Source organism: Scyliorhinus torazame, chromosome 12, assembly GCF_047496885.1.
Source record: "Scyliorhinus torazame isolate Kashiwa2021f chromosome 12, sScyTor2.1, whole genome shotgun sequence".
Lineage (NCBI taxonomy): Eukaryota > Metazoa > Chordata > Chondrichthyes > Carcharhiniformes > Scyliorhinidae > Scyliorhinus > Scyliorhinus torazame.
The window spans coordinates 187,276,528-187,420,706 of NC_092718.1; the positions used below are offsets into that span (position 1 = coordinate 187,276,528).

At 48.2% G+C, this 144,179-nt stretch overlaps 1 protein-coding gene across 1 annotated transcript; it reads left to right on the plus strand.

Annotated features, from left to right (window-relative positions):
• Positions 1-8,300: 8,300 nt before the first annotated feature.
• Positions 8,301-99,300, plus strand: tlcd2 (TLC domain containing 2). Its single transcript, XM_072469517.1, has 4 exons — positions 8,301-8,630; positions 8,875-8,957; positions 32,717-32,799; positions 92,471-99,300. Exons 1-4 carry the CDS (start codon positions 8,452-8,454, stop codon positions 92,840-92,842), a joined length of 717 nt encoding a protein of 238 aa, XP_072325618.1. The 5' UTR covers positions 8,301-8,451; the 3' UTR covers positions 92,843-99,300.
• The last annotated feature ends 44,879 nt before the right edge of the window (positions 99,301-144,179 follow it).

The following is a 144,179-nucleotide window of genomic DNA, read 5'->3' on the forward strand; positions in this document are numbered from 1 at the left end:
GGGTGAGGGTGGGGTGAGGGTGAGGGTGGGATGGCGGTAGTGCTGAGGGGGGGTTGACACATGTGTCATGGGAACTGCACCTCAGCAGGGTCTCACTTCCGCGCCCATGGCCAAGCTACATCCCGGCGACCTCCCTTTCCTCCAGGCCGCCAACCACATCCAGGACCCTCTGCTCTGTCATGGTGAGGGTCTGCAAGTCCGGCGGTCCCCCTCCAGTCTTCTCCCGCTCCCTGCAGTTGTGAGTGGCCTTCTGCCGCGGTTTGGGGTAGGCGAACTGAAAACCACAGTGTTAGACAGTCCAAAGCATGCAGCCCAGGGGGTGGGTAGCTGGTAGCCTCAGTGGCCAGGGCACCCCACCATGGCGGCCAGTATGGGTGCCGGCATGTGGCGCAGGGTGGGGGTTCTGCCACCCTCCGGATTGGGGGGTGGTAGGGTTACAGGTGTGTGGGATGGGGGTTAGTGCCAGAGACACAGTGCTGCCTACTCACCTTGGCCGCCCTGAGGGGGTCGTGCATTTTTTTACGGCATTGCTGTCCAGTACGGACGATGTTACCCACCTGCGCCAAGGCCTGGCAAATGGCGGCTGGCAGCCTCCTTCCCGGACTGGCATACAGGGTCTTCCGCCTCTCCTCCACCGCGTCCAGGAGGGTCTCCAGCTCAGCATTCGTGAAGCATGGGATGGAGCGTCTTGCTACCATCTTATTGACTCGATGGTGTGTGTGGGGAGTGCAGTGGGTAAACGCAGCTGCAACTTGTCAGCCTCCTGAGTGTCAATGGCGAAACCGGCGAATCCGGCACCGATTCTCATTGGAATCGATTGTGTTCCACGTGGTGCCAGTGCTAGCCCTTCAACAGTAACAGGATTGGTCCAGGTGTGGTGCCAGTTTTGCTGTCGTGGAACTCCACGAATTCTGCGCCGGCGTTAGCTCTTAGTCTCAGAGTCGAAGAATCCCGCCCAGGATCTTTGTCAAATTTGCAGCCTTCCCGGAGATGCAGGGTGTTAACGATTGTACCCATGTTGCCATAAAGGCCACAACTCAACATGCGGACACCTTTGTCAACCGGACACCCTTCCACTCAATCAATGTGCAGGAAGTTTGTGACCACTAAAGCATCTTCCTTTATGCTTGTGCTCGGTTTCCAAGCAGCTACCACAACGCCTTCTTCGTAAGGGGGTCCGGGACCCTCAGCTATTTCAACCATTAATGCAGATCCTTGGGTGACATCTGGGGGCCAAAGGCCTGCCTTTAAGAACGTGAATAATGAAACCCTTGTACCCACAAATAGGCAGAGCGCCATGTGATCTACTGGCACTTTAAAGATGTGCTTCAGGAGCCTCAGTTTCTCAAGTGGACCTATGCAAATTGCCACTGTAAAGGGTATCAAAAATAGTAGTGGTTTGCTGTATGCTGCATGACATTGCACAGTGGAGGGGCTTACAGATCAATGACATTGATACCATGGGAAGAGCTCAAACCTCTGTGGAGGAGGAGGATGAGAAGGAGGAGGAGGAAGTCCCTATCCATTCTTAAGTTTCTAAAGTGGAGGATGAGGAGGCCGCCAATGGCAAAGCAGCTGGGAGTCATGGCCAGGGCTCACTCTGTACAGGATGGGATAATCACCACATGAGTCCTTGTGTAAACTCGATTCTCATATGGTCCTCCGATAGCATAATTGCCATCAGCCAGTCCCTAGTGTGATACTTCCACCGAAAGTACCTTGTACGTTAACTCCATAATTACTCAAGTGACTGCCCATCCCCCATAAGGGAAACAATAAACATCCATGAGTTTGCCTCCAACACAGTCACATGGCTGAAACCCTCACCAACATAACCATGGGCCTCATTTTTTGCAAACACAGAAGGTAATAAGTCATTCACAGCCTGGCTCCCTCACATGAACACCAATGACTATGAGTGAGGGCTCCAAGCCACCGAATTGTCCATTATCAAACCACGCCAACAATGCTGAGAGTGAGACAACAGCAGAATTCAAACCCTATACATGCTGTGGTATGTTGTGGCATGACTGCAGTTCAGGGATCTCACATATGAGTAGCCCATAACGGTGCAACAAGAGCTCTTTGAAACGACTTGCACACCAACCATTCCGGCAATGGTCCAGTTTCTGACGAGTGTCGCATGCAACTTTCCTGGCTTCTGTACACTTCTGCTTACCACACAGAGCACATCCTGTGACAACTGGAATGCAAATATAGCCAAAGTATATGACCAATATTACCTGCATGATGCATGGCCTCTCAAGCAGCAACACCTAATCTAGGTCAGTGTGTAATACTGTCGAGTGGATGAATGCCTTACATCCTGGCATGCCGCTCACGTTATTACTGTTAGGAATTGCCTTCATGAGGCAGCACGGTGGTGCAGTGGTTAGCACTGCTGCCTCACGGCGTGGAGGACCCGGGTTCGATCTCGGCCCCGGGTCACTCCGTGTGGAGTTTGCACATTCTCCCAGTGTCTGCGTGGGTCTCACCCCCACAAACGCAAAGTTATGCTGGGTAGGTAGATTGGCCACGCTAAATTGCCCCTTAATTGGGTACTTTAGAAATTTTTTTTTAAAGAATTTCCTTCACAATGTTTCATGTGAGAGTACCTTTAAGAAAAGGGTGTTTATAAATGGGTGTGTACATAAATATCTGCAGTGAGAGTACCTTTAAGAAATGGGTGTTTATTACTGCAGTGATGTCAGAGAATGGGTGGAGCTGGGCTGTCTGTCAGCTTTTTACTTTCATTTTTGAGCAGGCTGCAGCGTGTGTTTTAGTTTTGTTTTCAGTGTTGGAGCTGAAGCCAGACCAAGCAGGTTTACTGCTGTTCTCTCTGCCATCAAAAGACTATCTCTTGATCATTTGGTGAATTCAGAATTATAAATGTTTTCAATAGTGACTTTAACCTGATGTGCTTCTGATAAAGGTATTGTTTTTAAGTCGTACGGATGGTAAAGGAAAGCTTAAAGGATTACTTAGTGTTGTAGTCTTTGGGGGTTGTATTTGAATTGACGGTTGCTCAGATGTTCACTGTATGTTTTACAGAACAGAATTTACAGTGCAGAAGGAGGCCATTCGGCCCATCGAGTCTGCACCGGCTCTTGGAAAGAGCACCCTACCCAAGGTCAACACCTCCACCCCATCCTCATAACCCAGCAACCCCACCCAACAATAAGGGTGATTTTGGACACTAAGGGCAATTTATCATGGTCAATCCACCTAACCTGCACATCTTTGGACTGTGGGAGGAAACCGGAGCAGCCGGAGGAAACCCACGCACACACGGGGAGGATGTGCAGACTCCGCACAGACAGTGACCCAAGCCGGAATCGATCCTGGGACCCTGGAGCTGTGAAGCAATTGTGCTATCCACAATGCTACCGTGCTGCCCACTTTTAGAAAGGTTAACTTGAGTTCATAGAATAAACATTGTTTTGCTTTAAAAAATACTTTTCCATTTCTGCTGTACCACACAGGTAGAGTGGGCCGTGTGCTCCCCATACCACAATCTATTAAAAGTTGTGGGTCAGGTGAACTCCATGATACACTTTGGGGTTCTCTAATTCCTGGCCCATAACAAATGTTACCATTCTTTTGCCTCAGATGAGGTGGAGGCAGGCTGCACATTTCACTGTCTACATTGAGGAGAACGGAGGCCTCTGTCATCATACAGGCATCCTTCAGACTGCAACTTCTTCATGGGTAACTGTGATCACTGGTATGTGAAGCAAACAAGGAGTCCTGTGGAGGGGCACGGGAAGTGAAGGAAGATGAGAGTACTGAGGAACTCTCAGTGATCTGCGCAGCCCGGTTGGTCTTCATGTGGGGCTGAAGGGTCTGGCTGATAGTCATTTTCTTCCAGCAATCATGGTGCCAATGGTACAGCCTGTTGCAATAAGTATTTAACATATAGCTATACCTTAAGGGAAGTGTGTCATATGATCCAGTCTCAGTTTCACTTTGGCCTGGAGTGGAGCACACACACACAGCTCTGTGGCTCTGATGTTCTCCAGCTTTCTATCCAAGTATAGATGTTCCCACATGTCTGTTCTTGATAAATGAACCCACCATGTGTTTTCACAACCCTTTACGACTGATTGGTACATTGATATCATCATAACCCATATGACATGCAGTGGTTCCTTACAAATAGTATAGTGCTCAGCCTGGCAGCAAGATATAAAATAGGGATGGCAGGGTGAACGGTTTTAGGTTGTGCTACATGGCATGATACAACACTCAACACTCTGGTCAAACCACAATGGAGTTGCAGCGTCGGAGTGTGTTGAAATCGCAGCATGGTGACTACACAGAAAGCTTTGAAGACACAGTGCTGAGATAGTGCTGAAGTAAAGAGCTGGTAAGCAGACGGACCCTTCGTGGTGAGATTGCAGTGCATAGCCTGTCAGTTCATTGTGTGTGACAGCGTGTTGAAAGGCCCAGCCTCGGATCAGCTCAATCGGGAAAAGTGAGTGAGCAGAGTGTGGGCCAGATTGATAGTGAGCAAGGGAGAATCAAACATAAAATGTCCGAAAAATCGGGCCAGAGGAGGTTGTGATTATAATGGGTGGAGCTTTGGAAGAGAATACCAAAGTAGCTACAACGACTCTGATCCCAGCTACTGTAGCAGAAGGAAGGCCAAAGGGATATTTTCAGAATGTCCACAAAGCTCCCCTTTCCAAATGGGGATGCAAATGACCTACTATCAGAATTCAAAATGTTCAAACAACATGCAGAGCGAAAATGCCTTAATTCAGGTGTATCCAAACCCGAAAAGCAAGCCATACAAATTTGGCTAGCAATTGGGAATGAAATTCTACAGACTGAATACATCAGATTTAATAGCAGAAGAGCTAAAGGATCCCCAAAAAATGTGGATGGCATTGGAAGAACTGTTCAGTATCACGTTAAATCCATATTCATCAACTAGAGTTCATACCATTTCACACGAACACCACGAGTAATAGCCCCCACGGCCTGCTGAGCCTACTCCACCATTCAATAATATCATGGCTGATCTAAGGTTCAATTTACTCCATTATTCCACCTAATCTCCATATCCCCTAACTCTCTGAAAGACAAAAATCTGTCTATTCCAGCCTTAAATGTATTTAATGATGGAGCATCCACAACCCTCTGGTGTAGAGAATTCAAAAAATTCACAACCCTTTAAGTGAAATAATTTTTGATTATCTCAGTCCTGCTCCTGACATAATATGAAACAAAAAATTTTAAGGGCTGGGTTGTATGCTGGATGATTAGGTTCCACTTCACTCCTGCTAATGTAACCTATACAAAGGCTTGCATTGCTGTTGCACCTTTCACAATCTCAGATGTTAGAGCCAATTAAGTACTTTTAAAAGTGCAGCCACTGTAGCAATTGTGTGATAATTCACACTGCCACAACATACATTTGTGCCTAATGACTGTCAGTACGTTCTCTTTGTGAAACCAGGATTATTTTATCTTTATAGATACACTTTTTGCAACAAATAACAGAAGGAAAGGTTTCACTTGAATTCCCGGGAACATACAGTACAGCAAGAGGCTGCTGCACTAACTGTTCGTCACAAGCCTGTGCTACAGCCTACAGAATCAATAGACCACATCGTCAGCAGATGCTGAGAAAAGGGTCTTTTCGAACACAGAACTAGCAGACAGAATTGTAGAGTTGGTGATCGCATCCACCCCCATGGAAGCATTCTAGCAAGATCTGCTAGACAAACCCAAAATGCATTGCATCAAAGAGCTACTCAAGGATGGACATAAGTACAAAGTGATCCTTCGGGTCGATGAAGCTTGCAGTCCGAAGTATAAAAAACGATTGGTGATGCATTAACAGTTATTTTCAAAGTCGGGGTTGCGGCCCGCAGGTTGGTCGCGGGTGTGTCGGGAGGGTTGCAAAGCCATCCATCGTGGCATTCCCAATCGCGGGAATTAATGCACAATGGCCGCAGCAGCCGGCTATAAAAATGTCGGCTGCAACCGGCTTTACAAATGACGGCCACGACCAGCTTTCAGAATGTGGGTGCGCTGCACATGCGTGCCCGCTCATCAGTGCCCATGCCTGGGGTCCAGCAAGAAACAGCGTCTCGTCCTGATGTCATCGCGCCGACCCAGCAGAAGATTTTTTTTTAATTCAATGCAGTCGTCCTGCCCGAAGCGATGGCAGAGAACAGGTCACGTGCCCCGAACACCGATGTCACGTGCTCTGGGCGTGATTGCTATTCCTCCATTTTGTCAGCAGCAAACAAGCAACAGGACTGTAAAATTTAAAAGTGGATCCTTGTGATAAGGAAGGGAGGTAATAAGGAAGAGAGGTCCGGAGACACAAACAGGCCAGGATCTCACAACTAAACCGGCTGGAGAGAGTAGCTCAGGAGAACCCACAGCAGGACAAAGCAGTGCTGGTGTGAGCTCCAGGATTTCTGATGAACAACCCAGACAGAAATGTATCATTGAATGACAAAGCAAGTGAGATCATGAGGACCAAGCAGGCTCACCTGTCACATTAAAGGTAAGCGAAAATGGTGGGTCGCAACGGTCGGCCGGCATGGGTCACGACGGTCAGCTGGCATGGGTCCTGACGGTTGGCTGGCATGGGTCACGACGGTCAGCTGGCATGGGTCCTGACGGTTGGCTGGCATGGGTCCTGATGGTCAGCTGGCATGGGTCACGACAGTCGGCCGGCATGGGTCTCGAAGGTTGGCCGGTTGGTAAAAATGGGTCCCCAAGGAAAGACTTTGAAAAACACTGAACTAGAAAACCAAAATCTAGCAAGACATGTGGAATGTGAGGCCCTATACCAAGGAAATGCCCAGCTTTTCACCAATTCTGTGAGGCATGTGGCAGAAAGGGCTGTTTGGCATTGACAGCGCACTAGAGCAAAGGCTGATGCAGCTACAAAGCGCCGTGTGCTGATCCAGACTGTTAGCGGAAGAAATTGCTATATGTGTCAGGATTGGTATAATAAAGATGTCTCAAAGTATTGTAATAGCACAGGTCAAGGGAAAACCAGCAAGCAAGGGGTTAAAGTCACCCACATTGGAAATGATTTAATCATCTCACAAGCATTTGAATATGAAAAGGGAAACACAGGAGGCCCCAGTAAGACTAAGGGATCCATTGTCCAACACATTTGCACCTCTTCTAGAAGTTAAATATGTTAAGCACAAACCCATGAGATCGTAAGGAAACATTGTATTCTTTAATCGTTTTCCCATTACGGGGACCAGAAAATATGCATACTGATCACTTTGTATTGTTCCGAATGATTCAGTGACGTCAATACCTGCTTGTGACGCCGAAGAACTTTAAATATATAGGCATGCAGTTCTGAGGACAGGCAGAGCTGTCTTTTGCGAGCTAAAACTAGCAGCAGAACTTGTCTCTCCTGTATGCACACACCAATCCGAATTAAACAAAGTTTTACCAACACCACGCGCTCGAGAACAGACTTTGAGGTTTTTCTTCCCTCCAACACAGACCATACACAATGGGTATCTTCAAACAATAAGAATGACAATCCAGTATCTTGTCGGAATCATGTACACGAGACTTGCACTTAAAAGAGATGCTCTCAGATGCAAGATTGCAATGCGTAGATCTTGCTTGGCCTGTCTACATTTGAGAATAAGGGATTTCATCATGCAAATCATTTGTTCAGCTAGGCCGTTCCATCTGGGGTAATGAGGAGAAGTTGTAGTGCGATCGATATTCCACTTCTCACATACACCCCTGAAATGACTTACCAGTAAATTGCGGATCATTATCTGTGATGATCTCTCTGGGCATAACCAAATAATAATTTGATCAAACCTCCAGGAATGCATCCAGCTGGAGTTTTGTTTTCCACAATGGCAACGCTTTAAATGGAAAAAGATGCAGGAAGCTGTAAAGTGCAGCTACTGAATGAGATGTAAAATTCGAAGCGGCCAAGCAAGCAGCTTTGGGTCGGGGATCCCGAATAATTTACTAGCCGGCTGCTGTCACCAGGTGTCAGTGTAAGACACCACTGAGAGCAACAGTTGGCGTTATCCGAACCAGTGTTAAATGTATGGTTAACGGCGAAATGGGAGTCTTGGGACACCGAGGGGAGCTCATCTTTTACTCGCAGCGCTTCCCACAGGAGATGAGAGGAGCGAACCCCCGCCCAGTGTGTGCATTCTGCCAGTCTGCGCGGGGGGCGCCACTGGCTGTCAAAAGCCAGCTCCAAAAAAGCTTCCACAACCAACCCACTACCTCACAATCTCCCTTCCCTCTACTCCACCCTTTTCCAACCCTTGGGAGGAAGGACTGGGGAACACTTTTGGCGCCATCACGTCGAATGCAACTTCAAGTAACAAAAAGACCCAACAACAACAAGAGGCACACCGTGTGCCGCTTTCTCTTCGCTTCGGGCAGTCAGTCAGTCAGTTTGGCGCTCTCGTTTCTTCCAAGGTGCCCATGGAGTGGAACCCGGGAGCTTTAATCGTGGGGGTCTCCTTCGGGGGTTTCAAGCTGATCAATCGGGGTTTGGGGTATGTTCCAGCCCCGGAATCCGCCCTGAGGAATACCTGGAAATGGAGGAACATCTGTACCTCCATGCTGCACAGTGTGGTGACAGGGATCTGGTCTGTCCTGTGGTGAGTGCCAAAATCAAACAGGTCTGTCAGATTTATTTTCAGGCGTTTTCTTGGATTCCTCTTGTCTCTTTGGATTGTATGGGGCTTGGCCGGTCCTTGAATTTGTTTTGGAAATCACTCAATTCACCTTCCACACTAAATCAATGCACTGAGGTTTCTCACTAGGTTCACTGTGCCCCTCCCTCCCTGAATGCAAAGCCGGGGTCTGCCAGTGAATGTTCTAACTCCTTCTCCTACTTTCCAGCTTTTATATACACCCGCGGATGGCGGAGGACCTGATCGATACTCATTCTCCCTCCTCACACGGTCTCGTCTCACTTTCCATCGGTAAGTCTGCAAACACGGGGAGACTGAGGTTCGGACTGAGGTGTGGCAAGGCTTCCCTCCGGGGCAGTCCGCTGATGTAATCCAAGTGTTTGTGCAACGCCGAGATTGTCACCAGATTATACTACTCACTGTCCATGTGTTTACCTCGCTGAGATATTAACTGGGAATGGGGCAAGGGTTTTACTGTGTGGTTTCATGCACGTGCATTGTGAGCTGATAATGTTGATTTTTTTTTAAGTGGAAGTGAAGTTCTGGGTCCTGGGTTGGGATTTTCATAATTCTCCTGGTGCCGAATCCTCAGAATGTTCTGTTCACTTTTTTTTAGAAATGAGCAATTACAAAAATTCCCACCCCTGTCACCGACCAAGTCATGAGTGTTTGTATCTGAATGAGCCCCTTATTGCATGGCGGATTCTTGGAATTTCCTGTGCTTTTGCGCCCAGAGACACATATGCAATCTGGGTGCAAATCAGTCCCGCAACCAACATCTTTCGGTCCATAGAATCCCGACAGTGCAGAAGGAGGCCATTCGGCCCATCGAGTCTGCACCCTACCTGGTCCCACTGCCCCGCCCTATCCACATAACCCCACCTAATCTGCACATCTTTGGACATGAAGGGGCAATCTTTAGAACGGCCAATCCACCTAACTTGCTCATCTTTGGAATGTGGGAGGAACCCGGAACATTCCGAGGAAACCCACGCAGACATGGGAGAACGTGCAAACTCCACACAGTCTCCCAAGGCCAGGATCGAACCTGGGCCCCTGGCGCTATGAGGCAGCAGTGCTAACCACTGTGCCATCGTGTGGTCACAGTTTAAGAGCCAGAGATTGGACGTATCCCCCAAGATGCGCTATGGAACACCTTGGAAGTCCCACTGTGGGAATTGCCTGGGACTGTCTGAAAAAGTCTTCAACTTTTTGGACAGTTCCGAATTACTCACCTGGATAGTTACCCAAAATATGTTAGAAAGAGCAATATTAATCTGACTCCTTTATTACGATGCACTTGATACCACAACTGCCCCACACCCCAACCTGACTAGCCCCCAAAGACCGACTTCCTCCCCGACACCGTGACTCCCCACCCCAGCCCAACCTCACCACCCTATGCTGCTGCCATCCTAACCTTTCACTGATTCTATCCCTTACCCACCCTGCCCCCTTATCCACCCTACCCCCTTACCCACCCTACTCCCTGACACAGCTGAAAAATCTCAGAGAATGTGACGGCCCCTCAAAATGGAGGTACCCTCAGAACCTAAAAGATTCATAATTTAAGATGGAGGGAAATGAAAAATGAAAATCACTTATTGTCACGAGTAGGCTTCAGTGAAGTTACTGTGAAAAGCCCCTAGTCACCACATTCCGGCGCTTGTTCGGGGTAGGCTCATTGGGTTAAATGTGAAACCTCACTGCTTGGATTGTAGGGGCCATGGGGCATCCTTTGCTAACTGCATCCCCCACTTTGGGGGATGGCTACTCCCCACCAGCGACATGCTTGTATTGCATGAGCAAACATTTCTTCCACTTAAATATCGGGAAGATCTTCAGTCCCTACCATTAACTCCATCCCTTTACTGACTGCTGCCTGAGGCAGAACAAAACAGTAACCTTGGTGTCATATTTGACCTCAGATGAGATACGATCACATATTCCCTCCATTACCAAGACCACCTACTTCCACCTGTATAACTTCGCAGGACACTACCCAGTTGAGCTCATTTGTTGCGGACCTCTTGTTGAGGTAAGAAAGATTCATATCTTTCTTACTTCTGGATTTGACTATCCATAGTGGAGAGGCTGTTTTAGCACAGTGGGCTAAATATCTGGCTTGCAATGCAGAACAATGCCAGCACCGTGGGTTCAATTCCCGTACCAGCCTACCCGGACACCGGAATGTGGCGACTAGGGTTTTTCACAGTAACTTCATTGAAGCCTACTTGTGACAATAAGCGATTATTATTATTATAGTTGTCCAGGCTGCCCTCACGCCTTGTACTTTCTGTGAAGTTGAACAATCCTGCTGCCCATATCCTAATTGGTACCAAGTCCTGTTCAGTACTGTACTGGCCGACATGGTAGCTGAGTGGTTAGCACTGACGCTTAGCACAGCGCCAGGGTCACAGGTGCGATGCCCAGCTTGGGTCACTGTCTATGCGGAGTCTGCACGTTCACACCGTGTCTCCGTGGGTTTCCTCCAGGTTCTCCGGTTTCCTCTCACAAGTCCCAAAAGATGTGCTTGTTAGGTGAATTGGACATACTGAATTCTCCCTTTGTGTATCCAAACAGGCACCGGAGTGTGGCGACTGGGGGATTTTCATAGTAACTTCATTGTAGTGTTAATGTAAACCTACTTGTTACACTAATAAAGATTGTTATTATTATCACTGACCTACATAGGTTCCGGCACTAACAATACTTACATTTTTAAAAATCTCAACTATGTTTTAAAATCCCTCGGTGCCCTCAATCCTCCTTTGTAACTCCCTCCATTCCTGCAACCCACAGATCTCAACACTCCACCAATTTTGGCCTTTGATGCATATCTTCTTTTTTCACTCCTCTATTGCCTTCAACTACCTGGACACTACTTTTTTAAAAAATGTTTTTATTCTCCTTTTTCATTTTCCTTCAAAATTTACACCCCGCCCACAAACAGTAAACGGTAACAAATACAAAATCAATCCCCTTAACAATACCAACGATCCCATCCTCCCACCACCCCAAACACAGCCCGCCTGTCAATATATGCATCCAATAAAACAAACCCTCCCACGGTGGCAACAAAAAAACAAAGGAGAAAAAGAAAAAGGAGTCCGGGACCGCCCATGGTCACCATTGACCTATAGAGTCCACTCCCTCTCGCCCCCCTACACTCAATGCCCTCCAACGTCTGAAAGAGTACCGTACATGATACCCAAGAGTTGTACCCCCTCCCCACCCAGTCTCCAACTCCTCCCATCCACTGCCTCTTGTAAAACTCCTCCCCCAACCTCGGTTCCTTCCCCCCAACATTCCACCCCGGCTAGACCACTCGGACCCTGTTCTGCCAGGCTCCGATGGCCACAGCCCCTCCCCCACCTCACTCCCGTTCACTGGCCGGCTTAAACCGGCCAGCGTGGAGGCCCCCGCCCGGGCTCCTTTCCCCCTTGCCCAGCCCTAGGAAAGCCCAGAAATCCCCTTTTAGCACACAAACCCCGCATATCCACCTACACCCCAAAGAGCCCTCATTTTGAGTGAAAGTCCCATCACTTCCCTTGTCCAAATATATACAACATTGGCTCCTTTAGCCCATACACCCGCACGCAGTGAAACAAAAAAGAAGAAAATACAGTCATGAGGTTACATCGGCACATGGCCATTTCTCAGTTCTGCCACAGTCCTTCTGCCTTCACAAACTCCTCCGCTGCTTCCGCCGTTCCAAAATAAAAGTCCCTGAGCTTGTAAGTCACCCTCAGCTTCGCTGGATATACAATGCCGCACCGCACCTTGCTAATGTACAGTGCCCTCTTCACCCGGTTGAAGGCAGCCCGCCTCCTCGCCAGCTCCACCGTAAAGTCCTGGTATACACGTATACCAGCTCCAGCCCACTGCACCATCCACTTCTGCTTGGCCAGCACAGGACCTTCTCCTTCACACTGTACCTACGGAAGCACAGAGTCACTACCCTTGGCGGCTCACTCATCTTTGGTACAGGCGTCCACGACCGATAAACCCGATCCAGTTCATATCGGAAGGGATCCTCCCCTCCCCCAATAGTTTCGCCAGCATCGCGGCAAAATACTCAGTCGGCCTCGGTCCTTCAACTCCTTCGGGCAGCCCCACAATCCTCAAATTCTGTCGCCTGGATCTGTTTTCCAGGTCTTCCATTTTTCCTCGCAGATCCTTGTTAATGTCCATCACCTTCCGTATCTCCTTCCCAATCGAGGCAAGTTGATCACCGTGCTGCAATAACGTCTCCTCCACTTCCTTCAGCGCCTCCCCTTGCTCTCGCACCTCCGCCACTGCGCTCGCCACCGCCTTCGTCACCGGGGAAATCGTCTTCTCCACCAGCACACTGAAAACCTCTCTCATCTCCTTCCTTATTGTCTCCATGTATTTTGTAAACTGCCTTTCGAATTCCGCAGCCATCACCTTAGTTATTTCTTCAGCCGTAAGCAATGCGGCCTCCCCTGGTGCTCCAGCCTCCATTTTCCTTGGTGACCCCGCAGTGACATTTCCACTCCCCAACGGACCTCCAGCTGTTTTCCTTACGGATGTAAAACCTACTTATTTGATCGCATTTTTTAATGTCAAGTTATGTTCACAATGCACTTCATGGGCGAAATTCTCCCCCAACGGCGCCATGTCCGCCGACTGGGGCCCAAATCGGCGCCAATCAGACGGGCATCGCGCCGCCCCAAAGGTGTGGAATGCTCCGCATCTTTGGGGGCCAAGCCCCAACATTGAGGGGCTAGGCCGACGCCGGAGGGATTTCAGCCCCGCCAGCTGGCGGAAATGGCGTTTGTTGCCCCGCCAGCTGGCGCGGAAATGCGGCGCATGCGCGGGAGCGTCAGCGGCCGCTGACAGTTTCCCGCGCATGCGCAGTGGGGAGTCTCTTCCGCCTCCGCCATGGTGGAGGCCGTGGCAGAGGTGGAAGGGAAAGAGTGCCCCCACGGCACAGGCCCGCCCGCGGATCGGTGGGCCCCGATCGCGGGCCAGGCCACCGTGGGGGCACTCCCCGGGGTCAGATCGCCCCGCGCCCCCCCCCAGGACCCCGGAGCCCGCCCACGCCGCCTGGTCCCGCCGGTAAATACCAGGTTTAATTTACACCGGCGGGACAGGCAATTTCTGGCCGGGACTTCGGCCCATCCGGGCCGGAAATTGAGCGGGGGGTCCCGCCAACCGGCGCGGCCCGATTCCCGCCCCCCGCCCAATCTCCGGTTCCGGAGACTTCGGCGGGGGCGTGATTCACGGCGGCCAACGGCCATTCTCCGACCCGGCGGGGGGTCGGAGAATGACGCCCCAGATGTTTTACTGTGTTAAGGATATTACATAACTGTAAGGTGTTAGAATGTAGGGAACACTGCAGCATTTGTACACAGCAAGGCCCAGCAAACAGAATGAGATTAATGATTAAGTAATCTGTCCTAGCAATATTGGTTGATGGATAATTATTGACCAGGATGCTGGGGAGAACTCCTTTGCCCTTCCTCCAACTGAGTGGGCAGACAAGGTGCCTATGTAGCATCTTAGTTGAAAAGCAGAGCACTCGCAAATATTCAGAGGAGATAGATTTGGAACTGAAGCTACGTGGTCTGTTGTTTAGTTATGAAGGGAATGCCCTCCATCTACTATCCATGGTGGCATGGCTTGTACTCAGAAATGCTCTTCTGGCAGAAATCAGTGATGGATAGAGTACATAATAATAATCTTTATTAATGTCACAAGTAGGCTTACTTTAACACTACAATGAAGTTACTGTGAAAATCCCCTAGTCGCCACACTTCGGCACCTGTTCGGCTACACAGGGAGAATTCAGAATGTCCTATTCACTGAACAGCACATCTTCGGGACTTGTGGGAGGAAACCGGAGCGCCCGGAGGAAACCCACGTAAGCACGGGAAGAATAATGTGCAGACTCCACACAGACATTGACCCAAGCCAGGAATTGAACCCAAGTCTCTGGCGCTGTGAAGCCACAGTGCTAACCACTGTGCCACCGTGCCATCTTCATGCCTACTAATGGATAAATGTAGCGACAAAACTTGTGATGCAGTAACCTATAAGGTTACAAACCATGAACTGGAAGGTGGATTAGATTCAATAGCTCTTTTTGACTGGCAGACATATTGGGCCAAATGGCCTCCTGCTGTACTATAAACTTTTATGTTTCTAACGTTAGATCTGACGTCCCATATACTGTATAGGGAATGCATTATAACCAATGTGGTAGACATTGGTCTTAGGTAATAATGTACAACAAGCAATCTCGGTTTTTCGTTCTGCCCAATATTTTAATTTCCATGTCCATGGAATAATTGAATGGCAGTTAGATTATTACTCAAACATTTAGCTGCCGTCAAAGATGCATTTGTGCCCGATGTGTTGTGAAGTGCGAGTCATCTACTGCTCTCCGCCTAATATTGCTTCATGATTCCCCACCAATTAAAATAATTGGATGGGAAATACTGGAAAGTCAACCATCAAGCACACAATTATGTTCTCCAGCGGGTGATGCTGCACACTGAGAGTGTGCATTCATAAAATCGGTGCTGCAACGTTGACAGGATATCTCAGGGCCTGAGGATCTAGTTAATGGAACGTATACCATTATTCCCACGATAGATTCTAGGTAAAGGAGTCAACAGCAACATAATCCCATGTTTATATAGCTCAAATAACATAGCAACACAGCTCGAGGTATTTCATTGATGTTTAATCAGATAAAGATCAGATGCTAGACCAATGTAAGGAAGCTGGGTGACCACAATTTTGGTAAACAAGCTGGGTATTAAGGAGGAGAAAGAGGTGGAGAAGGGCGAGCTTTGGAGAAGGTATTTCCATACAGTGGGCCGAGGCAGCTGACAGTACAGCCTTAAATTGTGGGATGAAAGAAGCTGGGGTTACACATGAGGTCGGAGTTGGGAGGAGCAATGAATTTTACTTGTCCCTTTGAAGGAATAAAGGATGGGTGTAGGGGACAGGAAAGTGCCCTAATTAAGTTACATTAATTTTAGTGAAAGGGAATGTTGAGATCTTGAAACTTTCCAATCAAAATGTTTCCATGCAGTGGAAACTTAATAAATTATTGCGCATAAAAATCCTGTGACTAGTTTTGAAATTTCCAAGTATTGAGTAACTGGCAGCTCTTCATTGTCTCTTTATAACTGTGTTAACCTTTACTTTGTATAACCACATGGCAGTTAGAGAAAAGGGCCAGGAAACAGTTCGTATCTTCCCCTTTGTTGAATGTTTCAGGAAAGGAGGCATATATCACAAAGCAAAACATTTCTATTATTAGAATTTCACCCGAAAGGTATTCTTTACAAAATTCAATTACATGGAATTGGCAACGAGAACTTGGTCACACACTCTAACTATTATCTAAAGCTTGTTTTGCCTGTTAAATTGTGCATCTAAAGTAGATCATCCCTGACATTAATCATTGATATGAAACATCGTTTATCGTTCATTTCCCTCATTTATTTGTACTGCACCTGGTTGGAAGTTTCCCCCCCAATATTTTAACTGTTGAAAAACTGTAGAAGTGTTTTAAACCCACCGAGTGGTGTAACTCTCAGAAATAGACAAATGACGAGGTTTTTGGTAATTTGTTAAGAAGAACGAACAAAATGTGTTTCTTATTCAACACCTGAACATATTCGTAACTGCACCATTCATAAACACTCGCACACACACATTCAAGAAAAAAAATTTGATTAGAATGAGGTAACTTGCACTGAGGCCTTAAAAGTTCAATAGTGTGCTTTTCCTGAGATGAAGCCTTAAAATGTTGAAAGTCTTTAGTTTCTTTATTAATCCACTGAAAAAGAGAGTCAGAACATTTGGGAAGACAAATTCACTGTGGTCTATTGCTTGCAGGAGCAGATTTCTCTTGATCCACTCCCGCTGATGTACAAGGAAAAGCCCTGTCGCGAAACCTTTTCCAGAATCCCTACAGTGCAGAAGGAGGCCATTCGGCCCATCGAGTCTGCAACGACCCCCCCGAAAGAGCACCCCACCCAGACTCACCCCCCCCCCACTCCTTATCATAGAATCATAGAATTTACAGTGCAGAAGGAGACCATTCGGCCCATCGAGTCTGCACCGGCCCTTGGAAAGAGCACCCCACTTAAGCCCGCGCCTCCACCCTATCCCCATAGCCCAGTAACCCCACCTAACCTTTTTGAACACTAAGGGCAATTTATCATGGCTACTCCACCTAACCTGCACATCTTTGGACTTGGGAGCACCCGGAGGAAACCCACGCAGACACGGGGAGAACGTTCAAACTTCACACAGTCAACCGAGGTCAGAATCAAACCTAGGTCCCTGGCGCTGTGAGGCAGCAGTGCTAACCACTGTGCCACCAAACCCTGGATTGGTTCCACAAGTGGAGGCTCAAAAATGTGTCTTATGAAATGTTCTTATAAAAAACCTAGTTTCTATTATGTGACCAGAGTGCTTCCTCACAAGTGGCTTCTGACAGCCATTGTCAAACAATTGACTCACAAACTAGCGTGAGAATCACATTTTTTCACGCCCACTCCCTGATTTTCAATTTCTAAACCAAAAGGTCTGCATGCAGTATTGTGAAAAAATAATTATTTGGAGAAATGTAATATTTAATTATTTGGAGAAGGGCAACTATTAATGTCAGGAAAGGTCTGTCGCACTTTAATGACTTTTCAAAGATGTGTTTCGATAAGCCCCTTTAATGGCTTATCCAGAACTGAAAGTTAGTTCAAGGGGTCTTCAGTAGTTTTGTGTGTATTGGCAGGAAAGAAAGGATCACAGCCCCCCCCCCCCGCCCCCCCCCCCCCCCCCCATCCCTTTCAGCACCATTTTGTTTTTAAGTGTCCATTCAGAAATTAGACTGCATAGGTCCATATTGCTGAATCATGACATTGTGCAAGTGACTATTTCAATAAGGAAGGCCAGTTTATATTTTGTGTGTTTCGGAATGCTTGGTATTGGTATTAATGTTGTCATTCTGTTCCTGAAGTATCAATTCTCTGAGAGCAAGTTCTTTTTGAACTGTTAAAATGTTTGAATGGATGTCCACATAGTGAAATAGAAAAGAATCTTCAGTACTTCTGTGTAGAGTACAACGTCCATCTCCCCATTTAATTTGTCATAACCTCTGATTTTAAATGGCTTTGTCATCATTAGGCTGTACTTGTAAATCACTTTACCATCCTCTTCTCTTTTATATAGTTGTCGTTCTTTGAGTAAGCACTTCACTTTCTCACAGATTTTTACGAATGTCACTGTTCACCCAGATATTGGAATGGTGCTGTGCTGCAAGACTTTCTTTTTGGTTTACCTGTTGTTTGAACTTTCCCTTTTGTCTTTGTCATATCAAGTTAAATGCACCAAATTTTGCATGTTGCAGTAATCTACTTTAGCGCAGTTGCTGTAACCAGCATGTCACCTGTCAACACGGAGGAAATTGCAGTTTCTGAACTAGTGTCAACAATAAATAGATTTGAGAGTTCCCAAGGTATATTTTCCAGAGATGGTAATAAAATCACATTGTCAGTCTGTCTCAACATTACTTAATAGTTTGCAAAAAGCCAAAGATGAATTACAAGTCAACAAATGAACTGCGAGTGGAAAATTTGGTGATAAACCACGTTAAATCAGTGGTGTGAAAAAAGTGATTTGTATTCACATTTTTCATGCAAACTAATAGAAAAGCTGCTTCTTTCTTATTTTACAATGCATTTGTTAGACTACAGGGATTCAAATCCTGTGCACCCAACAACTTTGTGCTTATTCACCAACACTGGCCCACTGTCCTCAAAACCTCACATTTTAAAATCCAAAGGTGTTTTATAAGGCGTCTACGTGGGTTTCCTCCGGGTGCTCCGGTTTCCTTCCAGAAGTCCCGAAAGACGTGCTGTTAGGTAATTTGGACATTCTGAAATCTCCCCCCGTGTACCCGAACAGGCGCCGGAATGTGACGACTAGGGGCTTTTCACGGTAACTTCATTGAAGTGTTAATCTAAGCCTACTTGTGACAATAAAGATTATTATAATTAAGAATTTAAGGAGTAACAGGAATACTAAGGAATGAGGAGTCTGATTAGACACCAATAAGGCAACTTGGGTGTGGAGGTGGAAGACATGTGTATGGTTCTTAATTCTAGGGCGTGATCCAATGGTCACTCTGCGCCCGAAAAGCAGCGCACCACAGCGCAACGTGGCCGGAGACCCCACTCCTGGTTCACAACACGTTGCAATGTAATGGGCGGGATCAAGTTTTGGCAAATCTGCATGTTGGAGTGAGATAGCTAGTCTCACTCTAATATGCAGTTTCACGAGGCACCTGAGGGGTTGGGATCTATCCCCTTCACCTCGAGACCTCAGGCGAGCACTGTTCAGTATTGGTCTCCACAAGAACTGTCCTCGAGTGAGTGTTGCAGACTGGCACATTCCAAGGTCCAGGACTACGCGCTGAGAGACGCACTCAAGCTTGGGGCAGCTGCCGCCAAGGCGCAATGGGGAAAGACCACTGTGTAAGGTCTTACCAGCAAATGTACACCGAGGGGCGGGTAACAGTGTAAACCCCCCTTGGTCTGGGTCATTAACACTCCAATGTATAAAAGAAACATGACAATGTAAATGTTTAAGAAGGAATTGTAACGTAAAGAGCGATATGTGTGTAATGCTATCAAAATTGAATGGAAGAAAGTCAAGGGAATCTGTAACTCTGATGGAAATGTACAGTCAAGACAATTCAAAATGTTCTGTAATGTTTATGATAGATTTTATGAATAAAGTATATTTTTTGAAAAAAAAAAAATCGGTCTCCACAAACGGGGACCAGATGGAACAGCACTTGTGGAGGTCTCCCACGGGATCGTAGGCCCCCAGGTGCATGCCCTTTGGGCAGGGTGGTATGCTGGCACTGCTTGTACCACCCAGGCACTCTGGCACTGCTAAGGTGCCCAGATGGCAGTGCCAGCTGGCAGAGGGCTGCTAGGGTATCAGCGAGCAGAGCTCCTCAGTGCTGAAAACAAGGCTATGTTCATTCCCTGCTGAGGACCCTTCCTAACCTGAATGATGTTTGACTGTGTTGTAACACCAGGAAACACGCGACTAACAATACTCGCTATAGGACTCTGTTTCCATTTAGTCAAATCGCACCCAATATGCTCTGTCACAAAAGAGGAAGACAAAGTAAATATTATAGTTGAGAAGTGGTGTGAAACGCTGGAGGGGATAAACATAGCAAAAATGGAAATCTTGGGCCAGAACTTCCTCAGAGCGACAATCATCATTGGGTTGGCCTCTGTACCCACTTAGCCTGCACTAAATTTCTTCAGTGCCTGGCTCGCCCGACCCTTCTGACTCAAACTGGGTGGGATTCAGGCAGCACAGCAGGTTCCTGGGCCCAGTGTTGGAGTCCAAAGGAACGCAGCAAAGGTGTGCACACCGCCTTTTTTATGGCATTAGCTGCATGCGGATGGTGGCGGGTTTGGCCATTTGTTGGGATCGGATACCGGAGTGGCGGAGACGGACATGGGGGGTGTGGGGGGGCATGTTTGAATATTGCGTGTGGATGGTCGGACATCGAAGACCATGGGTCAGACATGGTGGGGTGGGGGTGTTGGGCATGGGGAAGGCCGAGGGTTGTACATCTTGGGTGGTTGGATTTTGGTGGTCGAACATCAGGGGGTGGCGTGGTCGGACATTGAAGGAGTCAAACATTGGGGAGCTCGGACATTGGTGTGGTGGGACCTGAGGGTGGGTTTCGGATATTGGAGGGGTCAGGCATTTGGGGTTCAGACATGGGGGTCAGACATTGCAGGTCAATTAGATATTGGAGGGGAATCAGACATTGAAGGGGTCGGACATGGGGGTGTGAGACATTGGAGGAGTTCGGACATTGGAGGAGTTCGGACATTGGGCGGGTTGGACATTGGGGAGTGAGTCAGGCACAGGGATTGGGGTGCATCAGACATGGGGGTTCAAATGTCTTGGGGATTGGATGTCGTGGGGTGGGGCTGTGTTGGACATGGTGGATGTGTGGTGGTTAGACATTGGGGGTGTTTGGATATGGGGGGTCAGACATTGGGGAGTGGATCAAGCATGGGCGGGCGGGAGATCGGATATCTTGGGGGTTGGATTTCAGGATGGGGAGGTCTGATAGTGGGTGGGGGGGTGTCAGACATGGGGTAGGGCAGGTGGAGAGGGGTCGGACATTGGGCAGGGGGGCAGTCAGTTAGTGTTGGGGGGCTTTCTGGATAGGTTAGGGGGTGGGGGGTTCAGGTTGGGCTGGTCGGCATCCTACCGGATAGGGCCAAGGGGTCAGGTCAGTGGGGTGGGGGGTGGGGGGCAGGTGTCTGGTCGGATCGAGAGAGGGAGGGTCAGCTTGGTGGTCGGGGGGGCATCCCGTGTGGATCGGGGGTTATTGAATACCCTGGGGGGTGGGAGAGACTCCAATGGGGTCAAAAGAGAGGGGGAAGCCCCGTGCAGGGATCAATCTGGGTATTTAAAAATTGTTACGCTGAAGTTAAAAGTGCTTTTATTTCTTCTAACTTTTTCAGAATAATTATTGGCATAACACTGGCAGAACCATCTGAAGTGAGTGATTTAAATTGCTTTGTCAGATGTTTCCCAACTCAATTGCCCAGGAGATGTTAGCGCTTCTGGACAATTGTCGAATAAACCCTCAGCTGGATTAATCCAAGAGCGATTCCCCAGCGCATCTTTGGGGTATCCCTCAAATCTGATACTGGGGAACCAGTAAGTTACAGGCCATTAAGTGCATCAGCATCTTGGAAAATAGATAAATAACCAGGCCAGGATTAAATGTATCGTTAAGGGAGGCCAGGAAGAAATAATGGAGGCACTTGTTGAAGTGCTGGATTCCCAAAGACTGGCAACTAAGGACTTATAACAAATAATAAGTTTTTCACTAGAAACTAGAACGGATAAAGTTCGCACTCAGGGGTTCGGCTCAAGGGTTCACCAGGCGGTGGCAACCGTTCATTGACTACCTCGCAGAACGATAAAGGAAATGGGAAGGTAACAGCAGCAACCCAGGGCGGGGGGGGGGGGGGGGCTCGGGTGGGTCCTCAGGGGTGGTTTTTGTATAGATATTTGTACTTGGTTATGTATATTGGATTGTTTGATTTTATTATCTGGAGAGTTATTATTTTTGATATGGCAGTTGCCATTTAGTTTATATATTATTTATTTACTTGTTAAAACGGTCACTGTTATTTATATTGTTTTATTGTTGTAAAAAAGGAAAACCTTTGTATTGTTTTGTTTGGCCGAAAAATTTGAATAAAATATATATTTTTTAAAAAGGAATCAAAAAGAGGGTTTTGCTTGGAGGCAAAGGGCCTGGCTAAAGTACTAATTGAGTACTTGAGGTTGACTTGAGGCACTGGTTGAGCTTAAAAATATGATGAAGAGTAGATACTAAAAGGTCGGATGTACTTAAAAGCTGATCAGTCACCAGGAAAGTTTCTGTTGGCAGAAAGGTCAAGAACAGAAGACACCTGATGTGTTATGTACTCTGGGATAACACAGGCTGCAACTCGATGCAGCTTTGACAAAAAGATACTCCAGACTTTGAAGTAAGTTCAATGTGATTTATTGAACCATTAGCACAGTTTTCTATGAGTTTGACTCGCCTGCTAATCTTGCAATAGTAACTCAGTCTAACTAACCAGTCTGCTCTAAGCCACGTGGTGGGTGTGATGCTTTTGATCTGCCCCTGTCCTCTCTGAGTGTCACCTGTGGAAAGAGACAGCATGTATGCCCTGTCCGCATATATGGGTTGCCCCCTTATGGTGGTGTCACCTCTGGGTGTCTTGACTGCTCATTGGTTGTATCCTATTCTATGTGTTCATTAGCTGTATGTCTGCATGTCATGACATCTCTGGTGCTCCCTCTAGTGTTTACTTAGTTGTAGTATATTTACATTAACCCTTTGTGTCTATACAGTGATGCATATCGCCACAACACCAATTTAAATTGTTTGGCAAGTGAAGCAGTGGAGATGTGAGGAAATTCTTTTCATGCAGGGAGTGGCTAGGATCTGGAATACAATGCCTGAGAGTGTGGTGGAGGAAGTTTGAACTGTCGCTTTCAGAAAGGGTTTGGATAAGTACCCAAAGTACCTCATGTGGGCAGCACGGTAGCATTGTGGATAGCACAATTGCTTCACAGCTCCAGGGTCCCAGGTTCGATTCCGGCTTGGGTCACTGTCTGTGCGGAGTCTGCACATCCTCCCCGTATGTGCGTGGGTTTCCTCCGGGTGCTCCAGTTTCCTCCCACAGTCCAATGATGTGCAGGTTAGGTGGATTGGCCATGATAAATTGCCCTTAGTGTCCAAAATTGCCCTTAGTGTTGGGTGGGGTTACTGGGTTATGGGGATAGGGTGGAGGTGTCGACCTTGGGTGGGGTGCTCTTTCCAAGAGCTGGTGCAGACTCGATGGGCCGAATGGCCTCCTTCTACACTGTAAATTCTATTCTATGAAATGTGTGAAGTGGGACAAGATGAGTTGCTGTTTCAGAAAATTGGTATGGACATGACAACTGGCACGTGTGCTGTAACCATTCCAAGATTCTATGACTGGATGGGATGCATACGAGGCCAATGAGGGAAGCAAGATATCAAATTACACAACCACTGTTCTTAATCTTCCAATCCTTCTTAGATACACCCTGGGCTAGTGCACTGTCAATTCCAGCCTCATTTGCCGAGTCACAACACAATTGAAATGAACTCTTAATTTAAAAAATACCCAAAGTCTTTGGTCTTTGGCTGTCCAATAACTACAATCACCAGGTTTGTAAATTTAAACACAATAAATTTTTATTAACAACAATGACTACAATTAAAAAGACAGCAAATACAACAGGTTAATTATTATCTAATTTCTAACCCCCCCTTCTTGAACTCACCATACCATCTATACACATACACAAGGCAGACAAACACAGAGGGGAAAAAGGGGTGTTAAAGTAACATTAAAAGGAAAAGGACAAAAGTCTCTCAGCGGGATTCTCTGACCCCCCCTGGCGGGTCGGAGAATCCCCTTGGGCGGCGCGAATCCCGCTCCGACGCTGGCTGCCGTATTCTCCGGCCCTGTTTTTTGGGCGGGGTTCACTCCACGCCGGTCGGAGGCCGTTGGCAGCGGCCCACCCGGCAATTCTCCGGGACCCGATGGGCCGAGTGGCCGTCCGTTTTTGGCCAGTCCCGCCGGCGTGGGTTAGACATGGTCCCACATGGCGGGACTTGGCAGGTAAGTCGACTGGTGCGGTCCTCGGGGGTGGGGGGCGCGAGGGGGATCCGACCCCGGGGGGGGGGGGCACTCTCACGGTGGCCTGGCCTGCGATCGGGTCCCACCGATCTGCGGGCGGGCCTGAGCCGCGGGGCCACTCCTTCTGCGCCGGCCCTTGTAGGGCTCCACCATGGCTGGCGCGGAGAAGAGAACCCCCCGTGCATGCGCCAAAACACGCCGGCGGGTCCGTGTATATGCAAGATCACGTCGGCCCTTTGGTGCATGCGCGAACTCGCGCAGTCCCTTCGCTGCCGGCTGGAGCGGCGCCAACCCCTCCGACAGCCATCTAGCCCCCGGAAGTGCGGAGAATTCCGCACTTTCAGGGGCTGTTGACGCCGGAGTGGTTCGTGCGGGTTTTCTCGCCGGCATGGGGACATAGTCCCCGGAAAGGAGAATCCTGCCCTCTGTTTCAGATGGAAGTCTTCCAGTTAGATTCTTTCAGTCTAGACCTCCAGTTGGATGAGGTTTTTTCTTTCAGCCTGTACTGGTTTTAACTGTAGATTCGTCAGGATCTCAAAACTTCTCTGCAGACTCAGAATCAGCAGGCAGGAAATATTTGAAAGAAAGAGAGAGGGGCCCTAGGGGGCAGTAAACCACACACACATGATTTGGTCTTGCCCCAAGCTTGTTAGTTTCTGGGTCACCTTTTTTGATACAATGTCAGGGATTTGGGGCGTTCAGTTGGAGCCGTGCCCTTTGGTGGTCATTTTTGGAGTATCAGACTCACAGATGCTGGAGGCGTTTTTTTCAATGCCTGTGTGCATTATTTACACAAGATTAAGAGGTCTGAAGTGGCTAAGAGCTCCTGACTGTTTAATTATAATGCTGTACATAATAAAATGTTCCTCGTGTTAAAATTACAAACATGGTGACTGCAGTTTATTGGGCTCAACCAAGGACCTTGGGTATTTTAAAATTAAATCCTATTTCACCTGTGTTGTGACTCTGCGTCAGGTGGCGTGAGAATTGACTGCACACTAGCCCAATGTGTCATGTAATGTTCCAAATTATTTTATCATCTTTTCTGAGCATTGTAATCGCATTTATATGTTTGCTGCCCTGGACATGTGATGCTGGCAAGGCCCATCCATAATTTCCCTTGAGAAGGTGGTGGTGAACCACCTTTTTAAACGCACTGGAAGGTACAAGGGAGTTCCGTTTTAGGGCACATTTCAGCGGACCTCAAACTAAGTCTGCTGCCGGGCGCGCTCAGCGGAGTGTTTCTCAACGGTTGCAGCACCGAGAAGCATCCCGTTATCCAATGGCACTTTGCCCCCCCCCCCCTGAACCCCCCAACTTTGAGAGAATCCCCTTTATCTGGTTCCAGGTTGGTGTATGTGGTGGTGACCAAATGGCCTGCTTTATCCTGGATGGTGTTGAGCTTCTTGAGTGTTGTTGGAGTAACACCTATCCAGGTAAGTGGAGAGTATTTGATCACACTCCTTATTTGCGCCTTGTAGATGGTAGACATGTTTTGTGAAGTCAAGGAGTGAGTTAATCTCCACAGTATTCCCAGCACCTGACCTGCTCTTGTAGCTTCAGTAGTCCAGTTCAGTTCCTGGCCAATGGTAGGTAAAGTCGCCATAGTCCCAGATGATCAGAAGCTGCTTTCCCCTTTGAGGGGGAGAACTGACTGGTGGTGATTTAACCTTAGAACCACCACACCTCAGGCAGGGGGGGGGGGGGGCAAGGTTGAGAAGGTGAGGCCGTCATGAATAATCTCAGCTGTACAGGAATTGAATCCGCTCTGTCGGCCTTGTTCTGCATCATAAACCAGCCGCCCGGCCAACTGAGCTAAGCCGGCTCCCATCCTGGCCAATGGTAACCCTCAGGATATTGACAGTGGGGGTTTCAGCGATGATAATGCCATTGAATGTCAAAGGGAGATAGTTAGACTCTCTCCTGTTGGAGAAGGTCATTGCCTTGCACTTGTGTGGTGCAAATGTTTTCTTCCACTAATCTGAATGTTTTCCAGGTCTTGCTAATATTGCCATGGACAGCTTCAGTATCTGAGGAATTTTGGATGATACTGAACATTATGCAATCAGTGAACATCTTCACTTCTGACCTTATGATGACCTTAAGAGGTCATTGATGGTGCAACTAGAGACAATTGGGCCCAGGACAGTACCCTGAGGAACTCCTGCAGTCTTATTCCAGAACTGAGATGATTGACTTCTAACAACCATGACCACTTTCCTTTGTGCTAGGTCTGCCTCCAACTGGTGGAGAGTCGCCCCCCCCCCCCATTTCCCATTTACTTAAATTTTACCAGGGCTCTTTGTTGCCACACCTGATCAAATGCTGCTTTGAATCCAAGGGCACTCTGACATCGCCTCTTGAATCCACAGCTATTGGCCATATCTGGACCAATATTTTAATGAAGTCAGGAGCCTCGTGGCCCTGGCGGAGCTCAAACTGCTCAGTGAGCAGATTATTGCAGTCTTACGTGCCACTTAATAGCACTGTCGACGACACCGTCCATCACTTTGCTGATGATCAAGAGGAGGCTAATGGAGGTGGTAATTGGCCAGGTTGAATTCATCCTACATTTTGTGGACAGGCTATACCTGGGCAATTCTCCGCATTGCTGGGTAGATGCCAGCGTTGTAGCTGTACTGGAAAAGCTTTTCCAGGGGGTGGCTAGTTCTGGAGCACATGTCTTTAGTACAGTTGCTGGAATATTGTCAGGGTCCATGGCCTTTGCGGTATTCAGCCCCTTCAGTCATTTCTTAATAAGGCGCGGAGTGACTCAAATTGACTGAAGACTGACAGCTGTAATGCTGGGCACCTCAGGAGGAGGCTAAGGTGGATCATTCACTTGGCACTTCTGGCTGGAAATGATTGCTTAAAAATTTCAGTAAAAAAAAACGTTTCATTGTCCCATCCAAAGGCATTTGAACTCAATCAGTTAAAGAAACGAACAGAAGTTGGCTCCTATCCAATATGCAAAAATGATTCAATTGCTGTCTGAAACTTTCAACGGCAGAAAGTGGGTTGAAATCTTGGATGCCACTGAAAACCTGTAATGTTTAAAACTTCTGTATGTGGATCACCACAGAATTGTTCCCAGATGTTTCAGTTGAAGTTGGCTCAATTATTTAACTCTTCAGAACTATTTATTTCAATTGTTCATTTTATATTGCATACTTATCCAGAGTAATAACGTGGGAAAATTTGTACATTACTGAGTTGGCTGCTATGTACGCTGTAAAGAAAGTGAAATTGGGACCAAACTGGACTTTCACTGTGCAGAATTGGAATTTCTGAATGCAGTGACACTGATTTTGGTCTTGATAAAGTCTATGACTCAGCGATGCCATTGTCAATGCATGGCTGAGACTGTTGATCGCACCCTCTGTTGCGCAAAAAGCAATGGGGATGATTCCATCTTATTTTTGAAAAATGTTTTTTGGCTAATCGATTGACATGTTTTGACTGAGCAGCTCCAAAAGGAAACTGATGTGTAGTAGTTTGAGAACTTTTTTTTCCTCAAACAGTCCTTGCTTACTCCACAACTCAGGCTAGTCTCCAAGCTGTCAATATTGTGGATGTTGTTCTGCTCTTGTTTTGAAACTTAAGGTCTGACTGGTAAACCTGCACTCTTCCCTTTTCTGTTTCACAGGATGCCATCCATCTCAGTCTGTGTGACCTCAGGCTGTTTTCCTCGAACTGCCCAAAACGTGCTGATCCAACCCATTGAGACAGACTTTTCTGCCTGTCAAATCTGGATACCCATGCATGTCTTTATAAAATCTCAAATGGTTTCATGAAGGAAAGATCATGCCTGATTGATTTTATTGAGTTTTCTTTGAAGATGTGATTAAGGTAGTGGATAGGGGAGTGTCTATGGATGTCATTTATATGGACCCCCAGAAGGCATTTGATAAAGTGCCACACAAGAGACTGTTAACTAAGGTGGAACTGAGGGAAAATTATTGACATGGTTAGAAAATTGAATGGCAAGAGAGAGTGGGATAATGGGTAATTATACTCTAGTTGGTAGGAGGTTTTGCATAGAAGTTACAGGTTTGAATAGACTTTACAGTGCAGAAGTGGTGACTTTATAGGTGACTAGTGGTGTACCACAGGGTGCTGTGTTGGGGCCTCAATTATTCACACTATTCATTAATGACTTGGATAATGGCATGGAAAGTTGTATATCCAAATCTGCAGATGGCACAAAGTTAAGAGGCATTGTAGACAGCCTAGATGGTAGCATAAAATTGCAAGGAAATATTGACAGACTAAACGAATGGGCAAAATTTTGGCAGATGGAATTCAATGAAGAAAGTGTAAGATTATCCATTTTGGACCAAAAAAAGGATGGAGCAGAGTATTTTCTTAATGGAAAGATGTAAAGTGGATGTCCCAAGAGACTTGGCAGTTCAGGTGCATAGGTCCTTTAAAAGCCAGGAACAAATGCAGCAAATAACCAAAAACGATAATGGAATTCTGGCCTTTCTGTCTAGAGGATTGGAATATAAAGGCACAGGAGTTATGCTGCAGCTATACAAAACCCTGGTCAGACCCCACTTGGAGTCACTGTGAGCAGTTCTGGGCACCGCACCTCAGGAGGGATATTTTGGCTTTGGAGGGAGTGCAACGTAGGTTTACAAAAACTGTACCTTGATTAAAGGGGTTGAGTTACAATGGGAGATTACTCAAATTGGACCTGTTTTCGCTAGAATTTAGAAAGTTAAGGGGTGATCTGATCAAAACATTCAAGGTATTAACAAGGAAAGACAGGGTAGATAAAGATAAACTATTTCCACTGGTTGGAAATTCATAGAATCATAGAATGCCTAAAGTGTCGAAGGAAGCCATTTGACCCATCAAGCCTGCACCGAATCTCCGAAAGAGCACCCTACCTCGAGCCACTCACCAGCACTATCCCCGTAACCCCACTAATCATTGGACACTAAGGGGCAATTCAGCACGGCAAATTCACCTAACCTGCACATCTTTGGAACGTGGGAGGAAAACAGAACACCTGGAGGAAACCCATGCAGACACGGGAAGAACATGCAAGCTCCACATAGATAGTCACCCAAGGTCGGAATGGAACCCATGTCCCTAGCGCTGTGAGGCAGCAGTGCTAACCACTGTGCCGCTCAAGTTCTAAATTTTAAGATTCAGATTCTAAATCTAGAGGGCATAGTCTAAAAGTTATGACTAGACCTTTCAGGACAGATATTAGGAAGAACTACTTCACTCAAAGGGTGGTAGAGGTGTGGAACTCCCACAAACATCAGTTCAAGCTCGATCACTTGTCAGTTCTAAACCTGAGAAAGATATGTTTTTGGTATGCAAAACTATTAAAGGATATGGGCCAAATGGAGTTAGGTCACAGATCAGCCATGATCTTATTGAATGGCGGGACAGGCTCGAAAGGCTCGAAGGGCTGAATGGCCTACTCCTAATCCTATTTAACAGCAAACACTGTTTATAATTGCATAGGAAACCGTTTTCAACTTTGGAGGAGATTGGGAACCGGAGGTATGTCATCAGCTGCCTCTAATAGGGGCAGCATGGTAGCCTTGTGGATAGCACAATTGCTTCACAGCTCCAGGGTCCCAGGTTCGATTCCGGCTTGGGTCACTGTCTGTGCGGAGTCTGCACATCCTCCCCGTGTGTGCGTGGGTTTCCTCCGGGTGCTCCGGTTTCCTCCCACTGTCCAAAGATGTGCAGGTTAGGTGGATTGGCCATGATAAATTGCCCTTAGTGTCCAAAATTGCCCTTAGTGTTGGGTGGGGTTGCTGGGTTATGGGGATAGGGTGGCGGTATTGACCTTGGGTAGGGTGCTCTTTCCAAGAGCCGGGGCAGACCCGATGGGCCGAATGGCCTCCTTCTGCACTGTAAATTCTATGATAATACAAGCCATCCATTTGTCTTTGCACCGTATCATCACTCATTCAATGAACTGCCTGAGCGGCAGTACACACTTTCAAAGCCAGCATAAACAATCAGCTGCATCTTTAGAAACAAAAATAGGCCTGTTCCCCTTAGCATACAGGACCACCCTGCATTCGACCACAGGCATAGCTGCAGCAGAACTATTAATGGGTCGATGTTTAGGGACCAGCCTAACACTGGTATTCTCAAATTTAGCAGGGGAGGGTAGAGACAAGACAGTGCAACCAAAAGAGGAACCATGATTCAACTAATGATGTAAGATTGTTCGAAATCGATTACCCAGTTTGTGTGAGGAACTTCGGGCGAAGCCCGAGATGGGTTCCAGAAACTGTTGTGGCAAAGACAGCCGTGTGGACCATCAGCGTGGACGAGAATCGTCCCAGGAGCCAGTGCTACAGCATGATTCGTTGTTGGCAACTGGAAATGTTGTTGGCTGCCCGAGAAATAAAATGCCCAATCAGCCTGTGATTGATCCAACTGAAACAGAGGGAGGTTGAAGCACAGATCCAGAAGAGAGAATTAGTGTGACAGTTTCCACAGAAAGTACCCCAACAGAAGCACCCCAGTGGAGTTACGCAAGCCATCTGACAGACTGAGTATTTGATGGACTGATTAAAAATGTACATTTTTGTAAATTATGGGAAACTGTATAAGTTAACTATCATTGTGTGTGGTAAGGAACTTAGAGGGGTGTGGTAGTCACCACTGTTGTATTATATTGTATATACTGCACTGCATACGAGGGTATTACGGTAAGGCCCCTGTACTACAGGTACGGGGGTACATCCCTGCCTGCTGGCTCCGCCCAGTAGGCGGAATATAAATGTGTGTGCTCTCCAAACTGCAGCCATTTCGGCGGCAGCTGTAGGAGGCCACACATCTTTGTGTAATAAAGCCTCGATTACTCTCTACTCTCGTCTCGTCGTAATTGATAGTGCATCAAGGGGGAGGGATGCAGTTGGTAGCCCTTTAAGGTCGCGATCGTCTGAAGGGTCATGTGACCCACTGGTCCAATCAGTAATTAATGTGCAGGATCACCCGAGCAGAGTGTGGGCTTGTTCTATCAGTTGGGTCCTAGAGGCATAGATTCAGGAAGCACCTAATTTGCACCACCCTGTTGCGTTAATTAACGTTCATAGTGTGTTCATAACGGCGCGGAACCAAGTTGCTACAGCCCCATTTCAAAGAACAAGGAATTTTCCTGGTGTCCTGGCAACATAAATTAAAATGATCTATTTATTATCACATTGCTGTTTGCAGCACATTGCTGCGCAAATTGGCGATTGTATTTTCTACATTAACCGCCACTTTTTAAAAGTACTTTGTTGGTCATAAAGGACATCATGAGGTTGTGAAAAGCGCTAAATAAATACAAGTTTGTCTTCTTTCTCCCTTTCTCCATCATCCTTCATGAATCTTTTTGCCACTGTTATCTCTGAACAGGTTGTTATCCACTGACTGTGTGTCCCCACAATGGCTGAGGTCAAAGCCAAAGCACTTTGTAAATTTCCCCCTTTCAGCCCACAAAACACAATACACCCTCCCCACCGCCCCCGCCCAGAACACAATCAAATTAAGTTTAATGAAAACGTTTTAGAGTTTAATTTAAAATGATGTATGTACCTAGTGGGCGGAATTTCCCCATTCCCCCCGCTGCGTGTTTTGCGGTGGCGAGATCTTCCAGTCCCGCCACTGGCAGTGGGGTTTCCCGTTTATTGCACCAAGGCAGGGAGTCGCCGTTAGCGTGACTGCAGTATCCCACCAGTGTGAACGGCTGGGAAATCCAGTCCTGTGCCTGTGCCAATAAACAAAGTCTGGTGTTCGAACCTTTGTAAATGGCGTATAAAGCTCCTATCATTATTGATACATGTATACTCTGACACTGTCTTACATATAAATTTCAGTAGTTTACTCATTTTTGTTGTGTCAGATCTGGAAATGATGCTGATGTTTCCAATATGCGTTGGTTTATAATGGGTTTGTTGCACTCCATTTACTAATGTAGTATTGTCTTTTAGTATTGTCTTCCAGAAATTTGGGTGTGACATTGCGATCTGTTTAATATAGAAATGGACTTCCAAAATTCCCTTTCCCTGAATTTTTAGTTTTGCAATTATTTTGCTGAAAACCGCAGGTATATTGTCGGGGAGATTTTATAAGGCCACAAAGAGTCCACACCGAGTTTGTAGAAACAAAAACGTACTTTATTTTGCAACTACTGTACAGCTCCAGTAATTCCCTACTGGGTCTTCATTGTCGCTTCCTTACTGGTCGACTTTATTTATACATAGCCTGACATTGTTAGAGGGCCCCTGCCCCCTTATTGGGAGAGCTTGTATTTTGCAAGGACCACTGGGTAGTTAATAATTTCCACCCGTGTGGGTTATAACAGGAGAACTGCGGGTCAAAAACAAGGGGGCATAAAGGGGTGGTATGGTGGCGCAGTGGTTAGCAATGATTCGTCATGGTGCCGAGGACCCAGGTTCGATCCTGGCCCCGGGTCACTGTCCGTGTGGAGTTTCCACGATCTCCCCGTGTCTGCTTGGGTCTCACCCCCACAGCACAGGGGGATGTGCAGCATAGGCGGATTGGGCGTGCTAAATTGCCCTTAATTGGAAAAAAAAGAATTGGGTATCTTAAAAAATCTTTTTGAATCACAGGAGAACTGAGGAAATTCCAGTGCGGCACCTGCTCAGGGATTGTTTGGGTACCTCAAGCACTAACGTTCCTTTATCAGTGAGCAAATTCACTTTGTGCCAAGGGGAGCAATGCCCTAAAGATTTAAACCTTAAAAACAAAAAGTCTTTTTTTTTAATTCTTGTCTTGCAGGTTATTTCATCCATGATTTTACAGACCTACTGTGGAACCAGAAATGTCAGAATTCCTGGGAACTGCTTTTCCACCATGCTGTGGTAAGTTGTTTTTTAACTGCTGTATGGTGCTTTCAATAAGCTCAATTCTCCTTTGCCTCCGATCTTGTTCACAACCCAGCCTGCCAGGTGCTGCAGCCCCTATTATCACTGCAACATGAGTGATAACATCCATCCCAAACCACATCAATAGGCACCTTTACATCCATTTTGTATTTACCAAGTCAGCTGTTTGCTTGTGGTGTGTTCTCCTAAGTACCTCCGTTTAATAGAACTAATGATTCCTAATTTGCAGCAAATATCTACTTGAGTAGCTGTGCTTTGGATGTGGGATGACTGTTCAATATGTATGCGCACCGTTAAGGAAGATAAAGCAAAATCAAGAAATGACTGTTAGTCTCACATCTGTGATGGAGACCTTATTGAAATTATGGTTAAGGACAGAATGACTGACCACTTTGAGACATTTGAGCTGATTGTACAGGGACATTGTGGGTTTTCAAGGGTAGGTCATGTCTAATGAATCTAGTTACATTTATAGAGGAAGCAACCAAAACAGCAGGCAGGGAATGTTTAGGAATGTAAGATATATGGATTGCCGGCAGGTGTTCAGAGTGGCTCCACATTAGAGACCGTGAGCTGAAATTGAAGATCATGGAATTGGAAATCAATAAAGTATAATCATCAGAAGCCAAAAAAACATCAAAAGGACTGTTAGCCGTTATAGCTAGAGGGCTGCAATATAAATGAGTGAAGTTTTCCTACAATTATAAACTCAGTTCTTGTCAGACCACATCTAGAGTACTGGGTACCTCAGACACAGTATATTGGCCTTGGAAGAATTGCCGAATCATGGGATTGTTACGATAATTTCCTGAGTTTGAATAGGAGGAGAGATTACACAAATCAAGCTTTTATTCTTTGGACTATAAAAATTTAAGGGGCAATTATACCGTTGAAAATAATTTACACCATAAATAAAAAGAAGCGTTATATGCTGATTGGGGAGTCCAGGATAAGGGATCTGTGGTGGCCCGAGACATACACTGCAAGCTTCCAGTCGTTAACAAAGGGGTTTATTGATGAACGGAAAAGGCAGTTAAGTAACAGGCACAGAACACTATACAACAGGTCTTTACACTTCAGCTTCCTGGTCCACACTGCCCGGAGTCCTGCTCCCAGGGCCCCATGCAAACTTCCCATTGGCCAGGGTTCACGCGCTCATGTGCAGGTGTCTTTGCTCCCATTTCATTGACTTTATTACTTCAAAAGATTCAAACTGAAGCAGCCTGCTTGACTGTCTGTCTCTCTCGCTTTCTTGAATTTTTGTGAGCTGAATGAAACATACATTCCCAAAACTGCAGAAGCTATCATTTTATAATAACAATCTTTATAAGTGTCACAGGCTTACATTAACACTGCAATTAGGTTACTGTGAAAATCCCCTAGCCGCCACATTCCAGCGCTTGTTTGGGTCGACTGAGGGAGAATTCAGAATGTTCAATTCACCCAACAAGCACGTCTGTGGTACTTGTGGGAGGAAACTGGAGGAAACCAACACAGACATGGGGAAAACATGCAGACTCCGCACAGGCAGTGACCCAAACCAGGAATCAAACCTGGGACCCTGGCGCTGTGAAGCAACAGTGCTAACCACTGTGCTAATGTGCCGCCATACACTTGCTCCCTACTTTATTGCTGTTGCCTGTTTTCAGCATTTTTTGTTTTGTTTCAGATTTCAAATGTTTAGGAGTTATTTACTGAAGTGGAGGTTGGAAGAGACAATCTGAGATGTGCTACAGTATGAGTGAGAAAGGAGGTGCATCTCAGGAAGGTTAGGTGTTTGTAAAAGGAACTAACGGTAAGGTTATGGGTAAGCATAATGAGTGGTAGGGTGGAATCTGGGTGGGCATAGAAGGAGGACTGAAAATAGAAGGGACGTGCAAGTACTTAGATTTTGGAACACTTAATAGAATTAAGGTGTTGAAAATACATCATTGGCTATCCACACACTGTCTCAATTGTTCATGTTTGTTAGTAATGTCAGAAGGGCAGGGGATTGGCAAATGGCACAATTTGTTCAAGGTGGAGGTTGTAGACTGGAGGTATAGAAGTACACCAGAGTCTGTGAACATAGGAAGGGGAGTCATCCACTCAGCCCCTGGAACCTGTTCTGTCATTATTAAATCATGGGGCGCGATTTACCCGCCTCGTCATGCCCGACTTAGTGCCACAACGAGGCCGTTGGCCTCTCGCGAGGTTCGCACCGCTCAAGACGTCACTGATCCAGTGGGATAGATTCAGAACAGATGTAGCACCTCAAGACTGGACATTTGAAGTGCTGTGTGCCATCAGCAGTCAAATTGTATTCCATATGAACAGACATACGATGTACGAATTAGGAGTAAGCCATGTTTGATAGGTGTTCTTCTAAACTCCAATGGATACAGGTTGAACCTGTCCAGCCTTTCCTCATAAGACAATCCCTTCATCACAGGAATCTGTCGAATGAACTTTCTTTGTACTGCTTCCAATGCAATTCTATCCTTTCTCAATGCCAAAACTGCACGTGCTGCTCTAGATGTGGTCTCACCAAATCCCTGTATAAATTATAATAAACAGCCCTAATTTTATATTCCATTCCCCTTCCAATAAATGACAAGTCCATAAGACGTGGGAGCAGAGGTAGAACCAGGTCTGCACCGCCATTCAATGAGATCATCACTGGTCTGATATGTGCTCCCACCTTATCCCCATTATCCTTGATTCCCTTACTGATTAAAAATCTGACTATCTCAGTGTAGAAAATACTTAACCCATTAATAGCCTATTTGCCTTCCTGATCATTTGCTGTACCTCCATACTAACCCTTTGTGATTCATATGCTTAAGACACCAGAGATCCCTCTGGCTGCAGAATTTTGCAATCATTATTGATTTAAATTATATACTGCTTTTCTAATCTTCCTGCAGAAGTGGGCAAATTCATAATTTCCCACAGTATATGCGTTTGCCGGATTCACCCGGCGCCCACGACCTAATGGCCATGACTGGGAGACCTCGCCAGGGTGCCGTTTAGCACTGCTTTCCACAAACGTGGATCAATCGTAACAGCACCTGGGGGGAGCGCTGGTGTGTCTCCCAGGCCATTAGAGACCCCCGGTTGGCAGCACGGTGGCACAGTGGGTTAGCCCTGCTGCCTCACGGCGCCAGGTCCCAGGTTTGATCCCGGCTCTGGGTCACTGTCCGTGTGGAGTTTGCACATTCTCCCCATGTTTGCGTGGGTTTCGCCCCCACAACCCAAAGATGTGCAGACTAGGTGGATTGGCCTCGCTAAATTGCCTCTTAATTGGAAAAAATGAATTGGGTACACTAAATGTTTTTTTTTAAATTAGAGACCCCCCGGGTGATCGGGGACGAGGCAGGATGGTACTCTGGCATTTCCGCTGGCACCTGGGCACCTTGGCACAGCTAGTCTGGCATCCTGCCACTGTGCACTGCTAGGGTGCCTGGGTTGCACAAGCAGAGGCACTGCCACGTTGCCAGGCTGGCAGTGGCACGGTGCTTTACCCATCGGAGGTGGGGTGAGGGGGGTTGCTTGAAGACCCCAGAAGAGGTAGCTTTTGGTGACGTTGGCAAGTCCGGAGGCCGCATTGGGAACGCTGAGAGAGAGAGGGGGGGGGGGGGGGGGGGGGGTTTCGAAACAGCAGGGCTGCTTTTAAAAATGGCACCCCGATCTGCAAGTACTGTTCCTGCATTGGCGAGCTGAGCTCGTCAGTACACTTCCTCGAGGGGAAGTTATTCGCCAAGGACAAATAAAAACGTCAAAGTGCCGAGAAACACCCCGATAAATGCGCCCAAAATCATACTCTGAAATTCTTTGGTTAAGTCGCACCCCGTGGCTGATCTGCACCTCAGACCTACTTCTCTGCCCTTTCTCTATATCCCTTGAAATCCTTGCAAAAGAACATACTTCCCAGCATTCTAAGCATTCTCAGGGTGAGTTCCAGATTTCCATGGTTCTTTTTGTGAAAAATTGCTTCCAGATTTCATTTTTAAAGACTTTCAGACTACGATGAATACAGAGCCACTGGGTTGGAACTGGATTAGAGGAGGAGGAGATGGGGACAGAAACAAAGTAAGATACCCCAGAGTGATAAGGTGATATTTTATGGGGAAACCGAGCGTGGAAGTGAAAGCATGGGAATTTTGTTCTTTCACAGGATTTCGGCACTGGTGGCACACCCAGATATATCGCCCATCCCTAATTGCTCGCGAGGAGGTGATGAGCTGCTTTCTTGAACCTCTGCAATCATGTGGTGCAGGTACACCAATAGTGCTGTTAGGAAGGGAGTTCCAGGATTTTGACCCAGCGACACTGGGGAAATAGTTCTAAGTCAGGATAGTGTGCGGCTTGAAGGGGAACTATCAGGTGGTGGTGTTCCAGATTAGAATCACACTGCCAAACCTTGAGGATAGCATAGCTGGCCATTGAGAATGACTATGTAGGTCAATATATTTTAGTAACATTTGAGTACAATTAACGTTTTGACTCAACATCATAGATGAACTTCAACAGGTCAGCCTGTCTTCTTTTCCAAATGTTGACTGATTCTCTTTGCTACTGATTTGACACATGTAGCATCACTAATCATTTATTCAGCAATTTTTACTTCAGTGTGCATGCAATTGAAAAAGATCTTAAATACATGTACTGGGAACATATGCATGTACTAGGAATATATAACATAGTATTGAATTTGTTGTATACAAGGCAAGCAACGAGGCAGTGTTAAGTCACAACAGTGATTTATTTCACTAAGTAAGAACTTTATCTACAGAGTAATACAACTGCTCGACAGGTCTTGTCGGCGTCATTTGCAGGAAAGCTCTCTGATGCAGAAGGAGTAAAGTCGTTTTAAACAAGGTCCACTGGGATTCCACCTAAACAAAGGCTGATCATGTGTTTTAGTCATTAGTGTGCAGCGTGAGTGGAAAAGGTAATTGGAATGGTGTCATTGGCAATTTGTACAAGTTGCTGCAGCTGAGACCTGTGGTGCTGGGAATATCTTATCCAGACAAGATCCTGGTGTTGTAGTGCAAATATAAATAGGTATTTTTTAAATGAGCTTCTCTGTGAGGTAATAGAGGCCATTGTGTTAATACTATTTAGGGTAATAGAATGATACAGCTCAGAAAGTGGCCATTTGTCCTCTTTGATAGAACTATGGTAGAGCTATCCAATTCATCCTACTCAACCTGCTTTTCCCATCGATATTTTCTTCCCTTCAGATATTTGTCCGGTTTATTTTTTATCTAGATTCACCACGCTTTCAGGCTGCGCATTCCTGAACAAAACGCGACTGCTTTTTAAAAAAGGGAAAATTCCTTCATGCTGCCTTTATTTGTTTTGCTGGTCACCTTTAACTCCGTGTTTTCTGGTCAGTGACCATTTTCAGCCGCAGGGAAATTTCCCTTTATTTATTTGTAATCAATACAATCGTGCATTTGAACACCTCTAAATTTGCTCCGCTCCAAGGAGAATGATCCCAGTTACTCCAGCCCTCCAAATAACTGCAACCCCACCTCACTGGGATTCCAGTTAATCTTCTTTCTACACTCTCGTTAATTTAACATGTAAAACAGCATGATTTAGAAAAGGGGAGAAAAGTAATGAAATAATATCGCTGGAAATTGGAGGAGCACATGCCAGCTTCTGACTTGTTCAAAACCATTATTGCAGTAACAACTTGGGTCATACTCGTGTTTTGCTTCTGAGTCACAAGGTGATGTGTTCAAGTCTCAATCCAGAAAGCTGATCCCAAACTTCAGGTTGGCATGCTGACGCAGTATTGAGGAAGTGTTGCAACGTTGGTGTCATCTCTAAACTGAGCCCCTCTCTGGCCTCTCAGGTACACATAAATGATGCTGTGGCACGATTCAAAAGTAGAATTGGGGAACTCTTACTGGTGTTCCGTCAATCAACATCATTAAAATCAGATTTTCGCATCATGAGCACTTTGCCATTCGTGTAAAATTTGCTTGTCACGTTTCGAACCTCACAACAAGTGTGTACATTTCAAATGTTTCTCATAAGCTGTAAAGTGCTTTGGGGGTGTTCGAAGGTTATGAAAGGTGCTTGTCAAGATCCCCGTGGGGACCAACACTTTTCAAAAATAGGTATGAATTTTCCAGTGACCAACACGTAGGAATCACACGACAAGACATTGGGCGCAATTTAACGGAATGAAACAGAGACCCGTGTCAAGCGCGTTTAGCTGGCTGTTTCCTGGTGCTGGCAGCACGGAGAACAACTCCGATATTTAACAAGACTCTCCTTCATTTCGGGGCCTTGGCGAGGCACACCCTGACGAGGCTGCACTTGGTCCCATTTCCTGCACTAATAAGCTCCTTTTTCTAGACCCCCCCCCCCCCCCACCATGGCCTCCAGGCCCCCAATGCCATAAATCATCTATAAGGGGTTCACCGAGCCCCCTGCAATCTAACTCATAAGGGTAGGGCACCCCTAGGCCCAATCCCCATCGTTTCTTGATTAATTAGGGGATCAGGGGTTATGAGGAGAAGGGGGATGAGACAAATATCAGCCATGATTGAATAGCGGAGCAGACCCGATGGGCTGAATGGCCTAATTCTGCTCCTATGTCTTTTGGGCAAAATGCCACCCGGGCACTTTGGCATTGCCAGCTTGGCACCCTGGCAGTGCCACCCAGGCACCCTGCTAAACGGCAATTGGTCAGGGTCTCCGAGGCGTGGGGGTTAGTTCCCGTGCATTGGGTAACTCCAGCGAGAGCATATTCAAGTAAGCCTGACTGATTTACCGGTCGCGAGTCGGAGACGGCCGTTAGGTCGCACCCATCATGTTTTAAGATTTTCAATGTAAATTGCATGACAAGATATCATGTTGTAAAACTTTCATTGGAACTAACCAACAAACTAAAATTAACATCAATGATTGACTAATGCACTAAACTACAGTAAAGGTACTTCAAATTCACTTCTTTACACAACTGTAAACCCCCATTCACGTTCCTGCATACATACTTTCAGCAGTAATGTAGTCTTGTGTTAAAGGGCCCAAACTCTCTGCTTGCACTGTCCAGTTTCCTCTCCAGATCTTAAACCTCTTTAAAGAAAGGAAATGAGTGGGTGTGGTTTACGCCTTCACACTGGCAGGGCGGGACCAGATAGAGCTGGCACCCGGGGCTCCACAGTGATGTGGGCACCATCTTTAAAGCTCAACCCAATCAACACTGCAACCGAACGGACCCCAGTCCCCACCACTGAGGTACCGGGGCGTCACCGCACAACCCCCCCCCCCCTCCACACACACACACACACACACACCCTTCCCTCACCACCACTCACCACCTCCCAACAAACATGGTTGGAATTCCCACTGCCCTCCCACCACCACTGCAGATGTATCACCGGCTGTTCCCTTGCCTCAGAGTCCGATCTCTCCCCCCACCCCCACTCCCCAGGGGTAGGTGGGTTGGCTATGCTAAAATTGCCCCTTAATTGGAAATCTTTTATTTTTTAAGTTTAGCAATTGTCAGTTAGCTCAGTTTGTTGTCCAGACATGAGCAGTTTAAAATGCAAAAACTAACCATCATCAGGACACTTTGGAATGTCACTATTTATAAAATGGAGTGTTAACATGCTGAAGGGCTGACTATAATTGAACACTATTTCTTTGAATGTCAACATAAACTAATTGAAAAGCTAACCCATACAAACTTGCCATAAGTAAATGGAAGTCTTTTCTTTGTATTGCACTTGAAAAATATGTTGCAGCTCATTCTGGCCACATTGTAGTTTCTGAAACTGGGGTATGAAACTGACACCTAACCATTAACACAATTGTCAATGGAGTTATGGAACCAGCTAACTTGACTTGTCAGATGCAACATGTATTAACTAATCTTTCAAATAACGACCTGTGATGTTCTGGAATGTTAAGCCAGTAAGCAGGTCAGATATCTAACTAAAATCCCAAGCTCTTCGTCACTTTAACAGGATTTCTTCTCCCTGCCCCACCAGCATGAATCCTCCAGTGTCCTTTCAGACAAAGTTCCCCCTTCACTCAGTCTTCTGAACATAATCAAATATAGTTAACATGTCCTTCGTACTGTCAGCAAACCTTTTCTTTGAATCAGGAATCAGTCTTCACCAGCAGAAGTGACATGATTGAAACATAAGCAGCGGAATTCTCTGTTCCTGAGACTAAGGGCAGTTTGGCACCCAGGTGGAACCAGCAGTGCCAGGGCACCATCCTGCCCAAAGGGCATGCAGCTGGAGGCCTCCAATTCCCTTGGAGACCCCATGAGTGCTGTTCCATCTGGTCCCAATTTGTGGGGACCAGTGCTGAACAACACTTGCCTGAAGTCTCTGAGGCAAAAGGGTTGGATCCCAAAGCCTCAGGTACCTCGGGAACCTGCACATAAGAGCGAGACTAGCTGCCTTGCTCTAATATGTAGATTTGCAAAATATGATCCCGCCCATTGAGTTTGGAATTTACATTCCCACGTCTCATGAGATTGTGTTGAATCTCGTGAGGCGTTGAGAGTCAAGCAGATCCCGGGAACGGGGTCTCCGGGCTTTCAACGGCCATGCTGCACTGTGGCGAGCTGCTTTTCCGGAGCAGCGTAGCCATTGGATCGCGTCCTAGGTTTTGATGCCGGACAGGATTTGCGGACTTCCAGACAACAAACCTGGACCTGGACGTGGAGGGGCTAGCACCGGCGCCACGTAGAACAAAACAATTCCAATGAGAAACGGTGCCGTATTCACTGAGTCCGTAATCCAAGGTGGCAACACATCGTGTCGTGAACTTAACATCGTGCACATAATGGAAGTGATCTCTAACCCCTTTTTAACATGTTTCATTGCTTACCAGACACAGCGTGGTAGCAGTCTAACTCCAAAGTGAGGGGACCTGTACATCCCAGCTTTGGGACGTCAGGAACAGCAACATCCCTGGAGGGGGATGGATAGGACAGACTGTTCCAACAAAGGACGCCACGCCATCTGGATGGTTAGCACTGTTGCTTCACAGCGGTCGGGTCCCAGCTTGGGTCACTGTCTGTGTGGAGTCTGCACGTTCTCCCTGTGTCTGCGTGGGTTTTTTCCGGGTGCTCCAGTTTCCTCCCACAAGTGCTGAAAGACATGCTGTTAGTTAATTTGGACATTCTGAATTCTCCCTCAGTGTACCCGAACAGGTGCGGGAATGTGGTGACTAGGGGCTTTTCACAGTAACTTCATTGCAGTGTTAATGTAAGCTTACTTGTGACACTAAAGATTATTATTATTATTGTCTTTGGCAGTTCCAGTCCTTTGTTCAGCTCCTGCATGCCCATAACATCCGTAGTTGTCTTACTTTGGATGGACCGAGGAAACTGCCCTGGATCTCCCCCCCATTAGGATCATGCCATTCAGATGGCGTGGCGTTCATTGTTGGAACAGCCTCTCCTATTCATCCCCCTCCAGGGATGTTGCGGTTCCCAACGTCCCAGAGCTGGGATGTACAGGTCCCCTCACTTTGGAGTTAGAGTGCTACCGTGCTGGACCAAACTCATCGGCCACTCAGCCCATCGGGGCCCGGAGAATCGCCGGGGGGGCCGCTGTTAACGGCCCCCGACCAGCGCACCGTGAATCCCGCCGGCGCCCGAAAAACGGCGCCGGAGAATAGGGAAGCCGGCGGCGGGGCGGGATTCGTGCCTGCCCTCGGGGATTCTCCAACCCGACATAGGGTCGGAGAATCCCGGCCCTGATGCGGCAGAATTCTTGACGCTCTTGTCAAAGTATCCAGCGCTGGGGAAGTGTTGCAGACAGTAGACGTCAGAAGCTTCAAACCCACAGGGATCAAGTAGGATTCTCTAATGAAGAAGGTATGGTCAATGGGTGTACCACCTTCGCTGGCTTTCATCGTCACCCTATTGGTGTTACGTACCCCTTGGTTTGGGGCCGGTTGGTTGAAACCATCACCTCTCTTAAGTTCCCAATGTTAGGCACTGAAGCCCCTTCAAGGAGAACAAAACCACCAAAGAACTTCCAACACCAAAAGGCAAGGTGCCAAAAAACCTCAGCTGAAATCCTCCGATAAAAGGAATGAAACCCACAGAAATCAACTCTCACACAATAACGGAGGGCAGCACGGTCAGAATCCTGGGAGATCAACCTGTATAATCATTTATCTCCACTGGCAGGTCTTGCTCAGCATCCCTGGTTCCAGTGGCAAGGTGTAAAGGGAGCGAAGTGAAGGAGCCCCCCCCCCCCCCCACCCCCCCCCCCCCCCCACCCCGCCTTTTTGCAACACTGGCTGCCATAAAGCCAGGTAAGTTTAAAGGTCCCATTGAAATGGAGGAGGCATGTTTTTGGAGTACGCCCCAAATCTGATGCTGGGGAGCCAGGTTGTTACAGCCCATGTCTTACGAGAGCTGAACTTTTTATACCATGTAAATGTAAGCCTCTTCTTTGTACAACACTGAGTAATATATTGCAGTTAAATTTGGCCTCAGTGTAGTTTCTGAAACTTAATCTTTCTGGGGTTTGAAACAAACACCCAACCAATCAACATAATTGTCATTGGGGTGACGAAACCAGCTAACTTTGACTTGCCAGTTAACTAACCTTCCAAAACGTCAACCTGTGATGCTCTGGATAATGTTAAGCCAGTCGCAGATCAGACACCCTCGGCGTGATTCTCCGCTCCTGCGTCGGTTGGGAGAATTGCCTGGGTCGGCAAATTTTTCCACGATGCTGGTCCGACGCCCTCCCGCGATTCACGGAAGCGGCCAGCTCAGCACAATCGCGTTTTGCGCGGCGCGGTACAGTGAATCGCCCGAGACAGCCAAAATGGCGATTCACCGGTACCCCCGCGATTCTCCGGCCCGGATGGGCCGAGCGGCCTACCCAAAACGGCGGGTTCCCCCCCGGCGCCATCCACACCTGGTCGCTGCCGGCGGGAACAGCGCGGGAACGCTGGGGGGGCGGCCTGCAGGGGGGGGCGAGGGGGGATCCTGCACCGGGGGGGGGGGCCTCAAATGGGGTCTGGCCCGCGATCGGTGCCCACCGATCGTCGGGCCGGCCTCTCTGAAGGAGGACCTCCTTTCTTCCGCAGCCCCGCAAGATCCGCCAGACATCCTATTGCGGGGCGGACTCGGAGAGGAGGGAAACCACGCATGCGCGGGTGACGCCAGTTATGCGGCGCCGGCCGTGTCATGTAAAGGCGGTGCCAAGTCCTGCCGCGCGTAAATGACGCGCCGTCGCTCCTAGCCCATTATCGGGCCCTGAATCGGTCGGGATAGGGGCCGTTTCACGCCGTCGTGAACCTCGACGGCGTTCACGACGGCACGAACACTCTGCCTCCATTTCGGAGAATCCCGCCCCGTTTACTATATTTCCAAATTTGGATGACGTGTGATATCGGTAAAGGATTGAGAAAGCAGGCGAAGAAAAGCATATGTTAAGTTTGGAAAGAACTTTCACAATACCAACAGAAGGGATGGCCATGTTGCCCAACCATTCTGGAAGTGACAGGGCCTGATTTTTAATTACTAAACAAGTGGAAATTGGATGAACAATTCAGCAAACGCAGAGCAATGTGTGTCAGTTCATCCTTTTTGGCCAGAATCCATAAAACGATTACATCTGGCAGAGTGGCAACACCAGGATGCCATTGCTATTCATGGCGTTTGGTTAATAACCAGCTGCAAACTATATGCTATTGTTTCCATTCTGTGGCTCAGATGAATGGATTGTAAATGAGTTCAAACATTGACAGCTAGAACCTGCGGTGGATACACTGGGCTGGATTCTCCGTCCCCCCCGCCGGGTCGGAGAATCGCCGGGGGGGCGGCGTGAATCCCGCCCCCGCCATCCTCCGAATTCCCCTCCGGCGCCCCAAAAATCGGCCTGGCGTGAATCGCGCCGCCCGCCTCGGAGAATGACGGGGACCGGCGCGACTCAATGGGCCCCGGGGCCGCCCGAATTCTCCGGCCCACGATGGGCCAAAGCCCCGCCCGTTTTTTTCCAGTCCCGCCGCCGTAAATTGGAGTAGGTCCTTACCGGTGGGACCTGGCGGGGCGGGCAGCCTGCCCCGGATCACTGTCCGTGTAGAGTTTGCACATTCTCCCCTTGTCTGTGTGGATTGCACCCCCACAACCCAAAAAAGGATGTGCAGGTTAGGTGGATTGGCCACGATAAATTGCCCCTTAATTGGAAAAACAAATTGGGTACTCTAAATTGTTTTTTAAAAGAAAGTAGCTATACCCAAGCTAACAGCACATGATCCACAGTTCCTTCATTTAAAGGCACATGCAGGAACCTCACCAATTCTAGCAGCAGTCTCCAAGCCAACTGAGAAGACTGATGTATAACAAATTATCTATGATGAAAAAATAAGAAAGAATAAGTGCAGAGTTAATTCAAGCTGAAGGAAAAAATTGGAAGAATGGGTAAACGAGCATCAGCAAAATAGTCGCATTATCACCCGCAGAGCCATCTGTCTGTCTGCCCTCACAGAAGTGAAGAAAGATTCTGTCCAAGAATTTAAGGCTCGTACCTGATGGTGCAAAAGATTCATGAAAGGAGCAATTTAGTACCCCATCAAAAAATGGAAATTTCACAGTGTCAGCCATCTGAACTCAACAATAAACTCATCAAATTCATTGTTTCATCAGCCGCCATTGAGAGAAGAGTGCGTATCGATTGGCCAGCATTGGAATTATGGATGAAATACCGATGAACTTCAGCATGTTAACAAATAAGACCATTACCAATATTGGTGAAGAAACTGTCCTTTTAAAGAGGCCTGATCAGGACAAGGTGTGGCTGCTTCCACCTTGTATGGTAGACGGCACAAAACTACAACTGATATGATATTCAAGCACAAAGCTCTTCTCGAAGAGAAATTTCAGAAAGGCATCGCCATCCATGTTCACAAGACAGGCTACATTGTTGTAAACAGTTGCAAGACATGGATTAAAGAAATGTGGAATTTGAGACCAGGAGGGTTACACAAAGAAAAAGGTTTGTTCGTCTGGAACATATTCAAATCCCACCTTGTTGATGATATAATCCATGATGTGTGATCGGCCAACACAGACGTGGTAGTTGTTCCTGGCGGTCTCAAGTGTTGCAGCCCAAGGATGAGTGTGTAAATAAACTTTGCAAGGTCAGTGTCTGAAAGTTGTGGAACTATTTGATGTAAGGTGAAAAATTATTCACTAAAAGCAGAAATATGCAAATACCCTCACAAGCAACATTATGCCAGTGGGTAATAGGCGCATGGAATGAACTTTATTCAATATCATCAAAATATCATTTCTAACCTGTGGGATATCAAATGTTTGGTGGTACTGGGGATGAGTACTTGTAGAATTATGATACTGAAGTTAACAGTACTACCGCTGACACGAAAACGATGATGACTTTGAAGACTAGGAAGAGCCATATGATGTTACACAATCAGGCCATGGGGAAACATTGTTTGGTCATTCAGATAGTGATCAGATGATTTCAAAGGACTCCAATATCACAGAATCATAAAATTTACAGTGCAGAAGGAGGCCATTCGGCTCATCGGGTCTGCACTGGCCCTTGGTAAGCCCACGCCTCCACCCTATCCCCGTAACCCCACCTAACCTTTTGGACACTAATGGGGAAATTTAGTGTGGCCAATCCACCTAACCTGCACATCTTTGAACTGTGGGCGGAAGCCAGAGCACCCAGAGGAAATCCACGCAGACACAGGGAGAAAATGCCTACTCCACACAGACAGTGACCCAAGACCGGAATTGAACCCAGGTCTCTGGTGCTGTGGGGCAGCAGTGCTAACCACTGTGCTACCGTATGAAGTGTTGTAGTTAATTAATTATGGTATATATTGGATGAAATGTATATAGTTTGTATGTTATGAAATAAATAGATGTTAAGAGCATAAAGATTTGTTCTTTCGTGTTGTTGGTTTTTACTTTTTTCCACTGTGGCAACGTTTTTGGGCCCAAGTTAAGTAGGCATGTTAATTCCTCAGAAACGTCACACGTGTAAAAGTCGATTCCATGACTTTTCGGTCCCAAAAAAATTGATCTCAGAAATTCAACTTTTACATGAGTATATATGGTAAATGGCTGCTGGGCAGACATTGTTTAATAAATTACTTGTATGATAATGGCAAGGCATTCGCAATTGCCAAATGTCAGGCTTTGTCTGTAGATACTTTGAAAAGCCACTGCAGCAACTCTGATTTCTAAAATGGAAGCCTTCACTGTAACTTTAGCTTCTGTTTGGGATCTTACATTAAACTCCGAGGACGTGTAGCATAATAAAATTCACAAACTACATGGATAAAAAACAAGGAGATTAAGCTGAGCTGGGGCCTCGATAGGGAAAATGTTGAGTAATTCCAAGTCTGCAGAAGTACTTATGACATTAATCATATTGCACGTCCTGTTTATTTTAATAGTTAAATGATGACATTTGTGCTCTGTACAGTGCAGAACTCCCTCTTGTAATTAGCATGGTTAAGATCCCTGCTGATATTACCTGCGAGAGTGTCTCAAAACCCCAAAGGAGAACTTGAAACACTGTTTCTCACTGTTTCTTTTTGTATGGAATAGTGGGAGGAACTTTGTACAACCCAGTCCAGTTATATAAACAAAAACACATAACAAAACACTAATATTCATATACTTAGGTGAAATTGTGTATAACTAAACACACTTTTATCTGAAGTTACTTCTTATTCACCGAGACACCCCTTTTCATAGAATTTACAGTGCAGAAGGAGGCCATTCGGCCCATCGAGTCTGCACCGGCTCTTGGAAAGAGCACCCTACCCAAGGTCCACACCTCCACCCTATCCCCATAACCCAGTAACCCCACCCAACACTAAGGGCAATTTTGGACACTATGGGCAATTTAGCATTGCCAATCCACCTAACCCGCACATCTTTGGACTGTGGGAGGAAACCGGAGCACCCGGAGGAAACCCACGCACACACGGGGAGGATGTGCAGACTCCGCACAGACAGTGACCCAAGCCGGAATCGAACCTGGGACCCTGGAGCTGTGAAGCATTTGTGCTATCCACAATGCTACCGTGCTGCCCACTTTTCCCAAGTAACATCCAATATTAGTGACTCTATAGGTCAGATCCAGCTAATAGTTACCACACAATACGCTTAGGTGACCAAGTCTGGGAAAACGTCTCTCCCTGGTTCAGCGAAGGCACAAAACTGCATCTTATAGAGGAGAATATCTGCAATCTGCTGTGGCTCAAAATGTTAGATGGAACAGGCTTCCATGGCTCGGATCACAGATGGAGCTGGCAGGTCTGACTGTTGGATGTAAAACTAGCCTACGCCCCAATGAATGCGTTAGCAGTTATACTGTTCAGTCTCTGGTATCCCACCCTGTGGATTCTGCTGTCTATCTCTCTCAAATTCCTTGCCTTTAGAAGTTATCATTTGTACATGTGGTATTATCAGGTATTGCAGTACCCGAAAGGCTGAAGACCATTGGTTAAACCTAGGAGTTTTCCATTGGCTGTTTGATATGTAGCTCCGCCCTGACAGGCGGGGTATAAGAACCGGTGCCGTCCCAGCAGCCATCATTCTGTACCGAAGCTGCTGGGGAACAGTTCTAGTCTAGTAAAGCCTTCAGTTATGTTACTACCTCGTCTTTAATAGTAATTGATCGTGCATCAATTTAATAGACTACAGTTAAGCTGAAAGGATGGATCTCTGAATCAAGCCGGAGTGTCTACAACTCAGCCCCCACGTGGAGAACTCGGCGGCGATCTTTAAGCACTGGCTGGCGTGCTTTAAAGGCTACCTTGAGACAGCCGGAGGCACACCCTCAGGAGAACTCAAGGGTAAGCCCAGGGATCTACACCCTCATCGAGGAGGCGGAGGACTTCGATGCTGCGAACGAACTGTTAAAAGGACATTATATCCGCCCTGTAAATCAGGTCTACGCACGTCACCTGCTTGCAACTAGACGGCAAAGCCCCAGGGAATTATTGGAGGAGTTCTACCGCACGCTACTTGTGCTGGGCAGAAACTGTGGCTGCCCGCAAGTTTCGGGGAGCGAGCACACGGGACTCCTAATCCGGGATGCCTTTGTAGCAGGTATGAGCTCCTCAGAGATCTGCCAAAGACTCTTAGAAAAAGACACCCTGGGACTTCGAGAAGCACGGGCCCTGGCAGGGTCCATGGAGATGGCCTCCAGAAACGCGCAATCCTATGCGCCCAACCGCGCGGCGGCCCCCTGGGCAGCGTGGCATCCCACAGCGGCAGCCCCACAGACCTTCCCCGTGTCCCCGCATGCCTGCGCTGTAAGACGGTCCGGTAACTCCGTTGGACCCGCTGTTTCTTCTGCAGGCAGGCGAAGCACCCCCGCCAGCACTGCCCGGCCCGCACCTCCACCTGCAAAGGGTGCGGCAAGAAGGGCCATTTTGTGGCGGTCTGCCAGGCACGAGCCGTGGCCGTGGTCTCCAGCGACTCCGGACCGCCGCGGCAACCTTCTCGTCGGGCCCCAGGCGGCCAGCACTCACCGCCACCCCCCTATCCTAGGGCCACGTGCGACCCACGGGCGCGGCCATCTTGCCCCTCGGACACCATGCGCCATCGACGAGTCCCTCCCCTTCCATGTCGAGAGCAATGCATCCGACGTAGCTCTGACTGCCACCCTCAACCAAGCAAGCAGACCCGTGGTCTTCTTCTCCCGTACCCTCCATGCTTCCGAAATTCGCCATTCCTCGGTCGAAAAAGAGGCACAAGCCATAGTAGAAGCTGTGCGGCATTGGAGGCATTACCTGGCCGGCAGGAGATTCACTCTCCTCACTAACCAACGGTCGGTGACGTTCATGTTCGATAATGCACAGCGGGGCAAGATAAAAAACGACAAGATCTTGCGGTGGAGGATAGAACTCTCCACCTACAACTACGAGATCTTGTACCGTTCCGGGAAGCTAAACGCGCCTCCTGATGCCCTGTCCCGCGGCACATGTGCCACCGCACAAGTGGATCGCCTCCTAGCCCTCCATGAGGACCTCTGCCACCCGGGGGTCACTCGTTTTTTCCATTTCATTAAGACCCGCAACCTGCCCTACTCCATCAAGGAGGTCAGGACAGCCACCAGGGACTGCCAAATCTGCGCGGAGTGCAAACCGCACTTCTACCGGCCAGAGAGGGCGCACCTGATAAAGGCTTCCCGTCCTTTTGAACGCCTCAGCATGGACTTCAAAGGCCCCCTCCTCTCCACCGACCTCAACACGTACTTCCTGAACGTGATTGATGAGTACTCCCAGTTCCCATCCGCTGCCCAGACATAACCGCAACCACCGTCATCAAGGCCCTCCAGGGTAAACTGTTTGATTTCCCCACGTACATACACAGTGATAGGGGGTCCTTCTTTATGAGCGACGAACTGCGTCAATTCCTGCTCAACAGGGGCATTGCCTCAAGTAGGACGACCAGTTACAACCCCCGGGGAAATGGGCAGGTAGAGAGGGAGAACGGAACGGTCTGGAAGACCGTTCTACTGGCCCTACGGTCCAGGAATCTCCCAGTCTCCCGCTGGCAAGAAGTCCTCCCGGAAGCCCTCCACACCATCCGGTCACTGCTCTGTACAACTACCAACCAGACACCTCATGAACGTCTCCTTGTCTTCCCCAGGAAGTCCTCCTCCGGGACCTCGCTCCCAACCTGGCTAGCAACACCCGGACCCATCCTGCTCCGGAAGCACGTGCGGGCGCACAAGTCGGACCCGTTGGTCGAGAGGGTCCACCTGCTGCACGCTGACCCCCAGTACGCCTACGTGCCGTTCCCTGAAGGCCAGCAACATACAGTCTCCCTTCGGGACCCGGCGCTCGCCGGAACCCCACGCGCACAGCACCTCGCAGGAGGGTCAGTTCTCCCGCCGCTCCTGCCTAGGCCCCCCTACCCACCGACGCCCCCCTACAGGCGCCCCCCTCTCTTGTCAACCATTTGCCCCACCAGCGCCGTCTAGGGGTGACGAAGCTGCCATGGAGGCCGAAGCCACGCTCCCGGAGTCGCAGACGCCCAGACTCCCACCAGAATCACCACCAAAGCTCAGACGATCCAGGAGGACGACCAGGCAACCCGACTGACTGATTACTTCAGTGTAACTGTAACTGTAAATAAACACTGAATGTATATATCTTCCACGCTTGTAAATATTCTCGACAACCCTGTAAGGAGGTATCACGGTACCTCCATATCTGATCATACCATGTTAGATGCAATTGTAACCACTGGCCACCATCCTTGCCGGACTCTTTTTTAACAGGGGGTGAATGTGGTATTATCAGGTATTGCAGTACCCGAGAGGCTGAAGACCATTGGTTAAATCTAGGAGTTTACCATTGGCTGTTTGGTATGTAGCTCCGCCCTGACAGGCGGGGTATAAGAACCAGTGCCGTCCCAGCAGCCCTCATTCTGTACCAAAGCTGCTGGGGAACACTTCTAGTCTATTAAACCCTTCAGTTTAATAGCCCCACTGATCTCTGGTAAACAATGTTTCTGATATGGCCATTCACACCTGAATGTCTCTGGACTCTTGCTAATCTTGTTACAGGGAAAATCGCATCTCATTATTCCTGTAGATGCCTTGCTGCCTTGATACTTGTCTGCTATTTTATTTTCATCTCACATTCACTGCTAATGTAATTAATTCTCCACATTCCTAACAAAAAACAATGTAGATATAAGGATATATGGGGCAAGATTTGGGGGTGAGTATGGAGTTGGCTGCAATTCCATCCCCAGGCCATTTTCCTGGAGGCAGGATGGGTTTTGGTAGGTCTGTCTTAATTCCAAAAAGTGTTGATGTTGGAGCTCGCACACAAAATCTGTGACCCCTCACCGCCCACTCTGCTCCCTCCTTCACTTCCTGAGATCCAAATCAAGCCAACACCAATGTAAAACTGCATTTGATACTTACGTCTCAAGAATTTTGAATAAAAGCACCTTACACCTGCAATTTAAAAAAATGTCTGTCCATGTCCTACCAGAAGAGGCAATAACATTGCAGTGTGGCGGAATATCCCTCAATCATCTGACCAGAGCAGAAAATTGATTCTGCCTGACCTCCAAATATGATTGCTTACTATTGGTTACAAGACCCGGATATGATTCCCAGTCACCAGATTAATGGACTTTATACAACTTCTCCTCCTACTAGAGACACCTGCCAAGTTGGAAACTTCCTGTGCAAATTAAGTGAAGAGCTAAGAATTTCCTGTTTAAAAATATTCTGTTTAAAAATCTCTTTGCATTTCTGTTTTAGCTCCTTAGTTACTGACCTGTAATTGTAGGAAAATGTATTAGGTCTGTTAGGAAAACGGAGAAAAGGATGATCGGTGCTGTTCTCATTTGAGAGCCTAGCCCAAACCAAATTCCAATGTCGACTTTAATGGAAGCATATACCATAAGCCTAATCAGTTATTATATTAAAATATCAAAGAGAAATTTGGAAGAACATTTGTTTGTAGAACACCAAACATAATTGTTTACATTGCATTGTTACCTTCTGTAGTTACTAGGCCAGTGTTCTCTTTTGGGAACAGGTCGAACACAGCACTAACCTCTCTTCCCCTGGGTAGCTATTTGGTAATCAATAAAGGATTCATGAGCGAATAAACTTGCACATCCTCAGCCCTTCAAATCTTTTGAATAACTTTTCAATTGTAGCCACTTATTATGTGGGCGACTGGAGCAGCCGAATCACACAGACAATTCACACAAACAGGAATTTTCATAGTCGCATTGTATAATTGTGCAGAAATCCATGTCAGAGTACCTCCAGAGTCCTCTTAGCTTTATTGACACCTGATTATGTTTATAATTATCCTTCCTCGCCCACTCATTCTGAAATGATTGCAAACGTGGGATATGGAAACAACTATGCTTGAAAGGTCTCCCATCCTGGCCAAATTACTGACTGACAAAGGTGAGAGCATTAGGTTAGGCTTCAGCATCTCTGGGTTAGGAAACAAAAGAAAATAAATTAACGGGGTTCAGGGTGAGGGGAGGAGACTGGGGTGTGAGGCCCATGTCTGGCCATACATGAGAGACTGCGCGCAATGTGTGATTTTTATACCAATCCAAAGCATAGAACATGACCAAAGCAGTGCCAAGCATCAGTCGCTGAGCAAGAGGAAGGGAAGCAATCCCTTTTAACTTCTATAAAGATGCGTTTTATCCTGGTGCATCAGAACACCATAGCTACAATCGTCAGAATTAAATTGGGTTAAGCTGAGGGGTGGCCTAAGCATGGCCTATATTCCCTTGAGTTTAGGGGATTGAGAAATGATCTGATTGAAATGTTTCACTTTCGAGGAGAAACCGCATCCTCTGGGGAATCGAAAATTAGGGAATGTAAAATAATAGAAAAACAGAACAGGCAAAGACTACTTGATCCATTGTTAGACCCACATCCACACTTTTTCTCATAAGTTCAGGTACCAGTCCAACACCCTTTAAAAATAATTTATGAAATTAGCATCTACTACTTTTTCAAGTAGAGCATTACAGATCTTGATAACTGGATAGTTTAAAAAAAACGTCCCCATCTCACCTTTTGCCAATTATTTTAAATCTTTAACCTCAGGTTATTGACTCACTTAGCAGAGGGAATAGTTTTTCTCCTATATGGCAAAACCTCTCATCATATTGAAAACCTCTATTAAGTGATCCTTTAACCCTTGAGAATCATAGAATAGTTATAGCACAGAACAAGCCATTCAGCTTGCTCACACGCTGCTTCACACTCCTTCTGACCTGCTTCACCCTGATCCTGGCCCAAGAAGAAGAAATCTAATTTTTCCAATATCTCCTATTAATGAAAGTCCCTCATCGCAAGTAAGTCGCTGTACCCTTTTTAAGGTTTGAACTGTGGTAACCAGAATAATCCAGCTGAGGTTAACCAGTGATTTTGTGAAGTAATAGCACCCTCTATTTAGAAAATCAAGTAACTTTGGTATCTTGGAGGGTGGCACGGTGGCGCAGTGGTTAGCACTGCTGCCTCTTAGCACTGAGGACCCGGGGTCGATCCCGGCCCCGGGTCACTGTCCATGTGGAGTTTGCACATTCTGTGTCTGTGTGAGTCTCACTCCCACAACCCAAAGATGTGCAGGGTAGGCAAATTGGCCACGCTAAATTGCCCCTTAACTGAAAACAAAATGAAATGGGTACTCTAAATTTATAAAAAAGAAGAAAAACTTTGATACCTTGGTCAAACCTTATCAACTTGCTGTGCTATCTTAAACAAATATGTGCATGTTAGGTAGATTGGCCATGATCAATGCACAGGGTTACAGGGATAGGGCGGAGGAGTGGACCTAAATAGTGTGCACTTTTGGAAGGTTGGTGTAGACTTGATCAGCCAAAAAGCTTCCTTCAGCACTGTCGAGATTCTATGGTTAATGCTGCTCCATACATCCAAGTTTAGGTCATTTGTTTTAAAATCGCAATGATTAATGAACCCAAAAGGCTTTAAAGGAAAACCACTGTAAACCACGTCCCGGTGTGAAAAATAACCATCCACTACTGTGCTTTATCTCATCACTGTGTTTTTATCCCTATTTTCCTCTTAATTCCATGCACACCATCTTATTGACATGGTAGCACAGTGGTTAGCACTGTTCCTTCACAGCACCAGGGTCCCAGATTCAATTCCTGGCTTGGGTCACTGTCTGTGCGGAATCTGCACGTTCTCCCTGTGTCTGCATGGGTTTCCTCCGGGTGCTCCGGTTTTATAAGAACTAGGAACAGGAGTAGGCCATCTGGCCCCTCGAGCCTGCTCCGCCACTTAATGAGATCACGGCTGATCTATGTGGACTCAGCTCCACTCTCCGGCCCGTACACCATATCCCCGAATCCCTTTATTCTTTAGAAAGGTATCTATCTTTTTTTAAAGAAGGAGCCTCAACTGCTTCACTGGGCAAGGAATTCCAGAGATTCACAACCCTTTGGGTGAAGAAGTTCCTCCTACACTCCGTCCTAAATCTACTTCCCCTTATTTTGAGGCTATGCCCCCTAGTTCTACTTTCCCCGACCAGTGGAAACAACCTGCCCGCATCTATCCTATCTATTCCCTTCATAATTTTATATCATAGTCATTCACGATGATTTGCGCCATCAACTCATTTACCTTATTTCGTATACCACGAGCATTCAGGTAAAGTACACTTATGCTGTTTTTTATGTCTTTGTTATGAATCCTAACACCTTGATCAGTAACTTTTCGCAATTTATTTTTCCTCTTACCCTTTCTCCTAATTTTCCTTGTCTTTGAACCCATATCTCTACATAATAACCTGTCACGTAACCTGCTGCCTTGATCTCCATTAACCATTATACTGTCCATAGCTTTACCCTTCCCTTCCCCCCAACTTGCTAGTTTAAAGTCCTTGTGACCAACCTATTTATCCTATTCGCTAGAACACTGGTCCCAGAATGGTTCAGGTGAAAACCGTCCCAACGGTACAGGTCCCTCCTGCCCCAGTACTGATGCCAATGCCCCATGAAATGGAATCCCTCTTTCCCGCACCACTCCTTTAGCCACGTGTTAACTTCCCTAATTTTCTCAACCCTATGCCAATTGGCATGTGGCTCGGGTAGTAATCCAGAGATTATAACCCTGGAGGACCTGTTCTTTAATTTAGTCCCTAGTGTTTGATAATCCCCAAACAGGTCCTCTTTCCTAGTCTTACCTATGTTGTTAGTCCCAACGTGGACCACAACAACTGGATCCTCCCCCTCCCTCTCCAAAATCCTTTCAAGCCGATCAGAGATGACCCTCACCCTGGCACCGGGCAGGCAACATACCATGCGGGACTCTCGATCTGGCTTACAAAGGATGCCATCAATCCCCCTAATTAGAGAATCCCCTACAACTACCACTTGTCTTTTTGCTCCCCCCCCCCTTGAATGGCTTCCTGTACCACGGTGCAGTGGTCAGTCAACGCATCCTCCCTACAGCCCTCTTCCTCATCCACACAGGGAGCAAGTACCTCATACCTGTTGGACAAGGTCAAGGGCTGAGGCTCCTCAACTCCTAAACTCAGGATCCCCCTACCTGCCACCCTTGCAGTCACACCACTCTGTCCCTGACCACTGTCCGAATTAACAGTACTTACTCTACCGGGTGTGACTGCCTCCTGAAACAAAGCGTCCAGGTCATTTTCCCCCTCCCTGATGTGCCGCAGTGTGCGGTCTCCAGCTCATCAATTCTGAGCCGAAGTTCCTCGAGCAGCCAACACTTGCTGCAGATGTGGTCACTGACGGTCTCAATAGGATCCACCGGTTCCATCATCATACAGCACAGCACATCACCTGTCCAGCCATATTCAATTAGTTAATTAATTTAAATAATAATTTAAAAAAAAAGTTTTATAGAACCTCAAGGATAAACCCGAACACCAACAAAAACACAGCCCTCTCTCGCCACTCACCCGAACTCAGTCACGCACCTAAACTCAGATGCACTCTGTTCCAATCAGCACCCAGTCACTCACCTAAACTCAGATGCACTCTGTTCCAATCAGCACTCAGTCACGCACCTAAACTCAGATGCACTCTGTTCCAATCAGCACTCAGTCACTCACCTAAACTCAGATGCACTCTGTTCCAATCAGCACTCAGTCACGCACCTAAACTCAGATGCACTCTGTTCCAATCAGCACTCAGTCACTCACCTAAACTCAGATGCACTCTGTTCCAATCAGCACTCAGTCACGCACCTAAAGGTGTGCGACTTTGATCCCATTTAGTTGAATCGAACCCCCTGTCTGTAACCTCATCAAAGAATTAAATCAAGTTAGCCAGACAGATTTGCCGTTAACAAATCCCTGCTGTCACTTCTTCATTAACCCACGCCTTTCCAAATCAAAGTTTATTTTGTCCTTCGTAATAATTTCCAATAACCTACCCACCATCACCAATGGGCTAAATGACTTGTAGTTTCCTGTTTTTTAAGAAAAGGAAAACTAGAAAGGCATCAGGATGTTGCCTAGGCTGGAGCGTTTCAGCTATGAAGAGAGGCTGGATAGTCTGGGGTTGTTTTCCTGAGAGAACAGAAATCTGAAGGGGGGACCTCATCAAGATGTACAGAATTATGGGCAGAATTCTATGGCCTCCCCACAAAGTGTTTCTCAGCGGCAGAAGCCGGCCTTCCCAAAGGCCTACAGTGGGATTTTCTGGTGCCACGACTATCAATGGGATTTCCCATTGAATCAACCTCCACGTCACGGGTTTGGGTGCGCATTAGCAGCACAGGAAGATCCAGCCAGTGTGAACAGCTGGGCAATTTCGCCCTATGTGGGACATAGATGGGGTAGTTAGGAAGAAACCATTCCCCTTAGTACATGGGGCAATAACCAGGTGTCATAGTTTTAAGGCAAGGAGCAGGAGATTGAGGCAAATTGTGGGATAACGTTTTCAACAAGAGGGTGGTGGGAACCTGGAACTCTGCCTGAAAGAGTGGTTGAGGTGGGAACCCAGGCCACATTTAAGAAGCATTTAGATGAGCACTTGCCAAAACATGTAAGGCTACGGACCAAATACTGGAAAATGGGACTAGAATAATAGGTTGGTGTTTGATGGCCAGCACAGACACGATGGACTGAAGACCCTCTTTCTGTGCTGTAAAACTCTATGACTTGCCTTTGTGTAACACTTTTCACAACAACCAGATGTCTCTAAGCGCTTTACAGCCAATTTACAGAGTAAGCTGCCACAAACAGCAATGTGAAAATGTCCAGATAATTTGTTTGGGGATGTTGATTGAGAAGGAAATACTAGCCAGCCTTTGAAACTGTGCCATCGCTTTCTTGAATAATGGTATAAAATTATCTTTAACTTTGGAGCTAAGATATTCAAGATTGAAATCAGGATACAAAGGGCAATGCAGATTTAGAGTGCTTCTCTAAAAGGCTATGGATGCAGGGGAGCAATTGGAATTTCCATGACAGAGAGAGATGGACTTTCAATAGGTGTGGTTATCAAGGGGTATAAAGCAGAGATGAGAAAATTTAACTATAATGCAGACCATTCAGCGATCTAAATGAATGACAGTGCACCGCTGAATGGTCTGCACAAGTTCCTAATGTTACCGTTATTAAAGGTGTAGCAACTGCATATTGCAATCCTTTGGCAAGAAACAGAGCACTATTTCCCCCATGCAGGGTCTCCAGTGGCAGTACAGCAATGACACAATTTTGAGCGTTGAATTAAAGGAACTTGCTGGATCATTACACACAACATGCTTTTTCCATTGATATCATTGTTTATATGAGAATCCATTTTGTGCCAGAACAACAGCTTTGTACAAAGGCAAGCAGTATTCAATTACAAGAAGTTCAGCAAAATCAGGGCTGCATTAAGCTATGAGCTTAATGTGTTCGTTTATTGAGGAGAATAATACAGCAACTTGTCTTTAACCTTCAAAAGTTTATTCTGCTGCCAACTCAGCGGAGAAGCAACCCATACAAACACCCCACAGCCACTGTTCCAGCTGTGTCCATTTATACTCTTTTGGAGCCAATAACCATTACCTGTTCTGTAATAAGGCAATTAGCTTAACATTGTAATTGTCAAAGTAAGCACTTGCTGATACAGTCTGAGCATATGGCGTAGATGATTCCGAACAGAGATGAGGAGAAATCTCTTCACCCTTACCACAGAAAGTAGTTGAGGCCAAAACATTGTATGGTTTCAAGAGCATTTAGGGTGAAAGGGATCAAAGGATATGGGGGGGGGGGGAAGGCGGGATTAGACTATTGAGTTGGATGATCAACCACGATCATAATAAATGGCAGCACAGGCTCGAAAGGCCAAGTGGCCTCCTCCTGCTCCTATTTTCTGTGGGTGCGATTCTCTTGCTCCGTTGCGCTTTCGCTCAAGCGAAACGAGGCCGGTGAATAGCGGGAGAGGCCAAAAACGAGAACTGCGCCAGGCACTAAACAGTTTGCAATGCAACCAGCCCACTCCCATTGGGATCGCGCCGTAGCATGGCGAGAAAACAATTATCACCCCTTATACCCCATTTCCATACAACTAACGAGAGCCACCTCGTATCCAACGGCCCCCCGTCATTCAGCGGCCTCTCCAGCAGGTGCTCACGCCAGCGCTGATTAGTATGTCCTCAGTAACTGGGACATACTCTGCAGCGCCTCGACAATGCCCACCTGCGACGGGGACAAGCTCTACAGTGCCTTGACCTTGTCTATCTGAGAGCGGGGCATGTCCCGCAGAAGCTCATCAAGGTCAGCCTGGTACTGGATCACATCCTCCAGCGAGGCGGACATTCTGCCGAGACCCTCAGCCATGGCCGTCACTGACTGCGCGATGCCTTGGACACCTTCACTAATGGTGTCGACGTCGTGCACCAGGCTTTCCACCACAGTCACCACCCGAGCAGTGTTGTGCTCGGTGCCACGCATGTTGGCATCATCTCCTGCGCCCAAGCCTCTGGGACTCCTCCTAGCAGCTATGGATCTGCTGAAGTGTCGCTGACATCTCCCTCCGAATGTCCCAACTGCTCTCTAATGTCGCCATCAGTTCCGGGTAACCCTGTTCCATAGGTTCAGCATCAGGCTGGGACCCAGCTGGGTCTTGGGATCCAGCAGCCCTCCGACTGCTGTCTCTTCTGGGGGTTCCTGCCTCCACCTAATATACATCATCAGCAGTGTGCTGCTAACCAGATTGTGCCCCAGAAATCTGTAAGAAGTCTTGCAACACCAGGTTAAAGTCCAACAGGTTTGTTTGGAATCACTAGCTTTCGGAGGGCAGCTCCTTCATCAGGTGAGTACCATTCACAGCTCCTCAGCTAATGCAGCTGCACTCCGAAAGCTAGTGATTCGAAACAAACCTGTTGGACTTTAACCTGGTGTTGTAAGACTTCTTACTTTGCCCAATCCAGTCCAACGCTAGCATCTCCACATCATGGCTACCCCAGAAACCTGACCACTAACATTTCCCACTGAGGTGCATGTATCTGCGCTGGTGGAGGGTGAGATGACAGCTGTGCCGCGACTATTACGGTGGCATCCTCAAACCTCTCCCGTCGAGGTGGTCTCCTGGGGTGCAGGAGAGGGTGCTGCACGGGATAGGCCAGCGGCATCGGTTGGAGGACCTGAGGGAGAATGGTCATGTGGTCAGTGGGAGGGATGGATCAGTCAGTGAGGTGATAACTACTCACGTTTGACAGGTCCTCCAGGTGGACCCCAGTGGTTCCTCGCCTCTGCGGCATCCGCTAACCTCCGCATTGGTGCCCGCTCTGTCCTCGGCCACCCTAGTCACCTCCAAGGCATACTCCCTGACGGTAATGAGGAATCCTATAGCCGGCATGCCACCGCCAGTCTGGGCCCTCTCCCAATGGTTTGGGAAGAGCTTTTCCGAAGGAGACACAGAGAGGGAATCATTAGTCACACGCGTGGTTCACAGTGGTGGGAGTGGGAGGTTGTGAAGGACGGGTTGGCGGGGGGGGGGGGGGGGGGGGTTGAAGGGGGAGGGGTGGAGGGGGGTTGAACATGGATGGGGGTAGATGCTCCCGTGGGAGGTGGAGAGGTCTCCGGGTGGGGGTGGGGGGTTGCGCTATGGCATCTACTCACTTGTGCTGCCTGCTTTAGGTCATTGACCTTCTTCCTGCCCTAAGGCTAACCCTCTGGGCCTCCAATGCGTCTCGCAGCCTCCCCAGTTCATGGTCCCCGAATCTTGGGGCTGGTCTCCTCGGCGCCATTGTTGCGAGCTGGCTGGGGTTGGCAGAGCACGTGCTGCTTAAGTGCTGTTCGACCTTGTTAGCAGGGTGCTGGCGAGCGCAGTCCCACCGAATCAGCTGCCGATCCTCCATTTGTGGCGAGAAACCCATGAGGCCTCGTTAAGTGGCGTTGCCGGCTGCGCAGGGCCGAGCACCGGGAAGCCAACAGCAATTACCGCTCGCTAACACTTAGAAATCTTCCCGGACAATCGCTCCCTTGTTTCTACACATTGACTTAAAGTGCCTGTGCCAATTTGCTAGGAAATTTGTGAACACAACTTAAGCATTCACCCGACGGGCCTTTGATGAAGTTAATCAGCTTTGCATGCTGGTGTGCAGGGACTGGAATTGAAGCATTGGTTGCCTGTCAGCCTGATTTAGGGGGGGGGGGGGGCGGGGAGTGGCTAGCTTTGGAGCTTTCACTCAGCAGTCTATGGTCAGACAGTCACGCTTGTTCCAGCAATGGGGAGAGAATCAAAGAAGAAGCTCAAGGCTGTCACAACAGGAAGGTCGGTGATTCCATGAGAGGCAGGAAACAAGTTGAGGATCATGTCAAGAACTACCCACCTTGTAAATCATCATTACATCTGCCAATGGTGAATGGACCTTGAGGCAAATTGTAACGGTAAACCTCAAAATAATACCAGTGGAGAGATAATAAATTCAGCAGTTTTATTTAAGTGAAGGACATTAATGCAATGGATAAACATTTGATGGACTTGTTTCTCTGTGGCAGTCTCCAGTGAACAGTCATAATTGTAGCATGCAACGCTGAGGAATTTGCAGAGAAAAGTGATCTAATCAGTGAAGTATTTACGATTGAATTATCCTGCTTTTATAGCTGACTGAATATTGTTTTTTTTGTAGCTGCAGCTGATCCTGGCACAGAAAGCAGTTGTAACACTAGAGGTTTACATGGGTAATCGACAAGCCACTTGTTCTCCTTCAGATCTCTTCATTCTCATTTAGCATAAAAGTGTTGCAGAATGGGGGAACACGCGGGGGTACATGCGGGTAGAGGTAAATTGTTGTGCTGCTGCTATCGGTTAAAACTATAAATGAAAATGAGTAAGAATGAAGTTGGACCCTCATCCTTGTTGCATGGATTTGGTAGGCATGAATGAGGTTTGTTAATGGGACATGTCTTGCCATGAGAGTTATGCTATGATCAGAGACTCAACATGATAGCACTGAGATTTACCAACACAAAGGATTAGAGTTTGTAAGTTCATTTTAACACAAACTATGTTTCTTCAAGAGTGAAAATATCAAAACGGGTAAATTTTAAACCCAAAATACGCATCACTTCAAGTGAGATTTGTTGTGTCTTGCTGGACTATATAGAATCATTGAAGTAGACCATTTGGCCCATCGTCTCTGTGCTGGCTCTCGGCAGGAACAAATCAGCTAGTACCACCCACCAGCTTGCTCTCCAGCAGCCCTGCAAATATTTCCTCCTCAGAAAATCATCTAATTTCTTTTTGCAAACCAGAATTGAACCTACCTTTACCACACTTCCAGGCAGTGAATTCCAGATCCTAACCACTCACCGCATTAAAAAAAAAGCTTCCCCGCACGACACCTGGTTCTTTTGACCTCGCATTAAGTTGGTGACCTCTGGTTCTCGACTCTTCTGGCAATGAGAAGAGTTTCTCCCTATCTGCTCTGCTCATGATTTTGAACACCTCCATCAAACCTTCCCTCAACCTTCTGTTTGAGGAGAACATTCCCAACTTTGCCTGTCTATCCAGGCAACTGAAGTCGCTTATCCTCAGCACCATTCTCGCAAATTTTCTCTCAAATGCTTTCACATTCTTCTGTAAGTCTGCTCAAAATTGGACACGAACTCCAGTTGCGATCAAACCAGTGTTTCATAAAGGTTCATCATAGCGTTCTTGCTTTTGTACTCATTGCTTCTAAATGTAAAGCCCAGGATTCCTTATGCCCTATTAGATGCTTTCACAACCTGCCCTTCCACCTTTAACAATTTGTGCACAAATACCCCAGGTCATGCTAATACCCAGCCGACTAATTGGAGAACTTAGGAAGCCCATGTCGCTTCTGAGGGGTGTCCCAACCAGATCAAGAGCCTGTCAGGCATTTAGCTGGCCAGAGCTGGTCCTTCCCCATGATATAGGACATTGGGCGTCAATCAGAGGCCAGATGCTCTCCAGTACTGGCAAGAGCATCGGGAGCAGTGGCTGCTGCTGCTGATGCTTCAGGGTCTTCAGCAAGATTGCTATTGGATCCCTAGACTTAGGTGAGTGAGAGCGGGATGGGGGTCAGAGGCAAGAGCAAGTGGTGGCTTTCAGCGACCAACCCCCTTCCCAATGCCAAGCCCCTTGATTGAGCGCTAAGTGTCTTTGAATGAGGGATACCCCCCCAGGGATACCCCCTCCCCAAAAGGCTGCAGGCAAACCCAACAGGTTTGTTTGGGCTCTCTTTGGGAGGCACAGAAATGCCATGCCGTTCACAATTATCCCCTGTGTCACCATTAACTTGCAGTTGGCTCAGGGATAATTGATGTAAATTGGCTCAATAATAAGTCTAATTGACAACCTGCCAGATGCATTTTCACCATGGGGAAGTCTTAGCTCCAACTTACAGGTGTTTCTAGGCAAAGATAATTTTCCATTTAACTTCTGTGAAGAAAAGATTAGGTTAGGGCACAATTTCCCCAAAAAGGAACAAAGTCCCATAACGAGCGCATTTAGCTGCATGTTTCCTAGCCCTCACAGTGATGAGAACACATGGCTATTCAACATGACTCCCATTGTGTCAGGGGCCTGAACAGGGATCGCACAGGCGAAGGCCGCACATCGCCCCTGTTTTATACAGGGGGGAGCTCCGCTCGCTGGAACTCCCCAGTGTACCGAGAGCTCAGGATGCCATTTCTGAATGGTGTCCCAATCTCTTAGGCCCCCAAGGCAATCTCTGACCTCTCTCCCAGCCTAAACACACTATGGGACAGTCCCCACCCCCAACACCAGGCATCCCCACCCAATCATGCACACACAAAAAATGCCAGCTTGGTACCTTGGCAGTGCCAACCTGGCAGTGCCACCTGGACACCCTGGCAGTGCCACCAGGGGTGGCTGTGTGTGTTAATGGTGACTCTGGATGATTCCTGATTCCTTTTTCTTATTTGTTTATGTGAACATGCGGGCTACTGTTTGGGGTTTGGTGGGAGGATGGGATCGTTTGGGTCATCTGGACTCAAAACATGAGCTCTTATCTCTCTTTACAGATGCTGCCAGACCTGCTGAGATTTTCCAGCATTTTCTCTTTTGGTTTCAGATTCCAGCATTTGCAAAAATTTGATTTTATATATGTGAGGTGAGAGTGGCTGCTCTTGATATCAAGGCAGCAGTTGACCGAATATGGCATCAAGGAGCCCTGGCTAAAGGAGTCAATGGGCATCAGGGGGAAAATTCTCCGCTGGTTGGAGTCATACCTAGCTCAAAGGAAGATGGTTGTGGTGGTTGGAGGTCAATTATCTCACCTCCAGGACATCACTGCAGGAGTTCCTCAGGGTAGTGTCCTAGGTCTAACCATCTTCAGCTGCTTCATCAATGCATCTCCAGGGATGTGTGCGGCTAACTGCACAATGTTCAGCACCATTTGCAACTCCTCAGATAATGAAGCAGTCCAGGTCCAAATGCAGCAAGAACTGGACCATATCCAAGCTTGGACTGACAAATGGCAACTTACATTCGCACCACACAAGTGCCAGGCAATGACCATCTCCTACAAAAGAGGACCTAACCACCGCCCTTGACATTTAACGGCATTACCATCGCTGAATCCCCCACAATCAACATCCTGGGTGTTACCATTGATCAGAAACTGAACTGGACTTGCCACATTAACACTATGGCTCCCAGGGCAGGTCAAAAGGTTAGAAATCCTACGCCGTGTAACTCACCTCCTGACCCCACCAAAGCCTGTCCACCATCTACAAGACACAAGTCAGGAGTGTGATGGAATACTCTCCACTTGCCTGGATGAATGCAGCTCCAACAACACGCAAGAAGCTCAACACCATCCAGGACAAAGCAGCCCACTTGATTGCTCCCCCTTCCACAAACATTCAAACCCTCCATCACCCATGAACAGTGGCAACCGTGTGTACCATCTACAAGATGCACTGCAGGAACTCACGACGGTTCCTCAGACAACACCTTCCAAATCCACGACCGCTACCATCTAGAAGGACAAGGGCAGCAGATACCTTGGGAACCCCAGCAGTTGGAGGTTCCCCTCCCCCCAAGTCACTCACCATCCTGACTTGGAAATATATTGCCGTTCCTTCACTGTCACTGGGGCAACATCCTGAAACTCCCTCCCTAACAGCACAGCGGATGTACCTACACCTCAAGGACAGCAGCAGTTCAAGATGGCAACTCACCACCATCTTCTGAAGGGCAACTAGGGATGGGCAATAAATACTGGTCCAACCAGCGATGCCAACATCCCATAAATGAATTTAAAAAACACCCACACATCCCCAAGTCAGGACATTCTGCAATGGGGGTCACTGAGGATCCCCCATTCATGCCTCCCACCCCCACTTTTTCAGGACTCCCACCCTTCACCTCCCCAACCGTTATGCCCCTTCATTCCCACCTTCATCCCCCTTTCATGGGCATGGCCTCCCTCCGGCCATGACGCATGGCAGTGTCAATGGCATGGCACCCTGCCAGTGCCCCTGCCAGTCTGGCAGTGCCACCTGGGAACTCTGGCAGTGCCAAGGTGCCAGGCTAGCAGTACTAAGATGCCTGGGTGCCAGAGGGAGAGCCGTAGAGCCACCCAGCCCTGTTCCTGACCACCCAAGGCTCCCAAATGGCCTGGGAGACCCCCCCCCCCCCCAAGGTGCCGTTACAGCTGGTCCACCTTTGTGTGGACCAGCTCTAAACAGCACCTGCTCAAGGCCTCGCTGGGGAGGCCATTAGTTCCCAGGCGCTGCGAGAATCTGGCGCATTTAAATATGCTGATCTGGTTCTCACCCTGCACAGGCACTTCCCCTGGTACAGGTTGGCACTGTCCCTCTCCCTCTGGGGGCTTTCCTTACCTTTGCCCCCGCCCAGAGGGATCCCCTTGACTGTTTCTCATTTTAAAAACATACTGTACATCACGTCGGTGAGATATGAATATTTAGTGAGGGGGGGGATCATGTGGCGGGGAGGTTCGTTAATAATATTAAAATTTATGATAATCCATTTTTAATGGGGGTCCCACACTTTGTGGGCCTGAATCCCGTGACGTCACCGGCAGGGAGCGGGGAAAACTCGCTTCTCTTTGTTTTTTCTGCCTGCGTCGCTGTTCTGTCTGACTCAGATCACGGATTGAAACCCCTCCCCTCCCCATTATCATGTTCAAATCAGTTTGCAGTCTCACCTTCCACAGTCATCCTCTATCTCAATAGCGAAAGCCAAAGAATAATGGGAACATCACTGACCAAGACATCTGATGATAAATAGCCAGAGAAATGTAAAGGAAATAAACAGCTGTTTCACTACTAAGCTTGGCTTGATGCTAAATTAACTTGTATGATTTTACAGTCTTTGTCTCTGTTAAATGTGCTTTTATTGACTGTAAACCAAATCTTCCCAGTAGAAGCTTCAATCGATTTGACATGATTGTCAACAGTGTGAATGAATGGTTTGGCTCTGATATTGCTGTTCTGCCTTTTGTTCCCAAACTTACCATAGTGGCTGCACTTCCAAAGTATGGCATTGGCTGTAAAGCTGATGGTGCACTTTAGGATTGGGCCAGTGGACAGTTTTATAGTTAACATGTAATGAAATTATCATTTCATTATGAGCAAATTGAGTTCCGGAACAAAATGTCACATTCAGGAAAAGCACAAGCTACCCAAACCAGGCACGATGCACTGGGAATTCTTCAAAACAATCTTCCTGTTACTGTGCAAAGTACAAATATTCTTTATCTATTTTTATTAGTAGTCATATTGGCCATGCCGCTTTTCTTGTCAAATATGCTTTCATTATAGAGTGATGTACTTCCTGATTGATTGATCAGGTGGGGTTTTGTCTTTAATTTGCATTGACAGTGGTTTCACTAGCGGCTGAGATGTTTTTGTCTGATGGGCTCACAATGGCTCTTCCCTCTCGCATGGCTCTATGGCCAGCCATCCTTCCAGAGGAGCACATTGGACTGAGGCACCTTAAGGCAAAGCAGCTTTAAGCAGGATCACATCCTGCTATATTAGACAATGATCCAACTTGTAACCTGATTGCTGTAGCTCCAAGAATCATCTGGGGCCTATTCATGAAGATCATGTTTTAATAAATATTTCTCAAATTGGGCCCTGCTTTATCACAGTGACTCCACTGAAAAGGTACTTCATTGGTTGTAAAGCATTTTGGGACACCCCGAGGTCATGATATACTGCATATACATGCAGCTTCGCTCTTTGCTTTGATATTTGACTCTTACCCTGGAGATTTGAATCACTTGGGCACGGCGCACGGGTAACCAGAAAGTGTAACGTGTGACTGGAAACTTTTCTCAGTCAGTGTATACAGTATGTCAGCTGGCATATGATGCAGAGAAGGGTGCAAGCGGACTCGCAGCGGGTGGGGTTCAATCGGGGGAGGGAGGGCGAGTGGCTGTGGTTGTTTGGGACGGGGGTTTGTACAGGGGAGCGGCAGTGGAGTTGGCACACACTGGCTGGCCTGGGGGTTTGCTCACCCTTGCGCAGTGTTGCCTACCGGTCCATCTGGTGGGGGCCGCATTGGGGGAGGGGGTTTTAACAGAGGCACGGTGGCCCTGAAGAGGTCATGCAGCTTCTTTCTGCACTGTTGGTCAGTCCTGGGGTTGGGCCCATGGCGCCCACGGCCTCTGCCACCTGTGCCCAGGCCCGGTTAACGTCCACGGGTAGCGGCCTACTTCCCACCCTGGGGAACAATCCATCTCCCCTCCGTGCATCCAGTAGCGTCTTCAGCTCGGCATCAGCAAACCTCAGTGCCGCTCTTTGGGGGTGGCATCTTCTTGGCTGGAAGGAGAGTGTTGGGGGGAGTGGATTGCCTATATACAGCTGCAGGCTCTCGTGTGCCAATCCCTACCCGGGGAATCACATGCCAGCGTTTGTTGTAATTGCACTAGTTCCATGTGGCACCTCAGCTAGTGCACTAGGATGTCCTGAATCGCTCCGGGACCGGCGCCGCTTTCGGAGCCAGAGACCTGACGCGATTCAATCCTGGCGTCAGCACTTAGTCTCTGAAACGGAAAATTCAGCCCTTGATATTTCTTGCTGCGGTGTCAGTAGTATTTTGTTGATTGACACCTAAAATAGCTGGGGCAAATAAACATGACAGTAGTAGACCTCTTTGATTTTGAGAATTAATTTTTCATCAACTCATATTGCTATTTCTGATAACGTCAATGGTGGTTCAATGCATTGGATGATTTCAATTCTGGCTGATGTAGTGATCTCTATATGTGCATGTACACAAGGGGTTAATGTGCAATCAGCAGCACCACATGATCACTAGAGGGCTGAACCAACAGGGGTATAAAAGGCAACCACATTGGGTCTCTCGCTCTCTCGGGGGTGCACTGTGACCAGGGCAATAGCAGACTAGTTCAGATGGCTAGTGGAGTTACGTATAGTTACCATAGTTAGATCTTGTTAACCTTATCACTAGTATCAAAGTTAAAGTAAAGAACTCATGCAATTATTGTTATAGTTACTCAATAAACCTTTTGTTACTACTGGACGAGTTCGAGTCTTCTTCATCGAGATTCAGAAGACCTCATCACTAACCAAGGTTTGAGTAGCACATGTTACCTACCACACAGGTAACAAAACATGGTACCAGGCGTGTTGGCTTTAACAGAACTAGTTAGATTAGGTTAGACAAAAAGAGAAGAAAATTCAGACCGGATATTCGACTGTGGAAGACTTCACAGCAAATGGATACTCGACTATGGGACACATTGGACCTCCAAGGCAGCTGGAAACAACCGGTAATTTAAGTTATGACTGGAAAAGATTTGAACAGATATTCCAAATATTTATCACAGCTAATAATTTAAGCACGGTCTCTGACGCAACAAAAATAGCACTACTACTCTCAATAGCATGAAGCTAGAGAAATCTATAGTTGCTTTAATTACTTTGAAGGTGAAGACGTCACCAAATTAAAAGTAATGCTCAAAAAATTTGATGAACACTGTAAGAGTCAGTCTGGTGAGAGGCTGGAAAGATTTAACTCTTGTCATAAATGCCAGAGAAACGGAGGGCCCATCACTGATTTTATTACAAATCACAAGTTAATACCACAAGGCTGTGATTATGCTGATTTCAGAGACATTATGGTAATGGCTCAATTAATTTATGGACTATCTAACTGTGGTAAACCACGTGATTGTATTGTCTGGACTGTACTGTATCATTCATGCTTGGGCTTGTCCAGGTTGGCTCCGCCTGTGGCTCCTCCCCTCGGGGCTTCTGTATAAAAGTGGCAAGTCTCCGCCTCCAGCCCCAGTTCGGGTCCAGAGGCTGGAGGCTTGCTGGTTAGTGTATTAAAGCCTCAGTTAAGTTTATCAACTCGTCATGTATTATTGATGGTGTATCAATTTAATACACTAAACGTCTAAGATGGACTCTTCACTCAAGATGAACTCCTCACTCAAGCCTGATCGCCTGGAACTAGACCCACAAGCAGCTGACGCGACAGAGACTTTTGAACACTGGCTAAGCTGCTTCGAGGCCTACCTTGCGTCCTTCAACAAAGACTTCACAGACCTTCAGAAGAAGCAGGTCCTCCACGCACGGGTGAGCCCAAGAGTCTTTATCCTCATCAGGGACGGCCCCTCGTTCGCGGAGGCGATAACGCTGCTCAAAGGACATTATGTGAAATACGTCAACCAGGTATATGCTAGGCGCATCCTCGCCACGAGACGCCAACGCCCTGGGGAATCACTCGCAGAATTCCTGCGGGTCTTGCGCATCCTCTGTCGAAACTGTGACTGCCGGGCGATATCGGCTACCCAGCACACGGAGCGGCTGATCAGGGACGCCTATGTCGCGGGCATGCACTCGAACTATATCCGCCAGCGTTTATTAGAAGGGGGGACACTCGGCCTCCTAGAGACAGTAGAGCTCTCCAACTCACTGGAGATGGCCTTCCAGAACATGGGGGCCTACACCTCCGACCGCGCGGCACCCTCGTGGGCCTCGTGAGCGCAGCCATCAACCGATCCGGGCGCGACACAAGCCTGCACCGCGCACCGGCCCGCCAACGCCGGAGGCCCGAAGTGCTACTTCTGCGGCCAGAATAATCACCCCCGACAACGCTGCCTGGCACGGAACGCGACTTGTAACGGCTGTGGGAAGAAGGGCCACTTCACAAAAGCCTGCCAGGCCCGAACCCATCTACATCTTCTAGGCCTAGCAGCGCTGCCTGCTGCCGGTCGGGGCCACCCCCAGCTGCCGCGCCACCCGCCATGTGCGACCCGTGGGCGCCGCCATCTTTGATCTCAGCCGACTCGTGCGACCCACGGGGGCCGCCATCTTGCACCTCGCCCGCCACGTGCGACCTATGGGGGCCGCCATCTTGGACGCCATCTTGCACCTCGTCCGCCTCATGCGACTCATGGGGCTGCCATCTTGGGACCCCTCCGCTGCCTCCAGGCATCCCAGCTCGCCTGACCATACGTTGGCCGCTGCTACCGCCGACCAGCCCGCCAACCATCTTCCGACACTCGCCTCCGTCACACTGGACCAGTCCCGGCCGCACCACCTCGCAAAGTCCACGATGACCGTCCAGATCAACGGACCCGAGGCGGCCTGCCTTTTCGTCTCCGGGAGCACAGACAGCTTCATACACCCGGATACGGTAAGGTGCTGCTCCCTCCCCATCCTACCCGCAACCCAGAAAATCTCCCTGGCTTCCGGATCCCAAGCTGTGGAAATCCGGGGGTATTGTGCTGTGACCCTCACTGTGCAAGGCATAGAATACACCAACTTTAGGCTCTACGTCCTCCCCCACCTCTGCGCTGCCCTATTACTGGAGCTTGACTTCCAATGCCACCTCCAGAGTCTTATCTTGAAGTTCAACAGACCCCTGCCCCCCTCACCGTCTGTAGCCTTGCGACCCTTAAGGTCGCCCCACCCTCCCTCTTTGCAAACCTCACCCCGGGACTGTAAGCCCGTTGCTACCAGAAGCAGACTCTACAGTGCCCGGGACAGGGCCTTCATCCGGTCGGAGGTCCAGCGACTGCTGCAAGAGGGGATTATTGAGGCTAGTAACAGCCCCTGGAGAGCCCAAGTGGTGGTCATCAAGAGAAACACCGGATGGTCATCGATTACAGCCAGACCATCAACCGGTACACGCAGCTCGATGCGTACCCCCTCCCCCGCATATCTGACATGGTCAATCAGATTGCGCAGTATCGAGTCTTCTCTACAGTCGAATTGAAGTCTGCGTACCACCGGCTCCCTATCCACCCGGAGGACCGCCAATACACTGCTTTCGAGGCGGATGGCTGCCTCTATCACTTCCTCATTGTTCCCTTCGGAGTCACTAACGGGGTATCGGTCTTCCAAAGGGAAATGGACCGAACGGTTGACCAGTACGGGCTACGGGTCACGTTCCCGTACCTGGACAACGTCACCATCTGCTGCCGTGACCAGCAGGACCATGACGAGAACCTCCGGCGCTTCCTCCACAACACAAAACTCCTGAACCTCACTTATAATAGAGAGAAATGCGTCCTTCGCACAACACGCCTGGCCATCCTTGGTTACGTCGTGGAACATGGAGTCCTGGGGCCTGACCCCGACCGCATGCGCCCCCTCCTGGAAGTCCCTCTCCCCCACTGCCCCAAGGCCCTGACGGGATGCCTGGGGTTCTTCTCCTACTATGCCCAGTGGGTCCCCAACTATGCGGACAAGGCCCGCTCACTGATCAAATCTACCACTTTTCCCCTGACGGCTGAGGCCCAACTGGCCTTCAACCGCATTAAAGCAGACATTGCCAAAGCCGCGATGCACGCTGTGGATGAGTCCATCCCGTTTCAAGTGGAAAGCGATGCGTCGGACTTTGCGCTGGCCGCCACGTTCAACCAGGCAGACAGGCCCATGGCTTTCTTCTCCCGTACCCTCCATGCGTCCGAAATTCGACACTCTTCTGTCAAAAAGGAAGCCCAGGCCATCGTAGAAGCTGTGAGACATTGGAGGCATTACCTGGTCGGCAGGCGATTCACTCTCCTCACTCACCTATGGTCGGTTGCCTTCATGTTCAATAACGCACAGTGGGGCAAGATTAAGGACGACAAGATTCTGAGGTGGAGGATCGAGCTCTCCACCTACAATTACGATAACTTGTATCGTCCTGGGAAGCTCAATGACCCTCCTGATGCCCTCTCCTGCGGTACATGTGCCAGCGCACAAGTAGACCGACTCCGGGCCCTCCACACCCACCTCTGTCACCCGGGGGTCACCCGCTTTTTCCATTTCATCAAGGCTCGCAAACTGCCTTACTCCATCGAGGAGGTCAGGTCCGTGACCAGAGACTGCCAGATCTGCGCGGAGTGCAAACCGCACTTCTACTGGCCCGACAGAGCACATCTGGTAAAGGCCTCCCGCCCCTTTGAGCGTCTCAGCATGGACTTCAAAGGGCCCCTCCCCTCCACTGTTCGTAACGTGTACTTCCTCAACATCACTGATGAGTACTCCAGATTCCCCTTCGCCATCCCCTGCTCCGACATGAACTCTGCCACCGTCATCAAGGCCCTGCACAGCCTTTTCACCCTGTTCGGGTTCCCTGTCTATATCCACAGCGATCGGGGTTCCTCCTTTATGAGCGACGAGTTGCGTCAGTTCCTGCTCAGCAAAGGCATCGCCTTCAGCAGCATGACCAGCTATAATCCCCGGGGAAACGGACAGGTGGAGAGGGAGAACGCAATGGACTGGAAGGCCGTTCTCCTGGCCCTACGGTCAAAACGTCTCCCAGTCTCCCGCTGGCAGGAGGTCCTCCCCGATGCGCTCCACTCCATCCGGTCGCTCCTATGTACAGCTACTAACATCTGTTTGCCTTCCCCAGGAATTCCACATACGAGGCCTCGCTCCCGTCCTGGCCGACAGTCCCAGGGCCCGTTCTTCTCCGGCAGCATGCGAGGAGCCATAAAACCGACACCCTCATTGAGAAGGTCTAGCTGCTCCATGCAAACCCCCAATATGCCTACGTGGCACACCAGGACGGGCGGCAGGACACGGTCTCCCTTCGGGATTTGGCTCCTGCAGGCTCCCCGGAGACCATCACCACCGCCACCACCCCCCACTGTACACCGCCTTCCCCCACCCCTGCCCACCTCCCTCACGAACTGACACCCGCAGACCCATCAGCGACAAGCACCACCACCTCCGCCCCTACACTGCCCCTCCTTCGCCGACTCAACATCTGGGTGAAGAAGCTGAGGACAACACGTTCCCGGACGCGCAGGTCTCGACGCCGGCGCCCACACCACAGACGGGACTGAGGCGATCACGGCGGAACGTCAAGGCCCCCGACAGACTGGACCTTTAAGACCACTTCACCCCTGCTGGACTTTTATTTAAACAGGGGGTGAATGTGGTAAACCACATGATTGTATTGTCTGGACTGGACTGTATCATACATGCCTGGGCTTGTCCAGGTTGGCTCCGCCTGTGGCTCCTCCCCTCGGGGCTTCTGTATAAAAGTGGCAAGTCTCCGCCTTCGGCCCCAGTTCGGGTCCAGCTTGCTGTTAAGTGTATTAAAGCCTCAGTTAAGTTTATCAACTCGTCGTGTATTACTGACAAAAATTTGAAGGAAGAACTTTCACAAGATAGGTATCTAACTCTAGAAACTGCTATGCAAAAATGCCTTGCTTATGAACAAAAACAAAATCAATACTGTGAGTCTTTCCAAACACAGAATCAGTATCTAGAAGTCAAAATTGGCGTGAACACTCACCACGAGGCAGAGGCAGGATCTCACTCGATGCAACAGCACTTTTTGATTGGCAGCCATCTTGACCAAGAGCGTTCTCAAAAAGAAGGAAAACGGCAAAATACACTCGAGAAGCCGCGCATGCGCAGTTGCAAAAAGAGCGCGCAATAAAGGAAACTCGAATTACGCATGCGCAATCGACTCCTGCGCATGACGTCACGAGCGTCATGACCTCGGAGGACCCGGACCACGCCCACTTAAAAGGGAAATGCACGGAAATGAACAAAAAGAAATGTAAAGCTGCAAAACCCAATTTTCTTACCTCAAAAGACAGAACAATGCACAAACTTACACAACACTCTGGAACAAGCAGTCTGCACCACCCAAAGTGAAGAGCATAATGACAAATCCGAAACCCAAGAAGATGATTTGTTCATTGAGCATGAAGAGAACGATAACAACTCCGAAACAAAAAGAGATGATTTGTCTACCGAACAATACACACAACACTACTCAGACATGGCTGAGTTATTCGGATATGCTGATCACAGCATCAGCAACACAGTTGCAAAGCTCAACACGACTCTACTCATGGTAGATGATTCCAATACCATGATGCCATGGCAGATCGTCGATACATTGGATGACAGCAATACCCAAGAAGAAGATGACACCACACAAAGAGCACAGATCGACTCTACAGCGAGAACAGTGCACGACTCCACAGAGAGAGCGATAAAGACTCCACAGAGAGAGCGATGAAAGACTCCACAGAGAGAGCGATGAAGGACTCCACAGAGCGAGCGATGAAAGACTCCACAGAGAGAGCGATGACAGACTCCACAGAGCGAGCGATTAAAGACTCCACAGAGAGAGCAATGCAAGACTCCACAGAGAGAGCGATGAAAGACTCCACAGAGAGAGCGATACAAGACTCTACAAAGAGAGCGACGCAAGCCTCCACAGACAGCTCGGTGACAGACTCAAAAATGGAAGCAAGCAAACATTCCATCGCGAACACCTGCATGAACAAGACGATGAAAGTCTACCAAGCTCACATGAACAACAAAAAGACTATAACAGTCTACCCAGCTTATTTGAGCCACGAGAACCCAGTTCATTTAACCAACAAGAAGACAGTCTACCCAGCTTATTTGAGCCACCAGAACCCAGTTCATTTAACCAACAAGAAGACAGTCTACCCAGCTTATTTGAGCCACCAGAAGAAGACTATGAAAGTCTACCCGGCTCATTTAACCAACAAGAAGACACTGAGTGTCTACCCACTGTATGTGAGACAAATGACGAAGAAATCACAATTCCCATACAGGATGTGCAGGATCACAGTGAAACTGACAGATCTCAGCTCGTCTGCACAGAAGCACTCAATAATCAGAGGACGGTCACCCAAGAGTCCAGAGAGACCACGTCAATAGAAATCTTGAAGATTTTGACTCCAGAAGAGGAGCACCAAGACCCACAAGAGAATGAAATCGTGAAGATTTTGACTCCAGAAGAAGAGCACCAAGAAACCAAAGATGATGCAAATGAACCAGAAATAACCCCGGAAGAGGAGCACAAAGAAATCAATGATGATTCAAGTGAACCAAAAATGTCTCTAGAATAGGAGTACCAAGGAGGCAAAGAAGAGGAATCAAATCCACCACAAATGACTGATGTCAACAACATCAATGAAACAGCAGATCATTCTCACAATTCTCAAGAAGAAACGCTCAATGTAACAGATACCACAATGGACACGGACACCAATAACTGTGACAATGACTCAAATCATCCACACGGAACACTCATTGAGCGCAACAAGAACAACAAACACCGCAAGACGCACAGCAGAAACAAGAACAACAGCAACAACAAAAACAACATGCAGCGCAACAAGACAAGAAGCATAACAGAAACAACAAGCATGACAAGAAAACAACAAGAACAGCGACGAAAACAACAAAAACAAACAACAAGCACGACAAGAAAAACAACGAGAACAGTGAAAACAACAAACGCAGAAACAACAAGCACAACAAAAACAACAACAAGAATGACAACAACCAGAATGATAACGAAAACAACAGACACAGAAACAATAGAAACAACACCAATGAAACAACGACCTGTACAACATGGCACAACTCTACACATGACAATGCCGCAGCACACTGCAAAACAATGACAAGACGACAAACATGCCAAGGCATGACAAAGAATCTCACAAATTCACATCTACTCCAGGAGAAGCAAGCACGCCAGCTTTCAAGGCAGATGACACACTAGATCAATACCGCAAGCATAGGAAAAAGTCCAGGTCAGACGACAAAGATGACATACAGAATCAATACCGCAAGCACAGAAAAAAATCCAGGTCAGACAATGGTGTAACACAGAATCGCTACCACAAGTTTAGAAACAAAAAAAAAAAGTCTAAATCAGACAACAAAGTGATTTGACCATTCGAACACCTCATAATGACTTAAACACAAGAACACTGACGACGTTCACAAAGAAATAACGACATCAACATCACCACTTCAACAACAGCAAACAAAAGCAACTCAACCGAACAAATTCATAAAGTTTGGACTCACAAATTATTTTATTAAGATTGGACTCATAAATATTAATTGGCTTTGTATAATCATCAAGATCATCACAACTTGTACATAACATCATTTGTCTACCTATTTCACGCAAGCGAAAAAACCTTAGAGACTAAATGTATTCACATTTGACAGACTAACTCATTGATTTTATGTAATGCATTTGCAAACTGCATCCATTATGTTTGTTCAATTTTCTTTACAACATACAGAAAATATGTAACACAAAGAAAAGGGGGATGTAGTGATCTCTATATGTGCATGTACACAAGGGGTTAATGTGTAATCAGTTGCACCACATGATCACTAGAAGGCCGGACCAACAAGGGTATAAAAGGCAGCCACATTGGGTTTCTCTCTCTCTCTCTCTTGGGTGCACTGCGACCAGGGCAGTAGCAGACTAGTTCAGATGGCTAGTGGAGTTACATATAGTTACCGTAGTTAGATCTTGTTAACCTTATCTCTAGTATCAAAGTTAAAGTAAAGAACTCATGCAATTATTGTTATAGTTACTCAATAAACCTTTTGTTACTACTGGGCGAGTTCGAGTCTTCTTCATCGAGATTCAGAAGACCTCATCACTAACCAAGGTTTGAGTAGCACGTGTTACCCACCACACAGGTAACAAAACAGCTGTTAGCCATCTTTGCTGGCTGCTCTGGGACCTGGCAGCAATTCTTTATTTTCTAATGTTCAGCTTAATGAGGATGTTTATCACTGATTTACTAATAAAGATACTGGGCCAGATTTTTCATGCACAATGATTGAGGCTAATGATGCTTACTTTATATATGTGAAAGTGGAAACGCAGTGGCCAGAATTTTACCTTCGCCATGTGGGCTCACTGCAGGCCCAACCCTTCGCAAAATGGGGCGCGATGACATCGGGAGGGCGACCCGACACCATGGCACCTCCTCACGATATTTCAGTTGGCGGACACACGCGGAAATCAGGGGCGACTCGCCGCCAGTTAACGGGTCACTTAAGCCTATTTAATCCCTAATTGACTGCAATTTTGAATGTCCCGTGCACTTTTATTCTTGGCACACAAACAATCAACCAAGTGGCCTTCATGTTTTTGGTTCATTCTACGTCCATGGTAGGATGCGAGGTCCAGAAGAGTGATATGGTGAGGAGTTAGGGATTTCGCTGTGAGGTATTTGTAATTGGTTTAGAGATCATTTCTGGCACTTTTTGGTTGATTTGGACAACTCTAAACATTTGCAGAGACTTTCTGCAAGTGAGTAGGGTTTAGAGGAGGTGCCTATACCCAGCAGGTAGAGTATGCAGACAGCGACCATGCTTCCTGGACATGACGGAAGCTCAGTGCTAAAGAAGGCTCCACCTCACCTGGGAAACCGGCACCTACCCCAATTGGCGATATGACTATTCCACTGCCTCTGAAGGTGACAGTGGCCCTGAACATTTATGCCTCATGTTCGTTCCAAGGGACAGTGGAAGATCTCTGCGGAGTCTCACAATCCTCTGCCCACTGCTGCATCAAGTTGGTTACAGAAAGGTCAACCCTTTCAATCACTTCAGGATTTAGAAGGCTAGATAGGTAGAGCAAGCCAGAGGATTTGCTGCAATTTCAGGGTTTCCATGATTCAGGGAGCCAGTGACTGTGCGTATGTGCCCATAATGGCACCAGCGGGGAGCCAGGTGCCTTTGCCAATAGAAAGGGCTTCCGCTCTCTAAAGGTCCAGACTGTGTGTGACCACAAGAGTCATATACTGCAGCTTTGTGTCAGGTATCCAAGAAGGTGCCATGATGCCTACATCCTGCGTTACTCCCAGGTGCCAAAGCTGTACATTGCACCAACAGGGTTGGATGGTTGGCTACTGGGAGACAAAGGATATTCACTAACAAGGTGGCTGATGATGCCGCAAAGGCACCCAAGAACGCCAGCCGAGGAGAGTCTCAACTGCAGTAAATAATTGAGAGGGAAATAGGCCTGCTCAAGATGAGGCTTCACTGCCTGGACCACTCAGGGGGGGATCATTGCAATATCCTCCAGAATTTATCTCCTTCATTGTATAGTTTGCTGCACCCTGCACAACAGGCTCTCTCAAGGGGGTCCCGTTGCAGGATGAAGGCAGTGACACTGTTCCAGCGTCCGTAAAGGATGATTCCATGCTGAGTCTGAGGAGGAACCTGAACTACCCCCGGGTGAGGAGCAAGACCTCAAATTGAGGATGCTTATGGGAGGCAGAGAGATCGGGGAAGCCTTGATTCAGAGGATTTTCAATTATCACCTTGCTGATCAGTGCTGATGAGGTCTTTCTGTCACAACATTGCCACATTCCCCCCCCCCCCCCTCTGGAATAAACGTTGCAGCCCAGCATATGTGTGACACAGTCCCGCAGGGTTCAGTGTTGGGGCCACAGCTGTTCTCTTTATATATTAACGATCTAGATGACGGGACTGGGGGCATTCTGGCTAAGTTTGCCGATGATACAAAGATAGGTGGAGGGGCAGGTAGTATGGAGGAGGTGGGGAGGCTGCAGAAAGATTTAGACAGTTTAGGAGAGTGGTCCAAGAAATGGCTGATGAAATTCAATGTGGGCAAGTGCGAGGTCTTGCACTTTGGAAAAAAGAATAGAGGCATGGACTATTTTCTAAACGGTGACAAAATTCATAATGCTGAAGTGCAAAGGGACTTGGGAGTCCTAGTCCAGGATTCTCTAAAGGTAAACTTGCAGGTTGAGTCCTTAATTAAGAAAGCAAATGCAATGTTGTCATTTATCTCAAGAGGCTTGGAATATAAAAGCAGGGATGTACTTCTGAAGCTTTATAAAGCATTAGTTAGGCCCCATTTAGAATACTGTGCGCAATTTTGGGCCCCACACCTCAGGAAGGACATACTGGCACTGGAGCGGGTCCAGCGGAGATTCACACAGATGATCCCAGGAATGGGTTGCCTAACATACGATGAACGTCTGAGGATCCTGGGATTATATTCATTGGAGTTTAGGAGGTTGAGGGGAGATCTAATAGAAACTTACAAGATAATGAATGGCTTAGATAGGGTGGATGTAGGGAAGTTGTTTCCATTAGCAGGGGAGACTAGGACCCGGGGGCACAGCCTTAGAATAAAAGGGAGTCACTTTAGAACAGAGATGAGGAGAAATTTCTTCAGCCAGAGAATGGTGGGTCTGTGGAATTCATTGCCACAGAGGGCGGTGGAGGCCGGGACGTTGAGAGTCTTTAAGACAGAAGTTGATAAATTCTTGATTTCTCGAGGAATTAAGGGCTATGGAGAGAGAGCGGGTAAATGGATTGGAAATCAGCCATGATTGAATGGTGGAGTGGACTTGATGGGCTGAATGGCCTTCTGCTCCTATGTCTTATGGTCTTCTGGTCTAACTCCCTGGCCTTTTCCCTAATCGATGCATGAAGCACACTGAAGCCATTGGAGATGATCTCATATTTCAACAGTGGGGTGTGAGAAATGCATAATTTATTTTACACACGTTTCAGTGAAAAATGATTCACCCGTGAGCCCTCTTATGCGATCATTGTATAAGAGTCCTTCCTGCTTACTTCCTTGGTTCTTATTTTGTTTCATTAATTTTGATCCGTGGACCCATAATCGAAATGTGCCTTTAAGCATTGGATTTAAGCTGAGGCAGCCTGCTAGTCAGGACAGCGTGTTCCAGGTTTTATCTTTTTGAGAGGAGAAAATAGACATGTTGGCGCCGAGGGAATCTTAAGGGTCATCTTTGAAGGAAGTTGGTTCGATTGGCTGGCTGGTAACCTGTGGGTTTGCCACGGACAGTGTTCTCCCTGACAACAGTCAATGCTTGGTTCCTGTGGGATGCTTCTGAGAAAGCAACGCAGAAGGGATTAGACCTTGAAAGGGGAAGGTATGGTCTCTCTCTCTCGCTGCTGAAGTAAAGGACTACTTTATTGTTCTAAAGCAAGTTTATGTCTGGCACATCTTTACGATCAGCTTGCAAAGATTTTGAATCTATAGAAAAAGTAGACAACCTTGCCAGAGAAACCGTCTCAAGTCCAGAAGGATGAGGAACTGAAACAAAAGCTTGAACCCTAGAAAGACATTAACTGGAAGCCATCCTCGTGCATCAATTAGCCTTTATACTTTATTTCTATTGATATTTTCTTTACCTCATCCACCCATTTCCCTCTGTTATTTGTCTGTATGTGTGTAGAGAGTGGAGGTAGTTAGAATGGAGGGGTTGGTAAAAGTGTATAGACAGTCAGTTGCATTTTTGTCAGTTTAATTACAATACTGTAGATAATAAAAGATTACTTCTGTTAAAATTTTACAAACCTGGTGACAGCTGTTTATTGGGCTCAGCCAAGGTCTGTAGGTATTTCAAAATAACATCTAATTTCGCTTGTAGAACATAGAAAGGATTCCCTACAGTGCAGAAGGAGCCCATTTGGCCCATCGAGCCTTCACCAACCTTTTGAAAGAACATCCTACCTAGGCTCCCCCCCCCCGCCCTATCACCGTAACCCACCTAACCTACACAACTTTGCACACTAAGAGACAGCTTCAGCATAACCAATCCACCAGGGTTGTGACTGCTGGTCAAGTGGGGATGGAATTGACCATGCACTAGCCCAAGGGATCGTGACAATAGTGACATAGATTTCCATTTACGATTGCTACGTCTCCCCCCGCCCACCCTTGTTGGCAGGCTGTCGGTCTTGATGAATTTGGCAGCAGTTCTTCGGTTTCCCGGGCCTGTGTAGGTCCCGATTGGGTGGGAGAATCCAGCACCATGGCTGGGCACTCCTAAGTTGTCACGGTCTTCTCGGATCCAACAGTCATTGGCAGAGGGTTGGAGGAGCTGCTGCCATCATCAAGTGCGCTCTGATACGAGCCCCTAGCTGTGAGCTGCAGCTGGTCCACCCAACATTAGGTTCTTTTGGATCTCCCTGCTCACCAGAGATGGCTGGGATGCCAGCAGAGTCACTGGGTGCCTGATACAGCCCTGCTGTGGTCACTGCCAGTGTATGGGCTTGCTCGTCTGAGCACAACCCCAGAAAGCCCTGATTGAGTTCCTGGAGCTGCTGCCCCATGAGAGTCACCACTATCTCCGTGGAGGAAGGAGTGTTCGGAGCACTGGACCAACACAGTGCTCACAATCCACGTGGCCACCACTGCCATGGAGACCATGGCATGCAGATCCTTTTGTCAGGTATTCACAAGCATCCTGCTGGCCATCCAGCATTTGCCGCCTCACTGGTGACTTCAAAGGCTCATCATCTGCCTCAGGTCCAGCATGGTCCTGATCTCCAGCAATCCTCTGACTGCTGGCACACTGGGGACACACTGCCTTCACCAGCTCCTCAAGCAGATGTGCTGTGCTTTCCCCAGTGTATATTACCATCTGCCCACTGACATCCCTGTATCTGTACTGGTGCATGATGTAGAGGGAAGATGTGGCATGGATGCATCTGGCAGCTGATCAACTTCTGATGTCAAGGGAGGTCCTCAGTGTATTCCTGGGGTCTGGATAATGTTCCATCTGAGGGTGGGGAAAAAAATCTTAAGTCTCGATCAGCATTACGAACTCAGAGTGCATGCAGTCTGGTTGCTTCTCAGAACGAACATCTGGCTAAGCAAAGACCCCTGAATGGAGGGGCAAAAGGGATCAGTGGATTTCAACTGCCAGCCTTGTAACCACTGCCCTACATTTCTCATACCCTCCCCCAATCTCTTTCTTGTCCACTGGACTCTGACCCTCCTCCGAGATGTCTGCTTCTCCGCGTTCAGTGGACCTATCTCCACGTTCACACACCTTCTTGAGTATCTGTTTCTCCGCCTAACTGAAGATGAGAAGATTAGGGACACTATGACACATGTGTCCTCCTGCGCATGGTGACTCCTCTTCTCCTGTAAGGACAAAAATGCTTTAGCTCCCCCCCCCCCCCCAATGCAGAACATAATACTAATAGTCTGTATTAGTGTCACAAGTAGGCTTACATTAACACTGCAATGAAGTTACTGTGAAAATCCGCTAGTCACCACATTCCGGCGCCTGTTCGGAGACATGGAGGGATAATTCTATATATCCAATTCACCAAACAGCACGTCTTTCGGGACCTGTGGGAGGAAACCAGAGCACCCGGAGGAAACCCATGGACACATGAGGAAAACGTGCAGACTCCGCACAGACAGTGACCCAAGATGGGAATCGAACCCGGGTCCCTGCCGCTGTGAAGCAACAGTGTTCACCACTGTGCTACCGTGCTGTCCTACCAGCCTCCCCCACCAAAGCTGCAGGTTCAGGTGCCCATCACATTGCCGGAGCTCACCCTTAGATACATGCCAGCCATCTGGTATAATCACCTATAGTCCTCCAAGGCACAGGAATATGTGCCAGTTTGTGCTCCGCATTTCACACTCGTGAGCACCAATCAAGTGCTACCACCCACAAAAACACCTCCCCACGGTTACAACTGGACTCACTACTCACCCTGGCAGAGTGCCAAGGGCCATTGAACCCCTTCCCGCACAGTATCCAGCTCTTTTACACTACACCAGGCCTGTTGACCTGACTCGCCCACCTCCATCCCAGCCTTCTTTGTAACTTGTGACGGCCTGCTCTTTCCACCTCATGGCAGGAGTTTCCCTTGCCGAGCCTCCGGCAGAACCCGCCGGCACGCATCAGAAAAGGGTGTGGCTCCGCCTGGCTGGGGCTCCAGCTGTCGATGACACAATGGGCAGCACAAGCTCTGGAAAATGACAGCAGCTCCCTGAAAGCATCTGCACAACGACTGTCGGCCTTCAGGGAGCTCCATTGAAAACCTCTGCCCCCACCCTCATTCATCCCAGCACCTGCAGTCTGCCAAACATCTCCCCGTCTCCCGTGCCCACTTCTCCATGAGCGCTGAGCCTCTCTCAGCGCACGTTTCACGCTGGTTGGCTGTTAATTGACCAGCCAGCGTGAATTTGCTGTTGGGAACAGTACTGCAGAAAGTCTACCCCGTACATTTACATTTTTATCAGGTACGTAATTTTAACAGCACGAGAGCCACAGCGGTTTTTTAACCTCAGTTCTCTTGGAGCAGTGGTGATTTTATTTCCGCATTGTAATTTCATCAAAAATACCTTGTGAACCCGCAGCATAAATTATGAGTGACCCCCCCATTAGGCAGTCAGGCGCTAGGTGCTGCTATTCAGCTGTTGGAGCATGCCTGTCCGTCAAAGGAATTTAAGATGGAAGTCCAGCATTGGCAGTTTATGAATCATGCTCATTGTAATGGCTGTTCAAAGAATGAGTGGGGGAGGCTGGGCTTGAGGTATTTGACTCATGAATGCAAGGATATTACTTGAGATAGAAATTATAGATAGCAAATAACTCAATGTCCTTTGCGTTGGTGTTCAGTGTTGCCTCCTGTTTAGCGCAATAACACGCCCAATTTCTTGAGCACAGTTCTGGTTGCCAATGCATATTTAAAATGCTTGTTTGCGTAATGTTAGCCGTCTGCCAAGAAATTACAATCTAAGCTGCATCACAAGATTTAGTGCATTATAATGTTTTCATATACTGGACCAGAGCCAATGAGTGCTACAAACAATGTCTGGGTTTTGTCTTTTTCATTTTGGGGTACCAGAATCATGAGTAAACGTCATTTACCATGATCGAGTGACCTTTGATTCCAAAGTGATATATTGCTGAGGTTCATAACCAATAGCTGTTTGAGGATTGCTATAGTAACCGTAACCAGAACCTTTATTCTCGTTAATCAATGTGACCAATCTCGTAAGTATCCTTCAGCAGTGCAAACTGTCCGAAGGTGTGGCTACACAGTCCAGATTCCAAAAATAGACTCTTTCAGAAACTATGGACAAGACTACTGACAATCAAAAGTCCCCGGTTATCATTAGCTCCCACGAATCGTGAAATTTCTTGAGATGGTACTTTTAGCTGCTGGCAGCCAGCATGCTCTGTGGAGTGCCCGTCATGCCCGTTCTGCCAAATTGACAATCAATCACATATCAGTAATTCCACTGAGTTGAAGGGCCACAGTTTTCAGTTATTCTGGGACAAATGTCAATAGGCCCAGAGTATAAACAGAGGCCAAGGTTCACAAGATTGTTTTCTGTCACTAAGAATAAAAGCAAAATACTGCGGGTGCTGGAAATCCCATTTCCCACAGCGTAGGCCAGCTGGAGATCATACCAGGGGCACAATTTAGTGGCCTCTTTGCACCTGACTTGGTGTCTGGACGAGGCCGTTGAATCTCGCAAGGTGTCGCCATGTCGATCTTGCCATCATTGTCAACCTCATTAATATGCGTCCGGAGGTTTATTGCGATATTCCGTGGCAGGGTGGGCTTGATTACGCACGTCCTGCCATCATATCTGGGTGCATATTGAAATGGCGTCCATCATCACTGACCCACCATTGAAGAAAGAGGATGGACCCCCCTGTGAAAGAAGATAGACCTTGGGGAACACTCTGGGGTTGAAAGACAGACCTTCTCGATGGCACTCGATCAACCTGATAGAAGCTCCCTTCACCCACTGATGTGGTATTCCAGGGTCCAGGCGAACTCCTGAGGAATCCCCAGACAGTCTACAGGTAAGTCCTGACTTCTGCTCACCACATTGTTGAGACGTGTTCTGGACCAATGTGATTTCCTGCTGGCATTACAGAGGATCAGGCATGGAGGGAAGATTACAGTTGGACCTTCATCCGCATCTCACTAGCGGGATGCAAATCAGTTCCTCGCCGATCACCAGCGGGTTTCCGATCCGTCATGGAGGGCACTAGTGGACGTTGGCCGTAAGGGGGTGGGGCATATCTGTGGGAGGATGGAGTCCCGGTGCCTGTAAGGGTAGGAGGGAGGCCTTTAGTTTTACTTTGAGATTGAGGCGCCTTTTAAAAATAGCCCCCTGATCTCAGAATTCCAGCTTTGCCGGCATGTATAGGCCTCGCCTCCCCAGCTGGCACTGTGATCCTCAGCAGCACTTTTAAATTGCACAGAGTGCTGTTTAATCGGGCGAGAAAAGGCATCCGTGAAATCAACTAGTTTCACACAGCTTTTCTTGCCTGATCCAGCACTCTGCAATTTGGGGAAAATTCCACCCATTTTTTGTTGAATTCCTTATTTATCATCACAATTTAATTTGATATTCTGCTCCCTCTTTAAGCCCACGACTGTTATTGTAATAGAGAATTGCAATTGACATTCATGAGGGTTGTTTGTGTTAGGCTTCAAATAAAACTTTGTTTTGTTGAGGAGCTCCTCCTCTGATGATTCAGTGAGTTTCTCCAGGGAGTTGGTGATATTAATCAGCAACAAGGTCTGAGGTTCAGAGCTGATAGTTGCTCTCAACCAGATTCGGCTGTGGCCCCAACGCAGTGTTAACACATTGAGGGGAGGAAGAGAGAAAATGGGCAAAATTATAAGAATGTTTCATTGAATCTCATTTTCTTGTTATGGAAGTTTAAGTAATGTAATGAAGATGTTTACGTTGTGCATGAATTGTTCTAAATCATTGAGAATTTGACTTTGTGTCCAGTTACTGTCATTACGAGGAGTATGTGCTGAGCTTTACAACAGACATTTATTGTTCCGTCCTTGAGTGTATATTCATGGCACTACATTCTACACAGTGAAATTAATAACCTTGTCATGAGTGTTGCAAAAGCCTAACATGTGGTACCACTCACATGATCAATCTGATGTATCATATCTGCTAAAGATCACGAGGAGAGCCATACCATAATCACATTGACTTTGGCTTCAGGTGCAGTGATGTTAGTGCAATTAGTAGCATTTCCATGCACAAGTCTGTGTTGAAATCGAGGCTCGTTGATTGTCTCCTTGGGCAGTTTATCCTCCTTTCCAGTGCCTCCAAACTATGAAACTCCTCCCCTCAGTCTTTCCTTTCTCCTACAATCTCTAATGTTTGACTTTACCATCTCTGGACCACTACTCGATTTACTGTAATCTCAGTTTCTGAGCTACACTTTTCGATCTCAATGATTTCTTTCACCATCAGGCTGAGCCCGACGCTGGCCTTCTCTGCAGTAGCTGTGTTAAAAAGTACCAAAATATTGGATGAGCCAGAGGATTGGCACTTCCAGCTTCTATGACCCTAGGATGGCAATGCCAACAGAAATTGTAACATCGCTTGGTGCCTCCTACTTGACTGTGATTTTTTTCCAAGAACTTCAGTAAGATTTTGATTTTCACTGTTTACTTTGTATAAACCCTCACCGCCTTGCTATGTTGAAACAACTCAAGCCTTTCAAATGTGTATGAACAATGTGTGCTCAATATGTGTGAAATATGCAGACTTTTCCCCCAAAGGTTTAAAAACATTTTCCAAGGAAAACTCTTGCCCTCTGACAGCCATGGTGTTTGAACCAAATGATTTCTTTCACCATCAGGCTGTTTCACCTTTCACTGTTGACCTCATACAGTGTTAATTGTGGTTGGCTGATTATGCCGTGAAAGATGCACTGATGATGAGCATTGTTTCATTAAAGACTGAGATCACATTGTAAAGAGAGTCCACTGGGACACTGGATTAGTAGTTAGGAGGCAGAGATCTCTAATGCTGCATCCTGTGAAGAGACCAGAGGACAAAGAAAATATCTGTGCCTTATTGCATATACTTCGCTAACTGGCTTGAATCCATTTAACACAATGGTCTGAATGTTGGAAAGCAAAGAAAGACATGCATTTATATAGCATCTTTCACAACATTAGAATATCCCACATTGTTTTCCAGCCAGAATTGTCCTTTGTAACCACCTTTTACTGCTTTGTTGATCTTTTTCAGTCTAAAAGTTTTTATTTTAATGCGTTGAGTTATTTCAATTTTTGCTTTCACCATACTGCTGCCTAAAAAAGAAACGTTCATTTTTCCACATAATGGGCTAGCGGAACCTCCAGGAAAACTACAGCCTTTTCTTATATTCATAAAATGATATATTGGATTTTGATTTTAATTTAACTGAGATTTGCAGGCAGGTACTGAAGATGTAGTGGGCTCTGTGTCTTCAAAAAATCATCCAGTGCTTCCCTGGTCCCTACAGGGCACTGTGCGTGAAGATGGGACCACAACTTTGTGATCCAACCGGCGACCCATTTTTCTTTGGAGCAGGATATTCATGTTGGAGGCACAGGATTGTTGAGTTACCCTTTTGTCTTTAAGATTCATTCACAAAAATGTTGAATAAAAATATATTTTTTAAGAATGTTCCATTAACAAATGTCCCTCGTATTGTTCTCCCTTACTCCACACTGTTTAGTTTTGGAAGGGGAGTGAGGTCCCATTTAATAAAGCTCCAAACCTTAATGAAATAACATTGCACATGCAGCCAGATAGCGCAGTGGCCTGTGATATAATCGTGGGACGTGATTCTCTGGCCTCCCGCGGTTTCTCGGCAGTGGGAGGTGACACACCGTTGGCCAGCGGCGGGATCTTCTGCTCCTGTGGCTGTCAATAATCTTTACAAGTAGGCTTACATTAACACTGCAATGAAGTTACTGTGAAAATCCCCTATGGGATTTCCCATTGAATCCACCCCACACTGCCGGGAAACTCACAGCGGGGCTACGCCAACGGTGGGACCAGAAGATCCCGCCGGCATGAACAGCTGGAAGATCTCGCCCGACGTAGTCTTTTATAGTAATGAAGATACTGGAGTTACAGTTGTTGCACTGTTCCAATTCTTGCACATCCTCAATTTTAATTGCTCCACCACTGGCAGCCATGATCTCAGCAGCTTGGCCTTCAGCTCTGGACTTCCTTTCTTAAACCTCTCCACCTCTTCTTTTTCCTGTTGAGATTCTCCTTATAACCTACTTCTTTGACCAAGCTCTGCCTAATCTGTCCTGATACCTCGTCCTGTGGCTCAGTGTCAAATTTGTATTGATAACGGCCATAATTACCCGGTCAGTGACAATTTCCAAAGACCTATACTTATCTTCATATTTTCCGTAATAATAGAAAGCCTGCTGGTGTGAAACACTGGCCTGGATTTCCGCTGAGTCGACATGACTCGGGAACCCTGCAAAAATAGCAGGCAGGTACCGATTCCGGGATTCCCAGCCTTATTCCTGGGCTGTCCAATTTTCGGAGCATCTTTTAAGAGTGCGGGCCAGTTCCTATCAAAATCTCCTATGCCCCAGGCAAGTCATTGCTTGGTTGACAGTTCAGACTCTCTGATCTCTGCTGTCAATTTCATATTATTATTTTCACAAGGTTAGATGGTTTCAAAAGTTTGAGTTTTTTGTTATTGATACTGTAAAGGGTCTGGATGATTGACAGTTGTATTGTCTTCTAAGTGAAATGACTTTTTAACATAGTAGAAAGATATGAATGAATTACTTTTTTAATGTTTTTTTTTAACATAGCCTACAGTCTTACAGGATTCATTGGTTCTATACTCTATATAGTGGGCCAATGAAAGTAGACATGCCATTGCATGGCACAGGAGGTTTGAGGAGCCATGGGGGTTGGATGGAAGTGCAGAGTCTGGCCTAGCAAGTATGAGGGGCCATACGGGGTTGGTGGTTTGGATGGGGGGTATTTGGAGGATGAGGGCTGGAGGGCCTTTGAATTTTTATTTTAACCTGAACAAAGTTCCTCTTCACCAAGGTAGGCCTTTTAAACAGCCCGTCTCCACACCCAGCATAGCCGTGGCTATCTCCAAACTTTTTTCAGCTGGCCCGACTCCAGCCCACATCCTTCCGTGGCAATGAAAATGGCAACTTTGCATGCATTTTCTCCCGAGGCAGGCGGGCCAGGCCGGGAATTTTCCCAACTCCCACTACCAACATCAATTTTGTAAATTCAAACCACTGTCTATTCGCTGCTTAAGTAGAACATCTGCAGCGAAATAAAAGCTGCACGCACAGACTAACAGAACAAGTTGATTTGTTCTGAGGTCATTGTCTTTGTGACGGTATGACCTGAGAAACTAGTTCCAAAAGGTCTATACATTCATTCGACGGCGGAAGCAGCCTTCCAGCGGGATGTCCCGTTCACTGCACCCCTCGTCGCTGGGACCGGAATTTCCTGCCGACATGAACAGCTGGAATAATATGTTGAAGGAAATACTTGGAAGCATCAGACAAGTTTCTTTATAGACACCCGATCTGACCTGTCCGGTTTTCTGATATTGACCTTGCCCAGGTGACCCACTCCATTTGGGTGTGGAGCCAGATAAATCTTCCCTCATTTCTCCCCCTGTTGAGTACCCATTTTCCTTCTGATGAACCAGTGGTACCTTCATCTTGGATGTGTGCAGCAAAATGACTGGCTTCTCGTTGGGAAATGTGTAATGCTAACTTCTGCTACTAATGAATTAATTAAATAAAACTCATTCGCATTCTAGAAATTTTAAAAAATTTACGTTCCACTCTTTTTAAAAGTGAATACTCTACAATAATGTAGACAAGCTGCTTAATGCCATGATTCATTCATTACTTTGTTATTAATAACACGACAGTTGTGAACCCACCGCCGTTGTGCCACAGTGCTGTGCGGCTGTTTAAAATGACTAGTTTTATTTATCATGCATAGCATATTGTTGGCGCAAACTAACGTTTAATGGCTTGCACAGCTGCTGCAATGAGGGGCTGTGGACGGTTCGGAGGTTAAAGGCTAATCCACAGCAAATACCCTGAGATCCAATGTTATATTGTAATTAATTGACTACAGCGGTACTATTGCTGCACAATTACTATTCAACAGCTGAGCTTGTTAGGCAAGCAGGAATTATTTAAACATATGGGGGACTAGGCTGCACCCGAGAGATTAAGAAAGATGCAAATTACACTGGGAAAAAATAACGAGCTGGAATCAGTAAAAATGAATGGAAATCTGAAAGAGCAAAGTAGTTTAAAAGTTAAGGATGAAGATTTCCAAGCATTTCTGTTTCCTTTGGAGGCTAACTGCACTGTGTCTTTCTGGCATTTTATGTTTGATTTCTACCGTAGTTGGTCTTTTTATCTCGACGAACATATGGGGGTTTAGGAGGTGCTGTCTAAGTTGGTAAGTTCCTGCAGTGAATCTTGTAGATTGTACACATATCTGCTACTGTGCGTCAGTGGTGGAGGAAGTGAATGTGTGTGGATGGGGTGCCAATCAAGCGGGCATGCCTTGTTAGATGATGTTGAGCTTCTTGAGTGTTGTTGGAGCTGCACTCATCCAGGAGAGGCAGGTGGGTTATTCGTCACAGAATACCCAGCCTCTGATCTGCTCTTGTAGCCACCATATCTATATGGCTAGTCCAGTTCAGGTTCTGGTCAATGGTAACCCCAGTATGTTGATAGTAACAATATCAGTGGTAATACCATTGATTGTCATGGGGCAATGGTTAGATTCTCTCTTGTTGGAGATCGTCATTGCCTGGCAGTCTGATTGTGGCTTTAACTTCACTGTCTGTTTGCTCTCATAATCCTGGACTCTCTTGTAGGTCAAAAATCTGTGCACCAGCCTTGGTCAGATGTCAAAACCCAGCCTCCACCACTTTATGTTGTAGTGAATTCCAAAGGTTAACAATCTTGTGATCGGAGTTGGTTAGCTCAGCTGGCTAGATGGCTAGAGTGAGGTGAAGAAGGACGGTGGTTCAATCTCTGCACCGGCTGTGATAGTACATTGATGCCTGCCTCAATGCACTGCAAGGGGGTCCAGGTGGCACTTCAAGGTGCCTGGGTGGGAGTGCTAGGGTACTACCTTGCCCAGAGCTCAACCACCCTAGGCCCTCTGATGGCCTAAGAGATTCCTCTAGGTGCCATTTCGCCTGGTCCACGTTTGTGTGGACCAGTGATAAATAGTGTCATGGCGCGCTCACACAGGCACGGGTGTTCAACCCTGGGTCTTGCGAGAATCCAACAGATATATTTAAGTCAGCCTAACTGCTCACTTAAATAGGCAAATCTGGATACCGCCCAATGAGGGTGAGATCCAGATCATGAAGTCGCACGAGATCTAATGTGATCTAGCGAGGCGTCCCCGCGTCACAAATCTTGCAAGAGGTCCCGAGTTGGCTACGAGGAGGCCATTCGATCGCTGCCCTGGTCTCTCCGGTACTTTCCCAAAGTAACATGTGGCCTTTTGGACAACATCAATGAGTTTGACTATTAGCCTGCCAGATCAATTGTTTCAAGAATTCCTTCTTAATTTCTGCTTTAAAATCTCTGGTTTGGATTTCTATTTCACATTAATCCAGTTTAGTCTAGTGCTCAGACATTCACGGCTTAATTCAAAGTCCCTTGTCTGTAATATATTTTGAAATAACTTATACATCTCACGACGTCCCTTTTAACCACCTCTCGGGACTGATCTTTCCGACCAATACAATGAGGAAAAATTACATAAATGACTTATGTGAGTGGTGATGTTGCCAATTCGGCTCAGAGACGCCAATAATGTTGCTCTTTTTAACTGGATACTAATATGATAGTTATTAATGATGATATTGCTTTCAGAGCTGCCAAGTATCAGATGATACCACCACAAGGTGTAGCCGGATATCGATCAAAGACCCAACAACCAGTTAGTTAGTTCAAGTTCAATGATAGTTTATTTACACAAGAATTACTTCGACATGCAACATAAACAAGCTAAATTACACCTAACACTACAACAACCTGTACTTAACTTCAGGCACACGCCTTTATGCAGAGGAACAAGGCCTTTCTTCGGATCTTGCGTGGCTGGGTCTGGAGAAGTGACTTCGTTTCTGCTGGGCTCATCCATCTGGTAGCGATCGTTGGTCTTGAACTTGCTTCTGGTCGTGATGCTGCAATTGGTTTTGGGCGCAAGCCGGGGCCAAGAGAGTGCCGTTGCACCGGGGCCAAAAGAGACCGAACACATGGCAGTGTCTCTTTTTATCCTTCAGGGGTTTCGCACTCTTTTGGGCGATCCTTAGCTTTGGACCCAATAATTTGGCAGGCTTCAATTACTGCCTTCGATTTTAGCCAATAAAGGGTCGGGTCCCTTGATGGCTGGGCATGTCCTGAACGGTCATTGACCTTGGCTGTTTGGACTTCCTGGGTGAAGGGAGTGGCGCCGATGAGTCTGTATCTGTATCTGATACCTGAGTATAAGTCTTTTGTTCTGGGGCAATGGGCGATTAGAATGCAAATCGGCTGGGGGTTTCGATAGTGTCTGGTTATCTAGTGGCAAATATACACTTAAGCTCTGAGTTTGTCTGGATCGTGCATTGGCCATATTTCCCGTGATTCTTTGCAAGTGGCCATGTTTCCCTTTGTAAGTGGCCATCCCAGATGGCTACAGTGAGCAAACCATTGATTTGAAAGGCCTGTACTCTTAGATTTTCTGAAGTCTTCCAGAATTCTGAACTCCTTGTTTCCTGAAATGCTAAACTGTTGTTTATTTCCTTAGGTAATCACCTGCTTTGGAACTTCTGTAAGCCTCTGCAGCTACATTGGGTTTGCAGTTGTGGCCCTACTGGTCGAAATCAACTCAATCTTCCTCCACCTGCGGCAAATTCTTCTGATGGCCAATATGTGCCAAACCACTTGCTTCCGCATCAACAGCATTATCAACCTCGGAACCTATGTCATCTTCCGCATCAGCACGCTGGCCTGGATGACACGCTGGCTGGTCCTAAATCGCAACAATGTCCCCCTAGTGATCTACACCATCGGCAGTGTGGGGTTGACCATCATGACTATGATGAATATTGTGCTTTTTTACCGGCTACTAAGAAGTGATTTTCTGAAATCTAGCAGGGAAGGCAAGAGAGAAAAGTAAAATTGCAATGGCATTCCATCCACAATCCTGGTGCTTGGATTTCTGAATGAAAAGCATAAGAGGGACCGTTCGCTTCTTTGAATTTAACTGGTCCCATTCTATTCATGTGGAATTCTCGATAGCTTGATGGGCTCAAATGCATACATATTTTGGAAATCTGTACCTAATATTTTAAATTTCTAATGATGTTGCGGACGATGTGAAAAAAATGAAACTAAATTTTTTAAAATCTTTTTCTAACCGTTCGTGTAATGCTCCTGGAGATTTTGTACTCTTCCACTACCTCGCTTCAAATTATATTGGGCAACTGTTTGCTATCAAACGAGGGGTGAAAGGTTATCAGGGGTCGACAGGAATGTGGAGTTGCAGTTACAGTCATGATCGTGTTGAATGGCGGAGCAGGCTGGAGGGCAGAGTGGCCTACATATGTTCATATGCATCGGGCAATGTCGCGGTGATTGTTATGAAACACATCCCAAAGGGATATATTCCAAATAGTTCCTTATTGGCTCTCTTTGATGCTGAAAAATCAATTTGCTCAATTATAAATTCAGATGCCTCCATATGTCAGTGACTCAGCGAGATTCCAAAATGTGCTGAATTAAACATAATCACGTTAAATAATGAAGAACTGGGGATTGAGACTGCAGAGGTATTCTGAAAATAATGAAATGTTTGAATATTCTAGCCAAGTGCAGTGTTCATTTACTAAATGTCTTCATTTTATATAAATGTTTGATAGAGGGTTACTTAATTTTATATAAACTGATGGCATATTTTAAATAGCCAAACAGACATCCGATGTTACTGACAATTCACTATGGGACACAGTCTAAGCAGATACAAAGTTCAGGTATATATAAAAATAGAATTTCATCTTGAATATACATAACTTCAAGAGCTGTTAAAATATTTATAATATATCTACATATACAGTTATACTGAAATAATGTTAATAACCACACAACTCTTTCTTTGGACTGGGTTCATAATATAATTTGTTCAGTAGTTTTAAAACTGTTATACAGTATTCAGGCTCAGACAATACAGAGCTTTCAGTATTGGGAGAATGATTACTTTTTAATGTTACAGAAATATTGTCAGTTTTCCTTTTATAAAGTAACCTTGTTGTGCTAAATGTTCATATATTTTAAAATTCTGAGACCACTTTTTGAACATTGCATTTTGGTATTTTGACTAATTTACAATGTGTAGGACATAATCAAGACTATTAAGCGTGTAACATTTATTTGAGAAACTTTGTTGGTTAATTTGAAAGTATTTATTATGATATTGGCTGGGCAGTCTCTCCTGGTCAGATCAGTTTGCATAAATCCTGAATGTGGCTGTGTGTTTTGTTAACATCGAATTTAATCATTTGAGGGTAATGTCATTGAATTTTTAGAGATTGGGTGCAGTTCTGATTTTTTTTCTCAATGTACCAAGTCTGAAAATCTTGTCAGGTCCACTTCTCTTTTGTTTCAGGGTCCCTGTTTATTGATTTTAAAATGTTGCAGAAAAGATGCTGTTGGAGTGATGAAAGACTGCTTCCTGTTTTATGGTTATCTAAACTTTGGGCCCAAATCAACAGAATTGAAATCTACTTGGGGCAGCACGGTGGCGCAGCGGTTAGCACTGCTGCCTCACAAGGCCGAGGACCCGGGTTCGTTCCTGGCCCCAGGTCGCTGACTGTGTGGAGTTTGCACAGTCTCCCAATGTCTGCATGGGTCTCACTCCCACAACCCAAAAAGATGTGCAAGGTAGGTGAGTTGGCCACGCTAAATTGTCCCTTAATTGGAAAAAAAGAATGTGTACTCTAAAATTTAAATTAAGAAAAAAGAAATCTATTCTGTTTCAGATGTGGGTTTGTGTGGAACCAATGCACATTTCAGGCTGAAATTAATGTGGGAGAGGGAGAAAGATTTCAAGGTATAACAGATCCTCCATATGATTGCATTGAGTTACATGGAAACTACTATACAGAAAAAAGCTAAAAGCAAATTACTGTGGATGCTGGAATCTGAAACGAAAGAGAAAATGCTGGAAAATCTCAGCAGATCTGGCAACATCTGTCGGGAGAGAAAAGAGCTAACGTTTCGAGTCCGATGACTATGTTTGACTCAGCCAGTTTGTGTTCATGTCTATCCTCCATATCCTACATTCCTGTTTCCTTTAACCACCTACCTAACCTATTAAAAGTTGACATGGGATAGCATATTACCACCGGCACTCCCCCCCTCCTCATATTACAGGGGAGGTGCTCAGAGGTGGATAGGAAGGTAGCGCAGTTGGCACCTGCCCCAATTTAACTGCCAACCCTCCATACTAAATCTGCGCTGTTCCCTGTATTGCCTCTACATCCCTCCAGTAGTGTTTTTGAACTACAATTGTTGTACAATTCCCAGAGGCAGTCTTATGGAGACAATGTAAATTGAGGGTAATTGTATCTCAGCCTTAAACATATTGTGAAAATTCACTTCTGGGGATTGGTGTACATGAACAAGCTCCCAAACCCTTCAAGCAATTTTCTTTAGCAAAGGTTTTTTTTAAAAAAAGAGCTTGTATCGTGCATCATTCTGAATCAGAATATGTCAAAAAAGCACCCATGCATATGTGAGGTCAAGTAGTTGATGCGACCATCAATTCACACAAAACCAGGAGTGAAAGTAAACTGTGGCTTTAATCAACTAGAACAGTGCCTGCCTGCGACTGGTCTGCTAGTGAGAGCCGCCTACAGGGCTACTGCTCTTTATACCTCCCCTCAAGGGGTGGAGCCCACAAGGCACCAACATGATACATTACAGGTAATACCTTACAATGGTCCATAGGTGGAGTCCACATGGGCAACAGCGTGATACAGTTATATACATGGTGAATGTTGACTGCAAAACGTTCACCACAGTAGTAAAATGTATTCATTTAATCAGCCCAATGATGACGCAAGTGCAAAGAATGCAATTGGACTAAGACAAGGAAACCGGAATCACATAAAATAAATTCCTATCTTTATTGAACTGACTATAATACATTTTGCAATTCAGTTAACTGTTTAAATGCTAAATGCTACTTTTTACACAAAGACAAGCATCACGAGCCTTTGATATTTGGTGAATTTCAGTTCAGATAAATCAGGATAAACTGGTAAAACGGAATTGTCCTCAGCCCCACCTTATTTAATCAATTTTCGACACTTTTAGAAGATAAGCGTTTTATAAATCTTTGCCTTAATGTTTCAAGGGTACATGAATTGTCTTCTTGCGGGATTAAATTCTTAGACAGAGAACTATTATAGTTTAAGCAGGGAAATAATGCAAATGCAATATTGAGCATATTTCCTATAACATTACTAACAGGACCTAGAGCTGGGAAATACTACCACCAACAGCAGAATATTTTTTTACCGTAAGTGAATTTGCGACCTCTGGTGGTATTCTGTAATGTAAGTAATTAAGACTATTCAACCTAACATAACCATGGAAATTTAGATTTGTAGACCATCACCAAGCGAGAGGCCTTCGGCTAAGGCCTCATAAACGGTGTCCAATTCCAGGGCTGACTCATTGCAAAACGCTGATAGCAAAAAGGAAAGAAATGGAAACAGATAAACTGGGCGCGAGGCAAGGAGTTGTAAAAGGATGGGTGGGCACTCAAATCTAGAACTAGGCAGAGTGGAATTTTTAGAGGGTCCTAGAATGTGAAGAAGCAGAGTTTTTTGGTAGGCGTCTGACTATTTGATAGCAGCTGTCCAAATTGTCTGAGACATTGGTGACCAGAAAGCACCCATACATTGTGGAAGTGTGAGGAGGGAAGAATTCTGACACTGTGGCGCTGGAAACTTGCACTAGGAAAGCAGAGAACCCACAGGTGCACATCTGTTTGTGCCAGAGAGGGGTAAAGGGGAGATAATTATGGCTGGAGTCTACAGTCAGCGGGGCCACAGCGCATCCCAGGAATGAACCCAAGCAAACAGTGAGTGTGTGGGTCGAAGAGATCCATGGAGAGTGGGGAGATTGGCTACAAAGTAGTACAGCAGGTTTGATCTATAATACTAACACTTTTCTAATTGAACAATCATAAGAGAATAATGGGTCACGTGATTATCATAGGTGGCAAAATGGTCTGAATGAGCTAATTAGACAACTAGTCGAGGCTGAACAAAACTGAGCTTTTAAGACTAAATCCGGATTAGTAATTTTCTAAATAGGACATAAGAACGTGAACTCAAAAATTGCCAACCAGAAGTGTATATTGTAAAAGTAAATAAATAATTTCATGTTACACTGCTGTGACAAGTAACATAATCAGCAACATTGCTGGGAATTTTCCAAACCGGGATTACAAATGCAAATGATTTTATATCAAAGGTGACAAATCCACAGTTTAATGTAATCGGTCGGGTGGGATTTTCTGGGTCCCCCCCCTCCCCCATGTGGGGATCGGATCCCCCGTGTCTGTTGAGGGTGGGGGAGTTTATTTTTATAGTAGATCAGAACGTCCTTTAAAGGTGCGCCCCGATCTCTGCGGAGCCGGCGCTGTGGGTTATGTCAGGCCCCGCACTGCGACAGTGACGGCAAAGATCATGTCCCCATATTTCTTTTGTAGAGTGCACGGAAATCATAGAATTTACAGTGCAGAAGGAGGCCATTCGGCCCATTGAGTCTGCACCGGTCCTTGGAAAGAGCGCCTACCCAAACCCAGACCTCCACCCTATCCCCGTAACCCAGTAACCCCAGCTAACCTTTTTTGACACTAAGGGGCAATTTAGTCTGGCGAATCCACCTAACCTGCACATCCTTGGACTGTGGGAAGAAACCGGAGCACCCTGAAGAAACCCACGCCGACACGGGGAGAACGTGCAGACTCCGCAGGTAGTGACCCAAGCCGGGAATCAGACCTGGGACCCTGGAGCTGTGATACAACTATGCTAACTACTGTGCTACCGTGCCGCCCCTCTGAAGGGAAAATTCAACTACTTGCTGGTTTTCTCATCTCAGCCAGCACTCTGTGCACAGAGGGACAAATTCTGCTCACTGAGCTTTAGAGAAGAAAGGATCAATGAGATGGTTGAAAACTAAATGCAAAAGTTAAGGCTTCTGTTCATGACATGTCAACCTGTTGCTTGCACCAATGTATACACCTGTACTTGACACATACATAAAACTGTTCAATCCTTATATGTACTTGTACTATATATTCCCATTAGACTGTTTGAACCCCTGTGTTAGCTGGATTACTCATCAGCAGAATCCTTTCTTCTCTTCCTGTCAGTGTTGTGCTGGGAAAGCCTCATAGCTGCTGTGGAAGTTCAATCTATTCTGTCTGCTACAAGATTGAACCCCTGATGAAGCTGAATTGGAGTGTCAGTAAAGATGCGTAGCATAAATGCTCCATTGGTGTTTGGTGCAAAGGTACTTGGAATGATTACATAGTGTCCTGGTGCAAGTTTGCTCCGGAGGTTTATGCTTCTCTGGGCTACATAGGCTCCTGAATCCGAAACCGTTCGGTGATGTGTAAAATGCTCTGCGGTTAGAACCTCCAGTGGGTCGGACGACTGTGAGGGGAAAAAAAGGAAAAACAATTCCATTTCAGCTTAAGTTATCTTCTTTGTATTGGACACTCTTGTGAACAGCACAAAACACAATTGGCAGAAGATGTTTTTGTTCGAGACTAGAATGAGAAAATCAATACCTTCGTGAGATGGTGTGACAGTCAGATTGGAATTTGCTAGGTTTGATTCACAGTCTCTACTGACAACTAATAAACTGACGCCCCAGCAGAGCTGAATCTGGTGGCACTTACTGTGCAGCTATACTCATGGTTGAGTAAAGAGTGGTTGGCATTGCTAGAACAGTACACAGCAGGATTCAATGCCACATTTACCTTCGTAGTAATAGTAATTCACTGCAAGCAGTTCATTCAATGTGAATGTCCTCAGAGATATGGTAAGGTGCTAGCTTTATAGATGGAAGTTCTCTTGTGGGAGGAGTTAGAAAGCAAAATATTTTCCAAACTTTATTTTTTTCTCAATCCAGTAAGGTGCCTGTACAAGCAATCTTTGCTGAATAGATTTACTAGCAAAGTAATGTGGCTCCCTCATCAGGAAAAAACAAATTCTCAGCTCACCTTGTAGATTTGGATCCCTATAGGATTCATTGAAATGCCAAGCCTCCTGTCCATCCTTCGATACTTCTGAATTAAAGATATCAGAACGTAGCATTCGTCATCTGCATGGTCTTCATCGCTGCTTGAAGGATCATCTACAGGGTGGCAGACAGCACGTGCCAAGAAACAGTCTGTTAGCATTTCTGTTCATTTAACAGAACAGATGTCATCGGAACAACTGAGGAAACCATGCTTATTTCAGAGTAACAAAAAAGTACTTGGAATAAAAAGATAAATTAACATTTCTCAGTGTAATGAAAATAAAATCATTATCATTAAAGAGGCATGTCAAAGGCTGTCTGGTGTACATGGACTTTCAAAAGGCACCACAGTGCCATATAACAGAAATGTTATAGCTGGTGGAATAAAAGGGAGGGTACGGAAGTCTGCGGAATTGTAGAGACACAGCGTGGGTATGGGTGGGTGAAGTCAGACACATGTAGCCAGGGAGCATTCTCACTTGTTAAAGTGATTCTGGACATGTCACTGAATTAAATATTGTCATTCTTCACACCTCAGAATCTTTAAACCCTCCTCCCAGTCACGTAGCGCTTCTCCCCATCAGGACACAATTGCTCTCACTGGCCCTCAGTGTCTGCCAAACAGTTAGGCCCTCTCAGTGCAAATGTTTTGTTTGCAGTGATAGGACTCAGACATGATTCAGTGAACCCTAGACCCTCTCCCCTAATGTCCCTCTCAAGCAAAGGGACAGAGGAATGTAGCAGAACCTCACAGAGCCAGGGAGTCAGTGCGTTGGCAGCAGACAGACAGGAGTCAGACATAAGCAGCAGCCGAGGAGCATCACAGACCATTCCTCATTGCGAGACATCATCACCTTCCTGCATCGACCGGGCAGTAGGCATTCAAGGGCTCCCCAACCCTACCACTCTGATGACTAAGATCTAGGCCACCTTCATCCCCTGGTCGCAGAGAGATCACGGCGACCTGCGGGGGAGGGAGGGGGGGCGTCACACTGTAGGCCAGCAAGCTAATCCTCCTCCATAAAGCGAGAGGTGATGAGGGAGTCTCTAACACTCCTGCCCAGGTGCATCTTCATGCCTGTCTGGCTCCATCCTCCAGATCCTCAATGGGTTCTTCCTCAACACTCTTCTGAACATCCTCCTCATCTGAGAACACGTGCCACTCCTCAACGTCATCCTCAGGAAAGTAATCAGGCTCTAATTGGATGCCTTGTGCCCCTGCTTGCGCAGGTCCCCCACCCTCACTCCCACCATTGGTCAGGGCCCTGCGCCTAGGCACGGTGTGTTCATTGTAACTCCACCTCTGGGGAGACCCTCCGTGAGCTGAATTGGAGGACCCCACCAAACCTGTCGAGGCAACGGAACCATATTTTTAGCAGACCAATGCACTGCTCGATTACAGACCAGGTAGCACTGTGAGCATCATTGCACTTGTACTCCGTTGCAGTCCGTGGACTCCGATTTGGTATCATCAGCCAAGACCTGAGGGGATATTCTTTGGTCCAAACAATCCATTCCTGCAACCTCGAAAATGCTGGGAATCTGCAATTGGCCGAGGATGTAACTATCATACATGCTCCCTGGACTTCCGGTTGCGGCTATGCTGAGCTAAGTCGCAAGTTCGGCAGCTCCCGCCAGAAACTGACTTTTGGGCTCATTTTAGGGGCCCCAGCGGCATTTGTTCGACGGTTCCCAGTGTGGGAAGGTGACAGTATGATTTCCCCGGCACTGTATGGATTGGACCAGGAGTGGAGCGGTGAAAAAAGTGATTTTGGTGCAGCGAAAAGTGCGAGGGAGGAAAACCCAGATGACGGCGGGTGGAGGCCAGGCAGCGTGGGCGCAGTGGTCGCAAGAGCAGCAGGAGTTTCTCAAGCGCTGCTTCACGGAATTGAAAGCAGAGCTGCTGGAGCCGATGAAGGCTTCGATCGACAAGCTGGTCGAGACCCAGAAGGCCCAAGGGGCGGCGATCCGTGAGGTGTGGCAGAAGGCCTCGGAGAATGAGGACGAGATATTGGGTCTGGCGGTGAAGGTAGAGGCGCACGAGGCGCTGCATAAGAAATGGCAGGAGAGGTTCGAGGACATGGAGAATCGGTCGAGTAGGAAGAACCTGCGGATTCTGGGTCTTCCGGAGGGAGTGGAAGGGTCAGATGTTGGAGCATACGGGGTCACGATGCTGAACATGTTGATGGGCGCGGGTGCCTTCCCGAGGCCCCTGGAGCTGGATGGGGCCCATCGAGTCCTGGCGAGGAGGCCCAAGTCTAGCGAGCCGCCGCGGCGGTATTGGTGCGGTTCCACCGCTTGGTGGACAGGGAGTGTGTCCTAAGATGGGCAAAATAGGAGCGGAGCAGCAGGTGGGAGAATGCAGAGGTCCGTATATACCAGGACTGGAGTGCGGAGGTGGCCAAGAAGAGGGCCGGGTACAATCGGGCTAAGGCGGTTCTGCATCGGAAGGGGGTGAAATTTGGGATGCTGCAGCCGGCGCGACTGTGGGGTCACCTTTAAGGACCGGCATCATTACTTTGAGACGCTGGAGGAGGCGTGGACCTTTATCCAGGCCGAAAAGTTGGACACGGACTGAGGGTCGGTTGTATGGGGATATTGCGGGGGGGTTCCTGTGGTTACTGTGCGTTGGGGTATGTTCTATTTTGTTCTGTATTGTTTCCTTGGGTGCTGGGTGGGGTAGGGTGAAATGGTTCGAAGTGGGGGTTTTGTGAGAGTGTGGGCGTCGGTGGTTGGAAGGACGGGGCCCCGTTGGGGGGAGGGGAGATGGGAGGCCCGAGGTGGGGGAGCTGGGATTAGGCCGCAAAAGGGAGCTGCGCCAGAGAGGGCGGGGCTGGGTTGATGGAAAGCGCGGGCCTTTTCCCACGCTAGGGAAGGAAGGGGGCAGGGCCCTGGGGAAGGGCGGTGTTGGAGAGGAGCGCCCGCTGATGGACAGGAGGGGCGGGGGGGAGACTACCACATTGGGGGGTCGATGGAGTGGTCGGGGTCAGCAGGTGTCAGCTGACATACGGGAGTGCTATGGGGGGAGCAACGCAGCTAGGGGGGGACCTAGTTGGGGGGGGGGGACGGGACTGGGTTGCTGCTGCATTGGCCAAAGGGGAGCTGGAGCTCGGAGAGAGAGTCGGGCCAGGGGTCTGCCGCTGGGCGGAATAGAGAGGGCAGGAGGCGCGGGCACGTGGCTGGCCTAGAAAAGGGGATGGCTAATCGGCAGTGGGGGGGGGGGGGGGGGGGGGGGGAGAGGCGGGAAGCCCCTGATCCGGCTGATAACTTGGAATGTGAGAGGCCTGAACAGGCCGGTCAAGAGGGGCCGTGTGTTCGCGCACCTGAAGGGACTGAAGGCAGATGTGGTTATGCTCCAAGAGCCGCATTTGAGGGTGGCAGATCAGGTTAGGCTGAGAAAGGGGTGGGTAGGGCAGGTTTTCCACTCGGAGTTGGAAGCAAAGAATCGAGGGGTGGCGATTTTCGTGAGGAAGCGGGTGTCATTTGAGGCGCTGAGCATCGTGGCAGACAATGAAGGTAGGTACGTGATGGTGAGTGGTAAGCTGCAGGGGGTGCGGGTGGTATTAGTGAATGTATATGCCCCGAATTGGGACGATGCCAGATTTATGCGGCGCATGTTGGGCCGGATTCCGGACCTGGAGGCAGGGAGCTTGATAATGGGGGGGGACTTTAACCCGGTACTGGATCCAGCATTGGACCGCTCCAGGTCCAGGACGGGTAAGAGGCCGGCGGCGGGCAAGGTGCTGAGGGGGTTTATGGACCAGATGGGAGGAGTGGACCCATGGAGGTTTGTCAGGCCGGGGGCCAGGGAATTTTCTTTTTTTCCCCCAAGTCCATAAAGCCTACTCCCGGATAGACTTCTTCGTTTTGAGCAGGGCACTGAGGGTGGAGGACACGGAGTATTCGGCCATAGCCATTTCAGACCATGACCTGCATTGGGTGGAGCTGGAGCTAGGGGAGGAGAGGGACCAGCGCCCGCTGTGGCGCCTGGATGTGGGCTTGCTGGTGGATGAGGAGGTGAGCGGGCTGATCCTGAGGTGCAGTGAAAGATACCTAGAGGTTAACGATAATGGGGAGGTGCAGGTGGGGGTGGTCTGGGAGGCGCAGAAGGCGGTAATTAGGGGAGAGCTAATCTCCACTAGGGCCCACAAGGAGGGGAAGGAGAGGAGAGAGAGATTGGTGGGGGAGATTTTAAGGGTGGATAGGAGGTATGCAGAGGTCCCCGAGGAGGGACTACTCAAGGAGCGACGAAGCCTCCAGGCCGAGTTCGACCTGTTGATCACCAAGAAGGCGGAGGTGCAGTGGAGGAAAGCGCAAGGGGCGGTGTATGAATACGGGGAGAAGGCTAGCCGAATGCTGGCACACCAGCTTCGGAAGCGGGAGGCAGCGAGGGAGATTGGGGGAGTTAGGGATAAAGGGGGAACACGGTGCGGAGTGTGGTGGAAACAAGCTATGTTTCCAAAGCCGATATCCTCTCCTCCTGCCAGCCCTGGTCCAGGTCAAAATGTATGAAGTCCAGAACCCTGCATAAACTGCATCTGTGACTTCACAAATGCACTTATGGGCAGATGCCTGCGGTCTTCCACACGGGTCACCTGTGGAGCCCTAGAAGGACTCCATTGCAAAGATGTTTAGGGCTGTTGTGACCTTCACAGATACAGGGAGTGGGTATCCACCACTGCCTCATAGCGCCACACAGACTCCTTTGTGAGGTGGAGTCTTCTATGGCGCATATTATCCTACAGCACCATGAAGGACACACAAGTCCTGTAGGCCCTCAATCTCCTCCTGTGCCTTCACACCCCCTGCACGGCTAGTGCAGTCTCCGGCTGCAGAGCCTGCCCTGTGGCCCCCTGCTCTCGTTCTGCAGTGTCTTCTCTCGGTGCCACTGCACGTTGCTGCTGGAGTCTGTGCTCCTCCAGCGCTGTGATAGGTAAGATACCCAGCTCCACTGGCTCCACCCTGCTGATGGGTTGGCTGGGGCAGAGGGTACCCGGGGGGGGGGGGGGGTGGCCTTGGAGGACATCCATACAACCTATGGCCCTACGTTCACAGTGAGCTGTCAGCGGCATGCACAGCCGCATGGCTGCCTTTCTGGCTGCGGCAATGGTGTCCCGTTCTCATCCACCTGGACCCCACAGCCTACCTCCTAGTCACCACCCCCCCGCTACTCCCCCTGGTCCTGGCAGAAGCCCCCCGGCCAGCGACATGACTGTCACCAAACTATGGCGATGTTGGACTCTTTTCGTACCCCCCTCTCTCTCCTTCTGCAGCCACAGCACCTGTTTCATGATTATCTGCTCGTTTATTCCAAATGGGCAGGCGTTGGGGTCAGGCAGAGAAGCAAGCCTAGTGCCTCTTAATCCTGTACAACCAAGCACTGATCACAGAACCTTAGTATTCGTCACATTCCTTGACTCGGCCAATTAGTGTGATGGGTAGGAGTCTCAGGAATGTTTGAGTGCACAATTGCTTTCTGCTTCAGTGGCAGGCAAAGCTAATAGTCACCCTGCTTACTCAGGCTACATCATTCAGAAATCTCATCGCTGTCATGCCTCAACTCTTATGCCTCCTGAACAGCTATTCCAGAGATTGTGCCCCATCTCCCCCAGGGATGGCACCTTGTTGCCTCCTCTTTTTGGTTGTGATCCACCTAAATCATTAGTTCCGGCTCCTTGACTCTCATCACATCCCATCCCATGTGCCCTGTAGCTGTCCCCGCCCCATACTCCCATGCCATGAACTGCAGACTTACTCAGTCCTAAAAGCTACCTAAACACATACAGCAGAATTCAAGACCACATACACGAGCTGCGATCATGCACGATCAATTGCACAAAGACGAGAGTTGAATACAACTGAGGCTTTATTGTTCTAAGATGTGTGGCCTTCCACAGCAGTTGGCGAAATGGCTGCGGCACGGAGGGCACACATATTTATACTCCGCCTACTGGGCGGAGCAAGCAGGCAGGGACTACCGTCATACCTGTAGTACAGGTCCTACCATACATCACCTAATATAGGTGCAACAGTGGTTTACCACATTCACCCCCTGTTAAAATTGAGTCCGGCGGGGTGGTGGAGAACTATATACAACAACTGAATTTTACAGGTACAATTTTTGTGAGAAAACAAATGTCTTTTGAAGTCCAGGGGACCAGTTAGAGATTCAACCGGTCCGGGGCCTTGATGTGCCACTGGGAGCGATGCAGCGGTGGCAGCGATGCCGATGCTGGTCTGGCCTTCGGTGACTCCAGGAGCATGCCAAAATCCTCTTCATCCTCGGGCGTGGGCAGGGGAAGGACGGATGGTCCTGGGGGGGTTGCTGCTGGGAGCGCCGGGGGAGGGGAGGGTGGCGCCGGGCCAGAGGGGTGTGTGTGTGTGGGGAACCTGCTGGTGCCAGGTCCCTGAGGGAGACAGTATCCTGGCAGCCATCGGGGCACGCCACGTAGGCAACTGCACCCTCTCCACCAATGGGTCCGCCTTGTGGATTCGGACGTGCCTACGGAGAAGGACGGGTCTTGGAGCTGCGAGCCAAGTCGGGAGCGACACCCCGGATGTGGACTTCCTGGGGAAGACAAAAAGAAGTTCATGGGGTGTGTTGTTCGTGGCGGTGCACAGTAGTGACTGAATGGAGTGTAGTGCATCAGGGAGGACCTCCTGCCAGCGGGAAGCTGAGAGGTTCCTGGACCATAGGTCCAGTTGGACGGCCCTCCATACCGTCCCGTTCTCCCTCTCTACCTGTCCATTTCCCCGGGGGTTGTAGCTGGTCGTCCTGCTGGAGGCGATACCCCTGCTGAGCAGGAACTGACGCAGCTCATCACTCATGAATGAGGATCCCCTGTCACTGTGGATGTAGGCGGGGAAACCAAACAGAGCGAAGATTGTGTTGAGGGCTTTGATTTTTTTTAAAATATGATTTATTGAAATTTTTTTTCCCAAACAACAATTTTTCCCCTCTTACAAAGCAAACGCAACAATAACAATACAGAAATTTTTAACAATACACAAGTAACAAAACCCCTTTATCTTTGACCTAAACTAAACTAAACACCCCCCCCTCCCCCCTCCCCCCCCCCCCCCCTTCCCCCTGGGTTGCTGCTGCTGGTCATCTGTCTTCCCTCTAACGTTCCCCTAGGTAGTCGAGAAATGGCTGCCACCGCCTGGTGAACCCTTGAGCCGATCCTCTCAGGGCAAACTTTATCTGCTCCAGTTTAATGAACCCCGCCATATCATTTACCCAGGCCTCCAGTCCGGGGGGTTTCACCTCCTTCCACATGGGTAGGATCCTGCGCCGGGCTACTAGGGACGCAAAGGCCACAACGTCGGCCTTTTACGCCTCCTGCACTCCCGGCTCTTCCGCAACTCCAAATAGAGCTAACCCCCAGCCTGGTTTGACCCGGGCCTTCACCACCCGCGAAATCACTCCCGTCACTCCCTTCCAATACCCTTCCAGTGCCAGACACGCCGAAAACATATGTGCGTGGTTTGCCGGGCTCCCGCCACACCTCCCACATTTGTCCTCCACTCCAAAGAACCTGCTCAATCTTGCTCCCGTTATGTGTGCTCTATGTAGCACCTTAAATTGAATCAGGCTAAGCCTGGCGCATGAGGAAGAGGAATTTACCCTGCTTAGGGCATCAGCCCACATACCCTCCTCTATCTCCTCCCCTAGTTCTTCTTCCCACTTTCCTTTTAGTTCGCCCACCGACTCCTCCCCCTCTTCCCTCATCTCTCGGTAAATCTCTGACACCTTGCCCTCTCCGACCCACACCCCTGAAAGCACCCTGTCCTGTATCCCCTGTGTCAGGAGCAACGGAAATTCCCTCACCTGTTGTCTAGTAAACGCCCTCACCTGCATATATCTCAAGAAATTTCCCCGGGGCAACTTATACTTTTCCTCCAATGCTCCCAAGCTCGCAAAAGTCCCATCTATAAATAAATCTCCCACCCTCCTAATTCCCAACTGGTACCAGCTCTGAAATCCTCCATCCATTCTTCCTGGGGCGAACCTATGGTTGTTCCTGATTGGGGACCCCACCAGGGCTCCCCGCACCCCTCTCTGTCACCTCCACTGTCCCCAGATATTCAATGTTGCCGCCATCACCGGGTTCGTGGTAAACTTTTTAGGTGAGATCGGTAGCGGCGCCGTCACCAGCGCCTCTAAACTCGTCCCTTTACAGGACTTTCTCTCCAGTCTTTTCCACGCCGCTCCCTCGCCCTCCATCATCCATTTACGTATCATTGCCACATTGGCGGCCCAATAGTAATCGCCCAAGTTCGGTAGTGCCAATCCTCCTCTGTCCCTACTACGCTGAAGGAACGCCCTCCTTACTCTCGGAACTTTCCCTGCCCACACGAAGCTCGTGATGCTCCTGTCTATTTTATTAAAAAAGGTCTTGGTGATTAGTATAGGGAGACATTGAAATACAAATAAGAACCTCGGGAGGACCATCATCTTAATTGCTTGCACCCTGCCCGCCAGCGATAGAGGCTGCATGTCCCACCTCTTGAAGTCCTCCTCCATTTGTTCTACCAACCGTGTCAGATTAAGTCTGTGCAAGGTTCCCCAGCTCCTAGCGATCTGAATCCCCAGGTATCGGAAGTTTCTTTCCACTTTCCTTAGAGGCAAGCCTTCTATCTCTCTACTCTGGTCCCCTGGATGTATCACAAATAATTCACTCTTCCCCATGTTTAGCCTATACCCCGAGAAATCCCCGAACCCCCCCAAAATTCGCATAACCTCTATCATCCCCCCCGCTGGGTCCGACACGTATAACAATAGATCACCGCGTATAACGAGACTCGGTGTTCTTCTCCCCCTCTAATCACCCCTCTCCATTTCCTGGAGTCTCTCAACGCCATGGCCAGAGGTTCAATTGCCAACGCGAACAACAATGGAGACAGCGGGCATCCTTGTCTTGTTCCCCTATATAGTCGGAAATACTCCGATCTATGTCGACCTGTAACTACGCTTGCCGTTGGAGCCCCATAAAGAAGTCTAACCCAGCTAATAAACCCGTTCCCAAACCTCCTTAACACTTCCCATAAATACTCCCACTCCACCCTATCAAATGCCTTCTCTGCGTCCATTGCCGCCACTATCTCTGCCTCCCCCTCCACTGGGGGCATCATTATCACCCCTAATAGTCGTCGCACGTTAACATTCAGTTGTCTCCCTTTTACGAACCCTGTCTGGTCTTCGTGCACCACCCCCGGGACACAGTCCTCTATCCTCGATGCCAGTACCTTTGCCAACAATTTGGCGTCCACGTTCAATAATGAAATGGGTCTATAGGACCCGCACTGCAACGGATCTTATCCCTCTTCAAAATTAACGATATCATAGAACATAGAACATAGAACAATACAGCGCAGTACAGGCCCTTCGGCCCACGATGTTGCACCGAAACAAAAGCCATCTAACCTACACTATGCCATTATCATCCATATGAATCGTCGCCTCCGACATCGTCGGGGGTAGAGTCCCCCCTTGCCTGGCCTCATTGAACGTCCTCACCATCAACGGGGCCAACAAGTCCACATATTTTCTGTAATACTCCACCGGGAAGCCGTCTGGTCCTGGGGCCTTCCCTGCTTGCATGCTTCCCAGTCCCTTAATAACCTCGTCCACCCCAATCGGTGCCCCCAGGCCTACCACCCCCCGCTCCTCCACTTTCGGGAACCTCAATTGGTCCAGGAACTGCCGCATCCCCTCCTCTCCCTCTGGGGGTTGAGACCTATACAGTTCCTCATAGAAGGTCTTGAACACCTCATTTATCTTTCCTGCCCTTCGCACCGTGTCTCCCCTTTCATCTCTAATTCCTCCTATCTCCCTCGCTGCTGCCCTCTTTCGCAATTGATGAGCCAACAGGCGACTAGCCTTTTCCCCATATTCATACCTCCTCCCCTGTGCCTTCCTCCACAGTACCTCCGCCTTTCTGGTGGTCAGAAGGTCAAATTCCGTCTGGAGTCGTCTCCTCTCCCTGTACAATTCCTCCTCCGGGGTCTCTGCAAATTCCCTATCCACCCTGAAAATCTCCCCCAGTAATCTTTCCCTTTCCTTGGCCTCTGTTTTCCTTTTGTGGGCCCCAATGGAGATCAGCTCTCCTGTGACCACCGCTTTTAGTGCTTCCCATACCACTCCCACAGGGACCTCGCCGTCGTCATTGACCTCCAGGTATCTCTCAATACACCCCCGCACTCTTGCACACACTCCCTCATCCGCCATCAGTCCCACATCTAATCGCCAGAGTGTTCTCTGCTCCCTTTCCTCTCCTAATTCCAGGTCCACCCAATGTGGGGCATGATCCGAAACCGCTATGGCTGAGTACTCAGCTTCTTCCACCCTAGAGATCAACGACCTTCCCAAAACAAAAAAATCTATCCGGGAGTACACTTTATGGACATGGGAGAAGAAGGAAAACTCCCTAGCCCTAGGTCTAAGAAATCGCCATGGATCCACTCCCCCCATTTGGTCCATAAACCCCTTAAGTACCTTGGCCGCTGCCGGCCTTCTTCCGGTCCTTGAGCTGGATCTATCTAGCCCCGGGTCCAGCACCGTATTAAAGTCCCCTCCTAAAATCAAGTTTCCTACCTCCAGGTCCGGTATACGCCCCAGCATCCGTCTCATAAATCCCGCATCGTCCCAGTTTGGGGCATACACATTAACCAACACGACCTCCATTCCCTCCAGCCTGCCACTCACCATTACATATCTACCTCCGCTATCTGCTACGATGTTCTTTGCTTCAAATGCTACCCGTTTCCCCACTGTTGAGGGCTTTGATGATGGTGGCAGACGTCATGTCGGGGCATGGGATGGGGAAGGGGAATCTGGAGTACTCATCGACCACACTGAGAAAATACGTGTTACGGTCGGTGGAGGGGAGGGGCCCTTTGAAATCCACGCTGAGGCGCTCAAAGGGGTGGGAGGCCTTCACCAGGCGCGCACGGTCCGGCTGGTAGAAATGTGGCTTGCACTCCGCACAGACCTGGCAGTCCCTGCTGATTGTCCGTACTTCCTCGATGGAGTAGGGCAGTGTTATAACCTGCCTGCTTACCATTGGCTGGGGACTAATGACAATCCCACAATCATGTGGGAGTATGAGCTTCCCCAATGAGGGGGGCGGATAAACCATTAGTAAACTCCTAGTATAAATAAAGCTGGCCAGTTTGGAACCAGCAGGAAGGAGTGTGCAGCAAGGGAAGTTGCTGCTGCTGTTATATATTAATGTTATTGTAAATAAATGTTATACTTTGTATCCTTAAAACTCGTGCTGGATTCTTCGTGGCCCTCACAAAAGGCAGATTGTGGGCCTTTATAAAATGGTACAACTGTGTGACTCCCGGGTGACAAAGACTGTCGTGCAGGGCCCGGAGTCGGTCTACTTGTGCGCTGGCACATGTACCTCGGGATAGGGCATCTATCGGGGCGATACAAAAGCTTGTCGAGACGATACAAAATCTCATAATTGTAGGTGGAGAGCTCGATCCTCCACCTCAAAATCTTATCATTCTTGATCTTGCCCCGCTGTGTGTTATTGAACATGAAGGCTCCCAACCGTTGGTCAGTGAGGAGAGTGAATCTCCTGCTGGCCAGATAATGCCTCCAATGCCGCTTCAACGATAACTTCGGCCTTTTTTTCGACGGATGAGTGCCGAATCTCTGAGGCATGAAGGGTGCGGGAAAAGAATGCCACGGGTCTGCCTGCCTGATTGAGGGTGGCGGCTAGGGCGACGTCTGATGCGTCACTCTCCACTTGAAAAGGCAGCGTCTCATCTACTGCGTGCATCCCGGCCTTGGCGATATCGGCTTTGACACACATATTTATAGTCCGCCTACTGGGCGGAGCCAGCAGACAGGGACTACCGTCGTACCTGTAGTACAGGTCCTACCACACATCACCTAATATAGGTGCAACAGTGGTTTACCACACACCCCAGGCCCTGAGTGCAGCTTTCTGCTCACAACTGCTTCCCTCCTCTTTCGCTCATATACCCTGCCCACCCCCCAAGCCCTTGACTCCCCCTCCAAGCCCCCAACCATTCCACCCCCCACCCGTCTCTGGAGCTGGCCAGCGTGCTCTGTCCTCGTGGACTCCCTGATGCTCAGTGGAGAGGGATTCTCACCTCCTTCCTCCCTCTCGGAGGACATGGCACCTGGTTCCCTTTTTCGTGAAAAGCAGTAGTAATTTGTGCCAGCGAGACGTCACGCCTGATGAGTGGGAAGATTCAATAAGGGCTGAAAATGTGACATTAACCACGCTGAGTATATGGTAATGGATTCAAATTCATGGGCCAGGATGATTGCAATCAGAAATCTCGCTGGTGCACACCCTGTTTTTGGCTTCTTGTGAGATTTGGCGGCCATGACTGGATTTGCACCAGTGGCTAACCCGGCCGTTCAATCTTGCCCCTTAACTTTGGGTCGAAAGCACATTTGCTTAATGAAAATACAGTGGTTTCTAGAACTCACAGCCGACCTGAGGCAACAATTCTATTCCTTGGATGGCAGGTAGAAAATGTAGAATCAAACAGCATAGAATGAGGCCATTCAGCCCATCATATATGTGTAGGCTCTGTGACAGAGTTTTGTTGTTCGTCCCACTCACCTGCTCTTTCTCCAGTGTCCTGCCAAAATTATTGACTTCAAATTTTTTTCCAATCCACTTTTGAAGTTAATATTGAATCTGCTTCCATCACACTTTTGGGCAGTTCAATCCCAATTGACTGTTTTAATATCACATCAGATTCATTTGCTAATTATCTTCAAAACTGTCATCTCTAGAGTTGACCCTTCTGTCAGTAGAAACAATTTCTCCTTATTTACTCTATAAAAATGCTTCATGATTTTGAACATCTCTCTCAAAATATCTCCTTAACCTTACCTGCTTCTATGGAGAAGAAACCCAGCTTCTCCGGTCTCTTCACATAACTAACTTCCTGCATCCCCATTTTCTTCACATCTCCAAAGGATAATTCTTCATTTTGGAATGGAGAATTACATTTACTTACTGGACCACTCTCATCTTGCTTTTACCCTTTGATGCTTAAACTCACTTCAAACAATTGCTGCAGTTATTTTGACCTGTAAACATTATCGTGTTTTGATATCCGGGCATATTAAGGAAACTGTAAATGTTGGTGTAAGTCTGTAATGGCTTACACAGATACATAGAAGATAGGAGCAGGAGGAGGCCATTCGGCCCTTCGAGCCTGCTGCGCCATTTATCACGATCATGGCTGATCATCCAACTCAATAGCCTAATCCTGCTTTCTCCCCATAACCTTTGATTCCATTCGCCCCAAGTGCTATATCGAGCCGCCTCTTGAATATACATTCAATGGTTTAGCATCAACTACTTCCTATGGTAATGAATTCCACAGGCTCACCACTCTTTGCGTGAAGATATGTCTCCTCATCTCTGTCCAAAATAGTTTACCCCGAATCCTCAGACTGTGATCCCTGGTTTTGGATCCACCCACCATCGGGAACATCTTCCTTGCATCTACCCTGTCTAGTCCTGTTTGAATTTTCTAAGTCTCTATGAGATTCCACCTCATTCTTCTGAACTCCAGCGTGAACAATCTCTCCTCATATGACAATCCAACAATGCCTGGAATCAGTCTGGTAAACCTTCGCTGCACACCCTCGAGAGCAAGAACATCCTTCCTCAGAAAACAAGACCAAAACTGCACACAATATTCCAGGTATGCCCTCATCAAGGCCCTGTATAATTGCAACAACACATCCCTGCTCCTGTACTCAAAACCTCTCGCAATGAAGGCCGACATACCATTAGCCTTCTTTACCGCCTGCTGCATCTGCATGCTTACCTTCAGGGACTGGTGCACAAGGACACCCAGGTCCCGCTGCACACTCCCCACTCCCAATTTACAACCATTCAGGTAGTAATCTGCCTTCCTGTTTTTGTTTCCAAAGTGAATAACCTCACACTTATCCAAATTATACTGCATCTGCCATTGATTTGCCCACTTGCCCAACCTGCTAGAATGTAAATTATTGTAGCTGGGGTTATCGTTAACCCTCGGACGCACAGGATCTACGAGATACACAGATATAAGTTCTGCTTATGGGAAAAAGTAAGGAAGCACCGCATGAAATCTGTACTTAAAACACCTGGGGCTGGAAATTTGATTGCAGCTCAGACTGAAGCCTCTGGAGGTTGAGATACTAGCCATCACAGGCATTGGAGGGGGTAAAGGGGAGTCATGGTGGTGGCGAATGCTGGAGGAGAAAACATGTATGGTTTCCTCTTGTTTTTTTTTCCTATTTACTGCTCTCTCACCCAGCGTACAGGCACTTGACATGACAAATTGATTTCAGCTTCCACCCATATCCTTCTGTTCTTCCTTCGTACTAAAAGCTAACACTTGTCCCGCTCTTCCATCCCAGGTGCAGACAATGTCAATGTCCCTCTGCCACTTTGAAAAAAAATTCCTTCCAGATCAACATGACCCAAGCAAGTACCAGCTCAGAAAGCTCCAAAGCACTACTCTGTGTAGCACTTCCGAGACATGCTGAGACTTGATGAGGCATTATAAAAAAGTACTTGTTTTTTTTTTAAATGGTTAAGCCATTTAACTTTATTCTGGTATTTTACAAGTCCTAAAGCAACTTTTTTAAGGACCTCTTGGTCAGAAAATGGCAAAGAGGAGCATGCTTTCCGAAATTCTCCAGTTTAACTCTGAAAGTCATTAGCCTGTTTGGAATCTCGGGCACGTATTGCTGCAAGAATGTATTTTTGGTCTGTGCACCCTCAAGGAGGCCAACACTAATCAAAGTCCTTCCCTTATTCTCTATTTCTTTGCCTTTTTATCATTTTAAAGTTTTCTAGTTTTGTTCTTTGAACTCTTCGATGTCCTTTCTGCACCCGTTCCATCATCTGTCAAAGATTCTTTCCTGTCCCTCCTGGATTCATTGCCCTATTTTGTTTTCCAACTAATTCCAGGAATGTTTCATTTAGTTTTATATATAATTTACAGCACAGAAACAGGCCATTTGTCTCAGCTGATCTATGCAGTATTTATGCTCCACTTGGTCCACTTTCCACCCTACTCCACATTACCCTATCAGCATAACCTTCATGTGCTTATGTAACCTCCTTTTGTAGTTGAGTACCTCCACCCAAGCTTGCCTATAAGGTCTTCTACTCCAATTACCTGCCACATATACCCTGTATGTAATCAAGGCCTAAGCATGTCAAAGCTCTAGCACAGAAGAGTACGAAAGAACTGGACAGAACCTGTGCTTAAAATACCTGTTTTAAAATTAACTTACGGGATGCAGACGTCGCTGGACGTAGACCAGCATTTATTGCCCATCCCTAGTTGCCCTTCAGAAGGTGGTGGTGAGTTGCCTTCTTGTACCGCTGCCATCCCTGAGGTGTAAGTACACCCACTGTAATGTTAGGTAGGAAGTTCCAGGATTTTGACCCAGCGATAATGAAGGAACGGCGTTATATTTCCAAGTTGGGGTGGAGAGTGACTTGGAGGGGGACCTCCAGGTGGTGAGGTTCTGTGGGCCAGATGAAAATACCTGGGCCCAGATATTTGATTGAAGCTCAAACTGAGGCCACGTTGCACACACCTTGCCCTCTGGAGGTAGACATGCAGCTCATCAGGGGCCGGTTTAGCACAGGGCTAAATCGCTGGCTTTGAAAGCAGACCAGGCCAGCAGCACGGTTCAATTCCCATACCAGCCTCCCCGAACAGGCGCTGGAATGTGGTGACTAGGGGCTTTTCACAGTAACTTCATTTGAAGCCTACTTGTGACAATGAGCAATTTTCATTTTCATTTCACAGGCACGGGGTATCGTGATAGTGGCAAATAGCAATGCTGGAGGAGGGATTGTGCATTTTCACACTCACACCCATTTGAATTATATTTTCTGTCCTTTTCCGCTGTAACTTAGCTTATTTCATCTAGAAAAATTCTTGCCCACACATTAACTCTGAAGACTTTTTCACCTGAGTTGAAGAGCTCAAAGGCAGTCACAATTCATGAGAAGCACATCTAACAACTTCCCATAATTTTGGGAAACATTCTTACCAGCCTCGGGGACAACGATAGTGATGGGATACTGAGGGTTGCAGCTATAATTAATCATATTATTTCGGCATCCACCTGCATTAGTTCCAGTCACCCATTGACCCTTCACCTCCTGCAAACTGCCAGCATCTGTGAAGAGTAGGAAAAATGTTGATAGGTCCTTAAAATGTTACATTAGGTTTTAATCTGATAGCTGAATTGCTTTCAACATGTGGAAGAAATGGTGACATTCTACCACAAAGGGTAGAATATTACGTGAGGGCGTGCTCACGCATGGCATGCATTCCCCCTCCCCCCCGAAACATGGTTGGCACGGTGCTGACCCCCCACCCAGGCCACACCTCAGCCATAACGCACTGCAGGCGAGCTGAATTGGGGCAGTGTGGGACTCCACCCCTCCCCCAGCCAATCCAATTGGCCAGCAGTTCCCTCAGTCCTGGCAGCACCAAGAGTGTATTGGTGGGCGCCGCCAGGGTGGCAACCGGGATGAGGAAGGAGGCCCAATTGATCCCGGAGACAGGTAGGTCCAGGGTTGTGAGTAGGTTGTGAGCCCCCTCTCCCACCAACTTCCCCGCCCACCCCTCGTCTGCAAAGAGCACACCCGAAGATAGAACCCCACCCTTCCTTCCGGGCCCATGAAGATTTTTTTAAATCAGGCTGCCCCCGTCAAATGTTTTATGGGGTGGGCAGCATATTATTGGGGTCAAATGGCTTGACATCAAGCCCAATTGACCCTGGATTATTGACCTCCCTAAATACATGACCTCAGACTTCTCTGTATTAAATTCCATCTGCCATTCTATCGCCCACTCGCACCAATCCATCAATATCATTTTGGAGATTGACCCTTGACCCTTGTTAGGGTATAAGCATTAAATATAAACTGACATTTTAGAAACTGATGAATAAGCAGAAATTCTACTTGTACTTTGTTAATTGTCCTGTAAATTCGGTTTGATGTAAATGGTTGAAGCCATTACTTAGTACACTGCTTACAACTTTCCAATATGCACTGGCTGGGGTACAGTGCCTCTCCTCTGGTATGTGTTTAGAGTGTTTAGGTCCATATGTACACCCAAAAAACAAGGGTATGGACTAAAAGGCCGGGATTCCCCAATCCGAGTTCGCCCCACCACCGTTGCCAGCGGGAACGGAGAATTTTCCGCACAGCCAAAACTCCATTCGCCGCATCGGACCGGAGAATCCCGTTAGCGTGAATGGACAGAGAATTCCCGCCATAGTCTTTGCTATTTAGGCATGTTTTTGGTTTATTGATAGGCACATGAATGATTACTTACATATCGCCAGTGATTTCTATATCGTGGCGATAACACCAATTTAGAAAAATTAGCTGCTTCTGTTACAACTGTTGGTGGTTGATGCTGAGGAAAATGTGTGTGCTGTGTGGATAAACCAGGGGCGAAATTCTCCTACCCGCCCCGCCACATTTCTGCCCTGACCGGCCGGCGGGAGTCTCCGTAACACCGGCCGGTCAATGGGGTTTCCCATTGTGGGGCAGCCCCACGCCGTCGGGAAACCCCCGGGCGCCGGCAAAACGGAGACTCCCGCCGGCGGAGAATGACGCCCAAGATGTCAGTTACATTTCTAATTAAATGCTGCACAAGGAGCATTCAGTTCCTCTGATGTAGTCATGGATGCCTGGAAGCATTACCTGGTGTTAAGATTGAGTGCCATAGGGCAGCACGGTGGTGCAGTGGTTAGCACTGCTGCCTCTCGGCGCTGAGGACCTGGGTTCGATCCCAGCCCCGGGTCACTGTCTGTGTAGAGTTTGCACATTCTCCCCGTGTCTGCGTGAGTCTCACCCCCACAACCCAAAAGGATGTGCAGAGTAGTGAATTGGACATGCTAATTTGCCCCTTAATTGGAAAAAAAATAGAATTGAGTACTCTAAATTTATTTTAGAAAAAGATTGAGTACTTTTGTGTCCTACACTGAGAGCAGTAATGCCATGATGATCATGCCTTGCTCATGCATCTTTCCCAGATGGCAGACACGCCTTCATGACTAATCTTGGCTTGTTCTGTAAGTTATATGACTCCTAAACCTCTCCCCACCAGGCTTCTGCCTTCTCTTTCTCCAGATGCATTTATTGATTTCTGACAATGTGTACCGTACTGATAGTGTGCAGCAAAAAATAACAGTATTAATTTCTGTCAGTATCCTAGTGATTTTTGTCCCTGGTTCAACTCAACTAATGCGTGATCTGGCTTAGAGCTCGACATTCAATTTTTGGTCATTCGCCCTCCCCTCACCCCTCCTTATATTGGCGGATTTCTCGAAAGTAACCCAAAAGTTGCTAGTTATTTTATTTCCTTAACCTATTTTTAAATACGAGTAGCAGCTCCTTCCACAAACAGAAAATGGGGAACATCCCTTAATGAGTCGCATAATAGAATTCCAGTCATTACCTGCACCTCCATCACCATCAAAGTCAGGCCCCAGAGTCAAAACTGTGACAGTTGCAAACTTCTTACAGAAGTCATCGAACTTCATCCTGTGAAATAAGACAGTGCCATGACAGTGCTAGCTGGAACATAGGAACCCAGGAGTAGGCCATTCGGCCTGTCAAGCCTGCTCCGCCATTCAATTTGATCGTGGTTGATTATCTACCCCAACCTCCTCTTTCCCGCATCATCTACTAACTGGATATACAACAAACGTACAAGTCGATGGACTGAAATGTCCTACCAGAATTCCCCATCATCCTTCTTGGTAAATCCAAATGCTTCCTTCGTCCAGATCGGGATTTGATTCCATAGTGGAGAACTTGTAGAAGGAAGGAATACCGTGTAAACATTCATTTCTTCTTCCAAGCATCTTGACTATTCTTTCAAAGGATAGGAGTCATTCAGAATTTCAGGATTTCAGAATTTCGAACACAGACGAGATAATTTAGAGCTGAACACGTCTGGCGGCGACATGTAGGTGGAGGTCGCACATTAGCTGGCTCCATCTGGAGCTCTTGGTTTTTGGCCCTTTTCATCCAGTTTGGGGGGGGAGAATTTGTGGGTAAACTTATCCCAATAGAGTTGTGGGCACTAAAGGATGTTGAAATCCCAAAGAAAGAATATTGGGAGAAAGGGAGCAAGTGCTAGTTCGCTGGCAGAGTCGACGATGGTGCGGAGTGTGGTTGGAGGTAAGATGGCGCGAGCTAGCTCGCCGATGTGGCTGTTGCCCATTACAGTGGATGCGCTGGCTGAGGTGATGGTGGTGGAGTTTGTGGCGGCAATTTGCCAAACATTTTGAGCAGCAAGGGAAGGAGATGATGGACACTCCTAAGAAATTGGTGGAAGAGTCGCTGGCCCCGATAAAGGAGGCTCTCGGAAAAACGTCGGAGATGGTGCAGGAGCATGGGGAGGTTCTGAAGGGGGTGGAGGAAGCACTGTCTTTTTTTTTTATAAATGTTTTATTGAAAATTTTTTCCCAAACAACAATTTTTCCCCTCTTACAAAGCAAACACAACAATAACAATACAGAAATTTTAAACAATACACAAGTAACAAAACCCCTTTATCTTTGACCTAAACTAAACCCCCCCTCCCCCTCCCCCTGGGTTGCTGCTGCTGGTCATCTGTCTTCCCTCTAACGTTCCCCTAGGTAGTCGAGAAATGGCTGCCACTGCCTGGTGAACCCTTGAGCCGATCCTCTCAGGGCAAACTTTATCTGCTCCAGTTTAATGAACCCCGCCATATCATTTACCCAGGCCTCCAGTCCGGGGGGTTTCGCCTCCTTCCACATGAGTAGGATCCTGCGCCGGGCTACTAGGGACGCAAAGGCCACAACGTCGGCCTCTTTCGCCTCCTGCACTCCCGGCTCTTCCGCAACTCCAAATAGAGCTAACCCCCAGCCTGGTTTGACCCGGGCCTTCACCACCCGCGAAATCACTCCCGTCACTCCCTTCCAATACCCTTCCAGTGCCGGGCATGCCCAAAACATATGTGCGTGGTTTGCCGGGCTCCCGCCACACCTCCCACATTTGTCCTCCACTCCAAAGAACCTGCTCAATCTTGCTCCCGTTATGTGTGCTCTATGTAGCACCTTAAATTGAATCAGGCTAAGCCTGGCGCATGAGGAAGAGGAATTTACCCTGCTTAGGGCATCAGCCCACATACCCTCCTCTATCTCCTCCCCTAGTTCTTCTTCCCACTTTCCTTTTAGTTCGCCCACCGACTCCTCCCCCTCTTCCCTCATCTCTCGGTAAATCTCTGACACCTTGCCCTCTCCGACCCACACCCCTGAAAGCACCCTGTCCTGTATCCCCTGTGTCGGGAGCAATGGAAATTCCCTCACCTGTTGTCTAGTAAATGCCCTCACCTGCATATATCTCAAGAAATTTCCCCGGGGCAACTTATACTTTTCCTCCAATGCTCCCAAGCTCGCAAAAGTCCCATCTATAAATAAATCTTCCACCCTCCTAATTCCCAACTGGAACCAGCTCTGAAATCCTCCATCCATTCTTCCTGGGGCGAACCTATGGTTGTTCCTGATTGGGGACCCCACCAGGGCTCCCCGCACCCCTCTCTGTCGCCTCCACTGTCCCCAGATATTCAATGTTGCCGCCACCACCGGGTTCGTGGTAAACATTTTAGGTGAGATCGGTAGCGGCGCCGTCACCAGCGCCTCTAAACTCGTCCCTTTACAGGACTTTCTCTCCAGTCTTTCCCACGCCGCTCCCTCACCCTCCATCATCCATTTACGTATCATTGCCACATTGGCGGCCCAATAGTAATCGCCCAAGTTCGGTAGTGCCAATCCTCCTCTGTCCCTTCTACGCTGAAGGAACCCCCTCCTTACTCTCGGAACTTTCCCTGCCCACACGAAGCTCGTGATGCTCCTGTCTATTTTATTAAAAAAGGTCTTAGTGATTAGTATAGGGAGACATTGAAATACAAATAAGAACCTCGGGAGGACCATCATCTTAATTGCTTGCACCCTGCCCGCCAGCGATAGAGGCTGCATGTCCCACCTCTTGAAGTCCTCCTCCATTTGTTCTACCAACCGTGTCAGATTAAGTCTGTGCAAGGTTCCCCAGCTCCTAGCGATCTGAATCCCCAGGTATCGGAAGTTTCTTTCCACTTTCCTTAGAGGCAAGCCTTCTATCTCTCTACTCTGGTCCCCTGGATGTATCACAAATAATTCACTCTTTCCCATGTTTAGCCTATACCCCGAGAAATCCCCGAACCCCCTCAAAATTCGCATAACCTCTATCATTCCCCCCGCTGGGTCCGACACGTATAACAATAGGTCATCCGCATATAACGAGACTCGGTGTTCTTCTCCCCCTCTAATCACCCCTCTCCATTTCCTGGAGTCTCTCAACGCCATGGCCAGAGGTTCAATTGCCAACGCGAACAACAATGGAGACAGCGGGCATCCCTGTCTTGTTCCCCTATATAGTCGGAAATACTCCGATCTATGTCGACCTGTAACTACGCTTGCCGTTGGAGCCCCATAAAGAAGTCTAACCCAGCTAATAAACCCGTTCCCAAACCCAAACCTCCTTAACACTTCCCATAAATACTCCCACTCCACCCTATCAAATGCCTTCTCTGCGTCCATTGCCGCCACTATCTCTGCCTCCCCCTCCACTGGGGGCATCATTATCACCCCTAATAGTCGTCGCACGTTAACATTCAGTTGTCTCCCTTTTACGAACCCTGTCTGATCTTCGTGCACCACCCCCGGGACACAGTCCTCTATCCTCGATGCCAGCACCTTTGCCAACAATTTGGCGTCCACGTTCAACAATGAAATGGGTCTATAGGACCCGCACTGCAACGGATCTTTATCCCTCTTCAAAATTAACGATATCGTCGCCTCCGACATCGTCGGGGGTAGAGTCCCCCCTTTCCTGGCCTCATTGAACGTCCTCACCATCAACGGGGCCAACAAGTCCACATATTTTCTGTAATACTCCACCGGGAACCCGTCTGGTCCTGGGGCCTTCCCTGCTTGCATGCTTCCCAGTCCCTTAATAACCTCGTCCACCCCAATCGGTGCCCCCAGGCCTACCAACCCCCGCTCCTCCACTTTCGGGAACCTCAATTGGTCCAGGAACTGCCGCATCCCCTCCTCTCCCTCTGGGGGTTGAGACCTATACAGTTCCTCATAGAAGGTCTTGAACACCTCATTTATCTTTCCTGCCCTTCGCACCGTGTCTCCCCTTTCGTCTCTAATTCCTCCTATTTCCCTCGCTGCTGCCCTCTTTCGCAATTGATGAGCCAACAGGCGACTCGCCTTTTCCCCATATTCATACCTCCTCCCCTGTGCCTTCCTCCACAGTACCTCCGCCTTTCTGGTGGTCAGAAGGTCAAATTCCGTCTGGAGTCGTCTCCTCTCCCTGTACAATTCCTCCTCCGGGGTCTCTGCAAATTCCCTATCCACCCTTAAAATCTCCCCCAGTAATCTTTCCCTTTCCTTGGCCTCTGTTTTCCTTTTGTGGGCCCCAATTGAGATCAGCTCTCCTCTGACCACCGCTTTTAGTGCTTCCCATACCACTCCCACAGGGACCTCGCCGTCGTCATTGACCTCCAGGTATCTCTCAATACACCCCCGCACTCTTGCACACACTCCCTCATCCGCCATCAGTCCCACATCTAATCGCCAGAGTGTTCTCTGCTCCCTTTCCTCTCCTAATTCCAGGTCCACCCAATGTGGGGCATGATCCGAAACCGCTATGGCTGAGTACTCAGCTTCTTCCACCCTAGAGATCAACGACCTTCCCAAAACAAAAAAATCTATCCGGGAGTACACTTTATGGACATGGGAGAAGAAGGAATACTCCCTCGCCCTAGGTCTAAGAAATCGCCATGGATCCACTCCCCCCATTTGGTCCATAAACCCCTTAAGTACCTTGGCCGCTGCCGGCCTTCTTCCGGTCCTTGAGCTGGATCTATCTAGCCCCGGGTCCAGCACCGTATTAAAGTCCCCTCCTAAAATCAAGTTTCCTACCTCCAGGTCCGGTATACGCCCCAGCATCCGTCTCATAAATCCCGCATCGTCCCAGTTTGGGGCATACACGTTAACCAACACGACCTCCATTCCCTCCAGCCTGCCACTCACCATTACATATCTACCTCCGCTATCTGCTACGATGTTCTTTGCTTCAAATGCGACCTGTTTCCCCACCAAAATGGCCACCCCTCTATTCTTTGCGTCCAGTCCTGAGTGGAACACCTGTCCCACCCATCCTTTCCTTAGCCTAACTTGGTCCGCCACCTTTAGGTGCGTCTCTTGGAGCATAACCACGTCTGCCCTTAGTCCTTTCAAATGCGCGAGCACTCGGGCCCTTTTTATCGGTCCGTTCAGGCCTCTCACGTTCCACGTGATCAGCCTCACTAGGGGGCTACCTGCCCCCCTCCCGTGTCGACTAGCCATTACCTTCTCTAGGCCAGTCCCATATCCCGCCTCCGCGCTCCCGCTCGCTCCCCCAGCGTCGCACACCATCCCCGCCCACCCACTCTTTAGCCATTTCCTTTTGGATTTCCGCAGCAGCAACCCAGTTGTCCCCCCCCCCCCTTCTCCCTCCCTCCTCCCCTCCCCGCTAGATCTCTTTCTAGCTTGATTGCTCCCCCCATATTACTTCCGTAAGTCAGCTGACTTCAACTGACCCCGGCTACTCCTGCTCACTCCTCGACCTCCCCATGTGGGGAACTCCCATCCGCCTTGCGCCTGTCTTTTCGCCTTATTCTTTCTGGTGCGGGAACATCCCTTTACCTGACCCGCCTCTTATGGCGCAGCTCCCTTTCCCCTCCCCCTCCCCTTCCCCATTCTCCAACTATGTCCCGTCTTTCCCCCCTCACCGGCGCCCACATTTCCCCAATGTCTCCCCCCTTCCCTGTTTACTTCTCAATTAACTTCCACCGTAACATTAACAATAACATTTCCTGCAGCATCAGTCCCTCAGTTCCGATCCAATTTCTCTTCTTTGATGAAGGTCCATGCTTCCTCCGCCGTCTCGAAATAATGGTGTCTCTCCTGATACGTGACCCATAGTCTTGCCGGCTGCAGCATCCCGAACTTCACCTTCCTTTTATGCAACACCTCTTTGGCTCGGTTGAAGCTCGCCCTCCTTCTCGCCACCTCCGCACTCCAATCCTGGTATACCCGTACCACTGCATTCTCCCATCTGCTACTCCGCACCTTTTTAGCCCATCTCAGGACCTCTTCTCTATCCTTAAGGCGGTAAAATCGCACGATTATCGCCCTGGGTGGTTCTCCCGCTTTTGGTCTTCTCGCCGGAATCCGATTTGCCCACTCCACCTCCAAGGGGCCCGTAGGGGCCTCAGCACCCATCAGTGAGCTCAGCATCGTACTTGCGTACGCTCCACAGTCCACTCCTTCCACACCCTCAGGGAGACCCAGTATCCGAAGGTTCTTCCTTCGCGCTCCATTTTCTAGGGCTTCGATCCTTTCAGTACACTTTTTATGAAGTGCCTCGTGCGTCTGTGTCTTAACCGCCAGGCCCAGGATCTCGTCCTCATTATCCGTCACCTTCTGCTCCACCACACGGAGCTCTGTCTCCTGGGTCTTTAATGTCTCCTTGAGCCCCTCAATTGCCTGTAGCAACGGGGTCAGCACCTCCCTCTTCAGCAGCTCCACGCACCGTCTCACAATTTCATGCTCAGGCCCCCATGTCGCCTGCGCTTTCTCCGCCGCCATCTTGTACTTCTCTCTTTCTGACCCTTTGGTCGACGATTCCTCGCGCTGCAGCCGCCGCCGCCGGTTTTTTCCTCCTTCGTTTGGGGGGGACTCCCTTCTCACACGCCCCACACCGGGTTGCGTCGTCGAAAAATTCCCCGTTGAGGCTCTTAAAAGAGCCCGAAGGTCCGTCGGAGCTGGAGCCGCCGAAGCGTGCGGCTAGCTAGGCATCACCGCAACCGGAAGTCCCTTCAGTGGCCTTGATGAGGTCTTTTCACAGTTGTTCCCTCTGCTGCTAGAATTCACCTTTGATACAGGCCCTCAGGTCAGCTTGCAGCTTTAAGCTTGCCCTTCCCCCGCCTGCATGCTGGAAGAGGCCCTGTTTATCCTGTAGTTGCAGCCAAATCTTTCACTGTTTCTGCGTGTGTCTGGCAACCAAGAGACATACCCTTCCTGGGGGGCACTGTCGGGGGAATATTGCCGCCTTCTTCCCACACCGGGAAATGTCAAACAAATGCCGTGGGGGCCCTGTAAAAGAGCCCAAAAGTCCGTTCCAAGCAGGAGCTGCCGAATATGCGACCTAGCTCTGCATAGCCGCACCCGGAAGCTGAGAGGAAGCACTGTCATGGCACAGTGACCAGCTCTCTTCACTGGAAGCAGAGTTGCTGAAGGCGGAGGACAGAAATGAGGCTCGAGGACTTGAGAACAGGTCGCTACGGCAGAACCTCAAGATCATGGGGCAGCCTGAAGGTGGGGAAGGCCCGAGGCTGACAGAGTATTTTGGAAAGATGTTCACAAAGCTGTTGGAGGTGGATGAGGATTCTTATCATGCCCCACACCTAGTGGATGTGGTATTTGAGAAGGGGAGGCACGCCGGCTGGCATGGAGTTTGGATATGGAGTTGCTAGTAGACATGGGATTCTGCGTGAAGATGGCAATGGTGATAGATGAGTATATGGAGTTCAATTAAAATGGGGAGGTGTCGCCATTGGTGCTGAGAAGGTGGTGGTGAGATGTGAGATAATCTTGCATAAGGTGCAGGTTGAGAAGGTGTAAGGGAGGAGTGCCAGAGGCTGACAAATGAAATTTTGGAAATTGATGACAAGTATTCAGAAGATTCCACCCCAGGGCTTTTGACCAGCAGGAAGGTACTGCAGACACAGTTTGGTCTGTTGTCCATAGGTAAAACGGTGTACCAGATGAGGCGGGCAAAAGGAGCAATGTAGGAATGTGGAGGGAAGGACAGCAGTTTGTTGGCTGGCCACCTTATGCAGCAGATGGCCACGGGGGATTGTTCAGATACGACGGGGGGGGGGAGGTGAGTAGGGGATTTGAGAAGTAGGGGATTTGAGAAGTTTTATCTTATCAAAGGCTGTACAGGTCGGAGCCGCTGGGGGATGAGTCGGACATAGTGGAGTTTTTGGAGGGATTGGAGTGCCCTATGGTGGAGGACGGGGATCGGGAAGGTTTGGAGGAGCAATTGGGGATTGAGGAGGTTCAGACAGTCATGGCAAAAATACAGAAATGCAAGGCACAGGGGCCAGATGTGTTTGTAGACCAGCTGCTTCCAATGTTGGTGGAGATATTTGAGGATGTGGTGGTAAAGGGGGAGCTCCCAGAGACGAGGAGGCAGGCTTCCATTTCACTTCTATTAAAGAAAGATAAGGACTCAGTGGAGTGCGAGTCGTACCGGCCGATATCTCTACTAAGTGTGGATGCCATGATTCTTGCTAAGATGCTGGCACTCAGGTTAGTGGAGTGTCTTCTGCAGGTTTGGAGAGGACCAGACAGGGTTTGTAAAGTGCAAGCGGTTGTCCTCAAATGTGTGGCATTTGTTGAACGTGGTACTCTCCCCATCGGGATGGGGGGAGCAGGAGGTTATTGTGGCGCTGGATGTGGACAAGGTCTTTGATAGAGTGGAGCGAAGTTACTTGTTTGCGGTGTTGAAACGGTTTGGAATAGGGCCCAGGTTTGCGTCGTGGGTTAAGTTTCTTTATAGGGTGCCCGAACCGAGTGTCTGTACGAACGATTTGTGTTCTGGATACTTCAGTTGCAAAGGGAAATGGGGCAGTGGTGCCCTATATCCCCTATTGGCGATAGAGTTTTTGGCCATCGTGTTGAGGCAGTCAGATAAATGGAGGGGGACAGTGAGGAAGGGGGGTGTGTGGTTCCCCTATATGCCAGTGACCTTCTTTTGTACATCTTGGATCGGGTCCCCATGGTGGGAAATAATGGGGCTGTTGACTGAATTTGGGGCGTTCTCGGGATACCAACTGAATTTGGTGAAGAACGAGTGCTTTTCGGTTTCTCCGCCAGGGAGGGGGTGGTCTTCGGGAGGCGGGGGGTTGTCGTTCCGTGTTGCAACTTCCAAATTTAGGATCTGGGGTGCAGGTGGCTCTGAGACTAGGCCCTCTACCGGGGCAGCACGGTGGCATAGTGGTTAGCACAGTTGCTTCAAAGCTCCAACGTCCCAGGTTCGATTCCCGGCTTGGGTCACTGTCTGTGCGGAGTCTGCACGTTCTCCCCGTGTCTGCGTGGGTTTCCTCCGGGTGCTCCGTTTCCTCCCACAGTCCAAACATGTGCAGGTTAGGTGGATTGGCCATGATAAATTGCCCTTAGGTTAGGTGGGGTTACTGGGTTACGGGGATAGGGTGGAGGTGTGGGCTTCAGTGGGGTGCTCTTTCCAAGAGAAGACTCGATGGGCCAAATGGCCTCCTTCTGCACTGTTAATTCCATGATTCTATGATAAGTTGAACTTTACGAGCCTGGTGGGTAGGGTCAAGGCGAATTTATAGAGGTTGGATAGCCTCCCTCTGTCGTTGGCAGGCCAGGTTCAATCGATAATATTTTACCACGGTTTCTATTTTTATTCCAATGCTTGTCAGTGTTTTGCCGAAAGTGTTTTTTCAGGGTGTGGTGCAGTTGATTACATCAATTATCTGGGCAGGCAAGGTAGCCAGAATTCGGAAAACGTGCTTCAGGGGGGTTGACAGTCGGATGGTTTGGCCCTGTCGAATTTGATTTATTGCTACTGGGCGGCGAACGGCGAGAAGGTGCTGGGCTGGTACAGGAACCAAGAGGAAATTTGATTTAAGGTGGAAGTGGGTTCATGTAAGGGGTCAGGGGTTGCGGGTGCTGATGACAGCGCCACTCCCGTTTTCCCCAGGGCAATCCAATGGTGGTAGCGACTTTGAAGATTTGGAGGCAATTTCAGCAGCATTTTAAGTTAGAGGAGTGTCCAAGGTGGCACCGAACTGTGCAAATCACTTGTTTGAACCGGCTAGATTAAATGCGAGGTTCCGGGGCTCGGACGACAAGGTAGTGGGAATGAGGGATTTGCTTCTGGAGGGGCGGTTCACTAGTTTGGAGGAGTTGACAGAGAAGTATGGGATCCAACGGGACTAAGACTTTCTGGTATATGCCGGTGCGGGATTTTGCAAGGAAGATTTTTCCGACGTAGCCGGTGGTGCCACCCTCCTCACTGTTGGAGAGAGTGCTGTCAGTGGCGGGCATGGAGGAGGGGGGTACCTTGGTTATTTACAGGAGGATTCTGGAGAAAGATATGGTACAGCTGGAGGGGGTTAAGGCTAAAAGGGGGGAGAAATTGGGGATGGTGTTGGAGGAGGGGATGTGGTGTGAAGTGTTGCGCAGGGTGAACGCCACAATTTTGTGTGCAAGATAATGGTTGATTCAACTAAACATCGTGCATAGGGCACATTTAACAAGGGCAAGGATGAGCCCGGCTGTTTGAGGGAGTGGGGGGCAAGTGTGAGCGGTGTGGGAGGGACCTGGCCAATCATGTTCACATGTTCTGGTCTTGCCCTGAGCTGGGTAGGTTTTGGGGCTCGTTCCTCAACATCATGTCGGCAATCGTGCAAATGGACTTGAAACCCGATCCACTAGGGACTGTGTTTGGGATGTAGGACCTGCCAGAGCTGCAAACAGGGCCGGGGACAAATGTTTTTGCCTTCGCCTCGCTGATTGCTCGTAGGCAGGTCCTGTTAAAGTGGAGGTCAGTTTCTCCGCCCTGTGCCTCAGTGTGGCTGCGGGACTTAATGAAAAAGTTAAGTTCACCTTCAGAGGGGCGTTTGAGGGGTTCTAGAAAATATGGTGCCCGTTTATTCTGTATTTCTAGGAGTTGGTCAGCTGCCCGGGATGGGGGGGGGAGTTGTGGGTGTTTCTTTTTGTACTAGTTCTGGTTGGGTTGGGGTGTGTTTTCTTTCTTTTGTATAAAATGTTAAAAACTTAATAAAAATATTGCAAAAAAAATGTGTATGCTTGAGGAAATGCGCTATAATTTCCATATGAGGATACAATTTTCCTGTGGAGTGTATTTTCATTCAAACCTACAGAGATATGGAATGCAAGTACTGGAGAATGAAATGTCTTTTGAGCATGTTTTTCACACCAATAATTTACACGTGTACCAATTCATCTCGGAATTTAATTTCTCTCCATTGTGGGATCCAGGTGATGAATGACCTATTCTGCTTTTTTAATACTCTGGGCCTGGTTGGATGAACAAAAATGATCTATTCCAGACTTGTATGATCCTAAATGTTGAAACCAGCCAAAATAATCTGCTAGGTTTGGAAAACAAAGTTGGGGGAAAACCCCCTCTTTTGTGCCCCTTCAAGGCAACATCTGACAATTGGCCAAGATCAAAAGTCTGGGGTTTGCATTTTTACAGTCAGGGCTTTTTCCTATTTAAATCATCAATAAGTTTTTTCAGCAGATTTCTAATTAAAATACAGTGAAATCACACACTTACAAAGTTAAATGATACCAAATTCAATAGGAAAGAGATTCAAACTGGGCAGGATGCCAATCCTTCTTTATTCTGAACCTCCGCCTTCCAGCCCATATGCTATCCTCCCCGTGTGTGTGTGTGTGTGTGTGTTAACACGCAGTTGAAACATATCAGCCGAGGATCAGCTCTGTATTTACCATCTGGCAAAAAAAATAGCTCAATGCAAAATAAAGAATAATGTCTACACATTCGACCGGGAATTAAAACATTTTGAATTGACAACTTAAACCAACCCATGCTCGATTGCGTCCAGGACTTGATCCTCATCCCCCAGAACCCCCCACCCATGGGTGCACCCATGGATAATATTTCCTGAGGGAGGGCATATTATCTGCCAGTATGTGGCCCAAATTCCTATTTCTATTTGTAGCGCACAAAGACTCCGAGAGACGAATAGAGTGAAGTCGATGAGGCTTTATTAAGTGTGTCTGTTCCCCCGCAGCTCGATAGTGGACTGGCCTGCGGGGGAGGACTCCGGCTTCTTATACTCCGCCTTCAGGGTGGAGCTAGAGGTCAACGGCCAACCAGGACCCGGGATCTGTCAGCCAATGACATTAGGGCTTCCAGTCCCACATGACCCCTAATACATACTACCACATTCACCCCTTGTCAAAAATGAACCCGGCGGGGTGATGCTTCGCATGGTGGTAAGGGTTTACAGGGCTGGTCCTGGGAGGAAAACATTCATATGGCAATACAGTCTGTACAATTTTGTCCTGTTTCAACTATTTACAGAAGGTATCGGGAGAAAAAGCAAAATGTTCTTGTGAAAAGTCCATATATTGATTTAGATTGACGCCACGAGTCGGTCGGGCGGTCTGGTCATCCGTGTCAATCGCCTCGGCCCCGGTGGTGGTGGTGGTGTTTGTTCTGGTGTTGTCGTCTCCGGGAGCCTTACGGTTTCAGCTTGGGCTTTATTCTTGGTCGGGTCTGAGGGGAGGGGGACCGATCCTCCTGGGAAGGGGGCGGTCGCGGGGTGCGGCGGTGGTAGGAAGGGGGGTGTTGGGTGAATGGTGTCGGGGGTGTGTGTGTTTTGTCGGCGGGCGCCAGATCTCGCAGGGACACCGTGTCCTGTCGGCCGTCGGGGTACTCCACGTAAGCGTACTGCGGGTTCGCGTGGAGGAGGTGAACCCTTTCGACCAACGGGTCCGCCTTGTGTGCCCGCACATGCTTTCGGAGCAAGATGGGTCCTGGGGCCGCCAGCCAGGTCGGCAGCGACATTCCAGAGGAGGACTTCCTAGGGAAGACAAGGAGACGCTCATGAGGCGTTTGATTAGTGCTCGTACACAATAGCGACCGGATGGAGTGGAGCGTCCGGGAGGACCTCCTGCCACCGTGAAACTGGGAGGTCCCTGGACCGTAGGGCCAGTAGGACGGTCTTCCAGACCGTGCCGTTCTCCCTCTCTACTTGCCCGTTCCCCCGGGGGTTGTAGCTGGTCGTCCTGCTTGAGGCTATGCCCTTGCTGAGCAGGAACTGGCGCAGCTCGTCACTCATGAAAGAGGACCCCCTGTCGCTGTGGACGTATGCGGGGCAACCGAACAGTGTGAAGATGGTGTTCAGGGCTTTAATGACTGTGGCCGCGGTCATGTCAGAGCAGGGGATGGCGAATGGGAAGCGAGAGTACTCGTCCACCACATTAAGGAAGTATGTGTTGCGGTCGGTGGAGGGGAGGGGCCCTTTGAAATCCAGACTAAGGCGTTCAAAGGGGCGGGAAGCCTTAATCAGGTGCGCACCATCCGGCCTGAAAAATTGCAGTTTGCACTCTGCGCAGATGTGGCAGTTCCTTGTGACTGTACGGACCTCCTCTAAAGAGTATGGGAGATTGCGGGACTTGATAAAGTGGAAAAACCGAGTGACCCCCGGGTGGCAGAGGTCCTCGTGGAGGGTTTGGAGGCGGTTAATTTGTGCGTTGGCACATGTGCCGCGGGATAGGGCATCGGACGGCTCGTTCAGCTTTCCGGGACGATACAAGATCTCGTAGTTGAAGGTGGAGAGCTCGATCCTCCACCTTAAGATCTTGTCGTTTTTGATTTTGCCCCGCAGTGCATTATCGAACATGAAGGCTACTGACCGTTGGTCGGTGAGGAGAGTGAATCTCCTGCCGGCCAGGTAATGCCTCCAATGTCGCACAGCTTCAACTATGGCTTGGGCTTCCTTTTCCACTGAGGAGTGGCGGATTTCTGAAGCATGGAGGGTTCGGGAGAAAAAGGCCACGGGTCTGCCCGCTTGGTTAAGGGTGGCCGCTAGAGCTACGTCGGAGGCGTCGCTCTCAACCTGGAAGGGGAGGGACTCGTCGATGGCGCGCATTGTGGCCTTTGCGATATCCGCTTTGATGCGGCTGAAGGCCTGGCAAGCCTCTGTCGACAGAGGGAAGGACGTGGTCTGTATTAGAGGGCGGGCCTTGTCTGCGTACTGGGGGACCCACTGGGCGTAGTATGAAAAGAACCCCAGGCAGCGTTTCAGGGCTTTTGAGCAGTGCGGGAGGGGAAATTCCATGAGGGCGCGCATACGTTCGGGACCGGGGCCTATTATCCCATTGCGCACTACGTAGCCCAGGATGGCTAGCCGGTTGGTGCTAAAAACGCACTTGTCCTCGTTGTACGTGAGGTTCAAGTCTTTAGCGGTCTGGAGGAATTTTTGGAGGTTGGCGTCGTGGTCCTGCTGGTCGTGGCCGCAGATGGTTACATTGTTGAGATACGGGAACGTGGCCCGCAACCCGTGTTGATCAACCATTCGGTCCATCTCCCGTTGGAAGACCGAGACCCCGTTTGTGACGCCGAATGGGACCCTTAGGAAATGGTATAATCGCCCGTCTGCCTCGAAGGCTGTGTACTTGCGGTCACTTGGGCGGATGGGGAGCTGATGGTAGGCGGACTTGAGGTCCACGGTGGAGAAGACTTTATATTGGGCAATCCGATTGACCATGTCGGATATGCGGGGGAGAGGGTACGCGTCTAGTTGTGTGTACCTGTTGATGGTCTGGCTATAGTCTATGACCATCCTTTGTTTCTCCCCTGTCTTCACTACTACCACCTGTGCTCTTCAGGGACTATTGCTGGCCTGGATTATGCCTTCTTTTAGTAGCCGCTGGACTTCGGACCGAATGAAGGTCCGGTCCTGGGCGCTGTACCGTCTGCTCCTTGTGGCGACGGGTTTGCAATCTGGGGTGAGGTTCGCAAACAAGGACGGGGGTTGCACCTTGAGGGTTACGAGGCCGCAGATAGTGAGTGGGGGTATTGGGCCGCTGAATTTGAAGGTAAGGCTCTGTAGATTGCACTGGAAATCTAATCCCAGTAATGTGGGGGCGCAGAGTTGGGGAAGGACGTGTAGCTTGTAGTTTTTGAACTCCCTCCCCTGCACCGTCAGGGTAACTATGCAGAAACCTTTGATCTGTACGGAGTGGGATCCTGCAGCTAGGGAAATCTTTTGTGCGCTGGGATAGGTGGTCAAGGAACAGCGTCTTACCGTGTCGGGGTGGATAAAGCTCTCCGTGCTCCCGGAGTCGACTAGGCATGGTGCCTCGTGCCCGTTTATTAGCACCGTTGTCGTCGTCGTCTGGCGTCGTCTGGCACCCAGGCGCTGCCAGGGGTGTTTCGCCTGGCCGAGCTTGTTCGAGCGTTTTTGAAGCGAGACGTGGTTGTAGTAGTGGAGCGTCTTCCTCGAACCCCGTGGAGCCGTCGACACTGGGGTCCGTTGTTGCCGTCCAAGATGGCGTCGGGGATGAACAAAATGGCTGCCCCCATACATCGCACATGGCTGGGGGGTCACAAGATGGCGGCGGGGTGGACAAAATGGCCGCCCCCATGCGTTGTGCAGGTCTGGGGTGGTCCAAGATGGCGGCGCCCTTCCTCCCCTCGTGGTGGCCGGGACCCAAAATGGCGGCGTCTGCGGGTCGCACATGGGGCGCTGGGGGGGTTGGGGAGCGTTAGGAACGCGCGGGGATCCCTCATCTCTGGGGACAGCGGTGGTCGGGACCCAAATTGGTAGCGCCGGCGGGTCATACGTGGGGCGCGGGGGGGGGGGGTTGGGGGGCATTAGAGCCGCGCAGAACTCCCTCTTCTCCGGGGAGAGCGGTGGTCGGGACCCAAAGTGGTAGCGCCGGCGGGTCATACATGGGGCGCGGGGGGGGGGTGTTGGGGAGCGTAAGCGGCGTGCAGGGCTCCCTGTTCTCCCGGGACCGCGGTGGTCGGGACCCAGAGTGGCTGCGCCTGCGGGTCGTACATGGGGCGCTGGGGGGGTTGGGGATCGTAAGCGGCGTGCAGGGCTCCCTGTTCTCCCGGGACAGCGGCGACCTCGCGGGACCGGCACACAACCGCGAAATGGCCCTTTTACCCGCAGCTCTTGCAGATTGCTGCGCGGGCCGGGCAGCGCTGCCAGGGGTGTTTCGCCTGGCCGCAGAAATAGCAGCGGGCGCCCCCGGTGCGACTTAGCGTTTGGACCGCGCAAGCCTTTGGGGTGTCCGGGGGGGGGGGTGGGTTTGTCGCGACGGGTACGTACGGAGCCCAATGGGCTGCCGCGCGGTCGGGGCCTAGGCGCGGGTATTACGCGCGGCCACGTCTAGGGAGGCTGCTAGGGCCCATGTCTCTGAGAGTCCTAGCGACTCTTTTTCTAGAAGTCTGTGGCGGATTTGGGAGGAGTTCATACCTGCCACAAAAGCATCGCGCATTAACATGTCCGTGTGTTCATTTGCGTTCACCGAAGGGCAGCTGCAGGCTCGTCCCAAAATTAGTAGCGTGGCGTAGAATTCATCTATCGATTCTCCGGGACTTTGCCGTCTCGTTGCGAGTTGATAGCGAGCGTAGATCTGGTTTACTGGGCAGACATAGAGACTTTTCAGTGCTGCGAACGCCGTCTGGAAATCCTCTGCGTCTTCGATGAAAGAGAAAATCTCCGTGCTTAACCTCGAGTGCAGGACCTGTAGTTTTTGGTCTTCTGTGACCCGGCCGGTGGCCGTTCTGAGGTAGGCCTCGAAACAAGTCTGCCAATGCTTGAAAGCTGCTGCCGCGTTCACTACGTGGGGGCTGATCTTCAGGCATTCCGGGATGATCCTGAGCTCCATAGTCCTTTTTAGGCACTCTTAATAAATTGTAGCGCACAAAGACTCCGAGAGACGAATAGAGTGAAGTCGATGAGGCTTTATTAAGCGTGTCTGTTCCCCCACAGCTCGATAGTAGACTGGCCTGCGAGGGAGGACTCCGGCTTCTTATACTCCGCCTTCAGGGCGGAGCTAGAGGTCAACGGCCAACCAGGACCCGGGATCTGTCTGCCAATGACATTAGGGCTTCCAGTCCCACATGACCCCTAATACATACTACCACACTATTTACTTGCCCTTCAACCAGGCAGCCAGGCAGAGACACCCAACCTATAATGTTCTAAAACAGGAAGAAATGGGCAATAATTAATGAGGACCAGGGTAATTGTACATTAAGTGTCAAACCCCCCGCAATGAGGATGATTGGAGACAAACAGGAAAAAAGAATTATTGGCGGTGGGGGAAAGAAACTGGAAATTAAACATTACAAAATTAGGATTTGGATATTAGGAGTAAAATTCAAAAGTATTTTGTGAAAAATACTTCTCTGTCTTTATATTTTATTTGATATTTGAAATTTCTTTAGTCCAAACACTAAGTCGTGTCTCTGATTATTGGCACTGGTACTTGATGTAATGTGGTGTTCAGTCATTGGGCTCAGTGGTATAACTGGCTCCTCACACTTGCTGCTTTAACTGAGGGCAGCAATGTTTTAAACAACGCTTGCCCACCCTGTATTTTTTGTGGCTGCTGTTTCTAAGGTGAGCTGAGTGTTGGAGTTTCGTTGAGGCATTTGGACTGAATGAAACCACCGGCAGTTATACAAATTTGTACATCTTGTAAAGTTGCGAATGGGGGAAATTAATTCATATAAATCATACTTTAACAATGCTGCCCAGGTTCCAAAGATTCATCCAAAGAAGAATATGCTGACCTTGGAAAGGGTCCAAAGGAGGCTCACAAGAATGATCCCTGGAATGAAGAGCTTGTCATGTGAGGCGCGGTTGAGGACTCTGAGTCTGTACTCGTTGGAGTTTAGAAGGATGAGGGGGAAACTTATTCAAACTTACAGGATACTGTGAGGCCTAGATAGAGTGGATATAGGGAGGATGTTTCCACCAGTAGGGAAAACTAGAACCCAAGGGCATAGCCTCAGACTGAAGGGACAATCCTTTAAAACTGAGATGAGGAGGAATTTCTTCAGCCAGAAAGTAGTGAATCTTTGCCGCAGAAGGATGTGGAGGCCAAATCACTGAGTGTCTTTAAGACATAGATAGGTAGGGTCTTGATTAATAAGGCGATCAGGGGTTATGGGGAGAAGGCAGGAGAATGGGAACGAGAAACATATCAGCCAAGATTGAATGGCGGAGCAGACTCAATGAGCCGAATGGCCTAATTCTGCTCCTCTGTCTTACGATCTTATGGTCTTATTAAAATCAACATTTCTCTACCGGATTACTCTAAAGAATTCTTCAGTTCTCATTTTGGTTCCATGATTACCAGTGCCACCTCAGTCACAAGTGCTCAGTGGAAAATTGACAATCCAATCAGACTTGGCAGCACAGTGGCAAGCATTGCTGCCTCACAGAGCCAAGGATCCAGTTCGATTCTGGCCTTTGGTGACTCTGTGTGGAGTTTGCACATTCTCCCCGTGTCAGTGTGCATTTCCTCCGGGTGCTCCGGTTTCCCCCCACAAAGATGTGCAGGTTAGGTGGATTGGTCGTGATAAATTGTCCTTTAGTGTTTAGGGATGTGCAGATTAGGTTACGAGACTCAATGGGCCGAATCGCCTCCTTCTGCATTGTAGGAATTCTATGTTTCTATGATGGTGAGGGTTGAAAAGTCACCTCTGATCACCAATACACAAGGGTGATATCCAGACTCTGGATGGTTCTAGGAAGAGCCACAAGATTGCGTTAGGATGAAAGATGTCGACTGGGGAAGGAGGCAACAAAGAGGGGATCTAATGTAGATGTATATAAGCAGATTTAGGAAAATTAATTCCCCAAGACTACTCCAAACTAACCTTGACAATAAGATTGGATAGTGCAGGTTAAAAACAGTAAAATGCAGATATAGTAGTGTGAAAAATTATATCACAAAAAAATTAAATAAATCCATGAAGGGGATATGGAGGCAATGATATTAGAATCTGTGATAGAGGCACTCTGGGATTACAAGGAGGTGGATGAGCTAAGAAATATTGGCTGATTTTCCTATTCTAAGTTTAATGATTTCTTAAAAGCCTTCTCCAATCTCCAGAGGAAAAAATATCATTCCACAAGGATGACGGAGGGAGTAGGGCCTTTTGGCAGATACATTTGCTGCAGAATGTCTTTTGGGATTGCCTCAGTTCCAGAAATGTTCCAAAATATAACATTACACATTAGATGGGAGTGAAGGAGCAGATATTGCTGTACGCAATATCGTGATTTATGGAGAGAATAAGCAAAAACATGGCCAAGGGTTGGAAAGAAATTCTATTCAGGTATACAATGTGAAGCTGGAGATGAATAAGTGCAGTTTAAAGTTCAGAAGGTCAGTTAAATAGGTCACATGATCACAGCAAAGGAACTCAAGGATGGAAACAGCGTGTGAACAGACAGAAACATCAGCAACAATAAAAGAAAACACACTGTGCATTCTGATGGTGAATGAATCAGGCAATCTTTTACCAGCCCTGTCAGAAAGCTACTTGGAAAATATACAGGTCGTTGAAATTCCACAGAGTTTTGCCCAATCTCTTGGCTTGAAACCCTGAACAAACCACTTCAGTAGCATTTCTCTGAAGGTTTTCAGCAAGGTGGTGGGCAGCAGGAGGCCCAAGGGGTGCACGTTTAGGCCCAGCTGGGGCAGGAACAGTGGCATAGAGGGCCTGGACGCAATAAAAATACATTTTAGTTTGGATTTTAAGAAGTTGGGGAGAAGGTGACTCCATTTTGAAGCACCCTCTCCTTTATTTACATTCCATTGCAGCCTGTTGCTACTTTCAAGCCTCTGATTCGCCCTTCGGCATCCAAAGCCGCCTACCATCCTTAATTCGCCCTCTGTCAACTGGGCACCCTGGGGAAAACCACAAGTGAATGTTTCCCACACAGTGCAGGCTGACAAGGTTCAGAAGCTTCCAAAGGAAAATCCTGCCCCAGGTATTTAATTGAATGAATGAGCACAACAGCATTATTTTGAATATTTATACAGAGATAGAAAGCTTAAAGACATCATCAGCAAAGCTGGTTTTATTGGTAACCAAATAAACTAAATCAACAAATTGAGGGATAAATTAAAAGGCAGCCCCTTAAAGGGAGACTGCATTGAAATAGACAGAGTCTCAAAGAAAGGTCGCTATTTTTAAAAACGGGCAGGAAAGAGCTAATGGAGTCCTGGCCAATATCCTTCCCTGAGCCACCCTCCAATTATCTGGTCGTTATCGCATTGTTGCTTGTGGAACCCAGCTATGTGTCATTTTGTCTGTTACAGTTCCTGCGTAATAAGAGTAACTACACTTCGAAAAAGCATTTCATTGGCTGTAAAGCATTTACGGACATCCTAAGGCCTAAGGTTTGAAAAACGCCACATAAATACCAGCCTTTTTTTTCTTTAAAATGCAATGTTTAAAACAGAACTAATATGACCTGTGTGAATAAACTTGTGAGGATTAGCATTGTTCCTTCCATTTCAGGAATGGACCAGTATTGTTACAGGAGGAACAATGCATAACTTACAACTTATGAATGTTTGCATGAACTCAATGCAAGTGTGTACAAGTAGGGCGGCACGGTGGTTAGCACTGCTGCCCCACAGCGCCAGTGACCCAGGTTCAATTCCAGACTTGGGTGACTGTCTGCGAGGACTTTGCATGTTCTCCCCGTGTCTAAGTGGGTTTCCTCCGGGTGCTCTGGTTTCCTCCCACAGTCCAAAGATGTGCAGGTTAGGTGGATTGGCCATGTTAAAATTGCCCCTAAATGTCCAGGGATGTGCATGTTTGGTGAAGATAGGGATAGGGCAGGGGACAAGCCTAGGAAGGGTGCTCTTTCAGACTCGATGGGCCGAATGGCCTCCTTCTGTACTGTAGGGATTCTAAGTATGGCTATAACCTTTGGGTACACAAAGTCTCATCACTGTAATATTTAGTGATCATAAATCTCGAGTCAATTTACAAAAATGCTCACATTTAACCAAGACATCTTCAGCAGTAAAAGTACAAAAAGAGTCAATAAGAAAGAAGACTGATTAGAATTTGAACAGTTCTTGACAGGTTAGACTAATTGAAACTTAAGTTTCCAGATTTACTACAAGGGAAAAAGAAGTGGAGGTTTTGGAGTTCGATCTTCAAGTCATTGACCAAGAATTCTCAGTTTCTTAAAAAATGGGCAGGTATTTCCACTGGTGGGGCAGATAGGCCCCTGTTACACACATGCTTGGCTATTCCATGCTTTTAAGTGAATTGAACTGGATTTATAAGGTGTGGTTAATGTGCTACCTGCCTGTTTAATGGCACAGCTGTAGTTAAGGTGGATACAGCCATCTAGTGGTCAGACGTAAAAACAAAATGCTGGATAAACTCAGCAGGTCTGGCCGCACCTGTGGAAAAACAGAGTTAACGCATTCCGTGTCCATATGGCTCTTCTACAGAACTGCAGTCATATGGATTTGAAACGTTATCTCTGTTTCTCAGTCGCGAGCCTAGAACCAGAAATTCATCGCAACATGTGCTCAGTCAAGGAGGCTCATACAAAGCTTGAGACATGTTATGGACATGTTTTGTTATGGCCAGTCCTCTTGAGAGCTTTTTAAATGGGCTACAGATTTTCACACCCAGCATATCCTTATTTTCCATTGGAGCTTGTCAGCTCTCAGAGTCCCACTGGACCACTTTTTTCCATCTTTTTGACTCTGTTCCCCCAATCCTCCTGAACTCCTGAGCACAATCTCTAACTTGTGACCTGTGTTTCATGGCATTTTTATTGGAGTGGATTCTCTGCTGACCGATAGCGGATTTCCCGGTCTGGCGGAGAATCGAGCGTCAGCCGAAAAACAGGCTCGGCACCAGGTTCCGATGTTCCGGTCCCCTGCCGGTGGCAGCAATTTGCATGGATTTTAATCCAATTAAGGGGCATGAAGCCCGATGCCCTCTCGGCCGAGAGCTACTCAGGTGTGAATTGGTGCAAGTATTTATGAGCGGCACACAGGCGCAATGGCCTTTGAAGGGGAGCAAAGAGGTAAGAAAATGTTTCCAACTTTTCGGGTTTTCCGGTGAGTGTATGTCTGGACCTCAGGGAGTAGCAGGGTACAACTTGATGGCTGGTATGTGGACTCAGGGTGTCCCCTTCGGGAGCGGGATGCTCTGGCTGAGATCACCATTTCTGCTGTTCACCCATTTAAACCTACCCCTTAGCTGCAGCCTACAGGCGCCTGGGTGTTCTGACTGCTGACAGTATCCTGCAAATGTTCTGAGAGGTTCTGGTCATGTGGCTCCCCACCCAGCCCGCCCCTCTGGAAATCCTCACACCTCAGCAGTATCATCAAGGCGATGCTATGCTCAATCGCCGGCCCACCACGTGTTGGCACTCCTCAGTGTACTCCTCAGAAGCGCAGCCCCACTGCAGAGGAAGCAGGGGGTGAGAGCTCACCCCCAACAAAAGGCACAGGCACCGTTGCTGCTGGAACCCTCGTCTGATGGTGATCCTGCAAGACGAACAACCTGGGGTGAGATCTTGAGAAGAACTGGTCGTGGGAGAGGGGTGACTCACTTAAGACCATAAGACATAGGAGTGGAAGTAAGGCCATTCGGCCCATCGAGTCCACTCCACCATTCAATCATGGCTGATTTCAACTCCATTTACCCGCTCTCTCTCCATAGCCCTTAATTCCTCGAGAAATCAAGAATTTATCAACTTCTGTCTTAAAGACACTCAACGTCCCGGCCTCCACCGCCCTCCGTGGCAATGAATTCCACAGACCCACCACTCTCTGGCTGAAGAAATTTCTCCTCATCTCTGTTCTAAAGTGACTCCCTTTTATTCTAAGGCTGTGCCCCCGGGTCCTAGTCTCCCCTGCTAATGGAAACAACTTCCTTACGTCCACCCTATCTAAGCCATTCATTATCTCGCAAGTTTCTATTAGATCTCCCCTCAACCTCCTAAACTCCAATTAATATAATCCCAGGATCCTCAGACGTTCATCGTATGTTAGGCCTACCATTCCTGGGATCATCCGTGTGAATCTCCGCTGGACCCGCTCCAGTGCCAGTATGTCCTTACTGAGGTGTGGGGCCCAAAATTGCTCACAGTATTCTAAATGGGGCCTAACTAATGCTTTATAAAGCTTCAGAAGTACATCCCTGCTTTTATATTCCAAGCCTCTTGAGATAAATGACAACATTGCATTTGCTTTCTTAATTACGGACTCAACCTGCAAGTTTACCTTCAGAGAATCCTGGACTAGGACACTTGATACAGGGACATCTGTGTTGCATTGGATTCTCACTTGTTTGGCACAATCCGAACTCCATTGCAGCCACTGCCCTCTCCTCGGCCTCCCCCATGAGTTGCAGGGCCCTTTCCTCTGAGGGGGTGTAGACCCGAATATCTGGGATGCCTCCTCCCATCTTCTCGCGTCCTGGTGATTATGGGCCGCTTTATCCTTGCGAATTCAGAAACGAAATAGTGAGACACTGGGAGGCCGGTTTTATGAGGGGTTTGTAGCTGGGGCACGAATGTGTGCAAGGCTCCTGGCCAAAGAGGACATACATGTTTTGGGGTTTCATGGAGGGTGTGTTGTAAGGCAGGTGGGACATTATGGGCCTCTAGGGGATTGGGAATTGATGTGAGGGGTCAGGGACAGGAGTGAGCGAGGGACACCAAGGTAGTGACTCACCCGAGCTGCCCTAAGGAGGTCATCTTCTTTCATCTTTGCTGCCAGTCCTGGTGAGGCTGGCAGCATTTACAGCCTCTGCCACCTCACCCCAGGCCTTGTTTTGAATGGTGGGCTTGTCTCCGCCCCTCCCTGGGGAAGAGGGTGCCCCTCCTCTTCTCAATGGCATCCAACATTCTGTCGATCTCCGACTCCCGGAACCTCGGAGTAGGACTTTTAGCAGCCACTGTCTTGACTGGAATGACATTCTGTAGTGAGTCGAGCGCTTAAAAGCTGCTCCAGCTTGTCAGGCCAGCGAATCAGACGCCAGCGGGGCCGGGATTCACTCCGGCTGCAGGTGGGCAGCGCGCTGACCCATTTGCATGACCTGAATGTCTCCTGCAGTTCCCGTGATTCAACTCCAGCGGCAGCACTTAGTCTCCAGAACAGGGAATCCAGCCCGTTATATTAAAGGAATGGGGGTTGTGGTGTAACACTGTGCCACCCAGTGCTCAGATGTAATACTGCACATTGGTTTATTTAAATGTTTGCGCACACACAGATATCAGTACTGGAGACAGAGGCATGTAATGTCTGGGCTCCAGGGGCATCAGAACTAGGAGTTACCCCAGAGATGCACTGGGGACAAGTCCTGCCACCCACTCTGCTCTCCTCCCACCGCAGTCTCCAGGAACGTCCATTGGATGTTCAAACTTCCATTGGACAATTGTCCTGCAATTGGACTCCTCTGAAGGTACGATTTATGATTTATATCGTAAGGATTTGACTGTGTGACTGTCATAGATACCCATGAAATGTTAGAAGAATTGAAACTGTTTCTCCCCCTATCCCCCTCTCGCCTACCTCGACCCTCCTGCGCAGGAATAAATTACCCCTGCACAAGACAGGACAGTCCCCCCACTGATCACTGAACCCCCTCCCTTTGACCAGCCCTCTCCACTGACCACTCCCCGTTCACCAACCCCCCGGCAACCTGACCCCGGACCCTCTCACTGACCATGCAACCCACCAACCACCCCAATGACCAACGGGCATCCTGTTGACCACCCCTCGACCGATCCACCCCCCCATCAAATCATCCCCCCTCCACTGATCACCTGACATCCCCACTGACCTGCCAAAGACCACTGACCACCTGACTCCCCCCCACTGTTGCCCCCAATCCTGCACCTCACCTTACAAACTTACCTTCTGCCTGGTTTGCTTGCTTTGCGGCACTTAGGGCCGTAAAAAAGGAGATGGCTTCCTTCCCTCTGATTCTTCAGCCCTGGGAACCTCAGGAATGCGCTGCCCTACACCGTTTTCCTCTGGCCTGAGTCGAAAGGTTGGGAGAGAAAGGATTGGCTGGATTTCCAGGCAAACAACTAGGAGCGGAGTGGCAGTCTGACAATGATTTCCTACTCTGCAAATGTGAATGCTCTTTCAGAGGGTCGGTGCTGACTTGATGGGTCAAATAGCCTCCTCTGCACTGTAGGGATTCTCTGGATTCCTCCCATTCCCCATGCGTTAGTTTTATAAGAGGAGGATTTCCTCCATTTGCTATCTCTAGTAAATGTGCGAGCTGAATTCTCCCTCTGTGTACCCGAACAGGCGCTGGAATGTGGTGACTAGGGGCTTTTCACAGTAACTTCATTGCAGTGTTAATGTAACCCTACGTGTGGCACTAATAAAGATTATTATTATTATAAAGTATAGTGTTTTACCAGAAATAGAAAACCTTGCCACCATCTTTATAATGTCACTGATGCACTGGATTCAGTGAAAACTGACTTGTAAATGGCACACAGTATCTTGTGGTATACTCCAAGAGGTGTCATGACCATTGACTTGAGAAGCTACAAGAGCAGGCCAGGTGCTGGGAATCCTGCGGCATGTAACTCACCTCCTATCTCCCCAAAATTTGTCAACCATCTATAAGGCACAAGTCAGGAGTGTGATGGAATACGCTCCACTTGCCTGGATGAGTGCAGCTCCAACAACACTCAATAAACTCAGCATCATACAGATCAAAGCAACCCGCTCGATCGGCACCCCATCCACCACATTCTCTCCACTGATTCATTCATTCATTCATTAAAACATTCATTCTCTCCATCGCCGATGCACAGTGGCAGCAGTGTGTACTATATATAAGATGCAGCAACTCGTCAAGCCTACTTCCACAGCAGCTTCCGAATCCGTAACCTCTGCAACCTAGAAGAACAAAGGTAGCTGATACATGGGAACATCACCACCTGCAAGTTCCCCTCCACGCTACACACCATCCCATCCTGACTTAAAATTTACAGCACCGTTCCTTCACTGTCACTGGGTCAAATTCCTGAAACTCACTTCCAAAAGCACAGTGGGTGTGCCTACACCACATGGTCTGTAGCAGTTCAAGAAGGTGGCTCACCACCACCTTCTCAAGGGCAATTATAGATTGGCAATAAATGCTGGCCAGTGACAATCACATCCAGTGAAAATATAAATAAAATTGAATGCAGAGCAAAAATGGAGATGATCCCAGGCACAACAAATCCTTTGCACTATTTTAAAATAACATGCTGAACATGATTATTGCAAGAGCACTAAAGGAGTAGAGGACTGTGACAGAATTAAATTTATACAACACAGAATAAAGCAATAGTCCATCCCTTTGCTATATCACTGTAAAACTATCTCACATATTGCCACGGGGGTGGGGGGCGGAGGGAAGGAGGGGGGCGGGGGAGGCGGGTGGAGGGGGAGGAGGGGGGGAGGGGACGTCACAGGCAGGCCTGCACATCAGCTTCTTTATTTTTATTTTTTACTTTTTTAATAATTTTTATTGTCACAAGTAGGCTTACATTAACACTGCAATGAAGTTACTGTGAAAAGCCCCTAGTCGCCACATTCCGGCGCCTGGTCGGGTACACAGAGGGAGAATTCAGAATGTCCAAATTACCTAACAGCACGTCTTTCGGAACGTGGGAGGAAACCGGAGCTCCCGGAGGAAACCCACGCAGACACAGGGAGAACATGCAGACTCCACACTGACAGTGACCCAAGCGGGAATCGAACCTGGGACCCTGGTGCTGTGAAGCAACAGTGCTCACCACTGTGCGGCTGTCTGTCGTGTCGTGGCAGTGCAGGTATGTAGGGAGGGAAGAGAGGTGCTGTGAAGCAACAGTGCTCACCACTGTGCGGCTGTCTGTCGTGTCGCGGCAGTGCAGGCCTGTAGGGAGGGAAGGGAAAGGAAGTCTGGAATACGAGCTTCAGTGCAGGCCTAAAGGGAAGGAAATGCAAAAATTGTCACAGCGCTCATCCACACCCTTCACCGGTGCAGAGACGTATAGCTCAGTGGAACCTAGTTTTGGAATAGCTTTGGGGTCACAGCCTGGTGAGCACATCACACCATCCGATCCCCAGCAGGTGGAGGCAGGTACGTCCCAGGGTTCTGGGACTCGGAGGATTGCTGGAGGTCAGGAATCTGTTTTGTCCAGGTCAGATGACGAGCCTGTGGATTCTGTCTTGCCTCAGTTGCTGGAACTCTAAAGGCAAAGTTGGGAAAATCAGGAAGGGGTGTCTACCGCACTCCTCTGATTGCAAGGCTCCATGGAGGAGTCTGTCCACATTCAGTCTGAGGTGATTGCATCGACAGGCCAGTGGACCATGGTCAACACAGGTAGGGTGGCGGTCACAGTAGAAACCTCGCTCCACACCTCTGTCCTGCACTGCTACAGGACACGCATTCTATCAGTGCCAACTTTAAAGGATG

Coding starts and splice junctions, on each gene's coding strand:
- tlcd2 (XM_072469517.1), top strand. CDS start 8,452: ATGGAGTGGAACCCGGGAGCTTTAATCGTGGGGGTCTCCTTCGGGGGT. Junction 8,631..8,874: donor GGGATCTGGTCTGTCCTGTG/GTGAGTGCCAAA, acceptor CCTACTTTCCAG/CTTTTATATACACCCGCGGA. Junction 32,800..92,470: donor TGCTTTTCCACCATGCTGTG/GTAAGTTGTTTT, acceptor TTATTTCCTTAG/GTAATCACCTGCTTTGGAAC.